Below are 144,179 nucleotides of genomic sequence, written 5' to 3'. Positions count from 1 at the left end.
TGTTACAATTTCAGGCTAAGCACATCCTTTAGTGTTTTGTTGAATTAAAGTCACAGGCAACACTTATGAGACTTTTATATTTGATCTCTGCTGTACCCATTGTAACCCCTGACTCAGGTGCTGGCATATGTTCTTCTATTCTGTATGCCTGAAGCTTAGAGGAAGACCATGAAAGGGCTGTATTTGCCCGATGGACTCATGAGTGACTGGGTTATTCTTCCCTGGAAATGATCTCTCAGAGGTGAACACAGGAAGGTCAGGTGTGGCTATGAATTTTTCGAGCTAGGTCTATTGCCCTTGCAAAGTTTATGCCTCCTGACTGGCCCTGCTCTCAAGAGAAGCAGCATTTTCCAGGTTGGCATAATGAAATTATCCTCTGTAAAGAATTTCCTCTGTCTAATTACCTTCTTGCAGCTGCCATAGATAGAGCAATAGACGTCTCGTGTCATAAAGAGAAGGGTCCTGGTGACCTTTGTTTTATGGTGTGGTTGAGAGCAAGAGAGAATTGTAATTGCAATTCCATATTCCTGACAACTTCCAGATTTCATGTTGAAAAATACTTTTTATCCATAATTTGTTTTATCTTTGCATCATCCTTGGGAAAGTGAAGCTGTTGGCTCTGCGCTTGGGTTAGTATCACTCTTCTCTGACCTGACCCACCCACGCAAAGTCTATAAATTGAACCCTTATGAGCAGTGCTTGGCTAAGAGGATCTAAAGAACAAAGTCCTCTGGACATCAGGAGAGGCTTGACTTGAGGCTTGACTTAATTTTTCATTTACCTCCAGGCATAGTTGGTCCCTGTCAAGAGGCATCTCCAAGACTCCTCCCTGGGTATGTGAGAGCAGTTAAACACCATTTGCTCCCTGGAAGCATTTCCCAACAAAGACTGGCAAAGGCAATGGAATATGCCAGTCATACTCTTTCCTAGAAGGGCAGTGGGAAGGATCATGTGTTGACCATATCTGACTGAGAGCCAAGTCCCATATGAATCCAGCTAAGGGATGGAAACTGTTAGACCTATGCAGCCATAGTATGAGATCTCACAAAGTCCAGATGGTCCTAGTCCTTCATCTGTGTGTCGCTATCAGCAGTCTAAACATTACTGGACTCCTGAGCATTAGGATTTTGCCTTTCTGCTTTTTCCCAAGCAGCCCAATATCTCTGTTCTAAATGGAGATAAAAGTGACTTTTTTTTTCTTCTCAGAATTCAGGTAGAAGAGGTATTCAGTCCTTAGGGGAAAAAAAAAAGTCCAAACCATGAAATTTAATGGAATTCAAAGGGTGACAGAGACATGACAGCGAGCATGTAAAAATGAATGATATTGTCCCAGGTCAGGATTGAGGGACAATGGCCAGGAGCCAGCAAGGAGCCACGCACAGCCTTGCAGGGCTGCTGCACCTCTTCTGGATATGGAGAGGGCTCCAGAGCAGCCACACCAGTACTGGAGATGGCTGTGAAAAGTGTGATTTAAGTTCTGGTACTCATTCCCTTTGTTTACCAATTAAATGAGGTGCAACAGCAAGGCATCATAAAAATACCAATGCTGAGACTCCTAATTTTTCTCCCAAGCAGGCATCTGGATTACCACATGTCTCTGCAGAGTGCAAAGCCATGCTGCCTGTGTGTGGGGACTGGGTAATCCCAATACAACTGGCTAGTGACCAGGAATGATGCGGGAATGATTAGAAAACATCTGCTCCCCTGTCATATCCTGCGCTATCTGCATTCCATCTGCTTTGGCTGGACATAACTTTTAGTATAAATGTCTTGTGAATCTGTCCCTTTGGGAGTAATTTTATTTTTAAAAGGATATGACAAGTGATGGAGAGAAAACAGCTAAATAAATCTGTTGTGGTGATTGCATTCCATATTACTAGCACTTGAACACTTTTGAGGGAAGACAATTCTTTGTTTAGTTACTTTACTGAATGAAATTATTTCTTCTGCTTGGGGAACAAAAATTTATTTATGTCCAATAATGTAAAAGGTCATTCTTCACTGAGCCTATAAACTGGATCATTGTTTTGGCAGCAGCTGCTGCTAAACTATTAATGTCATTGGTAACATGAGGAAATATACAAATAGAAATGTCTTCAAAAAGCTAGAAGAACTAGACATGGATGTAAATTAACGTGTGTGAACATGTAATCTTGTCTTCTGTACTCTAGGATTTATGCCCCAGTGTGCTCTGTGTCCAAGGGCAGCAATTTGATGTGAAGCTGGCAGGTCTGCTGTTCAAGTGTCAGCAGACCCTTGTGCTGGATCCTAGTGTTGGTCCAAGCCAGCCTGAGCAGCACCCCAGGATGCCCACCTTGCAGTTTGCAAATCCAGGAACTCTAACTTGTGCCTGCAAGAGCCCAGGACTTCCCAAACCCAGTCCATGGGTCAGGAGTGTGGGGAATAGGGATGGACTGACACCACTGCAAGGCAATTCAAGGTGAGACAGGGGAATAAGCAGGAGGGGAAGAAGGGAGGTTAGAGTGCTGGCCTGGCCATGCTTATGGAGGTCTGGCTCTAAGGATGGAGTGGGGACAGCCCACCAGACATCAGGGAATGAGAGGGCTGCAGTGCCTCTTATTTTCCCAGCACAGCAGCTCATCTGCTGTGAGAGTTTTAACAACAGGCTGTGTTAATCCCCTTAGCGCCCTTCCTTTCCCTATCCTCTCCAAAATCACGTGTTTGTAAAGGACAGGCCCTGCACTGATCAAGTACTTTCCTGCCTCCCTTGCTGGCAGGGATTTGGGCACAGACATAGCCATGTAAACTTCCAGATTTCAGATTTTTACTCTGAGTTATCTGACTAATATTACAGAATATTATTCTGAAATAAACTGCTAGACTGCGTTTCTTCTTCAGTCAGGGAGAGGAAGATGAATCTTTTTCAGATGTCTGGACTTCAAAGTTTTCCTTTGAGAAGTTTGGGCTGAGCCAGGATATGTACCTTAGCCCAAGGTGATTTCTAAAGAGCAATCCAGAAAAGCCATGGGATGTCTTCACTGTTAACTCTTGCCTTAGCCTGCATTATGCCTTCACAGTCAGTTTTTCTTTTTCAAATTCAGACCAAAAATATAGGCAGGCTGAAATAGATACTTTTTAGAAAAAAAGCTAAGTGAAAATATAAAATGAATAGAGATATTCTGTCCTAAACCTCATATTCAATCCAAACCAAAATTTCCCATTTGATAAATCTTAAAATGAAATATTTTCAAATAAAAAAGTTAATTGTTATAGAAAAGTGAACAAGGAATATTGCCATATTTTCAAAATTTCTGACACCTTTTTTAATTGGAAACCTTTCCTCAGCAGAACAAAACCCCTGAAACAATTTTGCTCTCTGTGTAAACCTAAAATTTCTGAATTTACCAGGTTCACTAAAAATCCACTACAGTCCAGCATCCATTTAGAAGCATGTAACTCCTGTCAGGTCTTCATTTGTCTTTTAAGTGCCACCATCTGACACACACACATTCAGTGCTATTGAGAACTGAAATTCAAGAGACCTACTTCAGCGGCTTACAAGTGATTATCCCAGGCTATCTATGCTCTTCAGAAGTCACACTTCCTCAGCTCCTTATCTGCCCAGCTGGGCTCTGGTGAGCCCCTTCAAACATCAGCTGTGGGCACAAGCAGCAGCCCCAGCTGCCTGTGCTCTCACAGACAAGAAAACTTTTCTGAATCAACTTTGCTCCTCTCCATGTTATCAGGAAACAGGAATGTTTGTGATTATGTCTGGTGAAAACTAGTGCTGGAGGAATAGTAAGGAGTAGGCAGTCTGGGTTTGTGGCAGATAAGCACAAGGAGTTGTACTGATTAAGCAATGTTTATCCAAGTTATTCCAACTTCTACAGTGAGCAAAATGAAGCTGCAAATCTCTCAAGCCCGAGCTTCCTCCAGAGGTTTGTGACTGGTCTGGAAATGCCACAAACCGAGTTTTGGCCAAAGGCTAAAACAATAAAATCCATATAAAAATATTCTCACAAACCTCAGACTTAGCAGTTCAGAGGAGCACGGATGCAAGTTAGAGGACCCTGGTGTGCTAACGCCAGCCCTGTGTAGGAAAGCAGCAGTAGATACTGAGAAAATACAGAGGAGAGAAGACAGAAAACTGAGCATTTTGAACCTTAGTTGACTTACAGGAGTAATTTCAGAAGGGGAGAACCTCAGGCTTGCCAAATTGCCTGGGACATCTGCACCAATATCCCAGCTTCAGTTATATTCAGAACCAGGTGCTCTTAAGGAAGAGAGAAACTGCCCACTGGGGAAGCTGCTTACTAATTTACTTTATTAGCAATTTTCTGCCAACATGTTTTATAATGTTCCCCAAATTCTTGTTTATGAAGCTGCTTTAATATAATTGTGAATATTCCCATGGCTTTGAGGAGCATCCTATTTTCCTCTGAATCTTTGTAATCTCCAGGCATCAGATGCAACATGTGGAGAAGCCATTCCTTTAGATACATTAAAATGTTTGACTCAACTCCACAGAATATCTGTGCACATCCAGGATATTCCTGTTAGGAGACACAGCAACAGAAGCTTTGTGATGATCTGGCTTCTATACAGCCCTGATAGTCCTGTCTACTTCCACAACATTCCTAGTTTTTTATTTCCGCTGTAAAGAAAGTCCCGTTATTTTCAGTATCTTCTTGCCCAACATGTTTTCCTATGCTGTAATCTCTCTTCCTGCTTCTAATCACACTTCTGATTCCAGAGCTTCCTTTCGGGATGGTGTCCCCACTGATACATGTGATAGCTTTATGCTATTGACTGGATTATTCTCCATCCTATCAACAGTGCTGAAAGGAGCAATCCAACAGGCTGTGCACATCAAGCAGCCCATTCTTGGCACTGCCTTGGCACTATCTGCTTGATAGCTCTCCTTTCACCATAAGGAAATAGTCTTTGGCCTAGCACTTTTCTGGTGGAACTATATGAGATAGGAGTACGAAGCCAGTGCAGCAAACACCCTGACACAGATAAAATTATAAACTAAATGAGTGCTTTCTTCTTTGGTAGTCTTGCTGTGTTCAGAAGTGGTTTGAAGGGCTTGGAGGAGACCTCAGGGACTGGGCCCTGATGAGGGAGTCACTTTTTGTAACAAGAGTAACTTTTTTAAGGCCAGCTCTGTATCCTCACAACAGCTTTGGTCAGGAATGTGTTTTTTTTACTTATTGTTAAATGTGTAACTTTCAATGTGAATGAGATTATATAAAAATAAAGATGTCTTACTTTGGCACAGTGTATGCCCAGATGTCTACTGGAATGAGCAATTCAGCTTGAAGGTGCATTTCTACAAGGAAAACAAAGTACAGCAGTTGTGTGATATGTGTACTACTTCCATCTTCCCTTAAAGCAACACTGCTGTGCGTAGACAAATCCTGTGCCAATAAAGGTTTGGTTTGTTTCTGTGTTTGGGAAGGCAATGATGGACAGATGGATTGATTGCATGATGTTTGCAGTTCAAACTAGATTTTGGCTTTGGACAGTGATGAATGTGAGCTTCCTTTTCCCCTGAATCCTCTCTACCCTGTATTTCTTTATTTTTTTATTTTACTTCTTCATGAGTGGGTTTGTTGGTTTTTTTTTTAAACTGAAATACAAAACCTGAAACTTTTTAGTTAAAATGCTCTTTTGAAAACCCACTCATTTTTCCTTTCATTTCCATGAATCTTCTTGAAAAATTGAAGAGAGGAAGAAGATTGTAAAATTTCTTTATGAAACCAACTGGTATTTTTATGAAAAAAAATTACTTCTCCCTCCAGATCTCATGGAATATTTCAAAAGCAACAGGTAAGGCAGAGATGGGGGAGCTCTGAAATCTTTTCTGATTGTTTAGCAAAGGAAAGGGCAGGTCTCAGATCACCTCATCCATATATCATCTCTGCACAAGTCATCCCTGACCTGAACCTCATCAAACAGGAGGACCAGAGGTGGGAGCACAGATCCTGCCAAAGCTGAGTGGTCTCACTTGCAAATCACTGCATAACTTAACCCTTGCCTTCTGGGGTGACCTGCCAGAAATATACGAATAAGTAAAATAAAATTATTTACAAGGGAAGAAGGAATATCCAAGCAGAGTTTTGCAGTAAGGAAAATAGCAATCCTAGACTGGGAATTGCCATGCTGAAATCAGGCAAAAAAAGGATGAGTTTAGAAACTGGAAGCAGCATTTGCTTTCTAGCCTTGGCCGCAGCTTCTGCTGTGGATGGTGAAAACCCTGTGAAGGCTGTTCCCAGTGCCTGGAAAGTGGACAAGGCACATGTAGAGGGCAGGGGTTTCCCTGCTGCAGGCAACTGGCTCCTTTCAGGCATGCAGGAAGCCAGGGGTCCCTGCATGGGCAGCCCCTGCTGGTGGGGTACAGTCTCCGTGCCAGATGAGAGAAGAGGGTTGCAGAAGTTTTGTGTCACCCACCCGTTCACTCCACTACCTTCGTCTGGCTCTGCTGGAGGGGAAGGCTGCCCTTGGGCACCACAGGGACCACAACTGCTTTAAAGTCTGGTTAAAGGTAACTGTGTCACCACCTGCTTGATTTCCCCAGGTTGTAAAATGATATGTAAACAGTGCAGATTATTTCCATCTGCTGGGGCTGTGGGGAGCAGGAGGCCTTTATGTTTTATTTACAAGCCTGTGTACTGAGGGAGAACCAAACGGCTGGAGAAGTTCTCCATGAATGGAGATGTTGCTTTGAGTTATAGCTCATTCCCAGACAGATCCATGTCCATTCTCACAAAGACTGCTTTTTTGCCTGAAAAGTTTTTCCTATCAGAAAATGTGGTTTCAAGTGAAAGTAGTATTTGTGGTGAAGCAAGAGGGACCTGGCCATAGTGACAGATGTTTTTCAATATTCCAGGGAGATGAAATGAAGCAAAAAGAAAACTTGCCTCCACTTGAGCTCTGGAGCAAAATAAAGTTATTTTGTTTCAAAACATTCATTTGAGATGGAAAAAACTGCTCTCATCAGTTTTGCTGTTGTTTTTTTCATCTTTGTTGAGAATGTCTCAAAAAATGCTGTTTCCATATCCCTAACTCAATTCTGAAATTCTTTCCCTTTAAAATGGTTTAGTAATTTGGTCTGCTGGTTTTGTTCAAACAGGAAGCAAATTGTAAAGCAATTACATCTCCTGCAAGAGAACTGGTCGTCCCCTTGGTCACTGCTAGCAGAAGGACACGTAGGTGGGTGGCCCAGGCTCTAAGACCCTCCACCTCAAGCTCTGCTGGGGTGCAGCTCTTAGCCCTCAGACAGAAAAGCTAAGAAATACACCATGTGTTTCATTTAGAGGGCTCAAGACAGCCCGGCTCAAAAGCGCTCATGGTGCTTAGCTCTTGCTCCTTTTCACAGTAGGAACCAAACCAAGCTTCAAGCCCAGATTCAGTCCTGAGCTTCATTTCAGAACTGTTTGGAATTGACAGTTTGGTTTAGACCTGAATCTAATTTGTAACCTAGCCTGCTTCATCAGAAATGCCTGCACGTCCCTGTAGCCCCAAGGCAGTCCGCTCCTTTCTGCGGCCAGCTAGGAAATCAAACTCAAGACCTTGTCAGGGCTTGATGAATGGGCTTGCTATGTGAAAGATGAAAAAGAGAAGGATCTGGAAGCATGGAAGCTGACAGACAGATGGAAGTTAACACCTGGAGGATGTGGGCAGGACCCTTGGTAACAGGAAGAGTTCTGTCACCTTCACTCCTGGGTTGACTAAGAAAAACTGTTGGAACAGGTGTTGCAGGGGGGAGAAGCTGTCAAGGCACCGTGGGGAAGAAGTGGAGCCAACTGCAAGGGAAAGGAGACATTGCTGGGGCTTCTTTGCAAGGGAGCCCAGCCCAGCCCCAGCAGAGCAGGAACCGTGTCTGGAGGGAGAGCTGCGCAGGGGAAGAGAGGGAAAGATCACCGTGAGAGCAGAGATGGATTTATCCACTGGCACAAAATAACTCCCAGTAACTCCCAGCTTTGCTTCTGCTCTCTTGCAAGCATGTTATGAAGTCTGGAAGCTCATTGAGCAGCTTAGCAGAGCAGGACCTTGGTCTTCTTTTTCTGGGCACTGTGGGGTGGTGACATTAATGTCTGCTTACACTATCAGCTGCGATCTTGGTGAGAAATGCTGCCAGTGACACTGGTGGTACCCTGCCTTTCACCAGTCATGCAGCAGTCTGGATTGCCTGTGTTCCTTACTAGTAAAAATCCTTCTGCCCCATAACCTCTGCTCTAAGGCTATGCACAGCTCCATGGGAGGCTCCCCGTTTTGGGAAGAGACTCTGAGGAAGGAGAGAGTAGTCAGACTTCTGGTGCCATCCCTCTCAATCTGCACCTGCATCTCCATCATTTACCTGCCTCTGCCCCTTTAATACAATGAATAGAGTGAAGGAAAGGATGGAAAGGAGGAGAAAGCAACCTGGAAGGGACCGGTATGTGTTGCTTGGTTGAGCTGGTTTCACTGATTAGTTGGCTTGAGCAGTTTGGATGTCTGTCCTATGCTGTGGGAAAGTCTGCAGTGGCAGATGGAGGATGCAGTGCTCTGCAGTTGTGTTTCACACCATTCATCAGAAGGGAGCCACTCTGGTCAAAGTAAGTGTTACTGCTGGGGGTAAAGCCCAAACCATTTGTGCCTTCCAGCTTCCATTGCCCATTTCACCTGTGACACTGGATTATCCAGATGAGGTGTATCCTGAATTAGAGAAGCCTTGAAATTAGTCTGCAGCCTCTTGTATGTGCTTTTCTTACCTGAACCCTTCCCCATTAAGCACCAGTTTGAAGTCATTGGTAAAAGGTGTTTCCAGCACGTTATTTCATGGGCACTCCAGTGAATACTGGCCAACCACCAGAGCTGGCTGCTAAAGGAACTGTGGCTTGTTTTCACCTGCTTCTTTCACAACCAGAATAAAATGAGAAAATGATTACTCTGAAAGAAGCAGGCAATGAAAACAGATGCAAGGCTGAAGTGCTAACTCCTCTGTCAAGTTAATTGTCTGCCTCTTGCAACTCAGTGCAGCTCAGTTTTGAAAGCTCTTATAGAAATCCAATTATGTGTTGGCTGAGGAATTTTTATTGATAAATAACTTACCAGAGCAATGCAAACTGAGGAGCAGGGAGGGTGGTGAAGGGGTGTTATTCCTACAGAAAGAGTGGGGCCAGGGGGGAAGCTTAAATTCATGATTGATTTTTAGGCTTTCAAAACTACTCCCATGTGGATTTCACTAGTAAACCCTGCCCTGGCAATAAGCCATCAGGAATAAAAGCAGACCCAAAAAAAAGAAAGATATGTGCAGATGCAAGCTTTATGCTGAGCTTACAGAGAGAACCTGCTTCCTTGTGCAGTGAGTTATTCACTTAACGGGCCTCTGGTTACAGGATTTCTTTTTGGAGGGCAGTACTAGGCAAAGCTATTACAGCCTGATATCGAGCAACTGTGAGCACTATGGCTCAGTCTTCATTTTGTACACTTTTAAAAGTCAGCCTACCTTCCAAACAGCATAGCTGAAATCTGAACCTCATTTTAATTCTGAATTTTGCAGTTTAGTTTCAGTAAAGATGTTGAAATCAGTAAGAATTGTCGATGCTCTGGGAACATATGCTCATCTCTAGGCCAGCAATGGATGGCCTACATGGGGAAGAAAGGAAGTTATCCTGGGAAGGAAAAGACAAGGATTTCATTGTAGAAAGTATTCAGGCTGCCTAAGAAGAGTAAAGAAAGACATCAAATTAAATCACCAACTAGAAATGAAAAAGTAAGCCTAACTCTCATCATTTTATACCAAATAAAAAGTCACAGAAGATATGGCAATTTGGCAATGACTGGGGTTTTTTGGTTTTTGCTCCATTTCAGAATGAAGGTTAAACATGCCTTCTGCCCACCTACCCAATACAAGAACCTGTGGACTGGCTGGAGGCTATGGCCACTCTGAGTTAATTTCAGAGGCAATAAGCCACATAAAAACCATGTGCACAGGTTCTCCTGAGCATATTTATTTTCATTCCTTTTTGTTTCAGCCCTAGGAGAGTGTCTTTTTCTGTGATGGAGTAGACCTTGCTGAGATCAATTTGCATGAAAGACCTAGCAGATTGGATGATCACTGGGAATTGATCCAGATTTGGAGAGTCTGCAAATGAATGCTGGAAATTTTTCAAACACATCTAGACTTTTTAGCTGCTTTCCCTTTTGGTCTGACTGGTGGGAGCTGAAGAATGACCTCCTTTGAAGGATTTCTGCATTTCTTCTTTCATATCTGGCATACAGACAGAAAATAAGTAGTGCATGAAAATTAAAAGTAAAAAAATAACAAGGTTTTCCCAAGTTCAAGGTCTGGATTTAGTGTGAACCATAACTGGGTCATGCCCTGGGCTATTTGCATCCAAGTACTAGCCTTGAATTCATTTGGTGTTGGGGCAAAGGTCTGGGCTAGTTCTGAGCACTGCATTTGCATTTAGTCTAATGACATTCTCCTGGCCTCACTGGCCTCATTAATTCTGAATGTGACATTGTGTCACCCATGAGCTGACATAAACCAAGGAAACTCTTAAATGGGCAGTAAACAGAAGTGGGCTTGGATTTCACATGCTGATAGGAAAGTGAGGGTCACCGTACCTGAACCCCTCCCCAGTCACTCCTAAGCCCCTTTTTTCTTTCCTTTCAGCCCTTGCAGCAGTGTGCAGTGAGGAGGAGGAGGGAGGGGGTTCAGCAGAGGTGTGCTGCTGGCAATGGAAGCTCAGGCATCAGTGGGGAAGAGCTCTTGATGGGTGTCCACACTGCCAAGGGGGCATGTGCAGCCACCCAGCCAGAGGTGTCCACCACAGGGCCTGCCAGGGAGCCACCGAGGCCACCAAGGCTGAGGAAGACCATGCAGCCACTGCAGCCCTGGGCTGCGGATAGCAAGGCTCTCTGAGGAATTCCTGTGGTTAGCACTCATCTTCTGATGAAGCACTTTGATGGATGTTTATTTCTTGCTTTTATGGATTTTTTTCCCCTTCTCCCAAGAAAGTGATTATCCAAATTCCATTAAAAATACTACTTACTTTGAAAGTTCCTTTCCACAATTTCTTCCTGGTGAGGAAATGGACACTGAGGACTAACCAAGCAGGGTTAGTTTCTCTGAGTGAGAGGTTAACCTCTCACTGCTATTTACCCTTTTCCATTTTCTTTTTTTTTTTTTAAACAGAGCTATAAGATGAAAAAATTGATAAGATGATATTCATCAAAATGGACAGGAAAAACAAAGCAAAAATTTTAAAACTAGGTTTGTGCATTTAAAAGATACATCATTTTTGTGCCTTTCTTAGCTCGGTCTTGACAGAAGTGGCATCTCTTTGAAGCACTCATATCCTTTAGCATTCTTCCATTAAGGTATTTATCCTCCTAATATCTTTGTGAGGTAAGGACATGCTGTCATCCGTATTTTACCCAGGAAGGTCTGCAGGAAGACCCTGGAAGGCATCCTGATGTATACCAGTGGCTGTGGAGTGAGTGTGTGCTGGACACTTGTTGGCACTGGTGGATGACACCATCACAACCTGCTGCATAAACTCAGCAGCCAAAGTGCAGCTGCTGGCAGAGGATGGGCACAGTCCTCCCCAGTCCGCAGGACCACACTGCAAGCAACATGACATCCATCAAGCTGGGACAGGGTCATGACTTACTGTTGCAGTATCTCACAGGTCTCTATTCCCCCCCTAACTGGGAGTACTGTTTGGATGGTTATACCTCTGCTAAACTGCTTCGGGTTGCACAGCTCATAGAGCACCTCACAGTGATGGGAGGCTCAAGGATCACTCTCTGATCCTTGAGTGCAGATGTGTTTAAGCAATAATCAGCCTTCTTCCAGAAAGGAGTTGTGTTTCTGAGCACCGAGGAAAGCAGAGAGTCCCTTGCAGCTCATACATCATCTCTCGTCCTGGAGGTGAGTTGAAGGCATTCATATGAGGGCACTCGCTCCTCAGGTTTGTAATGATTCCTGACAGCTCAGCAGTGAAATACTTTCCAGAGTGGGAGTACAGATGTGGGGTGATGTGGATCTAATTTCTCACATAGCCCCAGTCGTGTAAATATGTGGATTAAAAATACACAGGGTGATGAAGAGCAGATTACACAAATAGGAGGCTTGTAAGAGGTTTGCCTGTAAGGAAAGCAAGTCTAATAAAAGTGATAGGCAGAACAAAGCTGGCTACATATCAGCCACAGGCAAGGTGATTCTTAGCTCTCCCCCTGTAGAGTATCTTGTGATCTTTCTGAATGAACCAGAGGAGTGTAAAACACCTCAGACCCATGAGAGGGTGCTGAGGCTGTTCAGCCAGCAGCTGAGGACCTGGCCATTGTCCTACTCACAAGTGAAAGGATCTTCTGTGAATGACCATTCCTGAAGACACACTCTGCCCTAACTAGAGCAGTTACACATGCTGGATGTCCTCATTAGAGCAAACTTCAGCCTCAGAAACAATCATTCGGGGAAACTGAGGAGGTTGGTGGTGAAGGGACTAATCCATCACAGGAGGAGCAAAGTGGTCCAGTTGTTCAGCCTTGATAAACAGTAAGTGGTGAGATCAGGAAGAGGATATTGACTGAGAGTATGGATGGAAAGTAAACCGAGAGAAACTGGGTTTTTGGCAGTTGATTTAGGAAACTTAGGGAAGGAATGAGATAATTGATTTAGAATTAACTGAACTGTAATAGAACAGTAGAAAAGGAGGAAAAAAAGGATAATCAGTACAGAACCATTTGTTTTTTCTCAAATTATCTTACTGATTCAATTACCTTTTAGACAAGGAAGGTTCCTTTAGAAGGAAAAAGGAAAGTATTTTACTTCTAAAATAGCAAACTGGAATGCTGGAGTACTTTTGAAGTTTGCTTTGTTTTTTTCATCTGAAACTGTTGGATTCAGCCAAGCATTTGCCTAATTTCAATCCCCCTGTGCTTTGGTGGTGTTCATTGAAACAAAGATAGCTGTCACCCTCCAGCATTGAGGGACAGATGTGGAGTGGTTGTTGCCAACACAGTCACCCCAGAGAAGAAGAAATCACAGACAGTGGCTGGGAGTGACACAGCAGAGCCCTGGCTGTAACACATCATGTCCCAAAACAATTGGCATCAACTATACAAGAGCAGGTGTGTAAGTACACGTCATATGCTATAACTCACTCTACAGCTCCTCTCTTCCTTTCTCTGCATGACAGTCCGAAATGGAAGGACAGTGTCAGGGAGATTAAGGACCTTCAGAACAATTATGGTGAACCTGTAATTGAGGAAGGATAAAGGAACTGAAGGAAAAGCTGGGAAACAATGCTATTTAACACACATGCAGGGCAGATCAGAGCTGGAACTAGAATACAGTCTGGTGGGCTGTACTGATATTGTGCCTGAATCTAATTCTTCTGGTGTGAACTGCATGACGATGATTAGACTAACTTTAGAAACAATAGCTGAGCTCATCTTAGCTAAAATATTGCAATAACTGTTCTCTGCCCACACGGGGTTCTGCTAGAAGGTGGCACTTGATCCTTATACAAATATAAGCTATCTTAGAGCCTAGTAAGTCCATTTGCTATCAGTTAAGTACATATAGGTTTGTAAAATATTGGCCCCCTATAGCATCTATTTACTTCTAAACTAAGTGAGCCTTTAAAAAAAATTCTTTCCTGGATAACACAGTTCTTCAAATGCCTTATCAGGTAGGGCCTAACTCAGAAATATGATCTCCCTCAAGCAACTCTGGTTTTTTCTACAGCTTTATGCAGTACTGTGGGGAAAAGCAATGAAGCAGCATGAGAGATCAGCTAAAGAGCCCTTTTCAGCAATGGGGAGCCGTTTGCTGTTGGCTGACGTGATGCTCTCTGCCTGTTTCGCAGCAAAACCTGGTGGTGATTTGCAGTTCCCCAGCCCTGCTTTATTGAATCCAGTCCCAGGTGGCCTCCCCACACCGTGTGCTGTGTAATCCCCAGCCACAGCCTTGATGCAGTGTCTCTCAAGAAAGAAAACTATGTGAAGTACTGAATGACTGGCATGAATGAGATGCAACTGATGATCCCAAGCAAGCATTTCACTTTCCTTTTTGCAAAGGGAAGATACTGCCAAAATCAATGTTTCCTCAAAAGGCTTTGATCTTCACACAGCTCCGTTTTCGAATGAGTAAAAGCCTTAATTTCCAGCAGACCTCTAGCACAGCTCTGCCTGGGCGTTTGCAGTGTCCTCTATCCTCCCATTGGAAGGGCTTATCTACTTCTCATATGTCCCTTCCAAGGACTGAACTCTCTCAAATTTCTTTGCAGTGCCATTTCTTGATTAATATTATGGGTAGCAGTAGGTAAGGGCTGATTTACATGCCAAGATCAATAGCAGATTTAATAAAATTCTCTATGCTTTTTAGCCAGAACACCAGGGGTGCAATTTTATTGGCCTGTTAGGTTGCTGGCTGCCTTTTACACACAGCTTTTATGCACATGTAAAATGGATTATATGCATGACTATATACACATACAAATATACATATACAAGGACATTTATGTGTGTGTCAATACACATATGACTTTTATACACACATTTCACTTAGGAAAAGTGTTCAGGATAATTATGGCTTCCTGTTTCTTTACAACTGAAGGGGCAGCAAGTGTTGAAGCATGCAGTGGTGCTTGCATGCAGTGCTTGCATTTACACACATACATGCATATTTCAGACCTGCTTTCTTGAGTTGGTTCATTTTCTTAATACTGATAGTATGTCAGCTGGCTGAGTCAAGAACAAATGGAATTGAAGCTACAAGGTGACTTGAAAGCCAAAGTGCTGGACAAAAACACAGTTAAGTTCAGTTCCTGTGCTGCCTGCACCTCGCTCTCCCACTCTGTCTCTTCATCTCCTACTCATGGTGCAGCACTTGCTAACTGCTACCCCTGCTCTGCATTTGCCAGAGCTGTTATGGTCTCACTGCTGCATGGGTCATGGCTATGCAAGAGGGAAGATGGAAGGGGATTTTTGAGTCTCTTTATCCCAGCTTGGGTGTTTGGAGACGTTTGTTGCAAGAAACGGAGGCACCTGGGCCTGTGCTGAAACATGCACAGAGACACGGACCTGACCAGGGACAATCACCACTGCCTGAAGCTGGATGCAAATCTCTTTTTTCATATCTAAAATGCTGCTCACCTTGGTCTGCTGTGTCCTTTACTCTGCAGTGTTTAGTTCAGGCACCTTGAATGGATGCTTGCACCTGTGAAAACAAAGAGGAGGTCTGGTCTCCTGGTTCCGAGGACCCAATCGTCTGGCTTTCATTTGCCTACCTGTTTGCACCCAGGCTCTTTCTGGCATGGCAGCACTTGCAAGCAGGTGATATTACAAATATATTTTAGCAGAACAAGCAGGCACAGTGTTGCAATGCTGCTCTTTTTTTGCTGCTTGTGGGGAGGGGGGGAAGAGAAGCCATAGTAAATATTCCCTGATTTCCAGCAAGTAGGAAACGGACTGTCCCCAGATAATGGGTTGTGCTGAGTGTGCTAGTTCCTGATTCATATCAAACTTAACAACCTCTTCATAACATAAGCATATGGGTAGTTCTTTGAAGGGAATGAGAGGTGTTGTTCCAACCCACTGGAAATATGTAGTGAAGATTCTAAGAGCTTGATAACTGTGTAGCGACTCAGCAAAGCAAGGAATCTGACCATCTTACCTTGCCTTCCAGCCAGCTGAACTGACTGTCACTCCTGCAGCATGCCACATTTGCAACCATCACCTTCCCTGGGCAGGGAGTGGTCCAAAAAGAGCTGACGGGTAAATCTGTCATGGGAGAAGTCACTTGGATCATAGCTGCAAACTGACCTCTCTGAAGCAGAGTGGTTTGGACTCTTCACCAAGGGACCTTTGGTGATTTGTGTCTTCAGAGCTCTGAAGAATTCTGTGATTCTGTGAAACTTTTGCCAGACAGCCCTGGATGTTCCTACCTGGTTCTGGGACAGCTTCCAGGAGAAGTCATCTCTGAGGGGAGCACAAGCTTCCACTGCCCTGAAGCACTGAGGTGTGCTGGTCACTGAAGGGGTCATCCAACACTTCATTTCTGTAAGAAATCTCCTCAATTACTTGCTCAAACAATTCTTTAAAGTGATTTGTTTATGCAAGTTTGGACAATACATTAGAAAAGCAGATCCCATCCTCTCTAGAAACTCCTGAGCAGAGCAAGTAAGGGTAATTAAAAGTGATGAGGCAATGCAGAGAGACACTTAGCACCCAGTCTGCTGATGATGCAGCCCCCGAGAAAGAGGGTGAGAGCAAACCTTTCTTATACATGCCACATGGCTTCTGCTATCCACCTAGGCAAATCCCATCCTCTCTAAAGTGAAAGTCTTCTCTAAATGCAATCCACCAGCACCTACCTAGAAATTCCTCTTTTCTGTTTTAAAACTCTCCCTTATTAAAGAACCAAAAAAAACAACCAAAACAGAACAAAAAAAAACCCAAACCAAACAAAAAAACCCCAGCAAAGCCACACAACCTCCCCCATCACAATCTTCCACACATTGGAATATTTTGCTGCACAATCTGCTGAGAATGATTCAGTGCCCAGAACTGCTCCCAGTGCTGCAGAGAAGGGAGATGACATCTATCTGTCCCTGGAGACCAGGCACATCTCTAGGCTTGAGAAATAGCAAATCTTTAATGGTTTGTTTGGTTACTCATCATGGTGTATTAATGTGGGTTTTTCTCATTAGCCTTCTCTGCATTTTACTCTGCAGGTCCCAAAGGTTGTTCCTCTGTGGAAGGACATTTGCCAAAGTCTGAGCAACTGGGACTGCAGGATGAAAGCTACTAATAATCTAATTTAATTCCTCCGAAAGCAAATGTTCAAAGAGTTAGGATCCACAGGTCCTAAGTAACAAGTAAAACAAAGTGATGAAAAGTCCAAGGGGAGGATACTTGGCCAAGTTCTAGTCTTGGTTATACAGTATAATCCAAAATAAGTCCACAGGCTTTGTTCTCCACGTCATTAAATCCACATACCTGAAACCATTTTTTTCTAGATGGACAAAATCCCTAGCAGTCATTTGGAATTGATTCTACTTTTACAGATCCTTGTGTATGTGATGAGAAAAAGCATGCAGTTGTGCTTGAAACAAGCTCTCTGTGTTAAAAAACCCACAAGAATTAGATCCATTTCTTATACAGATATAGCAGTTTCACAGATATATCTGATTCATGAGGCAGATAAAATAAATGAATATACTTTTCTCAGTTTTGAATAAAATTGCATTAAAAACCATTTATTCACCTCTGATTGTAATGAAATGGGGAAAAACCCCCACTTACCAAGGACTAGCATGCCCATTCTGCACAGTATTTGCTTCTCTGGTGATCTGGATCCTGACTTGACAGACCAAGAAGGACTAGAGGTCATGGATGTACTATGCATATCTGAATATGGGCTCCTTCCTAAGCACACAGGATACCAGAAACCATCTCACTACTTTTTTGCTTGTAGATGCCCTTTCTTATTTCTAAGATGGATGAGACTTGTGATCTTAAGTTTTGCCTTTTTCCTCTGATTAACATCTCTCCATTCTCTCAGTTCACCCACCGAGACCCCAAATATTGTGCTATTAGGAGAACACCTCATCCTTCCCCTGTTCCCCTGACTCTTCTACCCTTTTTTTTTCTGATGCAGTGTGCAGCTGCTAAAATTTAAAAAAAAAAAAAAAAAGAAAAAAAGGGGTGTGGGGGAGAAAAAAGTTGCAGAAGTTTAATACAAAACAGGCAGAATGACCAAAAATACCACATTCATAGATTCATATCTTGAGCCTAATTCAAACCCATCACAGAATAGCCCCTGAAGGGAAACGTACATAAAAGATTCATCCAGGTTGGCTGCTGCACATATTGCTTTCCATGGTTTTCAGGCACTGGATGTTGCCAGAGCATTGTCCTTGGGCACTCTCATACCTTCACCTTCTAAGCACTAAGGCTCCCTGCCGCTAGGACTGATATCAGCAACACTGCAGGGATCCCTCAGTGCTTTGGTATGGCTGCAAGGAAAAATTGGTCTTCTGTTCCTCTTAAGTTCCTCTCTCCCAAACCATGGCTGTTAGAAATGATAAAAAAAATTATTTTTCCCGAGTACAGCTGATGTTTTGCCATTTGTTTCCATTACTAATTGGCTCAGGGGAAGTCAGTCATCATAACTTTTTTCAGGAAGACTATTTCTACAAAAATTATTTGATTTGGGAATATATTTAATTTCCAAAAGATAAAAACATCTACTTTTGAAGTTGCACTGCTGTATTACATTATTAGATCATATTTGAAATAGTGAAATCAAAACAAGCCATTTTACCTTATCAGAATTACAGGTTTCAATATTATGAAAATGAAACAATTGAGAACTATTGAGACAGACCGAAAAAGTCAGCTTACAGCATTTGGACTTTCCCACTGAAGTTTAACCAACATGGCCATATTCCCACTGAATGTTTGGATTTCAAGAAAATCAGTCTGACAAAAAGAAATTGTATACAGATCTCTTTGCTAGAGAACAGGCAAGAATAATCCTTCCTCTCCTTTATCTGCTACCTGCCCTCCCAGGGTACCGTGGGATTGCTGTTTGGGATGAGCCTGTGCAGATCCCCAGAATAAGCACATGCAGGTGCTGTGGGGCAAAGGTGGAGGAGTGGGACAGGCCCCAGGAGTGATTTCTTCCTGTGAAGTATGTACTTCACATGAACGTTGGGAAGCCCTCCAAGGTAAAGGAGGCACTTCAGAGCAACAGAGGAAGAAATAATGCTGGCAGGACTTGGGATTGTTGATCTGCTGATCAATATCTGAGAATGATTCCCCAGCTAAACCAAATAAGCTGAAGAGTGGCAAATAAAATAATAAACAGCAGCTAAGTGATAACTTGTCAGAAAATTTAGAGGTGATCGAGAATTTTCTGCCAAAGTATTTATGTAATTAAAAATAATTTCCATGAAATTGAAGTTTTTCAGGGGAAGTTTGCAGAAATTTTTATACTATCTGTTGGGGGTCAAATAATAATGGAAAGATTTCAGACTAAATTGATCTGCTCAGTGCCTGCCCAAGCTCCCAGATTCTGCTTCATGCTATCAGTATCTTTTATGAGCTAGGTGCTCTGGTGAAACTATAAACCCCATGAAACACCTTTGGCTGACATGTTCCAATAAGTCATAGATGGGCCATGACAGCATTGCAGTATAAGAGACGCAGGCTAGCCTGGGAAACCCAGGGTGGGGTGGATTGCTGGAACTACAACTCCTATCAGTCAGTATGACACAAAGGCAAAGCCAGCTCTCTGTCAATTTAAGCAGAAAAAAATTACTTTGTCATTTCCTGACTGAATCCTTTCCAAACTGTCCATTCCATTAGAAAACATGATATTCAGACTTTTTCTGACCTGCTTTGGAATAAAAAAAAATGTCAGAGTATTGGGAATCTCTCCTTCTTTCTTCTGGATGCCAGTCCAGTCTTCAAGCAGCTCCACGTGCAGGCAGCACAGAGCCTGCACACAGCATGTGAGCCACATGATGCCCTGCTGCATATGCCTCTCTCTGGCAGTCCTTATCATGGAGTGATGATCCCCTTGTGGGTTTCAAAGAGAGGTAGAAATGGAGTGGAAACATTGTGCCATTTAGTTCTGTGCTCTGTGAGGATTTTCAGAAGAGTATACAGATTGTTCATTGCAATCAACTCCCCTTTATGCATTGACATTAAGGGAAACAGACACTAGAAATATTCATGTCATGAGCATTGTGCAGCTTTTATGCCTTCTCATCCAAGGCAACTAGATTGCTGAAGGCCAGATGGTAATGTGAGATACATTGCTGTAAATCATGAGCCTTTCACCAGTAACACAGTGCAGCAGGAGCAGAATCAGGCCCTCCCACCCAAAACACAGTATTGCTGGATATGTAGCTGGGGACATCCATTTGTTTGCAATTAGGTGCTGGCACTGGGAAAGCCCTGAAGTCACCATGGTCTCTGGGCCACAGATGAAGCTTTTGTTTTTGCACAGACAAAAGGCAGAGCAGGCCAAACCAGTGCAGAACGTGTGAGCAATGGGAAGCCTGATGAAAGGCCATAAAGAATGTCCAAAGTCAGCAACAAATAATATGGCAGCAGGAAAGAGAAATCTTATAGTAGTTAGAAGTGAGGAAGGAGCAAGGGCAAGAGGAGGGAGAGGAAGGGAGGAGTGAGAATGGCTGGGTGCCCAAAACAGTGATACACAGGGTGAGTGCTGCTAAAATGCACATGGGAACAAGCCACGGGGGGACTTTGTGGAGGGAGCTGCACAGCTCAGACCTGCTCATCTGCTTGCAGAGCATCGCTCTCCGGGCTTTATCTCTTGTAACTGAATGACTGGGAAGCTTTGCTTTTCCTTGTCCCTTCTCCATTATCTTTTTACAATACTCCACCCCTCCAAGGAACTGAAAACCTTTCTGTTAACCAAATCTTGCATATGGTGGAAGAGATGAATGTGAAATTAGATGATCTGTACTTCTTTATTTGCTTGACAAGCCATCCTGCATCTGGTGTGATGATTGTCCAACACACAATGAAGAGATAGAGACTTGCACTTCTTGCAACACGTATGCTTGACTAAGAGCCCAGCAGAGCAGATCTTCGACCATGAAATCTATCAGGTAGGGATTGTCTTTATCATTCTGTGTTTGTGCAACTCCTGGACAATGGGACCCTGTCCAAAATATGGACTGAGAGAAAATCAGACTGGGAGATGAGATGAAAGAGGAGGGGAGTACAGGCTTGTACAACACATAAATTCTGGAAATGTCCCTTCTTGGCAAGACCAGATGACTGCTCTGGAGATCCCAAGGGGTGGGGAGGGTGGTACCAATACCTCAGTAACAGGGTTAGGGCACGTTACTTAGCAGGCAATAATGCAGGTAGGAGAATCACTGGAACAACCAGGCTGAGTAACTGAAAGTTACTATGAAGACCTTAATTTTGAACGTGGACACATAGCATGATGGTAGTTATCCACTTGCTTTTGGGGCTGTAGAACAGGCCTACAGGGTCAGATTCCTATTGGCATTCATAATATTCATATTTTGAAAGAAAGAAGTATTTCCTCTCTTTTTTCTCGATTTCCAAATATTATGTGCAGAATTATTTTACTAGTGCTCTGCCCTGTGGAAAGGCTCTAATTTAGAAAACACAGGCTAGGCTATGCAATGGGGCTTGGAATTTGCTCCTGTAAGTAGTCTTCCCTTTGCATAGGAATTGTACAGTATAGTCTGCAGTATTTTAAGTCTCTCTGTGGTGCTCAGAGGCAAAACAGATATTGTGTGCTAGATACTAAACTTACATTGGCTTCATGTATTGGTGTGGAACTGTGAGTGGAAGGACTTGGTGATCTCTGTTTTGTTACACACTCTGAATCACATCCAGAGAGTCCTCTCTTCAGATTTGCTGTTTTTACAGGCAACATACAAATATGTTTCACGACAGCCAAAGTCTTCTTCCAAGCACTGCAATAAATCACACGGCATGCTAGGCAGCTGGAATTGATTGCTGATCTTTGGGATGGAAGAATCACACATGTTTTGGAGGTTTCAGTTAGCTACAGCAGCATTTTAAACCTCTGTCCTTCTGTTCTTAGGTTGTGCTCTTCCACCTCTCAACAGAGTGTGCTAGACTTCACCTTCCGTTCCAGCCACGGTGGTCTGACTTGGGTTTGCTGAAAGTCTAAAGCACTACCCTGGTTCTACCAGCTCACAAAGCCAGTGTGTCAGGGTTTGGCTCTGTTTGCTGGCAGTGAGTGGGAAGGCAGCAATAAGAGGTGGTTGTTTTTCCTCAGCAGCTACCGTGAGGAATGGCTGGCTGTAGGAGGAGCTGGGAGCTGAGGACAGGCTGATGTGTCAAAGGGTGTTGCTGGTGCAGGCAGGGGAAGATAGATCAGACTTCACAGATGGGAATGAGCCCCACAGCATAAAAGACAAACAGCTCCACAGCAGCAGTCATGCAGCTTTTCTCCAAGAGGACCCTGGATCCTGCTCTGATACAGTGACTGCAAAGGACAGAAGGGAAATGTCCTTCCACCCCTTTCAGAGACTGGAAATGGATGACTGGCCCTAGCCTGAGAGAACCAAGGATGAGGAAGCAGGAGGAAGGTGCTGATAACTGGCAGAGAATGGCTTTAAATCATGAAGATTTGCCCCTTAGGATAGGATAACTAGGTTTGAGAGGAAAGAGAAAGTCCACCAAAGAGCCAGGGGAGAGAACAAATGAGAAATAAGGGTAAGAGGCAAAAGGGACAAAGGAAGAAACTCCAGGAGTTCCTACAAGATCATCAGTGTGAGCAGTGTGATCCAGGGGGAACCACGTTAGCGGACCTTCCCTCCCAGAGTTGGGAGGTGCATGGACCTGGGAAAGGGCTGCAGACTTCTCTCACTGCCATGCCTCTGCCCCTGCAGCTGGAGGGCAACCTTTGTGACCAGAAATAGAATCCTTTTACCTCAAATCTGTCTCCTGTGTAACAGCAGGAGTCCTCCTCAGCCTTGGTCGAAATGGAGCTGGGATGGTTGATGATATGCGGGTGTTATTAATCACAGAACAGGTGAGGAATGCTCCCTTGGAACTGAGGTTTTCTGCATATGTGTTTCTGAGGCCAGAGAGATCCTTAGCTCATCTTGTCTGACACTATTGGTAACAGAGGCAAGAGAACTTCACCCCATGTCCCCTGAGAGCCCAGCGAGCTGTGTATGGCTAACAACACAATGGCATTCAGCCCTGATCTGAAGGCATAGGAAGGATTAGGGCTTTCCTTCCCCCCTCTCTAGGGGAATGTGTTCCAAAGGCTAATCAGTTCCACACTTAAAAATCTGTTTTCAGTTTGAGTTTATCTGGCTTCAGCTTCTAGACCTTGGGTTTTTTGGTTTTGTTTTTTCAATTTTGCCTTTGCTAGTCTCGAATCTGCATATTTGTTTTGTCTGAAGGACTCTTGGGATGACTTGAGAGCAAGTAGCTTTTTAAAACAGGCAAATGCTCACTAGAAGCTAGGAGTGACCCTTACCATGTAGCATCCGAGGTGACATCCTCAGTGGTAACATCCCAGCTGGTCCTACAAAGCAGAGGCATTTACCATGTTGTCGACTGACCTATACCATGCCAGGACCTAATAAATCCAGCCCATAATCAGTGTCAGGATGGCTGAGGCCATGAATGCAGCTGATTTCCTTCAGCTTGCTAATATTGGAAAGCTGCCTATGAAGAGAGCCAGATGTGCTAATAAGGTGGCTTCACCTCCAGTTCCTAGGCAGTTTATGAATACAGTGATGTGATGCTTCGCTGAGGAAGTAAGAACCAAAATTTTCACATTCAAGAGAAAAGACCTGATGAAAGGCATGGCAAAGGGCTCCACAGAACATGGGGTTTGTGCTTAATGTGTAATTTTGTAGCTAGTTACTCCCAATGCATTTCACAGTGCCCTGGGAATCTCTCGCTAACCATCTGCACTCAGAATTACCTGCTGAGATTTTCATAGTCTCTTAGTAAATCATTGCTGGATTTGCAATGGGATCATCAGTCAAATGAGTTTCCTTTTTCCTTTTTTTTGCATGTCTTTTGCCTTGCGTCAATTTGGCCAAGAAATATTTATTGAGCAAGAAGCTTGGTAAGGCTCAAGTACTGTTTCTCTCTTATATTAAACTATCCCTAAACGTTGCTCCAGCCAGAGCTGTACATACTTCTGGGATTCACTTGTGTTGTTGTTGTGGATGGATGGAGGAGGATGGGCATGTTGGAGGAGGTCAGTGTGGGGAACCCAGGGTGACCTCAGGAAACATATTTCTCCTTGCCATGAGAACTCAGAGATTGAGAAAGGCAGTGACAAGACAGTTTTCAACTCATAGTTTTAAACACGTAGCAAATTTCCTACAACATTATCCAAGTTAGGATTATACCACCACGTTCTCAGGTCAGTTCTACAGGCCTCCAGAGCCATTCTTCACCTCCAAACTGAATATTGACCCTGTTGTACCATGGGAAAAGCAGCCCCAAGGACAGTGTTTCTCACATCTGCTCTTTCATCAAATGCATCCCCTGACACCCTTCAGGCTTTTCAGGGAAACCTTTATCCCTTCCTCAGCACAGATGATGATGACGTCCCTGTTGCTGGAGCAAAACCAGCTCACAGTTCTCAGTTCCACTGAAGTCAAAATGCTGCAGGGACAAGTTTGGGGAAAAGGAGTAAAATCAAATTTTGGTTTTCTGTTTAGGGAGCAAATGGTAGTGTTTCCCTTTGAAGATGGCCCATTTCAATCTGCTGGGCTGCTTCTCCCTGCAAGACCCATGGGCCCTTTGCCTCAAGTTCCCTGCAGAGTCTGAGCCATTGGGGCTATATGGAAGTATCCTTGAAACTGGACATTTACTTAAACTATCTCTGAATGTTTTTTCTAAGTGGAACTTGTAGCTGTTTGTATGTGAGGAAAAAAATTAGGAGTAAAAATTTAATTTGGATAGACATTTTTATTATGAAAATTTTAAGTGCATACACATTTATGGGAGAAATTACAACAATATAAATGTTTATTTTCCAAATTTTCTATGAAAGGAGTAATTTCAAAAGCATAATATAGCTCCTCCATAAAAGCTGCCTTAAAGAAACACAAATACAAAACCCTTTTCACATTATTTGGGAAGATATTTCTTTTTGTTTAATAAAAATATAAAGTACAGTATTTACCACATTGTGACAATTCTGACAAAACTGAGTTGTTAAGGAGTGGAAGATGGGAGGTTCATGCAGCCCTTTCATCATGATACATGTTTTCTTCTCTGTGGCCACCAGGGTTTCATCTTTTCAGACAAGGCTTGTCTTGGTGGGATATTGGTAAAGAAAAAAAATCAGATTTTAGGTGATGAGTTCACAAAAAATCCTGGCTACTATAAATCACATCACAAAAAACTACTTGCCAGAGAAAAGGAGGACCCTTCAGAGGCTAGCAAATGGAAAATGGCCACAAAGAATTCTATAGGAACTGCATTTTCAACAGAAAGTGTATATTTAACTTCAAATATAGCCTTCATTGCAAAATAAACAGTCATCATTTCTAAAACACCTTAGTTAAAAATACATCAGAAAGTCACCCTTCATCCTTCCTCAGGCAGAATTCAGATAACATATTCATACATACAAGTATAAAGCTAGTATAAATAAAAAATTTACACAGCAATAAATACCATCTAGTCTTAAAAAATAATCCAACCTTGGGATTTGACAGCTGCACGTTGAAAATACCCACATGATGATTTCACATTTATGGAAGCTGCTTTTTTAGCACAGTTCAGTGCCATCTCTTTTCCATCCTCTTCACATGTGGTCCCTATCTCATTCCCATCTCCTCACGCTTCCTTTCCCTGATTCTGTCTTTGGTCAACAGTTAAAGGCAGAAAGGAAAACCAAGTTCTCTCCCCAAACCAGACTCTGCTAGTGCTGTTTCTCAGCCTGCTCCAGTCATGGTGCAGGGAAGGAATGACATGTGGTGCACTGGGGCAGCCCAGTAACTGATTTCTCCAGTGTGAAGGGCATGGCTGTTCTTCCCAATGCAAATAATGTCAGGCACAGAGCAAAGCTTCCCACTCAAGGTTGAATTTTGGTCTAAAGTAAGAGAAAGCTTTTAGTAGATTCTCATTTAAGTCTCTGGCCAGGTCTGTGCCATGTCTGCATTCACGCTGTGCTCAACCTCACCCAGGTGAGAGAGGGACATGGTGCTGGCCCCCAAGAGCCAGCCCCACGCCCTGAGTGGTCTCAGCTATGTAAGTAGTGAAGTGTCACCAGCACAGAGGTGTCAGGGCCCAGGTCACTGTGTGAGTCTCAAGAAATGTCAGGGGCAGATGGCCCACAAGGCACCCAGACAATCATCACCTGGCTGTAAATGTTTCCCAGTCTTGCATGGAGTGCCTTTCCTTCCTGCTGCTACTCATGCACTTCTCCCAGGAGCTAATGCCCTTCATTTAGCACAGTCTACCCCTGCAGCACTCACTGGTTTGCACCCAGAAGAGAAGGTTGACAGGTGACCCCCTTTCCTGGTGTATCTCCTCTACCTGGCTACACTGTCCAGAGCTGGGACCCTGGGGTTTGGCTGGGGTGCTTCAGCACTGCCCATCTCAATGCTCCTGTCAAAGCAGTCTGTTTGCCCAGGCTGTAATGTGGGGTTGGCATGTTCCCAGGGACCCTTCCCTGACGGTGCTGACCCCAGATGCACTCCCTGTTAACAAGGACTGCAGCAGAGCGCTGGCAAAGCTGTACAGTCACATCTACCCACTCATCTTCTCACCAGAAAGCCAATGTTTCCCCCAGAAAAAAGTGGTAATGGTCCCTATTATCATTAGCAAGATATGCTGCTAAATCAAAATCAGAGAATTATTTAAGTCTCCATTTACTCCAATGGGAATGAATCAGACCTCAAGCTGTCCTTTGATAGGAATTATGTGTGAAGAATGCACCTTCCTGGCTGAGAAGTTCTGTGTCTATGTCAAAACCAAGATTCTTGCACACTTTCCCTGCAGTCATTCTTGGCTGTGACACACACAAGTCTGTCTCTCACAAACCACTAGCAATTGCAGGTGCATATGTGGGACAGGAGATGGACCCTATGATATAAAGTATAGTTCCAGGGAGGATACTAGAAACTCTGGTTTTCTCATAAAATTTCTTTCTGTCTTTAGCCTTTAAAGAGAGGATCTGATCCTACTCATACTAAATCAACACTCCAATTCTCGTCAAATACAGTGGTACCAGACCTTTCAAAACAGAGACAAAAATACTTAAGCACCAGGTTGGTATGATGACAAGAGAAGGAATGTCAAAATCACACACACAAACATTTTAGGCACAGCAGTTGGTTTCTGCTTTAAAGCAAATGAGGTGATGTGGTCCCAGCTGAAGGACTCTCTGCAATAGCCCTGTTTTGCAGAGAGGAAGATACAAGATTTTTACCTGAATCCACATGGAAATAAGGTAGTCCCTGGCTAGCCAAAGTGACGCTTTGGCATTAAAGATGCCTACCACAAAAAAGGAGTGCCTAGTGAAACACTCCTTTGTGTTCACAGGGAAGACGGAAGATTCCTTTTGAAGCAACCAGCTCACTAAAAAAGACAATCTTACAACATTTTTTGTTTACAATACAGACAGATACACACAAACACAAGCATTGTGCTGCACTAATGTGCTTCCCCCCAGATCCCAGTGCACACCATAACATCATTATCAGTGCTGCAGGTATCTTTCCATACACTATATAACAGATATTGTGTATACAGGCAGGAATCAGGAAAAAGAAACTTCTGGCTTAGAGAGGGGATTGGTGCAAGGAGTGGTGCCTGTCCCCAGCTGTACTTTGCAAAGGAAATTCCAGAGGTTATTCTGTTCACCAGCAAATGAGGCCACGACTGGTGGTGAACAGTGAGTGTTGGCCTTCATTTCCACACCCAAGAAATACCACTCCTTCCAAAAACTGGACAGACCCTCTCTTGCCCCAGGCATCTCTTTTTTTCCAAAGATACATCCAGATATCCTCTTCTGCGAATCTCCAGAGCAGTCAAAGATGTGACTGCCCTCAGGGAGGTGTGACTGTTCAGCAGCAGACCTACAGCATCATTGGTGAAGGGTGAATGCATCTCAGCCAACTTCAGTGCAAAGCCAGCCAGGCAAGCTGAAGTCACCTCCTGTGGATGGGTGGGAAGAGATACCTGGTGCATGTCAGCATATCTGACTTCTCCGGTGACTTGCAACATGGTCGTGTGCTTAGAGCTTTAATAACCCATTCCTTCTTTTTTTGCTAAATTTGTCATCAGAAACACAGGAACATAGGAAATGCCAGATGACATCAGATTGCTCCTAACACACACAACTACTACAAACCAAGTACTAGCACCTTGCAATACCAAACGTGCATTGGCTCAGCTGCTCACAGCTGTGACCAAAGTTTCTGATCTTCAGAGAAGGGTTTTAGCCTTGCAGCCCTGAGTTTAATCCCTCACCCCAAATGCCACCCAGGGTAATGCTGTCTACTTTTATCTGATGCTTTTTTAGCCTTCCTATGTTCTTGGTCTCTATGACTTCTGGAGGCAAGGAGTTCCTCCACTACTTACACACAACATCATTGCACTGTACAGTTCATGTCCTTCTCGGTTTAAAACTCCAGGAGACTTGCATGAACCAAAAGAAAGTTAAATAAAGCAGGACCTCTACATAACAAAGGTAATAAAATATTATATAACATAGGGTTAGTTTAAATTGGTATCTGCCCCCAGTGCTAGGTAATAAACCAACCTGTAAAAAACATATTTTTTTTCAAATAGTTACATCTTAACTACATAAAAATAGCACTGTGAAAGCAAGTCAATTTGTGCAAGGGGGGGGAAAAACCCAAATGAGAAAAAAAAAAACCCTTTGGAAATGTGTGAAGCGTTGCTTTTGTGCTGCATGATAACAGTAAAATGTATTCATTCCCTAATACTGGTTATCTGCTCTCTGGGTCCTACAGTAAGAAATCCTGTAGACGGCTTACAATGCTTGCCTCTTACATCTTGAACCTCCTGTTGATGAAGAACAGAGTGAAAGACTATTAAGGTTTATTTCAGTTGCAAGAGCTTTGATATCAGGCCTAGTCAAACAGCAAATCTGTGTTTGGACTAACGCAAAGGCATTTCTTTTGTAGCCCCTCCAACTAGTATTTGCTGAACATTTTGGGAGAAGTTCTCCACAAAGAGCTACTGGGACTCAACAGGGCAAACCCAGCAAGGGGTGTTATTTTGGGCAGGTTGTGCTCATAACAGTTAGTAAGGTGTTCAGAACTAACATAGGAGGAAGGCTGGCTAGAAAGCTTATTCTGGACTTGAAAGCCAGAGCAGAGAATTATCAGTGGGCAAAGAAACTCAGCAAAAAAAACCAGCAGGGAAAGGAGGGATTAATCATTTGTGAGCAGCCCCAGTAGTGGAGCAAGTGGCACTGGGAATGCCTCCTCTACCTGCCCCTAGCCCACAACTGATGGAGATCACAGGTTGCAGCTCCAGAGAGTGCCAGGTCTCTGTGAGCACTGAAGAACATAGAAGGCAGCCTGTGCTCTGCTCTTGGTGGTGTTTGGCTTCCACCATGAGGTGGCTGGACAGCAGGCACACAGTGTGCTGCCCATCCAGGAGTCATCCCCATGGCCTCCCTGCTCTGGGACTCTCCCTCTGTAAACAGCTGGGGAGCACAGCAGAGCTTGTGGTGACAGCTGCCCAGTGAAGGTGGGGTGACAGGGAGGGCAGGCAGCCACAGGCTGCACAGTAAATGTGAGGCCTGAGGTGCTGAGGTTGGGAGCTCAGGGTGGGATGCACACACATTAAGACTCCCAGTCTCAGTGTGAGCATGGCACCCAGGAGAGTGTGGGTTAGGCAAGTTGTACAAGTGTCTTGTGCACTCAGAACAAGGAGCCAGTTTGTATCGGTGGCCTCCAGGTTTTCTGTGAAGTGACCCCTACTCCTGCTCCAGGCTGATCAACCTTTTGCAATCTAGATGAGGTCACTAAGGCTGAGTTACAAGTGTCAGAGGGTAAACACCAGGTATTCAAAAACTCTGATGTCCCAATGTGTCTTGTCAAACATCCCTTTCAATGTCTGCTGGACAACTAAGTCTGTGTGACCACAGTCAGAGACTGTTGTGGCTACTCCTAGTAAAAGTAGTCTCAGAAACTCATCCGGGTACAAAAAGGATGAGTAAGCCATGAGGAAAATTTTCCTCTTTGAAGATATCTTTTCCAACATCCCACAGCAGTAACCCTACTTCTTTTGGTGCATAAAGGCAGGACAAACCACTTTGGTGAGATAATGAAAACAACTGGGACATCCAGAGCACTGGTATATATAATACCATTCTCTGGGACTTGTCTAGCATCTCCCATAGGAAAGGCATCAACCCATGCACCAAATCATGTTGTCACCACGTGGTGCTGCTTTTGTCATTAAAAAACACCAGTAGCAAATTCATAGCTATTATTTATATTTAAACTCTGTCAGTTTGATACTGGACCTAAAAGAAACAGAGCTCCCAAACCTTTACCCTGTTTTTGACTTTGACTTTTCAGTGTTATTTTGGCCTCTTTGTGTGTCCATTTTCCCATTGTAAAATGGGAAAATTTTCCCACATCTGTTGTGGTTAAAATTTCCCCTTGTTTTTCAGTTTTATCTATATAATATTCCTTTGCAGGAGGGGTGGAGATGTTATTGTCAACAAATATAAGGGGAAATGGAGGTCTGGATAAGCTAATATATTTGCCCAAGATCCCATATGATGGTCAATGGAAGAGCAGGGATTTGAACCTGAAGTATCCCAGCTCAGAAACTAATGCTTCCTACCATTCTTTCTCCCTGGAGACTTTAGTGATGTTGCACGGGAAGGGCAGAGGGGGCCCCGTTTCTTCTGTTGCTTTTTTTTATGAGTGCGATGACGTGGTCTAAATTAAAAGAAAAATACAAAAAAGACTGCCATAAATTATCCATATACAAAGGCCTTATTCACATTTATCCTATGGTCCTTTCGTATCTTGCTGACAGGGTGCAAATGATGATAATATCCCCTTTCATATACCCTCTGCCTCATAGGAATGCTAGGCAAATGAAAGTGCTCTGGTGGCAGGACATTTGAAAACTCTAAGGCCAGAACAACCCTTTCACCCAAAATGCCTAACCCTCCCCAAATGCATCAGCAAGAACCAATGGCTACTCTAAGGAGATTTGTGGGCATTCAGTACCTTAAAACAAGGCTATAAAGACAGTCACCTACATTGTCCCCCTCCGTGTGGGGCCTTCACCCCACACACACTTGGTGGAGTTCTGGGAGGTTGTTGTTCTGGCATCTTGGACTTCAGCCCTTATTTACAAATGAGGTCAGAAATTAGGGAGAGCTGCCACACTGGGATTTACCAACACAACGCAGCAAGGCAGCAGTACTGAGAGTTTCCATTCCTTTCTCCCAGCAAAGGTTTTTCCAATGTGACTTTATTATCTTCTCCAAATCCATCAGCTCTCTTCTCTGTGCCTACAGTAGTGGCTGAGTTTAATGGATTCCAGCATCTTGGACTGAGGGAAGTTCTGCAGTGGGACTATATTAACATGACAGTGGACAAGATGGTCTCTGTATATTTTGGGCTCTGTAAACTCTGTAAGGACCTGATTTTGCATTATCCTTTTACAAAAGGAGAAGGGAAAGGGAGTCAATGTACTGAAATGATGACTAGGATTGCCTGGAAGTGATAGAGGATTTGTTAGCTATTTCAAGAAAGGACTGATTTGCCCCTTGTCTATAAAATGAATGAATGTTGAATGATGTTGGCCACAGCAGCTGTTCAATGATTTTTAAAGCCAGTTAAGGAATTTGAATTCTTGACAGCCTGAATGTATTTTACTGATGTCTCATGAGTGTGTATATTACATGGAGATGTGATGAATATAAAGCAATAATAAAGCCTAAGCAGAATTAGTGAGCAAAATAATTCCCTACTAGAAACTATCTCTGGTTTCACAATTAATTTTATTGGATTACTATTCTAGGAACTTTTCCTTGCTCTTAGCTTCAGATTATAACACTGAAGATATTCTCATATTGAAGTGATGGTATAGATTAGGATGTCTTCACAGTTTGGATTCTACTTAAACAATTACAAGAGCCCTTTCTACAAAACGTATTGATTTTATTCCAGAAAAATAAATTCCCATGTACAATTGGGTTTTCATAACATGAAACAATTAGCCATTTTATTGCTAGTGCATATAGGGTAATGTCACATTTAATACAATTTCAGTACAAGTGAAAAAATATAATATATGGCTGATTGAAACTGATAGCTACATTAACATTTATAGATCTATATAGATTCATTTTACAAGCTGTTAGTAGTTTAGAGGGATATCGGTGTTTTAAACTACCAACATTCATATGGCTCCAATTCAAATATATGAATTATTTGATGCGCTATAAATATATTCCAAAGTACGTTTCAGAAGAAGTCAAAGCTGTGCACTAAAATATATCGAAAACATGCCTTGTGAAAATGCTACAGACAGAGCCCTGACTGTCTGTGGAGCATGAAAATGCCACTGGTGCTAGCATTACTAGTTGGAAAATGAAAACAATGCAATGATTACAGGATTAGGTGATGGAGATATATGTTTTCTGTCATTTCATAGAGCTGGGACCAAATTCTCTTTTGTTACTCAGTGTAAACCAGGATGAAATACACCAAATTAGCAGAATTGCATTAGGTAAACAAAACCCAGAATCTGGCTGGAGATCAGGCAGACTCATTGGTTTCAGCAGAGCTGGCCCCACAACTTCACTAGTGGAAGTGAGAGCAGATCGTGTTCCAGCTGAGTTGTTCCCCTAAGTCAGACAGGCACACAATCACATTTGCCCAACCCTACACATTTCTAAAGTGCCTCCTAAGTTTCAGGTTGGGGATGACAGCAAACAGAAGCTCAAGCAGGAGCTTGAGGACTTTCCCAACTTGTAAAACAGAGTAGCTCAAGTCCCTAGGATGGTCAGCATGAGCCACATCCTACTCTTAGGTTCAGTTGTATCTAAACCCAAAGCCATCCTGGCAATATTCACCTGGATTACTTCTACAGAGAATTTGTCCAAAGGACAAAAGGGCTGAGTGGTGGCAGCATAGAAGGCACTGAGCATTGGATGAGATGGGAAGAGCTGTCAGGGCTGGAATCACAGTTATCTGGCTTCTTTCCTTCTTCCTCCTCACTCTTGGCCCCAGTGTGCTGATTAAAGGGACACATGGAAGGATCTCTCTAATTCTAGTAGTGTTTTTCCCCCTTGTTTATTGTAAGAACACAGGGGGGGAGGACAACAAAGAATTTTATTTTTTTTTAACTCTACCCCTTGTTTGGCAGATGCATTTACAAAGCAAACAGTGGAGGGCATTCAGCTACCTGTGCCTCACATCTGCCCTAGGGCCATACCTTCCCAAATAATGCATTGCTTTTGCAAATTACTGGATTCCAGCCCTGCCTTCACCCCACAGATGCAGGGGGGACAAGGTTTAGCAGGGTTACAGCGCAGTTACTGAGGGGTGGGAATGTGGTGGGCAAGGGTGAGAGGGATACCGAGTGCACAGGTAGGCTTGCTGGCCAAAATGTTGCTGCTGAATCAACAGCAGCCCTGCTAGATTAAGAGCAAGGAAATGCTTTGTACCATCACCTGTCTCATCTTCTAAACCTGGAAGGCTGGAGCCCTCCCCTGCAGCTCAACACGGAAATTTGCTCTGTGCTGCTCTTTCTTTCTTGATGTAAAATTGAACAGATATGGACTGAGTCCACCTCAAAGTAGACATGATCAACCACTTTCCACTTTCAAGGGTAATAAAAACAGATTTAAAGAGTCTGAATTTGCCAGGTTTGGCTGGTTTGCCTCTGGCCTTATGGGAAAGCCTTATTCGTGTCAGCACATCTCGCCTCGGCCGACATTATTAGCACTCCACACTGGCCAGCAGAGAGACAATTTTTAGTGCCCTAGGCCTCAGCTGCCTGTGCAACCAGAGTCCTGGTATAACATGGAGAAGGGGCTCCAAAGACACTGGAACGATATAGATTCTGAAGGAATTGTAGTTTGGCTTGGGGAGGAGGGGGCATAAAGGAAGAATTTTCCTTGGGAGAACGGCTTTTTTTTAAAAAGAGGATGAGTTTGGGACCCCAGAACATATTCATTGGCATTGATTTTGCCTCAAATCCTGGCAAAATTCTTAGTTTAACATCTAGGATATACTAGAAGCTGTTGTTTTAATACAAATTAGGTCAATTCCAAACCCTTCTTCAAAACAATATCTGATTCCACAAGTACTTTGTCCACACGGTAAAAGCCAGCCCTTAATGTTCTACCCTTTAATAACTCTGGATGTTAGCTGTTAAGTCCATTTGTGTCTTGCCTTACTTGTTTAAAGCCTTCTCCAGATATTCCTGGATCCACTTTAACTTGGGATCAATGCATACTTGCTTGCTGTTGCTCTTGAGCCTTGCACTGCCAAAGAAGAAAAGTCAGAGTGAGTCTGATTGCAACACTCCTCAGCCCACATCCACCACCCATCCCTGGGTGCCTTATTTTCCTTGGGTGCCAGTGCTGCTCTCGGTTAACCCACCCTCAAGATACCTTTTATAAATATCACTGTTTTGGAAGCACTGGTACCACCTGTCTCCTTCGATGCTGACTCTTGTGGTCTCTAGTGGGAATCATGCGAGAGTGGGACAAATACAGAATTTGAATGTAAGATTTCCAATTCATATCTGGGCTGTCCAGTGCCAGCAACAGGAAAAATTTCATTTGGAAATACTGACATGGTAAATTTAGGTAATTTTTGTAAGGAATTGATTAAGAACAGCTTTCAGACTCAACCCAAAACTGAAGTTTCACAGGTTTTGAGGACAGACATAAAACCATACTTCTTGAATTTTCTGAAAGAAAGGGTCTGGTCACCTGTTAGCTTTTTGTATTACACTAAGACTGAACTAACAGGTTGCAATCAGGAAGACAACTGTAAGTATCATAGTGCCAGAGGCAGGTTTCCCCTCATGTATTCACTCAGCACTAGAAACAAAGGCAAAAACTTCCTGAGGGGGTTCTCCTGGATGTCCAAGCTGCACTACCCACACCAGACTGTTTAGCTAATTTGAATTCAGCCTTGAATTTGTGCTTATCTGCACCTTTCATTCAGAAGCAGGACAAATAGCTTTTCACCAGCAGGTCTTGCCCTCCAGGGATCTCAGGGCCTCTTGAGTGTTGTTATCTCCCGCCTTCCCTGCAGCACCCTGCCTCTGCCCCAGCTGCTCAAAAATTTCCCCTTTAAACAGCCTGCCTGCCATGGAAAAGTGCAAAGAACAGCAATTTTATGGAAATGCCCATACGAATAAGTTCAGTACTTGTTTAAACATTTTTCTGGATGGGAGCCAAAATGTTCCTCACTTTATAAAATGAAATCTGCAGAATATAAAACTATGGCATAAGAAATAACAGGTCAAAAAGGCTCCTTGGTCTGAAGTTATGCAACAACACAGTTGTAATATAAACACATCGAAGATCCGTTTTGCAATCCCTGCGCCAATAAAGAGATGAATGGGCTTAATTCATATTTCCCTTACAGCAGTGCCAAGCTGGAGCATTTCCAGTGAAGTGATACCAACAGAGTGCAAGAATGGATTTGCTGATGTTAGCAATGCCTGGGAATTCTTGGCCTCACAGGACACAGAATCAAAAGCACACGTAACCAGTCTCCAGCCACACACAACACAATTCCTCTCACCTAATATTACCTCTCACCTAATATTAAGACATTGACTTCTTTAGACATTTATTTCTGAGCCTGTCAGCCCCTGCTCCCTGTGCAGTCACAGAAGAGATGTAGGCACTGTATGGAGTGTTTAACTTGGACTGGTTTAGGTGTCTACTTAATGCAATTAATTGCATGCTAAAAATGCTTATTTCCCTGCACTGAAAAGCAAGGAATTTAGTGTGGGCTTTGTAGAAGTACACATTGACAGAGGAGTTCCTTGGATTTGGAGAGATAACTTCCAATAGAATGAAAGGCAAAAGCCTGCTCTTAAGACTTTTTTTCAGGTACAATTCCCCTCAACCAAAACGGAAAATGTATTTGTGCAAAAAACAAAACAAACAAACAAACAAAAACAAAAAATCACAGAAAAACAAACAAACAAACAAAAAAACACAAAACAACAAAAAACCCACAGAAACACAAACAAAAAAAAACAAAAACAAACAAACAAAAACTCCCCAAACAAAAACAAAACAAAACAACCAAAACCAAACCACAAAATATTTCCTGGCAACTATATGTGTCACTTAGATTCATTCTCTATTCCTGAAAACAGTAGCTTTTTATTTATTTACTGTATAATGCTTAAAACCATCAAGATGAGAAATTCATATGTTAGTTTTGATTATACTTTACCCCCTGTTTTGATAAAGACCTAGTTCAAACTCATGATGTTTCAAGAGTATTTGGAGGGAGGTTTTCAAGTACCTTACTTTTTAAAGTAACAAAAAGATGGTAAACTACAGGTTCATGTGTTCTCTGTACCACAGACAAACACATTTGGGGCAGGAACGGACAAGAACATGAGATGTTTCTGTTTCTGTATTTTGTGCTCTTATCTATCTTTATTGACTATAATCCTACATTAATTAGGAGATAAGTATATACTCTATCCTCTCTTAAATGCTGTAATTTTCTTGAAATTACTCCAAAAAATTCAAAGTCCTCTACGAAGCCTTAGCACTGGGACCCTTATGACATCCACTGACAGTCCCAGAGCACAAATCCATGCACTCTTGCATTTTGGATGCTTGCCTCCAAAATTGTTTATAGGTAGAGATTGGAGTTTGTCACAGTTGGTTTTGCCATTTCTGTGAAAGGAAATTATTTCTCAGCTGAGGCTTACATTTTTCTCACTGTCCTCCACCAAATCCTAAGGCAGAAACACACATGATAAAATGTGTATGATATACCCAGAGTGGTTTAAAACAGAAAAAAAATCATAAATAAAAACTGTTTCATGAATGGATACACACTCATACACATTCCTGAGATATCTGATGCAAACCACACCAGTTTTCTGAGTGAAGAAATGTTTTGGATGACAAGAACGGATTTTTACAGCATTTGAGTGGCAAGAGAAAGGGCTCAACACATGGGTCAAAGACTGCACTAGTAATGGGACTGCACAGACACCAAATCTAGTCACTGACACCCTCTTACAGAGATCAAGAGAAGTTGATAGTAGTAAGGCTCTCATGCAATGAAAAGATGAATGTTATTTCTCTTCTTCTGAAGATTTTGAATTCTGGGAGGGGAGAAAGGGGGTCACCCATGAACCAAAAAACCTTTCCTAAAACACACATACACACACACACACACACGAATCTACAAAAACAAACAGAAAACCCCCCATTTTTCCTGAAAACCAGGGTTTCTTTTTCAGCAAAAATGAAGAGGTTATTTTCCATTGGGAAGCCATAATTTCTGTCCAGCTTGAATTTACTGAGACAGTCACTGTTAAGTGTTCCTAGATCAGGCCATCACATGTTTAGAGTCTGTACCTCCTGTGGAGGATACATGAAATACAGGAATTCCTTCTGCTTGTTTAGCTCCACTCTATGGTGAAGTGAAAAATTAGAAGACTCAGACCCCACTGTAAAGTCTTTACCCCAAGGTGTGAAGCTCCACATTGAAGGCAATGGACAGCCTGTCTGACATTGCTGCTCACACACCCACGGGGGAACAGGACATGGGATCACAGAGTCACAGGGAAATCACAGAGGTAGAACACAGCTGAGAAACATCCAGCTGGGCTCCTTTATGTGGGGTAAAGCAGAGTTCAGCTGTATCTGACATATAGGGTGAAGAGATGAATTCGGAATCATGGGATGAGACAGACTGAAACACAACTACCAGAGCAGGCACCAGCTCTGTGACTCTTCTTTTTGACACCCGAGATTTGCACCCAGATGAAAAAAGACTTACACAATCTGAAGTGAGCAGTTAGGTGTGGAGAGGATTTTGAGGTGCTTAATGTTGGCTCTTGCCACGTTGCTCTCGTAGAATCGACAGGGACATCGGTAAGTCAGGCTGACGGGTTTCTCTGCGAGACAAAGGGAGGGAAAGGACACGTTACTCCCTCTTGCTCCCGGTCAGCAGCACAGATACACAGAACAGGGCCAACAGAAAGGAACTCCCTCCAAATATGCAGGTGAAAAAACAGCAGTAGAAAAGCTGTAACTTTGGGAGAGCATTTGCTCACAGCTCAGAGCACAATCCCTTTAGCCCGGTGTCCAGCCTTTCAATAACAGTGTGTGGGATTTTGAAAGACAAAAGAAGCGGGAAAGAAAATGAAGATAAGTAAAGTAGAAGAGATTAGAATAAGGAGCCGCTCCATTGTGCAGGGATGCTCCTGGTAATTAGACAAGATAAAGGCCAAAAGAGGGGGCACTTGTCCTCAGTGTTGTTCTACTCAAACGATTTTGACCCGAGGCCAAATTAGAAGGTAGCCAGAAGAAAGCGATGAATTCCAAAGAGTTCAGATCAAAACGATCGGCTCAGGTGCAGGCTTTTCACAGAGGACTTACTGGCTACAGAAAAACCCCGGTTTTGCAGGCGTTCCCAGGGCCCAGCTGACCTTTCCTCACTGCTGCCAGCTCTGACTCCCAGCCGAGGTACAGGCACAAGAAGGTGAGGCTCAGAGATGTGAGATCCAAGCGGTTTTACAGAAGAGATTTTGAGTCTTTTGAATTTTCAGCCTGTGGCTAAATAACGGCAATCGAGGAGACAGTTATCAGGCAGGGTGCCCTAAATACACTATTCAGGGGCCACCGGACTGGAGGAGAGTTCTGTCACTGGCATCATTAGGGACAGAATTAGGTTTAACGCCCTAGGCTAAAAATCAGCCATGTATATGCATGCATATACATGAGAAAACCAGCCTGGAGCCCACTACAGCCTCTGCTACCCGATTTGTCCATGGGAGAACTTGATTACTGGCAACATGTGCATCAAGTGCACATGAGTAAGGTACTCTAAGTTTCAAAGCTCCAAGTGCAATAAAATACAAACACAGAAGTTTTGCCTGGAAGTCTAGGAGGAGATGCCTAAGATTTTAAACAATTTCCCAGTGGAGCAGTTTTCAGTCTCTGGGAGGAATTAAATTCATATACCTAACCCTGGAGGTCTGGCTCATGCTGTAGATGGTCAGATCTATATCTGACAGGGTTTGAGATACCACATGGCAATCTGGGGCCCTGTTTGTTTAGCCACACAGGATTATTTGCAGCATCCAAATCCAGTTCCCTTAAAGGCAGATGGGGAGCTAAGGCTTGGAATATCTAAACAGCTGTCTAGGAAGGTGAGAAAAGAGACAGCTTTCAAAGGGTAACTGATCTACATATATCGCACACTTATCAATGCCTGTCTCTAGCACACATAACCATAGACAACAGGGTGAAATTTTCTTGTCCTCAGGAGGGAAACCTTTTTTCCAAGTGCCTCTACCAAGCGATAAACCAGAATCAGATGCCATATGAGTGAAATTAATCGGTGGGAGTAGAGCTCCTCTAGATTCACACCAGAATCTGGGTTAAGAAAATTGAAGGACTTTTCTATCAGTGATCCCATCTAGGAGTTAATAAAAGGGAGGAGAAGCTCCCATCTGCAGGAGGAGGAGGAAGGAGGGCTACAGGGTGAACCTCGAGAACATGCCTTAGACTGGCTAGTGCTAATGTGAAAGGGAGTGAGGAAGGCACTAGGATCTTCCACTGCAAATCTGTGCCTGATAGCTACACATCTGTGAGCTTGTACTGGAAAGGGAGGCTGAACAATACAGTCATACAACACCACTCAGCACAGCTGCAGTGACACTGCCTCTGCAAGCTTGTACCAACTAAGTTTAAGCAAGCTTTAACCTAAACAACATGCAAGAGATGAACTGTTCAGATCTATGATTTGATAATGTAATCCTGTCCTCTCTGAGACTCGAGGCGGTATTTTCAATCCCATACCACTTGAAATCAGGAGCAGAGAAAGTTTAACCATGACTAACATGTCTGTAAGTCCTATAGTTGTTTCTGGCACAAGAAAAGGCATCCAGCACAGCAAGGAAGAGGAGAAGTTCTAGCATTCAGTGTTCACTGACAAATCCCCCCCAGCACAAGAATCCCTTTGCTTGGTGATGATCAGCAACAGGCACTGAGCACCAGGGAGCATCAGCACAGGCACTGATCAGGTCAGCTCTCTGTACCACTAAGAGGGAACTAGTATCTCCTGCCACTGCCCCTTGGTTCACTGTGCTCTCAAGGCTGAAAAACAGGGAAAACTAGCGCATGTGGCATCTCCCAAGACATGAACCCCTATCTTCCTAAAATAGGAGGGGGAAGGGGCGATCTGGGGGCCATAATTTAGGAAGGAGACATTTCTGGTCTTGCTTTGAGGCTGACAAACACATTCCCTATTTCACTTCAAAATTTGAAACATTGTTCCATGCACATTAGGGCTGGTTAAGTTGATTAATTATTCTACGCATGTCATCATCGTCATCATCATCATCATCATCATCATGGCTAGGCTTCGAGAAGGAAGATTTGGGAAGGACTCTACCCACATTTGCTACAAGAACGACTATCCTAAACATCTACACGTGTACTGCAAGTGTTAATGCTCTGGGAGGTCTCTGATGTCTAACAAACACTGAGCACAAGCTGAAGCCATTCTCACAGTGGGGCAAATTAATATAGTCTGTTAATTGCTCTGTTAGATGAAAACATCGGTTTTCATGCAACTGATGGTACATAAAGCTTTTGAGACCTTTATCTGTCTGGTACATTTAGTTAAAATGGTAGAATACAGTCAAAAGTTACAGAAAAACCAGATGCTAGTCAGACATCTCAATGTCATTCCTTCAGCCTAATTTTACTTAGATGAGAAGAAAAAAAGAACCTCTTTTGACCTCGACTAGAAGAGTTTGAAAGGGTTTTGGGTTTGGGCTTTTCAAAAATAATAAATAGTTTTATTGCTTTCTAACCCAAATTCGAGTTTTGCTGGCTCTGAACACCCACCTTTACTGGTAAATTCTTTCTACAAAGCACACACAAAACCCTCTCACAGAGTGGCGACTTGTCAATGTTGGATGATACCTATTTCACCCCATAGGGATCTTCTTCTGTTCACCCACACTGAAACTGGACAGTAAGGGAAGAAGTGAGTTGCCAGTTCTGCAAAGTTACTGATAGTAACTTGCTGTGTGGGCTAGGAAGCTCTGGATGGTTGAATAGAGAGGGAAGCTATATCCAGGCAAGCAGGCTGGACGTGAACAGACAAAACATTTGATGGAAGCATCATTTTACTTCTGTTTAGTTTAGGATGCATCTGTCATTATCAGGAGATGGATAGTAACTTTTTAAGTCTAGAACAGTTACATTTCCCTGGAAAGCAAAGCTGGGATAGACAGAACTTCACCAGGTGACTAGGAAGAATTCAGAGCTCACCTGCCTTGCAGTACCAGGAAGCCCTGCAAGACCTCATCTGGATCAGGGTTGAGAACACTATACGACATGCAAAGAAATAGGCAAAAAAACTTAACTCTCTTATCGCTGCAAGACGGTGGGGGTCACTGTCCTTACGCTAGTTTCTCTCCAGCTCTTTTCCTTACTCAGGTAGCCATGTCCCCACACGCTTATCCCCTATAAAGATACCCGCTGTCGCTCGCTGCCAGCAAGGCAGTGTAGCCGCGCTAGGAGCGAACCGAGGTGCAGCCGGGTAGCTCTGTGGGTCCCCCAACCCTGAGCCAAGCGCTGCCAGAGGGAAGGAGGAGAGGGAGAGCTCCTGAGCCCCCGGTCCCCTACTCCCAAGCCTCTAGACCTACACTCGCCGGGGTTGGCACTGCCACTCGTGGTCCCCCGGGTCTGCCTTCGCTGCCTGCCGCTCGCCCCCCAGTCTGCAGCCCCAGGGTGGTGGATCTCGGCGAACGAGGACGGGCCGGAGCCCACCTGGGCCGGGCCGGCTCGCTGGACAGTGCCCTCCGTGTTCCACCGGGACGGGGCTGTTGCGGGGACAGTATTATGGAAAGGCATCGGGGAAATATTCGGGAGCAATTAACTCTCTCAGGCTAAACAAAGAGGGCACCGGAGGGCATCCTCGGCCGCCCTGGGTCGGGAACACCCAAGTTTCGGTCGACAGAATGGAAGAATAGGACGTGAGCGAAAGTTTGAAAAAGCGCCTATTATCCAGCCAGCGAGGTTTCGATGAACGGACAAGTGGTGGCAAATCTCTGCCAGGCGAGAAGCCAGACGCAAGAAGAACGTCCGGGAGATGCCTAGAAGTTGCGGGCAGGACCCTCGCCCCTCCACGCGTGGGGAGTGCGGCTGCCCCGCGCGGTCCCCGCTCCCCCGGAGCCCCAGGATACAAGGTTCCCCGCGGGATGCGGGGCAAGAAGCACGGGTTGCCGCGCTCTCCGGGGCTGTCCGAACCCGGCGGCTCCCACGGAGTGCAGCCGGCAAACAAGTCGGGAAGCTGCCGCTGTGGCCGGGCTTCGGGGTAGACACGCGGGGACTGGCGTGGGGCGATCGGGCTGAGACGGCGCTGCGGTGCGGCAAGGATGACTGCGGGGGCCGCTGCCTTCGAGACCAAAAGCAGTGCCGGCCGCCAGCCCGCGACCCCCCAGACCCCTCGTCACTGAAGATCCCTGCGCCCCCCGAAACCTCCCCGTGCACCCGCGCCGGGGGCGCGGTAAATTCCTGCCGAGTGACCGCTTTGGCTCAGCTCTGCATTGATTGAGGGAAGATAGATCACGACAGAGGACAGAAAAGGAATTGAACAACCGCCTGTTTCTAATTTCTTGTAACTTTAAGGGTTGGGTTTTTCCAAAGGGAAAGTCGATATGCATATTTTGCGGCCAAACCACCTCCCTGCAGACCGAGCGCTGCTGAAAGTCTTACCCCAGACGATTTCAATCTGGGGCGAGTTTGGCAGAGAGGACCGCTTTGGCCAGCTTTTTGAAAAAAGCCAGGGAAGGATGGAGGGGAGGGAGGGATGGGAGCCTGCCCGCTTCCAGCTCACCACAGCCATCGCTCGGGCTCGCCAGACGCGCACATCTGTGCCGCGGCCGGAGCCCGAGCCGGGACAGCGGGCCGGCTGCGGGGAGTGTGGGGAAGAGCGGGGATTTCCGCGGGACCATCGCTCCTGGTCGGGCTGCCGGCAGGAGCGATGCCAGCGGCAAGCAGGCGGGAGAGCGGCGCGGCCCCGCAGCTCACTTACCCTCTGAGAGGGAGATGACGGCCAGGGCGAAGGCGAGCAGCGCCAGGGCGCGGAGGTCCATGCTGGAGCGGCTGGCGGACGCGGGCAGGCGCTGGTCTGCTCGTCCCGGCGGTCGCGGCGCTCTGCCGGCGGCCCCACCGCCCCTCCCGCTATAGAGGGGCCGGGACCGCCGGGAGGGGGGAGGGGAGCCAGGGGGAGTAGCTAGTCTATGATTTATTGCCCGTGGCATGTTATTACATCCTTCCTCCGCTAAAAAATGCTTGGAAAGGAACCAAAAGAGCGAGGGCTTCTCGCTCCGCTCCGGCAGCCCCCTCCCCAGACACAGCGCTTTGCCCCCGCAGCCCTGCGCCCCGAGCCCCCCTGGGACTGCAGTGGCAGAGCGCTTCCCGGGGTCCCCCCCGCCCGACGGCTCGGGGCTGCGGCGGGGGGACGGGATCACCATCACCCCAACCAGCCCTAGCCGGGAGGAGAAAGTTTCCTCACCAAACTATGCCAGCCCCGGCCCTTTTTGGGCACCCTGGCCCCGCTGTTCTTGAACCGGAGCTGCTCGAGCCGGGGAAGCGGGGGGTGACGCGTCCCTTAAGCGTTCACACCAGGGAGAGGAGAAAGCTTCCTCTTCACTCTGGTGGGCGCGAATCTAGATTTACACTGGTGGCCTGGGCACAGGATCCAGCGCCTTATACCAAGTATCCTCCCAGAAGTTTCTGTGGGCATTTGGGGGTAAAAAAGAGAGAGACAGGTTTTCAGTTTTTGCCTGCACGTGTTTGGCCCCAAACGTCACCTCTTCCCCGTATTAACTGAACCCAGCTGTACATTTGCTGCCAACATTCCACCTCTTTTGTATTGCAGATGCCATTGGGCTCCCTGGCACCTCGGCTGAAAGCCCTGGTAGCCCTGAAGAGCCCGGAGGCCCAGGGGTGTCACTTGCCCTCAGCTATTACAGCATTGTCAAGTGTAATCGACTTAAGCATGTCCTCGCTGTCTGCAGCTCAAGCCCACGGGGCCCTGTTTGTTGCTATTAAATACTTTAAATAAACATCGAGGCTTTGATTGAACTTGGGCTCCTCGTCTGCTTTTAAAACAGGCACCTTCAGTTGGGACAGTGCGGAGGCAAGTGGGTACAGTTAATCCTAGTATGGAACTGTTTAAAGGACAAGTTCACAATGCCACCAAAGACAGCAGCAGAGTTGTTTTATATCCTGGTTAACTGCAAACTCTCCCAACCATAGCCTGTGAGGTTGGAAACAAGAGCTCAGATATTGTACCTGTGCTAACCTGTGGTTGTTTTACTGAGATTATTTCTAGAGGCCAGGGGAAATGCTTGCAGTGACACTGGGTGACTAACAGGAACCCTCCCTGACACATACGCATTCAGCTCCTTAAACCTAGTTAATTGTATTTCTTAGTCTCTGTTTACCAAGGAGTGCTGATTTTGTTTAGACTGATCTCGTTCCCACCTCCACCCCTTTCTTTTACGTGAACTAGCACAGTAGTGCAGGAACCTGATGCACTGAAAGGGCCAATGTTTGTAACTAGCGCTGTGAGTCTGGCTCCTGCTGCCGTGACAGCTGTGACACTCTGTAGGGACAGGAGAAGCTAATCGTAATTGCAAACACTACTAGGAGTGCTGCTGTCCCACCATTGCTACCACTGGCACATGGGGACATCCACATTGCACTTAGTAGATACACTGTTACGTCCACACTACACTTAGAGACTCAATTATTTAGAGTAATAACACTTAAAAGTAATCGCCTGTCTGCTGTTGCTATTGCCACAGAGAAAAACAGCCCAAGGATCTAATTAGACTGGATGAATGTGGAACGAGATCAGAGTCAAATCTGAGTAGCAGTCTCCCCCTCAGACATGCAGACGTGTTGCAACTGAAGGTGAAAACTGTTTGGATCCTAGGAAATGTCTGGACAGACCTTCAGAGCTGATTCGAGGAGTCGCAGCGCGCAGATAAAAGGGCTCTCCCTACACCTCTGGAGAGCTGAGTGCTCCAGCATCAGAGGGTCCACACCCTTCTCCTTAGGCAGGAGGATGCCTCCGTCCCCCTGCACCTCGGCTGTCCTTCCCCTCTGCCACCGCCACCTCTGCATGGGAGACCAAGTCTCCCGAGGAGAAGGAGACAGGAGTACCGGGATACCTCACTCGGCACCATCCCTCCATAGCCTTTCCGACTCCTCCCAGCCGGCCTGGGAGGGGAGCCTGGCGGGGCTGGGAGGTGGGGGGTCCAGGTGTTTGGTAAAGTCCCCGGGAGCTTGGCATGGGCAGAGAGGCCACTCCGCCGTGCTGGACCGCCCCGCATCGACGGCTGCCGGGAGGACCGCTGGTATTTCGTGCTCCGCGTCCTTCCTCCTCACGCGTGCACACACCCGCACGGACCCGCAGGTGTGCTCTCCACCATGCAGAAATCAAGACACCAAAGCAGGCTTCGGGGTCATTTTGCCAGGGTGATTTTCCCGGAGCAGCACAGGACGTGCCCCGCTGGTACCCTCAAGCGCAGGAGAATTGTTTGGGTCAGAGCGCAGCCGAGCCCGCGGAGCGGAGCGCGGAGAGGGGCTGCGGGGACAGCGAGGGCGGGGAGCCCGCACCGACCCACAGCTCTGCACCGGGGCTGCCTTCGCGGCTTCACCGCTGTCATCCTGCTCTCGGGGTGAAGAAGAGATCTCCGTACAATAGCCGAGCTCATCTGAATGAACTCCGAGCGATTTTCATGAACGACGATTTTGGGTTTTAATTCCCGTCCAGCACAAATTGCTGCTCGCAGTACAACAATTCTGATCTTAAGATTTAACCAGCAACAAAATAACAAAACAAAACAAAGAAACCCTCCCCCCTCAGTGGGGGTCTCATGGTTTCCCCCTCACCCCAAACTACAACTATGAACTCAGGGAAATCTGAACGAATTGTACATTTAAAAGGAAAGTCAAATGACTTGCTAAGTGTTAAATTCCTTGAAAAGTTCGTTTCAACTTAATGTTAACTCCCACAGAATTGACCAGTGTTTATCTGGATGCTCAAAAAATCCAGGCTACACCCCTTGATGATCTGGGTGACTGAATATCTCTCCCCTTCTCTCTCTCTCTCTCTCTCTCTCTCTCTCTCTCTCTCTCTCTCCATTCCCCCCCAACCAGCTGCAGCCAGAACTCCCTAATAGCCAGTAAATTTAATCTTTTATCTGAATGCTAACAAAGAAAGGATGAATTCAGAAACCTTAAACAGACCCACTGTTGATTTCAACACAGCTTGAGACAGCCTTTTTTAATAATACAATATTCCAAATTTTTAGTGTGCTTGTATCAAATTACATTTCCTCTTAAATGAGAAGATGGCAACATTTCTGTTGCTTAGAATTTTAGACTGGCATAACCCAGCAATGAAATCATTATTATCTGGTGTTGTTTTAAATCCCCAAAGACTATTTCTAAACCAAGTTATTTCTGGCCAATATAACACAACTTGTTAAGAAAATTTTTGGTGAGTCAAGAATTAAACCGAATGTCTTCAGGTTGGGAAAACAGTACCCTTGTTTTCATCTTTTTCTCACTAATGCTATTTGACTGTGATCTTCCTTAATATTTCCTGGACTTATTATCTGTAAATAAATGCCACAGTGTTCACACAGAATCTATGTTTAAGTGGAGTTAAGATTAACAGCACACCTCAGCCATTTCAAGTAACATACATTACATTATTTCAGGTTCTAGACTTAAGGATAAATACATTAAGAATTCTATATATATTAGGCTGTTGGACTGCACAATTAAGATACAAAATTGACCTTATCTCTGGTTGTAACTTCATCTACTAACCCACATGATAATAACTACAGTAGTTTAGCATCCCTGTCTCTAGATGCAGCTCTGTTTCTTTCTCAAGATTAAGTCTTTAAAGCATGCTTAAACTGCTTATTTCCACATAGTATGATACTCTGATGGGAAGGAAATGAAGCTAAAATGTTAAAATCGATATTAACTACTGCATGGTATCCTTAGCATGCAAAGTTAGGAGTACTTGGAGATTTTAGGTGTTTCAATATTTTTATGTATTTATATTCTTTTGTAACTAAACTCTGAAATTCTTTGGTTTATCATACAAAAAAAAAAAATAACCAAGGCATCCATATAAAATTCTTCCTTCAGTTACTGGCTATATGCCCTTAATTTACCTCCATCTTACTGTCATTCTTGTTTTGCTTAAGAAATCTTTTTTTTTAATAGCAGCCTTATTCTTGCAGCATTCCTCCACAATGTTTTTTTCCCCTCAAGACTACTTATCAGGTGAAAGCTTGAAGGCTTCGCCATCTTGCTGCACATCCAAGCAGCTACTAGAAAAGGACAACTCTAGTGTGATTCGAAGATATTTCAAATATCTTCAAACAGATATTTCCTGTCTGACTTTCCTGTTTCAAGTGCTAAGACTATTTTCTCTCCCTACTGCCATGTCAGGGTTTTAAACTCATCCATCACATGTGTAGTGAACAGGACTTTTAGTATTAAGCATTTGCAACAAATCAATACTAAGAGAAGTCGCTTGTTGGATTTGTCTGCAGAAAGAAAAAAAATTTCCCCAAATAACCAGATTTCAGATAGAATTGCAAGAGATCTGTTCTCATCACAGTAAAACAGCCGCCAACATTCAGGTACACAGAGATATCCATAATGTATTTTGGCCCTGAAAGATTCCTTGGAGGGCAGAGGGAGAGATCAAATAGAGGTCAAGTGAGTAACTGTTTATAGATGGTTAACTAGAATGACAGAGAACTGTGGTAGCTGCTTTTCCAACAGCGTTTAAAAGTTTAAGCTTGCTTCCCTGGGAGTTTTGCATGTGATTTCAATGGATGTGAAACTGGCCCTTAAGGGCAGAATTCTTCTCTTCTTTTATCCCAGCAGAGCACATCCCAAGTTGCTCTAACCTTTCATGAAGAAACTAAAAACGTGATAAATTTTCCTTGGGTTTAAGTTTTGTTATGAACATAGCTCTTGGCCCTCACTGTGAGGAGTTTCCTGAAAGCTTGGGGTAAAACAGAGCCAAGTTTGCCGTGTTCTGCCTCTCCCCTTGAGCACCAAGCCGACGCCGGGGAGGGGATTTTATTCCAAGAGTGTTTCAAACTGTGTGGCTTTGCTTGGGTTTCGCTTGGACTGTTCAGGTTCACTGAGCTTGCAGGCCACTTCGAGGAACCTAGACCTCAGCAATAAAGGTTCACAATTCCCAGCAAGGAGAGGTGTCTGGGAGGTCTGGCCAGGGCCAAGCTCAGCTCTGCCTTTATACTTCCTCCATGGGAAAATGAAACACGGACAACCAGAGCATCAGAACTGAAACGACCTGAGTCTGCAGGGAAAAGATTGAGCCCAAAGGCCAGGTCAGAATGGTCAGGGGTCCTTACAGCACCCAGCTCATTTCTTTTGGGCTTTCTTTAGACTAATCAAATAGGAGTTGCATGTCTCTTGAAAATTTTTTTCTATTATTTGCTTTTAATTTAAGATAGGCATGAATAAAATATCATAACCCAAATATCTACAGACTTTGGGGATTTTCAGACTCTGAAACAAACTTTCCAGCTGCATTCTCCCTCAGAAAAGACCAGGGGCCTCACGGTTTTGTCTATATTAACAACTTGCATGGTGCAATAAGAACAGATCTACAGAGGAAAGTAGTCATTCCATTCCATTTTAAGGGTTTTTTCTTTAGCCTAGCTGTAATCTCATCCCAAGGACTGAATCTCTATTTAGCAAGTGGAGTACATGCCCTTCTAGAGTTCATTTTATGACTTTGTTTCAACCTGAAGCAATCTCATTCACACATTTAGAAACAGCTCTGCGGTGCACAGTAAATAGGGATAGGGCATCACATCTCTGATGCTAATTAAAACCCAGATGTAGGTGCAACCTCAGAGCCACGGAAGCCGGGTCCGTACCCTCCCCGCACCCCGGGGTACCAGCCCGCATCTCCTCGGGCTGCAGGCGCGGGTGGCGCAGCCGCTTTCGGTGTCCTGGGGTGCCCTCTAGTGACTACAGACCGGGCTCAGGCTGGGAAGCAAACACCATGGAAAGCCTTTCCTCACACTTTTTTTTGCATTTCGCTTTCTGTTTTTAAAAATCTTCTTTTATATTTTTCTTTTTTTATCTTTTGTTTGCTTGGTTTTGGTTTTTTCTTTTTCTTTTTTTTTCTTCTCTTTTTCTTCCCCTTTTTCTCTCCCTTTTTCTTTCCCTTTCCTGTTTTCTTCCTCTTCTTCTTTCTCTTTCCCCTTTCCACTTCCTTTTCATTTTTGTTTTCACTTTCATTTTTTTCTTTTTCTTAACCCTCCCCATTCTGCAAATATTCAGGAAAAAACATGAAAATTGGAATTTTTTTTTTAAATTATTTTTTATAATTTAAAACATCAATTATTTTAGTGTTGCTTTGAAAAAGTCCTATCGTCAATTAAAACCATGAATACAGCCATTTTAGAAAAGAGTAACCACTGAGTCACATCACATAAAAGACCAGAGTAATTGGTAAGATAAAAAACAAGCAAGAAAAAAAAGAATCACGTGGGAGGGAAAGGATAGTGTGCTGTGTGCTCAAAGCCAGGTAACAGTGCCTGGGCAGCATATTCATGGAATACACAGAGTGATGATGGGACAGATAATGTAAACTAAATCTAGTTTTCATTTAGAGATTTGTTCTCTGGGCTATGGGCAGCTGTATTAATCTCACATTGAAGTGAGATCCAGCAAACAGCTTGTTTGTGGTGATGGAAACATTTCATTTGCTGGAACTGTTCTGACATCCGTTGTCTAAAGTTGACAGATGGCAAAAATGTTTAGTTTGCAATAAACAATCATTAACATCACTTAACATACACATCACTCACATGACAAGAACATGTGTCTTACAGGTCCAGGCCTAACTTGGGCCTGGAAATTGGGACACACCAAATGCCATCATTTGCTCTCTTGCTGGAGTGGTGTTTTACTTGTAGCTTTACTGGATCTTGCAACCAATAGCTGATTGCATAACTGAGCTTTTAAAAATCAGCTCCTAAACCTTTCCTCACTCAGAGGGAAACACTTGGACAGAAACAAGTCCCCAAAGTACACGCCCTCCCCAGTATGCTAGCAGAAATATCAGCTATTCATTTTTCCTCTTTGGACTAGCTCTGGTCTTGTGGCTTGTAGTTACTTTTCCTAATTTCTGTTTCAGAATTTGGGCTTGAATATATATATCAGGACTATATATACCAGCTGGGACTAAGACCAGCTGGTACTCCCACAATATCCTTCAACCTAATGGATCCACAGCTGCTTTTAAAACTTCAACCATCCAAAAGAGCATCAAAGAGTCATTCAGTTATAGGATCTGGAGAAGTACAGTAAAGCCATCTAGCCCTTTTTTTCTCACAGTGCAGGGTTATTTCTGATTAAACATTTATTGCTATTGTGTTCAATTGGTGCTTAAAAGTTTTCAGAGATTCAGCTTCTATTTCTTCCATCAGGAGGCTTTTCTGTAGTCCAATATGCCTTACCATCAGAAATCTTTTCTTCCTAATGTCTCTATTTTTAATTCCTTCCTTCTGGAGAGTAAAAATTCTACTTATACTAATTTATGACTTTACAATATTCCTCTCTGGAGATAGTTTCTATTTACTCTTTGATCTACACAACCAAATGACAAAGGCCCATATTATTTCATTGTCCTATATCATGAGTCCCAAAAGTGTTGCCCTTGTATCTCAGTTCACAAACATGAACTGTCATTTGCTGATGTGCAGGCGGTTTTATATTTTTTAGCATCTGTGGCTTTGTTAGCTCACTAAAAGCAGTTTGCATACTTTTTTCAACATGACAAAGACCATATAGGAAAGGGATTCATACAGACCGAATTTCATGTCAAGAAGTTCAGCCATGATTATGATTGACCAGACTGGAACACAGTTGCCCAAACAGTAAACACTGGACAGAAGCATCTGAGAAGACCTTGTAATCTCATTTTTTGGAGTTCCTCAAAATTACTGATCTCAGAAAAATCAGTATATTCATGACTATGTGTCTGTAGGAATTGGTTCCTCAAAACTTGCCTCATTCAATAAAAAACACTGAGATTAAACAAGGCAATTTAGAAGAAAATCTGTCAGACAGTTCTGCATTTCTTCTAATTTACAGTGACTGCTCACATTTTCAGGAAAAAAGAACTAGCCCAAAATGCTTGTTATGTATTTAAACCCCCGCACCTTCTTGTTTTGTGACATGTACATTAAGCTAAGCTCTAAGAACGTGACATACATTAAGCTAAGCTCTAAGAGCCTCAGTCTTCCACTAGGGAATAAAGTAGATATTTAAATTTGGCATAGTCACCCTGTTCACACATGCATACAATCAGTTCCCCAGCATCTGCAGCACAGTTTACTTACAGCTTTTTTGTATGTGCTAATTTAGCATGTACACAAAGCTCTGACAGTACATCCCAGGTGGAGGGCTCGATCCTTGGCCCCACTCCCACTCCAGAGAGCAAATACAGCACAGAGGTGTCAACATCTGTTAAGAGCTTCACAGCTGGAAACTCCCCATGTGCAATGAAGTGCCCAGTGCAAGGCTGGTCAGTGCTTTCCCCTCCTCCTGCCCTGCTGCAGCTCCCTCCGTGGTGAGTGTTTGGGGGCAGCTCTGCTGTTGGACCAGAGCTCAGTGCATTACAGAGGGGGAGAACTTCACTGACACAGCACAACCACCTAACATGCACTACGACATTTACAGATGTAAAGAATAGAGAGGAAGATGCATGAGAGCAGTACAAAGGCCACATTATTTCAGATCAGAGGTGTATGTAGTCCAGAATCCCCTCTCCAGCTATGGTCAAAGAGCAGATACTCAAGGGTGGAGGCATGGCTGAAGCTTCTCTCAGCGTGCCCTCTCGGCATATGGCCCAGAGTCTGGGCTCAGCTCCAAGAACGATCTGAAGCTCCTAACATCCCACTGATTTCAGCAGGTTTCAAGCAGGTCTCGCATCATTTGATTTTAGCAGGGAATCAGAAACTTCAGTAGAAAGAAAAAAATATGTATACAGAGTCTAGTTTTTTAAAAATTTTGCATCATTCTCCATGAAAAACAAAATCCAGCTTCCTTTCCCACCCCACCCTGATTATAAAGGGCTTTTTTTAGCTCCTGCAATATCTGAAAAACTGCAGTTGGAATTTATAGAATAGTAAATGTCTGCCCCGAAGACAAAGTCAAGAACACCTGGAAAAAAGAATAATATTGGACCTTCCTTTCCCAGCAGGAGCTGATGGCAGTATCCTTGTGCAATAAAGTACCTATCAATAACTTCATTGGAAAAGTGAAAACAGTAGAGCTGCTAGGACAACATGGACCAGAAAGACAAGGAATTCAGAGCAAAGAGAGACTTTAGGATTGAAAGATCAGTCCTAGAATACTAAATCTGAGAGGTTAGAGGTTACGATGGTGTTTCTCCCTATGTCCAGCTGGCAGATTACAGCCAACTAGTTTTTCTTGTGAAGAAGAACAAAATTAATTTCTGTAGTATGCCCATCTAAAGGCATAAATGATAGTTTTTTGCAATCCCTTTTCCCAGAACAACACCACAGCAAACATCCCCTGCTCCCATAACTGAGGAAAGGAGAAGGAATGTGCCTGGACCAAGTCACTCTGCACGAGAGGCCAGTATCTGATGTGCTGGCTCGTAAATGACACCAGAAGATTCTCTCCGGATTTACAGCCTCATTGGTTCTGTGGGGGCTGTAGTTTTCCCTTTTACATTTCTTGGAGGTGTTACAGGCACTCTCAAACAGGAGATCTGATGTGGAAACAAAAGCCTTTCAGATCTCCCACAGAAGGTAGCTTTTTCCTCCCAAGCAAACACCCCGACCAGGTGGACTGCCTGCAGCTGGGATGCAGGAGCAAGAGTAAGTTGTTTAAAGGTCATAAAACCCCTTGGGCTTAGCTTTTATTTGTGGAAGGAAAACCCAGGTGGCAGATGCTTCTCTGCACTCCTCCCAGCACGTGCCAGTGAGAGCAAACCTTCCTGAGAGTTGTCTGCAATACAGGTGAAGCAGAAATCAGCTGTGTTGGCTGTATGAAATACACATCTATGGAGACAATGCTCTTTATAAGGATGTCTTAGCACCTCGTAGATTTTGTGAAAGGGGGGTCAGTTCCCTGAATGGTGACATCCAGTCACCGTAGGTCTGCGGGGTGCCTGCCTGGCCTCCAGCTGCCATCTCAGAAATACTTGCGCCTATAAGCTTCTTATCACCTGGCAGGCATGCTGCATATTCGAGCTCCTACAAACAACATTAAAAGCCTGTATCTAGGCATCCAAATCCCACATAGAGTATTCTATCCTGGCTTTTTATTCCCATTTTAAGGATGGGGGAACCAAGGCAGAGTGTTATTCTGGACAATGGCTGCAAGAGTGTACTTTCATTTGTCCTGAAGCAGCGTCTGCGAGGACAAACCTTGCTTGCTGCAGATGAATGCTGCCAGCTCCAGCTGACTTCAGGGCCTGGTGTGAGAGTTCTGCTCTTTGGAAAACAGCTGCTCAAGGAGCACTATGGCACTAAGAGCTATTTATGGAATTTGGGATTACACAGGAAGTCTGTACTAAAGGCAAGGCTAAGCCCAGGCTCTCAAGCAGTGCAGATTACTGCCATAGCTGCGGTGATCCTCAGCTACAATGGCTCCTTGTGAAAGCTGAGAGACTTGCAGATGTTGCCAGAGATCATTAATATTCTCTGTCTTCCATTTACCTTCTCCAAGTCATGGAACCAACCCCAAAGTCCCTCATGGGACATGGGACAAACATCCATACAGCCCAAGCATGCTCTTGCACACTGCACCGAGTTGCCCTTGGCACGCCTGTGCTGCCTGTAATCCTCATGAACACACACACACTTATACATGCAGCTCAGCCAACACCACTGACTGCTCTGTTCCTTCAGCCCTGCCTAAGCCCAACTTCATTTACTTCCACACTTGGGGCAAATGGGTATGGGATGTTGCAATAATCTATGCAGCTTAAAGCCAATGGCCCTGGGAAAGTATCACATGTGTCTATGGGGAAGTGTAGAGTTTCTGGCACATACATATGCAAGGCAGCAGCGACATAAACAACAGGCATGAAGCACATGGCACAGCATCTTCTGTCCTGACTGACAGAATGACAGTTGTGCTGGAGCATTGATTGAGAAAATGAGGAATGATATGGCTGATCTGTATTGCCCCTGCTTTGCCATCTGGCGCCTTGCGAGAAAATTGCTAGGAAGAGAGCAGCACTAAAAAGCAGCAAACACAGTTCCAGGCATGGAGAGTTCAAGGCTATCAGATCCTTGGTGGCCTGGGACTGCTGCTTGTAGAAGGGTCAGTACAGAAAGGATTAACTCACTGGCGAAGTGCCCGGTGAGTGTAGGGCTTCCTTCCAAAACCTCCCAGCCTGAAGGGCTTTATTCAGCCCTAACTGCAGATGCTACAAAACAAGAGGAATAGGAATTTCCCAAACATTTACTGTACTAGGGCTATGAGGCTGGAAGAGAGAGGGGGATGCTTGTTCTCATCAGGGAAAACCACCTAAAGCAGCAAAGTAGGACGATGCTGAGAAGCAGGGGCACAAGCAGATGAACAAGAACTACCTGGTACTTGGACTAGGACCTGACTGAGAGATACCAGCTTTCTTAATGTCCACTGTCTGCAAGCCCAGAGGTTGCTTACGGCATGCTCAGCAGCTGGCCCTTCTGCCTAGTCTCCCCAGTTTTTATCTGTGTCACCCTCTCATCCTCCTTCCCACGACTTTATTCAACTCACACGCTTATACTTAGTTCATTTCCACATTTTTTTAGTTTATGCTCCTCCAGCTCCCTACTTCTCCCTGCCTTTTCCTTCCTTTTCTCTCATCATTTTTCTGCCTCTCCTTTTTCTCATCCTGTCCTTCTCAAGTGCTCCACTCTACTGGAAGCACCTGATAGAAGAGTGCACCTCACACAGCCTATTACAGATGTGTAAGCACTAGCAACGTCCTTGGGTATGTAGAATCTGTATCTTGACGAGATATTGCACAAGACATCCCACAAAATCCTTCCCAAGCCATTGCATGCAGGAAGGAGGGCTCAGAAATATCTGCTATCCATGTCCTCTGCTCTTTGAGTGTGTCTCTGATCCATCAGATGGTACTTTCAGCATCTCTGTGCTCTGTGACTAATACCAGATCCTCTCACATGTTTTCATTTTATTTCTAAGAGCTATAAAGCTGTGGAGCTTAAAAAGTACATCAAGGTTTGAGGACTCCAAGATTACACAATACAAGGAAGGATCTTCTGGTCTGAGTCCAGACTCCATAATCACACAAATAATCCTCTTATTGCACACCTCTTTCACCCAGTCTGCTGACAGAGTTTTTCAAGGTCTGAATGCTTGAAAATTTAAGGACTTTCTCCTAATTGCAGCCTCAATTTATTCTTTATCCATTTATCCCTAACTTGTTCTTGCATGATACAGTCTATGGTGTAATGAATCTCTTTCCCTTTACTTACAGACAATACTTTCAGTTAGTCTTTTTGGGAGTTTTTTCAGATTTAGTTATGACAAACCTTTTGGTGGTTTCATGTCCAGTGCAGTTAGTACAGAAGTCACCAGCAGGACTGTCAGCTCCAGCCTCATCATACAATCTTCAGTGTCATCCTTCATCTATTTCCACTTGAATGGGGTTATCTAGCTGGTGCCATCTCACTCTGGAAGGTTACACTCCATTTAGATGTATTGAGTAAATTCTCAGCTCCACTGATACTCCATCTTCTAACAGCAAGGGTAAAAGGGCACAGGATTGTTTATGTTGGTTTCAGGCTCAATCATAATGCAGGGTTTTGTCTGAGTGGAACTGCAGAATTGGAGCAGCTGCCAGAATTCAGGAAAACTGCAGGATTCCCTTCAGATCAAAGGCACACACTTTCTTCTTTATTCCCACAACCAATGCTAAGGAACTCTGTTGTGTGCTTCAAGAAAAAAATGTCATGTTTTCCTCCCTCATCTCTTTTTTCATTGGATCTGATTGAAAATTTCTCATCAAAGCTTTTTCAGTAGACATTTGAGCTCTTGATGAAGAGAAAAAACATCTCAGTGCCCTTGGAAACATTCAATTTTTCACTCAGTAAACAAACCAAATTATTTTTAGATCAGAACAGCAGAGACAAGGGAGAAAAGGAGGATACTGGGTCACAGTGGAAAGACAGTATGTTTTGTGTCAAAATGGAATATTTTTCAACCAGTAGTACAAGCTCATCAGAAGTTCTTTAAATTCAACTTCTGAAAATCTCCAACGTCAACCCAAAAACTGTTGAAAAATAAAAATCTCTGTCTGCTTGCCAGTCTGTTGATTCCATTGATCCGAGTCATGAGACAGGCTTTTGAGTGGGAACTGGTGTCTGAAGCAGAGATACATGCTTTTCCTTGTGATACAGAGTTAAAATTTTGTTTCAAAGAATCTCAAATTGATCCCACTTCTTGACATCTTATGGATTTTTAGGAAGCTGTCAGATGGCCATTTATGCAATATCTATCAGAGCAGGTTAGGAGAAAGCTTTTTCCTCTTCAAAAATACTCCAATTTGAGGAGAAACCTTCCTCTTATTAAGCACAGTGAACATCAGAATATTGCACTCAGAAGTTGACAGTCTGTGCAGTGCATAAGCCTTCTTCCTCTTCAAACCCCTGGAATTATCTGGAATCTGGACAATCTGTTTTCAGAAGTAAGGGGTCTTGAGCCCTTATAAACAGAGATCCAAGTGTTGCTGGAGCAGAAGCAAGAGTGATCTGCAGCTGAGCAGATCCAGCAGCAAGAAGACACTTAAACCTGCCTAGGCAATCCTGGCACCCAGCAGCAGGCAGTACTCGTGGCTGGACTCTAGGTGTCAGAGATACAGATACACTCATGCTGCACACTGGAGGGGTACAGTTAAAACAACACTTGTGTATTTTTGTGAAAGCCATCCAGAGGATATGAGGGCCACCAAATCCCAGTGACATGAATAAGAACTGTAGTTCAGCTTGGTACAAGTTTTGAAGAGAGAAATAACCTGGAGAACAAAGGCAGGTGAATTCTGTATGGGAATGCAACGCAGATCTCTTGCCAGGGTTTTGAGGCAGATGAGACTCTTTTGGAGGAGTTTAATTTTGATGTCAGGCTACTCTCCTTTTCAAGAGCCAGTGATGAATTTTGCACCACTGAGTTATGCTGTCCTGTGTGACTGTAGCTCTGTTTATTTTGAAATCTTGCTGTGCTGGAGGGAATTTACAAGCCAGCAATATTTCTACTTTATGGCACTTCCTTCATCCACATTCCTTCGTCTGGTCATTTACACGGGCTGGGCCCACGAGGAGAGGTCAGGGGGGCACTCAAGTGGTATCTAGAGGCTTAGAATGGAAACATGTTTTCTCACGCAAAAATAAATAAGGGAGAAATGTTTTCATTGCAGAAAAGGAGCAAAGGCTGGGATCGCCTCAGAGAGCTACCAGGGAACAGGAGGCTGCCCAGCCAAGGCAATTAACAGCATTTAACAATAGGCACACACTGTATATAACATGTCTATTCTAGTGACACCTTCTTTGGCTTTGGCACATGTAAGTTTGGTTGTTTTGAATACTCAGCAGCTGAAATGCAAAGCTGAGATGCAGTTACATCTGAATGAACAGCTAAGGAACTGAGGGGCAGGTACCTGTCTCCTCTGTGCTGCACCTGAATGTAAAACAGTCACTTCCTGCGGACCACAGATGAGGATTTTACATTTGAAGAGGCAATAGACAAAAAAAATTAAATTCTCCATCCCAGTTTTCTCTGTATATACTCTCTCTACACTGAGAAGTGGCAGATGACCCATCCCTTGACAGAAACATTTAAGGTCAGGTTGGACAGGAATCTGAGAAACCTGATCTAATTGAAGGTGTCCCTGCTTATTTCAGGGGGTTTGGACTAAGACCTTTAAAGGTCCCTTCCAACCCAAACTGCTCTAAGATTCTATGATGCCCCATCTCAGGAGTTGATAGAGAATCTCAGCTTGGAATACTGTTCATGTAGAGTTGCCTGGAATCTTTATCTCATCTAATTTCTTCATTTAAGTCTGCAACAAAATGAAAAAGACATTTGTGAATTTTAGGTATATAACCCCCCAGCCAATCCCACTGAAAGATCAATCGACTACCCAAGCCTGAAAGATCTACAAGTGTGGCACAGTCTTACTAAAATACCAAGAGCACCCAAAAGAGCAGTGTGACCAGCATCAAAGCTGGGGTAGTTCTGGTTAGGCTGCAGTTTCCAGCTGGGTCAGCAGGGTGACACACAGTGGTGTAAAGGACTGAGCTCAGCTGATGTGATTTGGCTGTGTATACCTGCACTGTATATCTGACCCTCAGTCCAGAGGACCTCCCTCCTTCACATGCATGCAGACCAGCACCTGCAGTGGAAGGTCTCAGCTACTTTAATTCTTTCCATACATTTGTTACGAGTCCTGTTGGTCTTGCTTCTGCCTTCCCACCCCAATATGACTGTATTTCTGCTTTAGATTACACAGGCAATTCCCACACAGGCAGTTTGTTAAATGTCCTTGCAATGACAGACAGTACCTTAGAAAGGCACAAAGTGCTGATTTATTTGAGGTTACTATCTACAGCACGTGGTTTAAATCAGATCCTCGTCCATGAACAGTGATACAAGGGAGAACTCTACTTAATGGTAGTGAAGGGAGCACATCTCCCTTCCTTAATCACACACAGATTTCCAGTTGGATAGAGGCTTGGCTGCCTATTTGTCCTTTATTACATAAACCATAAACACACACTCGTATACCCAGAACTTGTCCACTCTAATCATCTATTAAGAATTCCAGATTCCTTCTGCGCTATCCAAAGATCTTCTTTATTATCATATCCTTTCCTAAAAATTTATACAAGCTAACTTCTGTTCTCATCTTTTCCCAACTATACTGAAAAGATCAGGTTCCTAAAGAAGCTGGTTTTGAGGCTCTGTGTAGATGTCCTTAACTGGGTAAGTACAGCATTGTCACCTGCAGAGATTTAACCATTCAGCAGATTTGATTCTCTGACATTCTCTTCTACTTTCATACTAAAACAGCTCATGTGAATTGAACGCTCTTCATCAGCTCCAGTGAGAAGCCAACCAGATCAGCTTATGCCATCTCTGAGCAGCATGAAATACATGTAGAGCACTCATATAGCTCTGTTTCACAACTGGATAGTCATGAGATAATCTCTCACTGAAAGAGGTTCAAGAAATGGTTGGACAACAGTGTTACCTTAAATTGTCATGGCATTTTAACAGCTATGTCAAAACCTAAATCAGATGGGACATTTACAAAGGTACAAAGCAGAATTAAGTGCTTGTTTCTCAGTGGCTCTCATGAGGAGTTGGACATCTCATAGATATTTGTGGCTTTGAAGAGAGAATCCAAATACTGGACATTTGGGTCTTGCCTAAAATATCCTTACAAAGTTTTTTTTGGCAAAGCCAGTTCTACCAGAAAGATTAAAGAAAAGCTTGTAAAATTCCATTTACCATCGGATGTAACTCAGACATGACATTTGTAATGTCATCAGAGCAGGATTGCTGACGTGAACAAGAGTGTTGGCAGCGACTTCCATGGGACCAGGATTGGCTCCAGTTTTCACATTTCCTAGGCATTCTTTGCTAAATGCTATTTTATATAAAGATGCATTTGTTTGGACTCCAGATGTTCAAGTAACCTCCTGTCGTATTTTGTCTGCATCTCAGCTCTCCCATCTGTGATCTGAAGTGTTATGAGGTAAAAGTGGAAGGATTTATTTTGATCTCACTTCCATCTGTTTTACACTCCACTGACTCCCCTCTTGATTTGTACCAGTGTTTGAGAGCAGGGCTAAAGTGCAGTTCTGCACTGCTCTTACCAGTGTAAACCCAGAAGGCCAGGACATTCACTCCGAACTGACCTTTAGCAATTATTTGCAGAGTTATTTGGGATAAACAGTTGTGATCCAGGAAATCAGCAAACCCCGTGCAGGCACTTGTTCAGGGAGAACATCTGCTATGAAACACTTCAATTGTTACCAATGCTTAACAGATGGGCACTGCTGAGGCTAATGATTGTGAAATATGAACTTTACAATGTTTCTGAGCAACCCATGGCAACTTTACTACAGCTCATCCAGCACTGACATCTCTTTATGTAGTTATCAGAGTGCTCTGAAGGCACCCCTGACTTGGAAGCTCTGGGGATTTTGCATCAGTGCCAGCCTTGGTTACAGAATAGGAAATTTATGAACACTTCTCCTAATGGCTGGATTATAACCAAACTGACAATCTGATTTGGGCTAGAATGGCCCACAGTCATTGATGGCAAAGGCTCCTTTTGGGTGTCAGAATAGATGTGGGGTTGGAGATCTTCCCCCTCCAGTTCCTAAGAAATACGCTTCTGTTCCAGGGCTTGTCTGCACTGTAATTTTCCATGACTGGTGCAGACAGTGGATGTCTGAGGGCAAAGAACCATTCTCAGTAGATCAGAACCAGCCAAAGAGTAGCATCAGGAATGTCTGTGTGGGCACTCAAAAATCAAGTTAGAGTTTGCACCAGCTTACATAGCACAGGCATTAGTCTAACGCTGCTGAGCAAGTAAAGATGCATCTGCAGGCAGCTAAAGACTCCTGGTTCCAGTATTTAATTCTGTAAAAACTTTGTGTTGCACAATCCCAGCTGGAGGCAGCAGGATCACTAGCATAGGAAACAGGGAGACTTGAATTCCAAATGGGTGAAAGGTATCCTACAACCATACAGAAAAAAAAGCAAAACAAATCAAAAAATCCCACTGTCCAAGAAATTCAGAATGACAAAAACCTTCTGCTTCCATCTTCTCTGTGTCTTGGCAGAAATAGCCAACAGATCCAAAGCATTGGGGGATGGGTTTTTTATCTCCTTATGCTGCAAGAAAAAATCCTCAGAGTACTTTGTTGGAAAGATATCATTAACACAGGAAACAAGAATTAACAGACTGCAATCATCTTTGTTACAAATGAGATGGACCCAGTTTGTCTCCCAGCTGCATCACTGGAAATCCACCAAGGGAAGCTTTTTGGACATAAAGATTCTCCAGGGCTTGGAGTACAAGCCATGTCACAGAGATTACAGGAAGTTTTCTGCAACATAGCGCTAACAGTTTTTACAGGAGACCTGAAAATTTCCATGCCTGGTCCAGAACAGAATCCCCTGGTGCTCAGCTATCCTGTTCCTCCCCAGGTCTGGCTGCTGGACCAATCCTAACACAGCCAGCAGCCCAAGGTGATATCACTTGCCAAGTATGAAGTTTGGATTGAAATGCCTCATCCTTTCTCATTTTACTTGCCAGCACTATCCCTAAGCTCTAGTCAGGGCCTCTTATTTGCCTGAGAACTAAATTTAACCAAATAGTAATAAAGATACTTTGCATGCTCATCTGACACTAAGAGAGAAGAATTGGTGGACAGACTATTGGCATGTGGAATGATCTCTTTTCAGACTTTCTGTAATACTGTGGCTATTAAACTACAAGATCATTAATAATACACCATTTAGCTTGTTTTTGAAGGGTGGAGGAAGGACTGAGAATATATGGACGAAGAGAGTGAGGGGAAGAAGCTGGAACTTCTTCTTCTGGCAGCAGGCAGGGAGACAAACCCCAGCTGTGCATGTAGCACACTTTGATGTATTCGTAAGGCGTTGAGATAGCACAGTCATTTCCAAATGTATTTACTCACGGTAGTAGTCCAGCCAGTTGGCATGTCTGTGCTCCAAGCTGGGAAAGATCCCTGGTCAGCAAAAGATTATACTGGAACTCGGGCTGTGAAGAAGCCTGGCTGCTTGTTTCTGCTATAGCTAGTATCTCCTGGTGAAAATAGAATGCTTTTAAATTTTGCTTTTATGACAGCAGGCCCTGGTATGGGTTTGAAGGATGTAATATTCTGCTGCTATTTTTTTTCCCCGTGCACTGAGAGGAAAATGAAAGCTGAGATGCTTTAGGCTCACTTAAGCAGAAAATGCCAATCTTCAGATTTCTCTTTTTTTGAGCTCTTTTTTGTTATCGCAAGAAAGATACCCCCTCACCTCTGAACTGAAGTTGTGTATCAAAGGGAAGAGATTTTTAATAATAGCAAAAGGCGATAAGAGTTCAAGTTTCCGCCCTCCCACTGAGTGAGGAATTAATTCCGGGAAAGCCCGTCCAAAACCCTTCCAAATGTTCAAAACCTCTCCAAGTCTGCAATATTGGACTTAAAACTGCTGTACAAATGAGGGCTGTGCAGAGCCTGGGCTCTCCACACTGTTACTGCATCACAATCCATTTAGCTCACACCATTTTACTGCAGCCCAATAACCCATGTCAGCTGAAGCAGGACTGGCAGTAATCCCAGCTGTCCCTAGTAATGAAGGAGAGATGTTGGTGTAACCCGAAACCCATGAAGGCACCCAGGATGTTACCACTCCATAAAGATACTCACTTAATGACATAGCTCTTGATCTCTCTGGCTAATTGGTTGTATTTGTGGACTTTTACATGAATGTTGTGCCAAGGCACAGAAGGGTCTTGTAAAATGACAATGTTCACCCTTGGGACAAGTAAAGGTGCTGGTTCTCACCTGACAGATGCAACAATCTCTACCACATTCTCAGTTTTCACATCTTCCCTCACACTCCGTCTGAATTGTCCTGATGCAACTGAAAGCTATGTATTAAATAACCTGTAACTTCATAACTTTTTTGACAAAACGCTCCTTGACTTTGATCAAGAAGAAATAGCCTCCAGTTACACCAGCGGAAGTTTAGATTGGATATTAGAAAAACATTTCTTCACCAAAAGGGTTGTCAAGCATTGGAGCAGGCTGCCCAGGGGAGAGGTGGGCACACATCTTTACAACACTGAGAAGACTGTACTTGGCAGGATCAGCCCAGTCACATGGGCCTGGTGCTCAGCAGCAGCTTTCCTCATCACGCTCATAGCACAGCAGCCACTCCAAATTCATTCAGCAACCTCAAACCCAGGAGGAGGAGAGCACCAAGGGGATTCTGTAATTATCTGCTAAAGCCTCAAGCTCTCAGCAGGTATCACCTGCTATGGCAAGTCCTGCCATGTTCAAAAAGCCCATTTTGCTCCCCATTAGTTTTAATGCTTTTTCTATACTCTAGTGCTCTTCTTAGATACAGCAACTGGTGCCACCACAGGTTGTCGGGGGAGAGCCCTGCAGTGGGAATGGATGCTGCTTTCTTTAAAAATCACTTCTATGAAAGATTGCCCTGGAAAGGAAGTTTTGCCTTTGGCTCAAGATCCCCTGTGCCTGTACAAGTCATCTCAGCAGACAGAGAGTGCCCCAAAATAGAAATAATGGGACCAGTGACAGGGCCTTCATCTAGCAGGCATGACTGATGCTGCCAGAGTGGCGGGCTCTTCCCCTGCAGCATGAGAACACGGCGTGTCTCATGGGAAACTGCAGACCTGTAACCCTGATGTGCGAGTGCCCGCCCTTACGAATGGGTTGTGACGGGCTGACACAGCTTCACAGCTTCTCTCCTGACTGCTGCCCTTTCATACCTCATTATTCATGTTTATTCTGAGGTATATATTTTGGCTGGGTGGGAGAACATGTTTCTTCAGAATTTTTTTCTTTCTAGTAATCAGTGATTAGAGTTCCTATTCCTCCTGTAGGCCAAGTTCAAAGACTGATGTACAAGATAGTGTAAGGTGGACTTATATTCTTATCACCTATCTACAACCCCAGGCAGATAAGCAACCACTCATTATACAGCTAGGGCAGAGCAAAGCATCATTTCAACTACAAAACCTGTCTCTGACTGGTATCTTTTTGCATGCTTCACTTATTTTTTATTTTTACTCTTTACTTCTCTGTAAGTGAAAAGTACTCAGGCGATGAATTACACTGAGCTATGAATGATATCACTCTTAGCCTTAACTTCACAAAAAATTCAGGTCAAATTCACAGGTAGTACAAAGGAGTCAAAGTGGAAGTCATAACAGAAGAGTTCAGAGCCACTTTCTACCATGTCATGCACGATCAGGAGCCTGAAGGAAAGTGTGATATGCACAAATCTGAACTCCCTCTATGACCTTCCTTTACCATGTAAATCTTAATAGACAAGGCAAGACAATGCTTTTTCATACAAAGGCTTTGCAATTGTTATACTGCTGCCATAAACTATGGATGAAATTATTCAGAATGGAATAATCATTTGGTTTGCTGCCTTCAGTCACATAAAGACAAAATATCCTGACCATTAGGCATCATCATATAGGAAAAAGTAGTAAGACAGTCCTCTCCTCACAACAAAGATCATGGTTGTAGCATTGCTGATTTTGCACTGTTTGCACTGTATTCACCCCAGAGACTTCCCAAATGGTCCCGCTAAGGCCTGGACTCTCAGAGTAGGCAGTTCCAAACTGTATAGGACAGCCAAGATTAAGTCAATTCTAACTTCTGCAGCTCTTTCTCATGCCACCCAGAAGAATCCCTGCTGCTTAAGGTCAGTCAAATATAGTCTTCTTTTTTTGGGGGCTGCATTGGTTTGTGAGCAGTAATACTGTTTATAGCTGTGCGGTAAGAAAGGGTTAAACAAGCTTTATGTTTAGAGCACCTAAAAGGGTCAAGGGGTTATTTCCTTCGTGTGTAACCATTTGACCAGGTGCAACTGTGGAATTTTCCCTTCCTCAAAAGCCTCAAGGTATAGATTACTTCCCAGAGGTGCATAATTAATTTAATGGGCCAATCCTCTGTGGATATGGTAAAACTTAGAAATATTGAGCACACAGTGGCTGGAGAGACTGCAGAGATTTGTTTGGCAAATACCATCATCACCCCTAGCCTCACTTTTACATGTATCATCATTTAGGATTAGAGAGGAAATGGAAAGGGAAAAGTCTCTGTCTGAATCATAGTTAAGTGGGCAAGTTCAGCATTGATTTCCATGAGTTATTTCTGAATTACCCTTTTTAAAGCAACTTCTTTTTCCCTTGGCACTTCAGTGATCCAATCCCAAGATACATGATAAAAATGCACCAGCTCTGAGAGTCCTGGAACTTTTTTTCAGATTTCTATCAGAAGCAGCTCACATCTTTAAAACATGCTAGCGAATCTTATTGCTTATGAATGACTGAGGGAAAACAAACAAACAAACAAATCATACAATAGATATTACTTTTGGTTTTTTTTGTTTGTTCCTTATTGTCGACACATTAGACCTGAAAGGATTTTTGACTTAAAGAGATATTTCTCCAATTTATTTCTGTGTAAGGAAAGTCATACACGCCTCACAGAGCCAAAGGGAAAATTCCTCTTTTCTTCAAGAGCACCAGGATGGTACGTCAGAAATGTTAATTTTGGATAAGAATTTCAAGATCAGGCAAGCAGAGCACACCAGCCCAGAGATTCAAAGACTTCACTGTTTGAAGACTCCACTAGACACAGACTGTAAGGCCTAATACATATTTTTGCAAGATCCTGAGTGGTACTGAGATAATGTGGACAGTCAATATTTCCTAAATGCTACTCAAAACAAAGAGTCAAAGCTCCAATTTAACTTAACTGTTGGTGAATTAAAGACCTACACCCCACTTAGCCTGAGATTCAACCAGTCAAAGTTAAGATGTCTAAAAATGAGGCACTGAGTAGAACCATGTTTTCCTTAATTGCCTGTATCTGTGTGGTAGCAGCTGATGGAGGCTATCACAGCTCTAGAAGGTGATTTATTTCACTTGACTTAGGTTGACTCTTGGCCCTGTCAGTCTCTCTCTACATCAACTGAGAATAAAAACCAGACTGAGTAGGAGTTTGACTGTTACCTGCATGATTAGATAAAAGTATTTTTGTTCTACTAACTTTGAAAACATTGCCCCTGTTCCACCCTAGAATGTCATGGACATTTCAGAACTGACGGCATCACATCAGAAGACACTGACTTTTAGAGTCTAGTTGAAATTAGGGTGGACTTAAGTTTTGGCATATATTTAGATTTTGTGTTTGGTTTTTTTGCTTTTTATTACTAGTGGTTTAACTCAACACCTGAGAAGCCCTGAATGAAAAAAAAGGTCTTTGTTAAAATTTTAACACCCTTGCCACTTCAGTTTAGAGTCAGGAGAGCTCTCACTATGCATGTAATTGTTTTTCCATAGTAAAATGCTCTTTGCTGAAGGATAATTGATATGAAGCTTAAAATTCTAGCACCAAAATACAAAAAAAAAAAAGTTAATAACTTCTCTAAGTATTTGTATGGGCCTCTGATTCCATCCTCTGGAGTCTCATCATGTTCTTCAGGGGTGGGCTAGTAAATTGTTTTCTTGGCTGTCTCACTGGCCAAGTTCACCCACACACATCTCATGTTTCAAGGAGTCTGATCCCATAGGTTCTTGTAATGTAACCAGTTTCTTTCCTGCAAATACGAAACGAGCACATGATACCATTTCATTTCTGATGTTAGATCACAGGCAATTCACTGGCCTCTGAACTGATGGGGAAGAGCCACCAGGCACTCAGTCTACACAGGCAGAGAATATTAATCATTATGTAAATGTGTGTCTGTATTCACAGACTAAACTGTGACTGTATCAGTTAAGAGCTGAAGAAAAGCAAAGACTGCTTACCAGTATCACCAGCTGAAACTGCCCATAAATGCAAGATTTGGCTTGTTATTAGGAATTTCTCTCCCGATTAGTCTATTCCTCAAAACCACCAAAAATATGAAGCTATTCCTACCCACCAATCCACCAACCAATGTCTTCATTCCCTTCACAAATGAGGTGGGCTGAAGGAACCCCTCAGGCTTCATCCTACTGATCCCCTGCCCTTGCTTACTGTGCAGTGCATGAAACAAACTCAAACTCTTACAGCTTCCCCCATCCTCTGCCATTTGGGCTGCATTACAGTCTCCTCAGATATTCACAGGGGTACAGTCACTTTTTAGTCCAGAAAGTCCTACCAGACACACTTGCTTATACAACCAGGCTAAGCCCCAAAACTCCTTGCTCCTGCAATAGAGACCTCCCACATGAGTTTAGTGATACTAGGAATGTGTGATGGGCACTAATATTTCCTTAGATGTCCTTGGCCCACCATGTCTTTACAATGTTTATGGCTTTTTCTCCTAATCAAAAGATCTAAGGGAAGTTCAGTGGAATAAGGTAGCAAACCTGCTATTGGGGGAAAGGGAAGATTCTGTTAAATAATACCCATTTTAGCTAGGTAACAGTACAGTGAGTTGTATATTGATATTTTTCAGTATCTGCCCAAATCAGGTGTAACTGCAATCTTTCTTCCTTTGCTAACCCCTACATCCTACAGAGGACTAGAGCAGTAGGAATGGGCCAACAAAAATCCCAGTGCTGGGAGCTTGGTGGTACCAGGACACCTCCTCCCTCCCAGGATCTGCTGTGGAGGGTTTCAGGTTGAGGATGACAGGTATGTTCTGGTGTGCAAATTCTGTCTACAATGCTGAGATGATTCTGAGCTACATGTTAGTCTAGAAGACACGTTCAGCCAGGCTGCCTTAACTTTGGCCTTTGCTGCAGCACAGTTTTCTCCAGCTCGTGGAGTGGTCTGAGGCTGGGAAGGCACAAAAGTGGTATAAAGTCACTGTCCTGCAATCTTTCCCAGTGCTGTATCATCTGGAGACCCATCACATAACCTCACCCCATCAGCCCAGACCTGAACACAGGTCCCTAAAGGCACACCTGTCTCTTTGCAGTCTGTTCAAAGCTGTGGGAGCAGGGGGACAGTGCATGGCCATGCACTGCTCAGTACACCTGACCAATGTTTCCCTCTGAAGGATGGACCTGAACTTCAATAAAACTAATCAAGAAGTGGAGGAAGCAGTAAATGTTAACAAGCCACTCAGCTTGTAATCCTTTAGGGGTGACTTTGGTGGAGCTGCAAAATTGACGTGTAGCAGTGCTCTACTGAGCTGGGAGCTGCTTAGCTTGACAAAGTGATCTAGGGAAGGTGTGGAGACACTGCAGTTATTAACAGATATTGGAAGCCTGCATGCAAGTACCATGGAGGACAGACAAATTCACTGAGGTGCCAGAAGGACAGATAAGAAGGGATAGAGAAAGGAAAGTAACAAAAGAGCATGGCTATCAGGAGTAATTTTGCTGATATTACTCAGAGAAATGATCCCCTCCCCGCTTCAAAAATGTAAAACTAGACTGGATAAAATAGTAAAAAAATACATACAGTAGAAAAAGCAATCTGGACTCAGCTTCCAAGGGTGGACTGAGAGTGATTCCAGGAAGACTTTGTCTATCATCTCCATGCTTGTCTCAAATTTCAGTCTCTCCTGGGAATGTTCATTCAAATTTATGCAAAGTTGAATTAAATAACATTGGTCTACTGTGTATTTTATCATAAATTCCATTCAGAATAAAATGAAAAGATATTTCTAAAGATCCATAAGATTTTGTCAAATGAACAAAATCAAGTGGGACTTCCTGCCTAGATATCTTTGTTTTGAGATTATCCAAAGGCTCTTTCTTGACAGAGATTCCCCAGATTATTATCATTGTTGTTTCCTGTAATAAAAAAAATTCCTCAAAAGTTAGTTTGAATGAATGCTGAATCTGTGTTTCTCCAGCCAAGGAGCCCTTCCCAAAATCACTAGAGGCTATTTGCCACTGTTTTATGTTAGTCTGTCACTGATAGATTGACTGAATGCTCAGCTGTGTCCGCCTGCCAAAGATCAATGGCTTCCTCCAGAAAGAAAAGGCCTGGGGGGAAGTGGAATGCCTGGACAAAACAGCTTCCTGGTCTCCCATGCAGTTTATGGGTCTGATAATCTTCTTGCTTATCTAAGGGCAACACCAGGGTTCATCCCCATCCACATGGAGTAGAGATATGCAAGACAGTGTCTCTATCAGTGCAGGGGCCAGCGATATCTTAAAAATCACATGAACTATCTTTTTTTAGTTTCCCTGACATTTTATTATCAGAAGAACATAAGGTAAAATAAGACAAGAAAGACAACACTGTGACATCCTTATGCAGCAAGTGATGGGCGAACTCTGCAAAATTTACACATTATTTGGTCTGGATCAATAACTGAAATACATTGAAGTTCACTTGTGAGCCACTCTATATAAGAGAGAGCTATTGATAACCTGTAGAGTCATAAGAAAAGTTGATAAGACCATCAGGAGTCTAGAGCACATGAAACATGAGGAGAGGCTGAAGGAACCAGGTTTTTCTAACCCGAGGAAGGCAGGCAAGATTGGGGAGGAACTGATTGCATCTCCTACTTCCTGAAAGGTCTTGTAGCAAAGATAGAACCAGACTCTGCAGAGGTGTATAGTGAAAGGACAGGTCACAACAGAGGCATGATAATTCCAAATGGATGTATGGAAGACAACCATCACTGGGAGAGGACTTGGAACAAGATGACAAGAGAAGACAAGGAGAATATCCATCCCTGGAGATTTTCAGAACTTTCTTGGATGAGATCTTGAGCAACCTAACTGCAGGTTGAAGTTGGGCCTTTTTTGAGCAGACAGACTAGATTAGCTTCTGAGGTGCCTTCAGATCTAAATTCTTCTGTGGTCCTACAATTGCATTTATAGTGCTTGAACCTACGGAGTCAGGGTGAAAATGCCACTGACAGACACTGTATTTTGCTAGCATGACTTCTGGCTCTATCTGGAAGAACAGAGCTTGGATTTGATTCTAGAAATGGCTGAGTTTAATGTATGCATTGATCTGCCAATAGCTGTGTCCAACACATAATACAGGGTCAAGCAGATTTATTGTAGCATTTTAATCTTCACCGAGTTCAGAACACCTGAAGCAGCAGCAAATCATCCTCCAAACTCTCACAAAAACCTTGTAGCGGCTCAGAAAAGATTCAAATCCACTTCAGATTTTAGATTAATGTTCAGACTGGATCTTGTTAGGAATTAATTTAAAACTGGAATAGTGGCCTTCTGTTTGGCCTTTACTCCCATACTGATTTTAACTCAGTGCTCTTCCATTGAATCTAATGAGTTCACTACTGATAAATCTAAGGATAAATGGGAGCAGCATTTACAGACCTCTGCAAGAACAACATGGGGAATTCTGGCTGCTCCTTGGTGCTGCTTTACCCTCATGATTCATCCCCCAGAGCTAGCAGACTTGTCCCACTGTGTGTATTATTCCCTTCTCCCTCCAAAAAGAGAAGCAGGACATGCAAAGGAAGAAACAGAAGAGTGCTTCACTTACTTTGGGACCCATTCCTAGCTATATATCCATCTGTGGTTAGTTATGAAGTCACAGAAGCTAGAAGAAGAAAAAAAATAAGAAATGTTTCTCTTCCATGACAATGAGGTAGATTGTTTCTATCAGTCCTCCTCCACTTTCTCCCAACCCCTTTCTCTTCTGTCTACCAACTTCTCCCCTCCTTTACTGAGGCAAATCCTTTATACTCTCAGTGGTGAGCCTAATATATGCCACAGGAAGGGAAGTTAACTCAAATACAAGACTAGAAACACTCCAGGACAGAAAGAAGAAATTGACTTTAACACAGCAGTTGCTATTAACTAAAACTGAACATCGAATCATATTTCTGTGGATAGAGGGCCAGATTCAGTTTCTTAGAGATAGCAGTGTGGAAAACTGCCCTATTTTAGCTGGAGATAGAATCTTTCTCTTCTCAATTGTGCCAGGCACCAGAAAAAGGTTAGAGTGACCTGCCTGAGGGATGACTCCCCTTCCTATCACACAAACAACTCCTAGTCTGCACAGAACACTGCTCTTGTGCTGCTGGAGCCTTAAAGGTGACACAGATCATCACTAAAAAGCAGGAAGTCATATAATTTGTTGAGGAAAACTGCGGGAATGAGTTTGGGCCATTATCTCTAACTATCGTGTTTGCACATGACCTGTGCAGAGCTGTATGTCTGAATGGCACTGCCAGACAAGGAGCTAGGAGTTTAGGTAGCACAACTCAGACTGACTGACTTCAATGCAGTGATGCTGGACGACATCAGATGAGGATACCATATTTGACATGTGTCCCTCTATAAAGGAAAAGGATTTCTTGGCATATATCCTACCTTCAATATTTAAAATTTGAAAATAGCCTTTATTGCTTTTTAATTGGGATGAAGGAGGGAGTATGTTTTCTTTGGATCTTACTTCAAAGCAGATGATCAGTGTTGCTGAAAATAAAGAGCCTTGTTTAGGCCTCTTCTGATCTTACCCGCTAAGCAAAATAAACTCAGATGGGAGCATCCCCCTCCATTCATGCTCTCAATGCATATAATTTCCCTTGAAGGTTTATTTGAAAAATAAGGAATGCCAGGCTTCAGTTTGCATTGAGCAATTGCCTGTTCTCAGGAGATTCAAGTATCAGCAACCCTCACCAACCAGTCCTTTTGGCACCACACAGTCAAAACAGAAAGACAATAGTCAAGAGTCCTTGTCTTGGAGCTGTTTCTTTCTACATATTCATGTGTTACAAGAAACCACCTTGAAAGACCACTAGTTAAATACAGGGCATAATATACAAAAGCTCTCATATGAATCCTCCCCCTTCTTCAACCCAATGTTTCTCCTGCCTAAAGGAGAAAAGAAATTAATTGATGGAGAGCTGAAATTATTACCTTTTCCTGGCCTTCACATCTGCATCAACTTTATTTAATGCAAGCAGATGGAAGATGGGAATAATACTGCATTATAACACTGATAGGGAGCTTTCAAATTTGTTGTTCCTTAGTTGTTTTCTTGAATTAGGAATACAGCATTCAAGCTGAGAAGACCACTGCCTGCCCTTTACCCTGCCCCTGAATATGAAAAACTGGATCCTCCAGGGTATGTTGTGTCTCCTCCAAATTAAAACTTAAGATCAAATGCCTAACCATGTCCCAAAAGTACTACACAATACAGACACCAAACAAGAACAGGAGCATATGTGATGACTAGAATGTTTGCTGTACTTCTGAAGAGCCATTTAACTGCTTACTCAGCAGAACTGGTTCCCTGTAGTGAACACTTTCCTTTTCAATGACAGGGCAACCTGCTTCAAGAGTCACCTGGATTCATCATGTAAAGATGGGGGGGAATTAAAGATAAATTTCAACTTGATAGTCTACCACAGGACTGTAATAACTGGGCCCCAGACACAGCCAGAAATTACCAGAAAATGTATGCACATTAGCAATTTCATAACAAGGAAAAAGTTCAATAGTCCTCCGTTGCCTCCTGTTGCAGTGCAGCCGAGTTCAGTACAGATTTCTGTGTCACCATGTACTTCTGTGTCAATATGTACTTCACTTTAGCAGACACCAAGGACCATGTGTATCAGAGAGTGCTAATGAACTTCTCAGTCTAACAGGGTATGTTGTTAAATTACAACACAGAGTCTAGGAATGCATTATGACCACTTAGAAAGTGTTACTGATGCACTTTTTTTAAATGCTAGAATTTCAAAACCTGAAAATACTTGGCTGGAAATCATAACAGCTCTGTCACAGAGGCCCTGTGGGACCTTCTGGGAGCTGTATTTCATGTGCTTCACACTCCTGTTGTCCCCTGGGCATGATGCTAGGTTGGGCTAGATCTCCTATGATACATGACATTCTCTCTTCTTGTTCTCTTCTCAGGCCTTGAGATTGAAGCAAGAAGAGATAGATGACATATATCTTGAGTTCAGTAAGGCTTATGACACTGTCCCAGGTGATATTTTCAGAAACAGGGAGGAAAACAGTCTAAATGAAGCTTTTCATAACTTTATGCCAAAATTATATATATAAAAAAAGTTAGAGATAAGTTATAAATTGCTTAGACTTACCCTAGAAAGATATATGGTATGGGATTACTCAAGGGTCTATTCTGGCTCTGGTACTACTCTTTGTTTCTTCTGTTAATGATTTTGGCAATACAAGACGGATTACCCTTTCAAAGCCTAAATACAATACCAAAGTAGTGAGATGGAACAGGGGGAATAAAGACTGGATCTTGTATTTAAGTTAAAAAAATCCCAAACAACTGAACACCAAAACTTGACCAATTTAAACAATTATTAGAATGGAAATTTGTGGCTTGCCTGGATACAAGTCAGTATTGAGAAAGGTCAAATACTGTACTTAGGAAGAAATAACCAACTGAACAAAAGTCAAGAGATGGTGAACGACCAAGAAAACAAAAGGTCTACAGCAAGTGTTCTGGGGACTGCAGTGGATAAAAATCTGAAAGTCAGCCAACACTCCCACCCTGCTGTGAGAAAATCCAACATGAAACAAACAGAAGTGCCTTATGAAAGACTGCAAAGAAGTCTTCCAGTCTGTTTAGTAGTGGCAAAGTCTTAACTGGAATATGGACTGCAGTGTCAGGCACTGAACTAAAGATATGGATAATTTTGGGAGATTTCTCTAAACACAGTGATAATAATCAGAGGACTAAAAAACAAACAACTCAAGAACTCCTGGCCCTTACATGAGGAAAAGGATTTTAAAACTAGTACTTAATCTTTGGAAGAAAAGCCTGAAGGCCACAAATCTTCAAAATAATGTGAGGGAAACAAAAAACCAAAAATCTCTAACAGCCATAATTAAAGAAATACTGGCATATATAGCCTAGAGATATTTGAAATTTCATTGTTGTAGACCTTTAGAAACAGATCGATAAACACATGTAAGGAAGAGGATGGGTGCAATTAGTCTTGCCATAAGACAGTGGGTTGGGCTACACAACTCATTAGATGATTTCTCCTGTTATTGCTACAAACTTACAATTCCATGTGTGCTGAGCACAGCACCTAGACCACGGAGTTGCACAGGGACATGAAGCCAGCAAGTCCCATGAGACACTATGAGAGCATTTCAAAGTGGAGTAATGTCTTTTAGCTAGGATGTTATGGCTAAAATACTTCAGTTTTCAAGCATTCTGTATTTTGACAAATATAATCTAAAATTGATGCAGGAGGTAGACTGTTTTTCTCCCCCTGGAAAGTTTCCTTCTACTGAAGTCCCAAAAGTATTTTTGAGGCAAAATTTCAACCACCTCCTTGTATTGGGTAAGCATATTGGAAATATTATGTGGATTGTTAACTCTATAACCTTCACAGTTTAGATAGAATGTAGAGGAAGGAAAAGATAACTCACACTGAAGAGGGTACATATTTGTGCAAGGGGATTACTTATTTAACATCAATGCCAGAGGTCCAGACTCTAAAAGTAACTTAGGAAGAAACTGGGTAACACAGCAGGGAGAAATAGGATGCGAGGTTTGCCTTCAGCATCCTTTGTCCTCTCCTGTGCATGAAGGTGGGAGCAGGAATTCCCTGAGGGTCAGAGCAGTTAAATGTATAGCTTCTCTAGGCTTCTTAGGGAAACTCACTCTGAACTGATCTAGCAAATAAAACTCCACGTACTGTGATTTCTGGCACCTATGTGATCCTTTCACTGCTGCACTGTTGCTCCCCTGTCAAACAGGCTCAGCTCGATGGCTCAGTTGTCACCTGGCAGTGAATCATCACAAAACTTTGCTGGTTTAGCTATCTTTTTTCTCTAGTCCAATCCACAAAGAGCCTCAGCATTAGGAGTCTGGTATTGACATGGCAGAGTTGTAGCCCCTTCTGCATCTCAGTGTTAACTGTGACTACACCTCTCCCTGCCCCTTGCATCCTCCTTCTTGGACTGGAGTCCACTCCCTTCCCTTTCCAGATGGAACTCAGAAGTGGGTGCAGTACAAGGACCCCTGTAGCCCCCAATAAAATTTCCAAATGGTCTTAGCCTTAGATGGGGGGGGGGGGGGGGAGCAAGAAGCTTCTTTCCTTCCTCCTCCCCGCACTGGCTCTCCAAATTTTACTGGTTAGGGATGACAGCTGACAGTAGCCCTGTCTAATGGGTCAAGAATGTGGCAGGGGTTCCACAGCACAGAGGCACAAATACCAGCTCCCCAACCCATAAGCGAAAGTTGGCAACCAAGAAAACTCCCCAAACCCTGGAGGCTTAGTGCTGCAGCAGCTTTTCTGCAAAACCAGCAACTCTCACAGGCAGTGTCATAGTGAAAACTCAAAAGATAAAGGAAGAAAACCTCAGAAGTATTTTGCATTCTTCATGTAAGATGTGATGATTTTAATGGGCAGCAAGTGCTCAATAGCCAAAGCAGTAAATATATTCAAGGTGTCTAACTCACAATGAAACTCCTTGTGATGCAGGGAATAAGTGTGGTTGAGGAGTTAAGCCTGAGGTCTTCTATCCACAAGAAAGAGGCAGCTGAGGTACCTGCACAGTTGCCTTCACCCAGCCTCCCAAAGAGCAAATAAACTTAACCCCCCACACTTCTATTTAACTTTCTGTAAAGCCTCTTATTTCTTTCTGTGCCATCTTCCTAAGTCACACATACACACTATCCATAAGAATAACTCTCCTTTACAACAAGATTGACCCCACCATATGTGTTCTCAGAGCTCCCAAGGTGATAATGAACCTGAGTCATGGCTGGGGTGGGCTGAGGCTACGGGCATTTGTTGCTTAAACTTTTACACAAGGTGTTACACTCATTACTGGCGGAGCCCACAAGGGGTGAACAGCAGCTCCCAGCCTGGTGCAAAATGGCAGCCCCTTGATTCAGAGATTAAATTAGTGATTGGGTGCAGAACAGAAGGGAAATGGGCTGGTGGGGGAAGGAGGAACACATGCTGGTGGGAAAGGAGCCCTTGCTTTTCCTGTCTGATCCTAGCACCTTGGCCTTGGCCCTGCAGGTCCCAGAAACTTTCGCTTTATCCTCTCCAGGCTAGAAGAGGCTTTTATTTTTAGAAAAAATCAGTGCCACGTGCAACTGTCTTAAGCAAAGGCAAACAAAATAAAACCACAAAAAAACCAATCCAAAACACCAAGACCCCAGACAAACTTATGAGGTTTATAAGCAGTTCAAATCCTGGGTTATCCCTTCACTAATGGGGTTTGTCTGGTGTTACAGAGATCCAAGCCTGGGCCACTGGTTACAGGGAACACAATGGAATTTGAAGTGTAATTAACAAAAGAAATCCCACCACCTGCCTTTAACCAGCCCACATGTTTCCAATTGGGCTTACAGCCACAAATGGATAAAATTGTGCTAAACAACTCTATTTGAGCACGTGACAGAAAAAAGCCTCCTGAGTCATAAGCCAGATCCAGATGCTCAGCGGACCACAGGAATCAAAACAAGATCATGTCAAGAAACATGGGTGAGGGGGAAAGGGAAGGATAATTTTGCTAAGAGAAGACCTTAATACTCAGCAGCCCATTTAGCTGTAAATGGCAGCTGTTACCAGGCTTGTGCTAAGATGTTGGTGACTACCTCAGCCTGAAGGAGTCAGGGGAAGAGGCTTCACCACCACTTATCTCTAACATCTGCAGTAAGGACCCTTACACAAAGCCTGTGCACTCCAAAGCAGTACAGCTGTCTTCTTGTCTCTGCACATAGCTGAGCATTTCAAAGGAAAATGGGAAAATGTTCAGCAAATGTCTAGTAACTCACAGAGTCAAGACAGGAACATCATGCTCCTCAAAAGGAAAAGGTGTCTCTCGCTTTTGGGAAACATAAAAATCTGTCAGCCACCTGCTTTTATCCGGTGTTTGTGGTATGCACAATAGCACTGTATGTTGACTGCCCAAGTCTGGCTCTTTAGACAGAGTTGGTGCCAGATTGTAACAGGCCATCTGATACCTACTGTGACCCTGAATGAAAGGATTCACAGCAATCACAGCTAGGTTGGAATTGCTCCACTTCTGTAGTTCAAATGCAAATGTAAGTAGCTAATTACAGGAGAATGGTGGTGCTACACTGGGTGGGTGCAGAGTGCACATTCAAAAGCCCCCATACAGTATGTGTTCAGTCCAAGAAGAGACTGGGTAGCTCTGGTATGAGGTACATATGCTACATGTGCATGTGTGATGGCATGGGACTGGCAAAGGTCTTTATGTTACTATCAGAGTCCTTGGTATAGAAGCTCAACACTGCCAAGTGTTACCTTATAAGGAGGAAAAGATTCATCCTGGTGGGCTCTTTCCACACACCCTTTGCCTGGGACAGCTGTTTGGTGTCAGTGTCTTTCAGGTGGCTGCTGAGGACCCCTTGGGTTGTAAAGAGGCTCCGGTTTTCAAGGCTCAGCATTACTGCTCTGCAGAAAGAAATGTAATAGGCAACTGGGATTAGGGAGGAATAAAATAGGGTTAAGGGTCTGTGCTGCATAGGCCTCCTTCGTTGAACACCACTTGTGTGATCAAAGATGGCTCTGCTAAGGACCTTCTCTTCCCAACAGCACAGTCTGGGAGGGTAATGCCACTCCTGGGCTGAAGTTGCATAGAGAGAAGTGCCCTGTGACACTGGCAACAGTCCTGCCCCAGTTGTTCCACGGTCACTTACATTATTACTGGAACTTTTCTAGCTCTAATTTCTATTTAAAAACAAACAAACAAACAAGAAAAAAAAACATGTTGCTAGCTTTAAGATTGCTGTAAAACCATGGGATTTAAACCTTGTGATTCATATTTCCTATAAAAGCTATAGCCAAAAATCAATCTAAAAGAAGCTGCAGCTTCTGATACACAGTCACATATCTCTGGAAATTAGATTACTGTTGAGACACACACTCCACCCTGCCTCGACCCCTGTGAATGCACGGGTGGAGAGGCAGCCAACCCACTGAATAAATACAGTCCAAAGACAAGTACAGGGGAGCTGAGGGACGGAGAAGGGGCGGGTTTTGCCTGGCCAAGTCCTTGAAAGTAACACTAGCTACGTGGTCTGCCAATTCTGCCAGGAGCAAGTCTGGGATGCAGCCCAGCTTCCCCATAACCTCAGTGCACTGTGCCAAGGAATCTCAAGCATACTGTGCTGGTAATCAAGTGTAGTGGGTACTGCCAGCTGTTCAGTTCCTGCCCTCAAATCAAACTGGTGACAGGAATGCTGAGACTACACCTACCAAGCCTACTTCTAAAAGGGATTATCAACTCCAGCCTTCTCTCCACAAAGGCTCTCTGTGCCAGCAGGCCAGTCAAAGGAGACAGGGGCTGCTGAGCCTTATTTCCTGCTGTAAAAGGGAAAGGTGCTGCATGGCAGCCATAAACCAGGAGTATTAGTGATGCATCCACCTTTAAAGTGCTGAACGCGCTGCTTGGAGCTGGTCAGTGTGTTGGTTATTAATGCCTGCTTGGAAATCTAGGAGGAGAATGAAGCTTCCAAATAGGGAAAAAAAAAAAAAAGCCATCAGGGAGGAAGACCAGGGCTGATATTCTGAAGTTTTCCTGGGAGAAGTAAGGTTTCTCCCTTGAACACATCAGTAGCTGTCCTTATAAAGATCAAAGCAAGTCATAAGGCAGCATCCTCAAATGTCTCCTTGCTTCTCCTTCCTCGTTCTATAGCTGACGATGCCTCCCCTGGACATGGCTGACAGGACTGCCTGGGAGCTCAGGCAGACAATGGCAGCAAGTGAGGGCAAAGAGCTGACAGTACAGGAGTAGTGTGAATTTGTGCATGCAGGTCTGGGACAGTTCTAGGTCCACTTACTCCCTGAGAGATGTTGTGACTTAATCATAGATGCAGATGGGAATATACCTCCTTACTAGCAGAAGGAAGTTGGCTTGAAAAGAAAGGTTTCCTGTGAAGAAGTGAGTGATGAGAGATCTCTGAGAAGGCCAAGACAAGAAGTCTAGGATGTAGAGAAAGGGGTTTGGATGAAAGAGGACTTGTAATAGGGTGTTTGAGAAAAGAGTAAGTTGTAGAAATATAAAGGGAAGAAGAGGTATGAAGATAGGGACAGAACAAGGAGGGAGGTCAAAGAAAGGACAAGGGGAATGTAGAAGGAGGAGTTTGGTATGGGGAGATACATTGGCATCAACCTGGTAGTAGTAGTACTACTATTTGCTGCCCAAATGCAGAAGCCTCTCAAAAAAAACCAAATACACACAGATACTCACACCTGGATCAAGTTATTCACCAGTGGGAACATACCTGTGGATGAGTCACAAATAAAGGAGGATCCTTTTCTAGATTATTTTTATTGTAAGAATTAATATCTGTTCTTGAGCAAGATGAGCTATTGTGAAATGCTAAGGGTCTCCTGGCCAAGCATATAGCACCAACTCTGTGGGCACAGAATGGACTTTTTGAGAATTTATCAATCTTTTAGTTACTAGTTTCTGAACTGGAGTTCACTTAAGAAAAACCTACCACCACACAACAAAACCTAAACCCAAACAAAACCAAGCAAATAAGACCCAAAAGAAACCCAGTGAGCTTGTTTTGTTTTAAAAAGTGACAGACTAACTGGATAACTTTGCTTTACATAAAGAAAAAACCCATGCATTTCAAAGCTCCGTGCTTTTAGCATTAATTGAAATTTTCTATGCAGCCTGCAGTGTGCATAGGGGAGATCATAAGCAAAATAGTTTATCAAGACTTGCTGTTTTGAAAGTTGCAGCATTAGCCCAAAGTACTTAATCTAAACAGACCTGACTTTTGCTTCACATACAAATCATGTTAAAGCACAGGTTCACGTCTGGCTAAAAGGAGGAACGAACAAACAAAAACTGGACATGGAGAAAGGGGTGGCTTTGAAAAATCTCAGACCGGGATTTTCAAAGTTCCCGGTGCACCATGGTTCAGATGCACCATCCCATTAATTTTAATAACTACCTAAATTCCCTAGTAAGCTTTGAATAACTTCAAAGTTAAATTCTTCTTATATTTGGGTATTTCCTTTACTTGACCCAGGTTTGTTCTTTCACAGTGAAAAGAGAGGTGAAAAGAGTGTTCTGTGCATTCTGCTCAGACAGAGCTCTGCAGGCTTCACTGCCTAAGTTTGCAGTGGCCATCATCAGTGCTGCCTTCTCTCCCACACACTCAACTCGAGCCCCCTTGAATGCTATTTGTTTGCCTTGCTGCTGACAGAGATTGTACAGATCACTTGGGAGAGGACGGTAAATCATAACTATTATGACAAGCTGCTTCTGACAGCAGGTCCCTCTTGTCCCGTTTCTGGAACCTTTTGGACTTTGTTTTATGTGTTTTTGTGGTCTGAAATATTCTATAAATCTCTTTCAACCTTTCAGAGCCTCTCTTTGTATCTCACTCACACAGTTCTGCAATTACCTATTGGACTGGGAAGGTCCAGAGCTGACAACTCATTTTTAGCCTGGCTACAGTTACTGTATCACCTCACTAGCCAGTTCCTCATTAATTTTCCATATTAAATTTTTATGAAGAAAAGAAATATTTGAGCAGGTATAGAAGATGCACAAAGAGCAGATTCATAAAACCTTGAGCTCAACACCTTTCCATCTGCAAAAACATCCTTATAATTCCAGTTATTTTAAAAAATTCTTCCTCAAAGAAATGTAAACACATTAAAACACGAGAGCTCTGTGAGGAAAAGTGATTTACCTTGCAGAGAGCAAGGACTGAGGTTTTCAGCATTTTCACTGTAATTCAGTACCATTGTGCCCCAGTTTTTCCTCCACAATATAGAAATAATAGCAGGGCACATTTTCTTTGGTAAAAAACATCTTTTTGACAGTTTTGTTTTTCCACGAAGGACAAAAAAGATATTTTGTTTGAAAAGTGAAAATGGGAGGTTGCAAACTGAAGAGTAGTTGCTTTAAGCAGTTCTCTAGGTAAAATTATAAATTAGGAAAGTACTGTCTATGCACCCACATGAGTTATGCACATTAGAGTTTTATGCTAACTCCTGTTGGTCACCACAAGCTCCTGGTTCTACATTTTGCATCAACATAAGTCCATCCCCTATTGGCATGCAAATAAAATGTACACTCAAGTCAAAAGCAGCTGAAATGACTGAATTACTGCAAAGTCAGAATCCTACTAGGCAGTAGGAAGCTCAGCAGTGTGCCAGCAGGAAGAGGGATGAATAGGAAGGAAAGAAGATGGCAAGAGGGAATATTCACAGAATTGTCCCACACTCAAGACAATATGGCTTTGTGTTCAGCTGAGACTTCTGGAAAGGTCTAGAACACTCCAAGCAAATATATGCCAATAAGAAAATGTTCTATTGGTTTAGGTTGCTCTTTTTAGTAGCTGTAAAATGAGAAAACAGAAAGCTAAGAATGAATCAGGGTTTCATGATTCAGGCATCAATGACACCACCCAAATAGCAAAATCATACTTAATACCTGCTCTGGTTTGTGCTGCAATAGAATTAATTTTCTTCCTAGTAGCTGGTAGAGCACCGTGTTTTGGATTTAGTATGAGGATAATGTTGATAAAACACTGATGCTGTAGTTGTTGCACACCAAGTCAAGGACTTTTCAGTTTCCTATGCTTTGTCAGTGACGAGGTGCACAAGAAGTAAGGAGAAAGCATGGCTGGGACAGCTGATCTAAACTGGCCACAGGGATATTCCACACCATATAACATCATGCCCAGTGTATAAACTGGGGGAAGTTGGACAGGAGAGGTCAATCACTGCAGGGATATGATGGGCATCGGTCAGTGGATGGTGACCAGTTGTATTGTGCATCACTTGTCTTTCTTGGTGTTCATTCTTCTCCCTCTTTATTATCTCCCTTTTCATTGCAGTTATTAATTTTTACTCTGTATCAATTATTAAACAGTTCTTATCTCAACCCACAGGTTTTCCTTTTTTCTGATTCTTCTCCCCATCTCCTTGGGGGATGGAGGGGGGAGTGAGCAAGCAGCTGTGTGGTACTTAGTTGCCGGCTAGGATTAAACCATGATACCCTAAAAATAAAAGCTACTCTAAGGAGCATTTGAGAAATATTGTTATGACTACTTGCATATACATTTCAGAACCATGATTGTAAGTTAATTTCATTACACTATTTACTTTTTAACAATCTTTGAAATAGATGTAACATATGGTTTACATATGGTTTATTCACATCCTTGAAAGACATATGTAATGTCAGTCATTTGAAAAAGTCTTATCCGATTCCATAATATTGCACAGTACATTAATAACATATGTTTTATAAGTTTTTTCTTCTGTATTAATGATATAAGGAAATGCACAAACATAAAAGTTTTAAGAAAGGGAATAAAAATCTCATGAGCTTAAACATTCAAAGTAACCATAAACCAGTGACTCTGAAGAGTGACAAAGGACTTCTAGGTCTAAAGAACCAAAACCAACAGGTTGCAAAGTGCTTTCAGTTTGAAAATAGGAAAAACCTCGGAGATCAGGAAAAGCATTTTGTTCCTGAATAAATACAGTTCATTCACAGTGGCTTCTGTGTCCTTCCTCAGAAAGGGTTTAATTTTTAAATAATTCTAAAATAAAATAATACCCTAATTTGAATCGTTAAAGCTCCATGAAAATGGTACTCCTCATTTCAATTAAGACTAACACACATCTGGGTTTCCCTGGAAATTAGCTGTTTTTCCAGCAAGACGCTTTATAAGAGTAAACACTGCCCAGGCTGTGCAGACATCTAATATACTGGCTGGTCAAAAAATTCCATGGAAGAGTAGTAACCCCTACAGGGCTACCCATACGGCCAGAAGACCTCTACAAGTGTGTGGATCAACTCAGTAGCAACTCCACTGCACACATGTGCAACTCTTGAATGAAAGAGAGGAGCTTAAACCCCTGAATTCTGTTTAAATAAATAAACACTATATATATATATATATTCATAGTTCTGTGATACTCTTAAAAAAAAATCACCTGTGAAAGCAGACACTAAAAACCACCCAAACCCCCCCCAATCCACAGTTTTATAGCCCAGCAAGTTTTTAGAGGCAATATTTTCTAAAACAATGCTTTCCTTCTCCCCATGCAATAAATAATCCAAAGTTGTCATCCCTGCATCTGAGGTCTGCTTATCTCAGAAGTTTTAAATACATCAAAAATCACTACGCAAAGTGAATTAAAGCAGTGATTCCACTTAAGCTAAGGACTGTAAGGTTGCAGATAAAATAGCACTGGCTTCTATAGATTGACTTTTTTGAGACTTGCTAAGTTATAAAAACGTTGCAGTTAGTCCAGGAATAGCAGTGGAGAAGCTTGAGTTCTCTGGGAAGTAAACTTCCAAGCAGTTGTTTGTGAGCAGAGTTGAGCCCATGGTTAATTATCACTTGGGCAGATGCCATCCACATTTTGGCCATTAAAACAGTTCAAGAAACAGCATACACTTCTGTCAGAGGGCCCTGAAGGATGAGAGGGACATCACCAGGTTGAAACTAATCACCTTTAGCCAAAGCTTGCTATGCAGTTTTCGAAATGTGGGGATCTGCACTCACATACTTGTGGAGAGACTCATCTCCCCTGCTGAGATGATATCCTTCTCTGAAAGTCTCAGCTCTGCCTGCAAGTGCTCTAGTGGCTGGTGGGCTAGGGAGGGTTAAGCGTGGCTCTCCTGTAGCAATCTCTCTTCACAGGATGTATTCCAGATATTACACTGAAGTGAAAACAACTGGGAAAGCTCTCTCTTCACATGACAGTGGTGCAAAGCTTTTGCTGCTAATTACCGTTTCTTGAATGGAACAATGTTGGCTGAAAATCCCCTGAACTTGAGGTCAGGAAGCCACAGCTTGCTTTGCCAGAGGAGTCATGTAGACAAAGAAATGTGCCCAAACAGCAGAGCTCATACACTCTCCAAGGGTGGCCTGGGGCTATACCACCTGAATTAAAGGAAAGCATGGCTGGCATAAATCCTTGTGACTATAAGCACCTGCTCTGGTTTTACAAGCTAAAAGATAGATATACATATGTTCAAATCTTAGCCAGTGTGTGCTGCAAATCCACAGTGAGCACAGTGAAAGCAGTAACAAGATCACTCGTTAGTCTCACAGGTCTCCACACTCTGGCTTGCAAAAAGGAACAGAAGTTCTTTCCATGGCCATGATCCCAAGTACTGACACCAGCTGCATTCATGCAAGGGTCATTTGTCTCAGTGTCTGATTTCCAACACCAGCCTCTCACTGCAGCTCTACCCAGTACTAGTTTATTATTCTGCACCATATCCACAGCTGCAAACCAGGGGAATTTAGGTCCTGCATTTCTCAGGCTCCAGAACCCACCAACACAGGGATATTTCATTTAATGAGCTGCGTTCTCCTTTGACAGACATGACAGTTTTGACTAGAGCAAATATATTCTACATATGCTTTTGATTAGGATCCACCCTGTTGTCCCAATATATTCCCTGCTTTGCTTTATTCTGTGTTACACAGGGTCAGCTTCTAGATCTATGTATAACATGAGATAATTGCCAGTGACAGGGTGCAAAGCCCCAGGCCAACAGAGAAAGGGAGGCCCATGCTGCTCAGATCAGATGTCCAGAGACAGCTGCTCTCTTGTCACCTAGGTGACATGTGAATGATATGTCAAGTTTCTGCCTGTTGCAAAGTTTTGTCTTTACCTTGATAAAATGTTCGTTTTTTATCTGCCAGCACAGCCAGTGAGCCAGGATGGCCACAAGGCACTTCCAAGAGATGTGTCCACGTCACTGTCACTCCAATGGTCAAAGCCAGCTGGTGCGTAGAGGAGCACGTGAGACCTGAAGGTGCTCTGGGATATGGTAGCCATTAACAAACAAATTTGCTGGTACCTACAAGCCACAATGGGTGAGATGCTAAGGGTCAGTGCCAGGGCTGATGGTTATGCTGAAAGGCTGTGGGCTTTTTTGCTTATTGCAGATATACGGACAGTTAAGGCTCGAACACTCCTTACTACAGAAGGAAGCGGCCACAGAGTTCTCATCCTCCAGATAAGGCTGGGATCCCTATCCCACTGAAACCATGGGCAGTTTATTGTCCAAAAGCCTCTGGAGATGCTGGGGTGCAACCTTTTCTGCCATACAGTGAGTACCCTCCATCCCTGCTGTCTACCTTTGCAGCAGTGTCTGAGCATGCTTTATCAGGCTGGCTTTCCCTTCCAGATGTCTGTTGAGAGAAGCTGAACCACAAAAAAGCTTCAGACTTTAGCTAGGCTTTCACAGCCTGAGTTCACCCTAAGAAAGGGGCAGGCAAATTCATATTAGTCATAAGTGATCCAGGACAGCCTTGGTACCACCTTAAGCCACACCAGCTATGTAGTGCCTAAGGAAACTGCATTATATTATCTGTAACATACATGCACTTGCCTTCTCAATTTCTATCTCGTAGATGGGAAATATGAGGCACTAAGCAATTCTGGGACTTAGAGATCCTCCAGAGAGCAGAGAAATGTACCTGCCTTTACAGACTCCGACCCTGTACATCTCTGTGCATCGCCAGTGCTACCTCCACCAACTGCACACACCAAAGCCGGAAACCACAGGCAACCTGGAGAAATGGAAGTGCTAAAAATGAACTCATTCCAGAGCAGGAAGGGGCCAAGGTCAGTCTGCAGGATAAGTTCAAGAGAGTTATCAGAGGGAGGAATAACACAAGAGATTGAAGCAGGTGATCGGTCTCCAACTGGGACACTCTTCAACAAGGAATATCTCTGCAGCAGGAAAGATTTTCTCTTTTTTTCCTGTGCTGTGGTGCTCAGCTGCCCCTGAATTTTGCAGGTGCACTCAGCTGAGACTCATCCCAGAGCCTTGCATTCAGAGTACATAAAAGCTATGCCTCCCTCTGTGCCTAAGTGTCACAACAGTGTCAGTCCATCTCACCGATCAGAAGCGAACTACAGCGGGGCTACTGCACAGCCCCTCAGCATGGTTCTGGCCTGCCAGCCACTGAAAGGAGCTTTAAAAACATGACTGAATGAGGTACTTCTACAGAAAAGCAAAGATTCAATACAGGTTTTATAGCTGTATTGCAATATTTTGCCTGCAAAATAGAGTTCTTGAAAGAGTGCATTTTACTTGCTCAAAACATGGCAATTTCTCTAAGCTTCTCCAGCTGAAAGGCTTCTTCTAGTCTTACACAACCATGACAGAATAATAATTTGGCCTGTAGCCTTTCCCCCCAGGACTAGCTGAGCTGCCTGCCGTAACACAGACTGTAACACAGGGGCATTTGGATCTCCTGTAACCCACCTCCTGGTAGCTATTGAAATCATCCTATTTCCTTACATTTACTACTTGCCTTTTTTTTTAAGAATTCAGTCATCTAGTTAGATTAGGTGGTTCAGAGAATTTCTTAGCACTCAGAAAAACCACAAAACCCAAACCAAACAAATAAAAAAACCAAACCAAAACAAAAAACAACCACACATGCAAAACAAAAAACCCAAACAAAACAACAACAACAAAACCCAACCAAACAAAACAAACCCAAAACTCTGCTAAAAAGCTCTTGGTCGTATCCTGTCAGAGGAAATTGAAACCTCATCAGTTTTCAACCCGTCTCTGAGAATACATTCGATTGACGGAAAATCAAAAAGACAAGGATGCTTTGCTGGAGCCAGTGGGGTTTGCTGAGGGTAAAATCACACCCAGCTCTAACCCACAGCCATGCTCTGCAGCCAGCACAGCTATTTCACAGTTGCACAACTGAGCACACACACATACACATGCCTGCTTTCCCGTTACGCTATTCAGTAATGGTTGGACATCAGCTGTCTTCAGGAAAGAAAAGGCCACGAACTGAATGTGAACAGTTGAAGGGCAACTTTAGTATGGGACTTATACTCTTTGAGGAAGCTTTTGTCTTTATAAAGAAAAAGGTGACTTATCTGGTAAACTGGAACACAGTAATTTTCACTTACTAAATGGTTAGAAGACAGGCTTCTTCTAACATGTAACATGCCTCTCTGAAACATGCAACATGCTATACATCACCTAGCCTACCTGGATTTTACCTGAAAATAGCTTCTACCTTTTGTGTAAGATGAGGCATGGACTCATTACTCTGAGGGTAGGTATACAGCCTACATGCAGAATAGGTGAGAGGAGAGGGACTACATCTGTGTTAGATACATAACAGAACAGGGGAGGTACATGGGACAGAACATGGTGCTGGGAAATCAGGGTGGGAAAGACGCTCATAGCAGAGATGGGTTTGAGACATGGCTGCTACATTAAAAGGGATAATGACCTTGTAAACAGTGTGTCTAAGCCAATGCCTGCCCTCCTATACATGCTGCACAAGCACTTTCTTCCTACCTGGCTACATCTCCCAAAAACACAGACCAAGCAGACCATTTGGATCAAAGCAAACCCAGCATGTGGCAAAACAAGGGAACCAGCCTGTCAGCAGGAGCTCACCAGCCCCTCACCACTTAAGAACGCCAAGATCCTGCTTCCTGCCATCCCCACACAGCTCATAGAAACAGCCACTGCACAAACCCAAGCCCCCTCCAGAAGCACATACCTTGCCAGGAAGCCTTCACAAGTCCCCAGGTTGAACAGAGGAGGCAGGTCCCAGCAGGAAGCATTACCACATCCAAAGACCTCCAGATGGAGGAGAGCAGATCAGAAGAGCACGTGGATGTGCTTGGGACTGTAGGTCTGGGCCAACCCCTCCCCACAGAGCCCCTGGTGCCGAGGGCAGGGAAAGGCCCCCTGCCCCTTTTCACCATGTGTGTGGGCTGAGCAGGGCAGGGAGACCCCTGGCCACCACCCACCCCCAGACACACAGCAGCCTGCAAAGCTAGCCCTCTGCTGAAGGGCAATTAAATTCCTCATTAGCTGTAATTAGCAGGCACCTGACACCCCTAAACAGAAGCCCAGCAGCAGGACAGGGCCAGTGGGAAGCCAGTTTTTGTGGCTTGTTTTATCAGCTCCCGTATGTCTTAGCTCCCTTTGCGTGTGCTGGAGCCTCACTAGAGGCAGCACCTGTGAGCAGGAGCGTCAGCTACTGACCCCGCTGATTTTGGCAGGGTATGGATCAGCCTATTCCCTGAATAGGCTGGAAGTAACAGCCTGAGAGAACTAAGCCTTGGGCTGAGCTGCAGCCACCAGCATAAGCTGCTTGGGGGTCTGGGGAGTGCGTGCTGCTGACTGAACTGAGAGTAGCTCCATTCCCAACCCTCCTCCTTGGTGCTTCTGCCTTCTTCAAACCAAGGTTTGCAGAAGTCTTCTTCCCTGGGTGAAATCTCTTGCCAACCATCTCACCCAGACAAAATGTTCCAAGTAATGGGAACTCACCTCACATTCCCAAGGAGGATAAAAGGTCCTGGGCAGGGAGACCTGCCTACACTCTTGTAGTCAGGCATGTTGTCCATTGCATTTCTGGTCCTCAGCAAGTCAAGTGGGTCAGGCAATGTAATTTTTCAAACTTCACAGCCAGAAGGAAAGGGGGTCTCTAAGTGGGCTACCGACCATTTGTTACAACTTACTTACTTCAGCATGTGTGGGTGGCAAACTGCTCTGTCTTTACAAGGCTGTTAATGTGTGTGGTCTAAAGGACCTTGATTATTTTCAAGGCAAAATTTTCCGGGGATGAGGGAAACCAAGAGGCAGGGAAAAATCAGAAGAGAGGGAAAACCTGCGAATGCGCACTCTTGTTCTTGCTTTGCTTCAAATTGGTTTTAAATAGGGCTTTGCCAACTGGGTGCAAGGCTATGGGCTGATGCTGTTCAATTAGCAGCCAGTATTGTGCTGTTTGTCCCCAGGATTCCCATGTTCTTACCAGGCTGGCACAGTTGCCTGAATGCATGGCAACACAAGCAGGAGAAGGTGTCAGGGCAGACTGGCACGCTGGGAGGGCTGCACCAAAGCTGCTTGGACAATTTTTCTCTGAACAGCCAGTAAGAAAAATGTTACTCTGCCTGTTGTAGGGGAAAGGTTTTGGATCCTCTTAAAAGCCTGTCTCATTAGCTGCCAGCCTGTTTATTGTATGTCCACATCCTTTGATTAGTATTTAAGCACCTGGCCTTTGCTTTGCAGCACATGAGCTTCCTACAAGCCTTGATGCATTTATCTTCACAGATGAATGTGAGGGAAGGAAAGAGCTACCAACTCCCTTGGACAAAGCAGATCTTATGATGCACGTCTCTTAAATCCTAGACTAGCCATTTAATCCCTCCAATGTTTAGTGGTCTCCAACTGGTGCTTTAGGTCATTCATTATTTATAGTATATGCCTGGCTGTATGGTATTTCATTACCTCTGGAGGAGGATTGCAAACAAAGAGTCAGGAGTCTCTGTGTCCTCCTTAGCCTCAGAGACACTGCAGGACTTCAGGCTCTTTGGAGATAATCCCATGCTCTTTCAACTAATTTGTAAAGTTGCTCTTTATAAGAAGGGAAACATCAGTGTGATGTACAGGTCCTATGTTTTCAGTTTGTTACTGTCATATTGAGCCTGCAAGCTGAATGTAGAGAAAAACTCATAGAAAGCAAGGTACCATAAAAAAGTGCCATTATTTCTAGTTCACTAGCATATTTCTTAGTTCTAGTTCTCCAGCAGTAGTTCTTGCTGTGACTTCACAAGAGTAAAAAGCCTTTCACAACCGGGTAAGTTCTTCCCATGAAGCAACTACCAGTCTGAGCAAGGCTCTTGTATTTATCTTGATGTGCTAAGTAGCCTGAGCTCCAATTCCTGTATTGCAAAGCAATCACAGACTCTCAGATATTTCTTTTTTGAGCGTGTAGCTTTCCACTGCAACCTCGCTAATTTTTCAGTTTCTTTAAATGTAAGCTCCATTTTAAAATGCCCTCAACAAAGTCTTGGAAGGGGACTTTTATTAGACTAAATGACAGCTGGAGAAACTAGACAAGCCTTCAGTTAGTGAATACTTTTGCCTAATGAAAGATACTGCTTTTCTCCAGCATCCATGCCTTGCTTGTAGCCTTAAACTACCTCACCTTCAGCAAAGTACCACAAAGAAAGCTTAGAAATCTTAGGAAGGCCGAACATTTAATCTCTACTGCCACAAAACAGCATTATTCTTAGGACTGCCCTGCCTGGGCTGGTTTGTTGTTGTAGGATAACTCACCAGTACTAGGCAGCTCCTATTTCTTAAACATAAATCACCACTAAACCCGTTTGAGTTCAAAACCAACAATGGCGTACTCAAATTACAATAAATTAGTTATGTAGGGTCGCCCAAAGAAACACCAAAAACTACATTAAGGCAAGGAAGATACAGTAAATATTTTGATAAGCTGTTGTCAGAGCATAAGGCAGCTACTTTTAAGCTATAGCTTTAATCTTTGTCTGGCTACAGATATTCGGTGAGTTCCCTTTACATCCTCCTGATTTGTCTTCTCAGGCTTCAAAAGTTAGAGCTGGGGTAAAACATCCTTCCACCTTTCGGCAGGTTTCGAGATACAGCTGCCCAGGATGCACCTGAGCTGAGACTCTGCACTATTCTTTCCCAGCAGCTAATGCAGCACCTGGGGAACAACCTAATGCCAAAATATCACATGGACAGAGAAAAAACATTTCAGGAAAGCATCACTCCTAAAGAGAACGAGGCAGACTGTAAATCTATCCAGCTCTGCCTCCCCTACAGCTGGGAAGGTCTCTCACTTCAGATTCCCTCCATCTGTCTTTTCGGCATCGGTCTGTCACCACAGAAAGCTGCTGACAGATGGCCCCGATTCACACAGCCACGCAGGAAATCCCGATAACCCATTATCACTGTGCAGGAATTCATCTCCTAGACAGGCATCCCTGCCTACCAGTGTCTGCAGCTTGATGCACTTAAGTCCCAGCATCACTGTAGTTGCATCTTTTCAATTTAGTTTAAAGAAAGAAAATTAAAAATGAGCAGCACCATGAGGCACGTTCTGCCTTGCCCAGTAATGCTAGTGGGCAACTGCTTGTGCCAGAGGGCTTGGAATGGTTTGTTCTTTTTCCTCAGTAAAAAAACAGACTTTGGAGAAGTCATAAAGTTTCGATAAAGAATAGATCTGCCCTGTGGTGCTTCCTGCCCAGTATCTTGTTCTCAAGAGCTGCCCTGATACCAGAGTAAGGGAACACATCCTGCCATTTCTGTTCCTGCACAGCAAGAGAAATAAGTTGTACCAATACAAAAGACATCACATACTTGACACTAAGGCTGAGTTGATGTAACTGCTTTGGCTTAAACGCAAAATTATATCCTTACAGCAGTACACTGACCAAACTTTTATGAGGAGACCAGGACACAGAGAATAGCGTAGTGAAAAACAAAGTCTAGTAGTACAGTGAGTAAAAAAATTATATTGCGGATCAATTATTTACATGCTGCCCCAAACCCCACATCTTTAGACCTGTTAAGGAAAGAATGTTTATTTTACAGTTAAAGAAAGATACCACGAGATACAAAAAGTTATTTCAGACATTAAATGAAAGCATTCCTGAATGGTGAAAATCATTGTGTACAGAAAGGGCACAGAGAAGGGGGCTTTGAGAAACCTGAATAAGAAAATAAATCTCTCCTTATTTGCCTTGGAGAGTCTTTTTTTTTTGATGTCAGCTCAACTTTTCTTTGAAACCTTTTCCATCAAGTTGCATACTGCAAAAGGGAAACAGAGATGTTTATTTATCAGCAGAGAATTGCAGACCAGTCTCTGCCCAGGCTGGTCTCTGTCCTCTTTACAACTGCTGTGATGGCAAATACATCTCCTAACCCTGGGTAATGGTATTGCCCAGGATAAGAAGCTGCAGCAGCAGCAGTATGCAAACCCCATCTGTATCTGGGGCACCCAGAGGGACAGTGTGAAAATGTTCACAGCAAAGGGTGAAATGGCTTGAAATTGTATTTGTCATATTCTATTCCTTATGAATATAGAAATATAATTTTCATTCCTGTTCCTTTCCTCAGGATGGTAGGAAAAATCACCATATATCCTGAATAAGTGAGTCAGAAAAAAGACCATTTGGAACTGACAATTAGTTTGTAATGTAAAGGTAAAAAGATAAGGTTTTCTCATGTATACTTTCAGTGCAAAAGAAGTCTTTCTGTTAAATTCCTTGGTAATTCCATACTGTAAGAGTCACCTAATGCAAAAGCACTAAAAAATATTATTAAATTCCTGCCTATCTGGAGGCTACAGCCTGTTACAAGCTCAGTATTTTCTCTTCTCAGTCCCTAGCCACAGCCCTCACCACCCTCATCATACATGAACCATGCAGAGAAATAAACTCTCTCCATAGTGGACTGTTCTCTGGGGTCTGAAGCCATGTGTGCAGGGACAATGGGTGGGAGGTTTGCGCTGCCAACACCTGATGGTGGGACAGGGGCTGGGATCTCACACAGGCTGCTCTCAAACTGCAATCAGTCTCCAGCTTGAGATGGATTTGGGCTGGTTCTTAGAAAGAGAAAAATTGAGCTGCTTGGTTACTGTGTTTGGATTTTCTTCAAATGTGTCTTCATTGGATTGGATATGTTTCGCCACAGACTCATTAAGTCCTTCCTCTCAGGGACTCAAATGCCTGAATGTGTAATTTTGCTTTTACCCTGAAAATGTAATTTACTATTGCCACCAGTGCCAGCAATTCTTGTTTAGGCTTTAAAGGGAGCCTTGCCCCTCTTGTACATCACCATGTTATTCACAGTCTCCCCATAGCTGTATACAGTACATGGGGAAACTCAACCAGGTGGTGGATCAAGGCCATTGAGAGAGTTGCCTATCACCCAGAAAGCTCTGGGCACTGTTCCTGGGGTTACACATGGGGCAGGTGTAGTGAGGGGCCAGGAGAAGCAAAGGACACAACTGCAGCCTGGGATAAGGGCACATAGCTGCGGCCCATGGCCTGAAGCAGAGGCTGCAGACCACTGCACCATTTGTACACCATGAGAGAGCAAATTCCATCACTTCAGCAGGTGCCAGCCCTCCTGAGACAAGGTTTTATGTGGCTTCAGACAGATCCTCAGTGCTGAAGCAGTGCTTTCTCTGCCAGGAAAGTCCTGATGCATTTTCCCCACCATCACAAACACTGATGTGTTCAGCCAGCTTCTTGTTTTCAGAGATTGATTTCAGGAAACTGAGATACCCAGCTTACAATCTCAAGTTGTTTTGTGCAGGTGATCTCTAAAATGAAATCTAAATGTGTCTCCCCTAAAATGACCTATTAATATTGATATTGATCCAGGCTCTGAGCAAATAATTGAATGTACTTCTACTATTTGGATAGCTAAATATTTCCAATTAAGAGCGTTACGAACAAGGCATAATATAGTTTGCTTCGGAGGAAGGCTTAAGGATTTAAAGCTCATGTTAGAAACATTAGCTGCTGTCGCTAATGTGACTTGCTGACTTGAGTGTTTATTTTTTCTGATTTTTCCCCCCATTCCCTCCAATTTTTCAATTAAAACTTAATCACCTGCCTGCTCACTCACTGCAGAAGTGATAGGGAGATTATCAGCTGTCATAAAACTTTCTTTGGTTTCACATTTCTCTCTAGCAACACAGAGAAAAGGTCAGTTCTATACTGGCCTACACACTAAGCCACACTTTTATTGCAGTGTTGTGGCTCAAGCCCTTGCTTTAGAAATGTGCATTGGGTGTCAGATGGTGTGTTCATGTCCCATCTTTCTTCAGCTTTGCCTGAGTGTCTTCCAGTGAGCTGCATTGCCATCTCATCAGCAGAAATTAGGATCCAGCTCCTCAGGAACATACTTCTTTTACCTTCTTCTGAACTGGCTATGTTAATCTGGTTTTATGGCTTATTTCCATATGTTGAATCAAACTAGGGTTGTCTCTGCATATGTGAAATGAGCAAAGAACAGCAGACTTGTGTCCCAGCTGAGTAGCTGTCTGGTGGAGAGAAGTTTCTGCAAAGATCTTTACCTTGAAAAGCAGGCTGAGTAGGGACAGCATAACACCTTACCTGCTAGGAGACCACAACAGCCTGGTGCTCTTGCATTCATTTCCTTAAATAAGCCTGTAGTTTTAAAATGATCAAGGACTTGTTTAAGCTTGTAACCAGAGCAGTGGCTGGAGGGAAGCTATAAAGGGAGTTTGTGTATATGTACAATGATAGCAGTGAGAGAAGAGATTAGATAAACAGAAGATCATTTTACAGCATCATGTGCCCCACAAACCCCTCCTGGCAGAAGATGTATTGCATCCACTCCAAAACAATTAGCCAACCTGACAAGCAGGGAGTATTCACTGGGGGTAGGTAGCAAGGGTGATTTGTCACCGAGACCCCTAGGCTATCAGAAGAGCAGAGGCCAGGGTTTTCCTGGATGCTTTTATGGCCGGCTGTTTATTTTTAAGAATTAATTTATTCTTCCTAGTGGGTTTGGTGCTGCAGCATGCTAGAAGAGCTGTTGTGAGTGTCATATCCCTACAGGAAGAACCAGGGAGAAAAATTTGGCTTCCCTGGTTTTCCAAGTGCAGTGGAGGTCAGCAGCTTGGCTAGCCCTTGTGCAGACAGAGCATCAGGGCCTGGAAGCATTGTAGTGATCCTCTGCATGAATTGCCAACCAGGCATTCACTCTTCCTGCCTCCAAAAGGGAGCATAAAGGCTCCTAGAAAAAGATTTTTACTCTGTACTGCTGTAAATGAAGAGAATCGTACACCTGCAAAGATCTTTTCTGAACATCAGAACTGTCTGGAGGCTTTTCAATAATATGGGGAAAATTAAATTCTCGTTTCATCTGTAATTTTGGGGATGGCATATTTTGCAGACGCAGCAAAGAGGCAGTCCTGAGACAGAAGTGTAAGGAACTCATGGGGCTCTGAGCCCCCCCCAAATTTTTCAGAGTAGCTCTTTGCTCCTTAAGCTCTCACCTACTTCATACAAACCCAGATGCAGCCCTACTGAACTCTTGCCATTCTCACTGGCTGGAACTGCCACGTACCTGGGAAAACCCCACGCAACAATCAACTGCCCAAACTATACCAGAAAGAAATGGAGCGAGCACGGAGTCTGCAGTGCACTGGGGAAGACCACAGACCTGCTGGCAGAGTCCTGGTGCCCACTGCTGAGGCAGTGGTCCTTCCCGTGGTCCTGGTTAGCTGCCAGCTGGGCTGGGGGAGTGGGTGAGTTACCTTTTACCTGAACTACAGATTCATGAGTACAGCTGCTCTGTATCTTTGTAAAAAATACTGCTTGACATGCATTTTTATAAATACTGTTTTCATCTGGATCCTTTTGGCATTCCCAAGGATTGCCCACATAGCCAGATGAAAAATGTTTGCAACCACTTTCCATATCTGATTGGTTTTCCTCATTTGAGCCTAGCCCTTTGGAGCCCATGGCATTGTGCCCATTTCTGATTGGGAGGCTGAAAATTTTTAAAAGGAGAAAAGTAAACTGCAGATAATAATAATATAACCTTTCTGCCAGGTGGTGTTAGCAGCAGGAACAGGCAGAGTCAGACAGTGTCTAGAGTTTCCATTTAATATAACTAAAATAAATGGTTCTAGCCTCCACCTAATACCTTGCCCTCTAGAGTTTTAGAAATGTAGACTGTAAATCCCTGATCACCTTTAATTCCTGTTATTTTCTGAGCTCAAAGTTTATGTTATTCATCAACTGACTGAACTAAAACCTTCCTGAGAACTCCAGGCTTCTTGGTAAAAATCCCCCTAGATGTCACCTGTCAGAATCCAGTGACTTCTTAAAGCTCAGTGGTGTCCAGAAGTAATACTGCAGTGTTTGAAGCCCTACTGCATGAGCAGATATCCATCCTTGAGAATGCATCACAAGAAAAAGGAGTTTTATTTGAGAACCACAAAGTCTCAGTGTGGTTTGGGAAAGCATTTTCCATCACTATCTTCATTCCAGAGCTACAGGCAATCTTTTAGATAGACTGGATCCATGCCACAGCGTGCTTGAAGATTCAGTCTGAAATTTGTACTTGATTCTCATGAGAAAAGTTACCCAAATATGGCCCGAGTCTGGTACACAGCAGTTTTGAATTCCTTTATCCTAAATGGCTCCTATCCTATCCTGAACAAAAATGCAAAGGTAGTCCTGCCTATGTGTTAAATATCAGGGGGAAAATTACAGACTTCTGCTGCTTCCCTTAATCTCCCACCAGGCAGTATTTTTCAAGAGTTAATGAAGCAACAACAGAAAAATCCATTAATAGGTAAAAAACCTTATATGGAGTTCCAGATGGATGGCTTTTTCTTTTTGCCATGGACCAAACTCACACTCAGCATTTTTGATATGGAAGAAATATTGTTCATGACACTTCATAGGAGATTTTGCAAGGAAACTGTCAGGAGTTGTTGGGCTTTCCATAGTGGCCTCCCACCTACTCACTGAGAGTTGAATAGATTAAATCTGTTTCCAAAAGCAATAAGCCATTTAATTGATCAGAAAGCTTAAAGATGCCCTCTGAGGCTGAGCAACTGGCTTCTTTTTAATACAAGTCAATGCAGTAGAAGATCCTGCTCTACTGCATCAGCAGAGGAGCCAAAGCCAAGGTTTCCTCCTTGCTAGATGAGGCTGTCATTGTGTCCTCTAATGCCCTAACCAGAGCTGACCCGGGTTTTGCTGGGCTGCCTCCCTGGGTAAAGGATCCAAAAGCTACTAAAGGCAACCATGTCCTGTGCAAATGAAGAGCATAACCATACTTGAGACACCTGTTTGAAATCAGTCATCTCCTTTGGGTACCAACACAAGTACCCAAAGTACTTGGTGTGGGGATCCTGTGGGTTGAATGGACACCTGCTGCTTGAGCTCACTGATCAGCTGTGACATTGATCTGGCTATTGTGCTGTTATAGTAGTAGATTCAGAGCTATGTTTGCCGAATTTTACATGTGTATAATTATTCTATTTAATGAAATCCACTGAAAACTCTCTTTGCTGCTTTTTGCATTTAACAGGACTGGTAAGTCATAGATAGATATTCAACTAAACTGTTTAAAGGTACTTTTAAGGCTCAGTTTCTGAACAAATGCCTCTGTCCCTCATTTCTTACACATTACAGATGCCAGCAGACAGAGGAAGTGACAGGGTGGTTGTGCTTCTCTATCCTGGGCTGCAGAGGAGGAACTTTGCAACATTTGGTACCCGCTGACATTTCTGGGGCTGGAAGCTTCATGCCAAAGCATAGTGCACTGCTGGCTAGAAAGAGGCACTGGAAGTGTGTATAGGGCTATGGCTTTATTTGTGAGGCTACAACTGAACACCCACAGGGTGAAAGAAGATTTTAAAAGACAGACTAGTTGCTGCCTCAGGCAGAGTTCCTACAAAGACTTTTAAGCATCTAAGTCTTATTTTCTATAGATGATCCAGATCTTGAAAATAGTATGATCTTGGGAGTAACAAAATACATCCACTTACAGGTCTGCAGAATTTTGGTTCAGCAGTTCAGACCACTGGAAAAATACTTTCCCCCTGGGAGAAAAAGGAAAACCCAGAGACCTCATCGATTTTGGTATAGAGGCTGAATAGTCCATATTTATTTGCAGGATCATTCAGCCTTTTAATTTATACAGCCACACCTTACCACACGTGTCCAGTGTACCTTCCTGATAAACTCTTCCTGGCCTTTCAAGTGCAGGATCTCACCTTTCTTGGACGTCTCTGAGTGATGCTCATAGGAAAGCAACCCTTGAAATGCCAAACAGATGTGAAAATGCATCTGAAGAGGAATGTATGGGTGTTGTCTGTCTGTCATCACCCCTTTCACCATTTTGTCTCCTCCCCTTTCCTCTGGTGCCCACCTCTGCCAAGCTACAGACAGAGAAGCTACGTGAAATGTGAAACAGAGCCCTGTTTAATCTGACCCCTGTTTCTGCAGTGTGAGCTCTCCATTGGTCTTTACCTTGCTGTGTGAAATTCAGCTTCACTTCACTGAACATCTACTTTAAGGTGGAAGAGTAGTGCTTTGTTATTTGGGGCAGGTTCCTATTGAAGAGTTGGTCTACCTTAATAAAGATCCTAAAGATAGGAAATCCCAGAAGTCATTTGTACTTACACAGAAAAAGCACCACCATCACCACTCTCTACGGTTTGTATCCACTCTAGGAGGTTGTTACCTTTATTCTCAGTTGGCCACATATTTTAAATTCAATTTTCTTTTTCTCAACTTGCTCTGAAAAAAGTCAAACACTTTTAAGCAAGCAGGTTTGTTTTTGCTTTGGGGGTTTTTTTGTTTGTTTGTGGGCTTTTTTTGGTTTTTGGGGTTTTTTTTGGTCAGAGGTAAACACTTTTTTTTCAAAACACATGGGGTTTTTTTTATAACTAAAAGAAAAGGTTTTCTGGCAAAATAAACACAGGCCTTATTATAGTGATTGTCAGAACTTTGTTTGATAGAAATATAAATGCAGCTAAAAACTAATAATCAGTATATGACCAGTTTTGAGCTAAAAAAAAACCCAAAAAATCACATTCCCTCCCCCAAAGTACCAGAAATTTGCAGCAGATCCCTAGGGACTTTGTAAAAATATACAGATATAGCCTAAATTTCTCAGCAGAAGTTAAAAATAAGATCACTGAAACCAACAGAGTGACACTATCTTCAGCTTCTTTTAAGAAGGGGTTTTTTTCTCTTGCAACCATTTGCTCTACATTGTACATTCCATTTTCTATAGGTAATTGAACAGCTACGTTGACCAAAACTTTCCTACAATTTTCTTAAATTATAGCATTTCCCTGAAAATGCTTTGAAAGTCTCTGATTTCCAGTGCTTTCAAAACAAAGACCAGTTCTCCCCATCTTGTTCTTCTGTGCAACATGGGACAGAAAGCACGTTCTTGTTGCCCATATTGAGTAAAGAGAGGGCATGATTTGCTTCTTGCCTGTATCTGAATAACTCCACTGCCTGTGGTAGAATCACTCCTACGTTTTTGCCACCATAGACACTTAAACTCTTCTTTTCACAGTGTCATTTGCTCTTCTGCAGAAGTCCACAGAGTTGCTATGGGGACTTGAATCACCTTGGTGCCATCATCCCAGAGGACCCCCTGTTAACAGGCTGTGCTCACCCCACTTGATGATCTCAGGGGTATTTTCCAACCTGAATGATTCCATGATTCTATGAAAGCATAATTACAAGGCAGAAACAAGGACTGTCCACGAAAATAAACAAAGCAAATCATTACTTAGTAAAAATGGACTGGATATGATCTTAGTGTAGCAGAATTTGTGAAAGAAGCTTTAGTTTAGGGAATAATATGTGACCTTTCTCTTTTTCAAGAAAAAGAGGCTCCTGGCATTCTTCAGCTCTTAATTTGCCTGAAACCTGAGCCATGTTGATATGGATCTTTTAATTATTGTCCTCTGTTGACCTGGACAAAGCATTGTGAGAAGGCTTCAAATCGATCATTCCAACACTTTGACTGAGTGCTCACCTGTTCAAAGGTTTGGTTTTGGTTGCTTTATTTTTTTGAAAAACTTGCAAGCAAGCAGAAAGAGAGAATATTTTCTACTATCAGTAAGCCCTTTCAAGCAGCCACTGTAAGACTGGGAAAAACGTTTGTTCTACTCACTGATCCAAAAGCCCAGAATTACATTCCCAGAGACAATAATAATTAAAACCAGAATAAAACAAATGAAAAAAAAAAAAACAAACAACAAAACCAAACAATTAATAAAGCAAAACCATGACTTGGTTGATTGCACTGGAATGAATTTGACCAACAGATGGCAGCTATGAAAAGTAAGATGGGTCGTGTTCCCAGCCATGTAAATGGAATGAAAGCACTATAACCCATCTGCCATGTAAAAATGTTATTAGTCCTACTCTTGAGAAAAGTCATAGCAAAAAAAGCATTCTGAAGTCAATTGGATTTGGCCTATTTGCAGCAGAAAATGGTGTGCAGGGATATTCATCACCATGCTGCAGTGTTCCCTGATTAGTCTGTGACTTTGCAGTTTTCAGGGCACACAGGTTTTATTTCTTCTGTAGAAAACTTTTTGACACACAGAGGGTCAGGATGAAAATGGAGGAGAAAGTATAAATGCAGGAATGTGCAGGGACTGTTCTGCCAGATGACATGTAGAGGGCTGGAAAGATCCCAGGAATAATAAAAACACCAACATGCGAATATCAAAGCCTCAGAAGGAGAAAAAGAAGGCTCACCAGATGGGTGTGTTAGGGGCCAGTGCTCACCCTGGGGACAACCAGGAAAGCATCCCAGTCCTACAACACAACATAGGCCCCTGGCCACCAAGTGTACATTAGGATATGGGCACATAAATCTCTCCTCTGAAGATGCCTAAGCAAACAACAAACACCTCCAAATATCAGGGCAGAGTTAGACATGGCCAGATGCTGGAATGGCAAATGTAGTAGAGATGGAAGGCTCCCTGCTGGTGAAAGACTCCATTCAGGTGACAATTTTTAATTGAAAAAATATAAATCTGTACCAGGTGGAGGGGTTTTTTTTATTATTTGAATAATTTCTAGCTAAAGTAGGGATTTTTGGTTTGAAAAGGTTTCAGTTTTGAACTGAGAAAATTTTTCTTTGTTGTCAGCTATGTTTCTGGACATAGCTGGTACAAGAAGAAAAGGCAGGCAAGGAATATGGGACTCCCTACCCCTTATCATTTTCACATGGGCACTCCTTCTGGTCTGCTACCTTCCAAAAGAGCACTTTAGCCAGGAAAGACATGAGTAGCAAAGAAGAGGATGAACTTGTGCAGCAGAGGAAAAGCTCTACTCTGATCTGTGTCAGGTGATCACAGGCAAGGATCAAACATGGAGAAAAAAAAAAAAGCTGCTTCTGGTGTGCTCTTCTTAGCTTTTCAGAACAGCTCAAAAGCAGCCATCGGAAAACACAGAGACTGCTTATTTAATCTGGGTTTTAAACCTGAAGCAAGCATTTTAATGGCACAAAAGGAAAGCAAAACAATGAGGGTTAAAGGGGTCTGTTGGTCTGGAGTCAGAGCCTGAAGGTGTTCTTAGGATGCACATTTTTTTTTGTACTCATGATTTCAACAGGTGCTGATCAGACCAAGGTGCTGAATAAAGGCATCTAAAAGCAAGTATGGTATAACAGTGCAATAGCCTTGGCTATAACATACACAGGTGAGGACAGGAAGAAAATCAGCTCTTACCTGCTGCTCATAATTTCATGCAAATGTTGAACTGTCTGGTTCCTTTGAGACTGGCCCCTTCCCACAGAGGCAGAAAAACTAAGTAGATTTTGTGGGGTAATTAGTTGGCTTGCCACTTTAGAAGTATTTGAAGATCACATTAGGAGCCCACCTACATTTGTAGGCAGTGTTTCACATCTTGTGAAATCTGATTCTGTTCTCTAAGACTTAAGAGTAATCCAGAGCTGGGGAATGCAATTAAGCAAATAAGTCAGAAGCATCAATGTCAGAGCCCGTGTATCTTGGTTTCCACAGTTCTTGGGGCAGCAGACTGAAAGCAGAGTTGGGCCAGCATATGGGCACCTATGAATTGCACACACTGGAGGCTGCATGTCTGAGCCTGGCAATGCATCCCTGAGAGGAGTGGAGAAGTGCTGGAGTTCTGAAGAGGCATCAACTACCAGCCATAGTGAGCAGCACACATTCACTGCCCACTGGAAGAGGGGTAACCACAGTGTTCCCAGGGCATGATTTGCAGGTACTCAGCAGTTCTCTGCCCCCTGGCCCTGAGCCAGCTCAAGCAAGGTGGTAAAGCACTTCTTTTGCTTCATGCATAGGGGCAGTGTGCTGGAATTTGTAGGGATGACATGTGTCTTCACACATAACCCCAGGTTCAGAGCTTGCAGACACCTACTCAATATGAGTGATGACCGTGAAGAAGCTTCCCAGAACCAGCCTATGTTTTGCTGTGACTTGTTTTCCCCATCTGTAAACAGGCTACAGCATTGACACTGTGAGGTGCTGTGAGGGGAAGCACAGAGATTTTTAGAGGGTGCCTTTAAAAGAGCTAATGATAATGAGCTGAGCCAGGAACCCAGTGGGGCCGGATTGTGTTGCCATGCAGGCTGTTTCTAATGGAACCGAGGCAGAAGCTGTAAATGTCAGGAATTTGTCTGCCAAATGAAGCATTATCTGTCAGCAAAGACTGCCAATGTGATGGCCGTGACCGGGAGAGGTAGTTAAGTGAGTTAAGTGCTCACTGAATCAAAATTATTTGTCCTGGATTATGTGGATGTCCTCAGTCAGCCAAGGGATAAACAATCAGCTTTGAAAGAGATGCACAATTTGTAGAAACACAAGAGCACCATGGCTACCCTGCTGACTGCACAGTATGCAGTGCAAAGGGATTTTCCAGTGCCTGGCAAGTGCAGGACGTGTTATGCCCCCACACCTCTCACCTCGTTCACAGCTCAGTTTGCACAGTGTCACCTCTCCAAGCGTCAGGGCAGCTGGAACCAGGACTGCTGACTACGTGGATTTTGCAGCTTATATGAGATTGCTCTGAAAAGCCAGTTTCTGGTGAGGATGGATTCTTTTTTTCTTCATTGTTTTTCTTTATTTTCTCTCCAAAACAGCTTCACTTAGTGAGCCTGACTTTAATAAAGTTCCTGCAGCAGCCAAGCTACTGTCTAGTCTAAGAGAAACACAACTACACATTCACTCCTGAATGCCTGCCTCTCAAGTTGGTTTTGATGCCACTGATGAAAGTGGAACATTACATCTAAACTCAGTGCTATCAGTGCACCTCTGAGCTGCATTTCCTCTTCTCTTGTTTTTCCTGCACCCACACTCTCACATATACTTATTGCAGACTTGACCTGCAGGGAAGAAGGAGCATGTTTCCCTATTCCATCACCTTACAGCAGCATGGCAGTTCCAGACACAAATGCCTGTACAGGAGCTCACCCATAAAATCCATCAGCCCTCTCAAACCTATGCACCCTTGGAGCACCAGGCAGTCAGGATACATCAGTATTTCTCAGCTCTTCCTTTAAACTGTAAACAGGCAGATCCCCAATATACAGCAGCCCTGCCCAGCCACTATCCAGCCTCTGGTCTTTCACATGCAGGGAAACCTTTTTCTCCTGTAAAATGCAAGAGGCAACTCCAGACCATTTTCTTCATAAATCTGCCAGACTTTCCCAGATGCTTTTAGTGGATGCAAGAGATGTTTCATGTTATGGAGTACACGGTTCTTTTTGTCCACAGGATCCACAGGTTTTTAAATCCAGAAGGAAATGTTACAGTCAAGCAACCTGGTGTTTGGCATCACACTGGCTGGAGTACATCATCTCCTGTGGAGGGTGAGCCCATCCTTCTGCTGGGGAAAGGTGTATTTTAAAGAGACACCTGGTCTTGATTTTAAAAACTACATATGATAGTGAACCCAGTACAGCCTCTGGTAAATTATTTCAGTAGTTAATTCTCTTCACTGTAAAAAAATCTGCACCTTATTTCCACGCTGAATTGTCTGGCTTCCAGTCCTCTGGTTCTGCTTGGACCACATCTCCAAGAGAAGTGTTCAAGCATGCAGTTTTCTCCCTTGGCGGCTCATGTAAAGCTGGAACTGGTCACCTTTAAAACTTGCTTGAACTACATCTGCAAATTCTTTTTGTGAAAGGCTTAACCCCTACACATCCACATGTGCTGAGCCAACCAGAAAAAAAAAGAGTGGTGGATAAGTCAGGCCCAAAAGTACCACTCCAACCCAGTTTCTGACAGTAGCCATCCACAAGTATTTAAATACAAATATAAAACCCAAGGGAGGCAGAATAGCCCTTTGCATGGCACATCTCTGCAGCTTCAGCCTTCAGGAGTTTACAGGGGTTTACAGGTACCAAGCTGAAGGTCGTAGTGAGGCTTATTGGCTGAGGCATAAGGCCACCCAATTTCTGTTCCTGTGGTTTCCAGTCTGCTTGGGCATGGGCAGATTGAACTGCCCTCTATTTCCATAGAGTTTCACAGGCATATCCTTTGATAAACATAACAGATGAGTCCTGAGGGCAGGTTTTCCAGGTACCAACTCACCCACTTTTGTTACCTCATCATAAAGCTTGATCGAAGATCTGTGATTTCTCATCAAAAATCTCCAGTCACTTTCTCCTAATGTTTCCCTACACAGACCGTGACCAGGACCACGGCTTGGTACCTATCCAGTCACACTTGTACTAAATTAAACGCAGAGAAAAGACTTTTAGCTGCATTTTGGCTGTCTCCTGGACTCACAGCTCAGCATTTCTGGCTCAGTATACACCACCACTACAAATGCCCTAAATTGACAGTATCTGGTTTACATTTAAGACAGTTTATACAACTCCTTTGGCTAGGTTTTCACAAAATTTCCAGCAATGTATATAGCCAAATAAAAAAAAATCAGAATAGATTATTGTGCTTTTCCCTGACAAATATCACATGCTTCTGTGTTTACTGTTACTATGATGGCACATAGGTACACCAACCTCAGGCCTGGCCCCCTTCTGTGCTCAATACTATACAGATACAGGAAGAAAAAGCCACTGCCTCACAACAAGTGAAGCCACAGTCCTCTGGGACACTGCCACCTCCTAGAATGAAGTGTTGTTTCCTCCCACACATGAAGGTACAGGGCACAGTGACCACAAGCGAGTTTTGGATATACTGACTGACTGACAAAACCATCACCTCACGACTTTGGCCTGATTTGAAATGCACCAAGTGCTTGCAAGGGAGCAGGTAGCAAACTCTGCTGCTGACTAGCAGTTCGGGTGATATGCAGTGAGACTGATGGGAAAGAAGTGCTGGCTAACCCTGACAACAGCACAGACTAGGAGATCACCCCCTCCTAGATGAAGTTTGGGTAGGACATAAGACTTTTTGTTCCTGGCTGGGAAATCTGCTGAGCACGTCCTAGCTAACAGGGAACTTCTGGCACCAAGCCCATACCTCATGTAACCCAGTAAGAATTGCTGGCAGACTGCCTCCATAGTGGGAGGTGGGCTACAGGTCAACACCTGATTTCATGCTGGTAGTCCAATGCCAACACTCAACTGCTGAATATAGCCAGAGGGCATATATTTGCTCAGCACACTTCACCGACAACACTGAGAAGATTGCTGGAGCATAATGATACATGGGAAGCAAACTGATTCCTACTGTGACGTTGCTGGATTCAACTCCATTTACTTGTGCCCACTCGCTCTCAACATAGCAAATGGCACAGGGACAACTGGTCACGATACAAACTCCTGGGAGTGCTGATAGGAAGCTCTGAGCTTTCTATGAGCATTTTTGCGGTCTGAGCTTTCCTTGCAGGAATATTTGTGGTAAGCAAGTTAGTGTGGGGAATAGCATCAGCGTGGCTTCCCATCTTTTATCACACTCATATTTCAGTATTTCTCTCCTTTGATAGATTCACCAGTATGATAAGCAGGTCACAAAGAAGTGGTGGAACATTTTCCTATTTGCAAAATGCAACCCATCAGCACAGCTCCTTGGTGTTATGTTGGTACCACTACCACTGTACCTCTCGCTTGTAACACTGGAATTTCTTGGTACCTCCTGTACTAGGCTGTCAACAGGCAGTGCTCTCTCAATATCAGCCCCTGGCACTTTGCACACACTGACAGTGAGTGCTGCATCTGGATGAGAACATGAGGATAAAGCCTTGGCACAGTTTGTTGTTAGTTGCAAGCCCAAGGTTCATCTCCCTGAACTCCAACTCTCATGCCTGCTGCTTGCCAAGGTTTAGAAGATGTTCACCAGTGCAAGGCTGGCTCAACCCCCTGTACAGTTAGAACAGGCCACACATACCCATTTCCTTTCTGTGCAAAACCACAACAGATATAAATCCCCTTCTGATTTCTAAGAAAGGATAGCAAACAAAGAGCAAGTTTACAAACTGGCCTCCTCACTCTCCTCTCTAATAGTGCACAGTCATTGGCTTCGTGAACTCAGTAGTCTGTAGCAATTAATTACAACACATGCTGGGCAAACACAAGTTAGCTCACAAGTATACAGAGGCAGAGCTGGTTGTTGGTTTGTAAGTGATAAGGAAAACTCCAGTGGTCAGTATTTTTTTTTCTTCTGTAAGTTTGGTGCTCTATCACAAACCCAGAAGTATCAGGATGCTCAGAATGCAGACTAAGATCCCATTGGAAAAATCCTGTATGGAAAAACCAGACAAAGCAACCACTGAGCTCTGGGATTTTCAGAGGAGCAGCCTTTAACTTGGGATCCTTAGCTACACATGCTCACTTTCATTCAGACAGACAGGAAAAAAAAGGCTATAGAAAAAGAAACCAAACATAAAGCAAGAACTTCATGAAAGAGAAAGCTGCCAATTATCCAGCCCCACTGCTGCAGCCCTGACCCTGCCTCTGACAAGCCTCCAGCCTACATCATGGGACATTCTGCAGTGCTCAGCTCTGGCAGCACACTGTAGGGATTGCAGCTTCTTTTTAGTGCCTGGGTATCATCTGGGTGTCAGACATTTCTTAGCTGCTCTCACAACTGGGCCGCTGCCCTCTGCTTCAGCCAGCATTTATTTTAGTGCTATGGTGCCTCAAAAATCACCTCTATACCACATTCCATTATATATCTGCAGGAAGCAACAGAATTTCAAGCTTGTGCATGGTCATGGTGTTTTCCAGAGTGTCACTGGAGAGCTCAGGGGCTGCATTTATGCTTTCCATCTCCAAGGATTAATGCTCTTTAACCTCTTAATCAGATCGATCCCCCTGTGGAGGGACAGACATCCTGTTTTCAGCCTGGCAGAACAGATTGGCACCTCTGTCCTGTATCTGTAGCCTACAGGTTTTGTGTCCCTACAGCCTTCCAGAGGTAGGGAGTGTTGTGTTGGGATGCCAGAGGTGGCTGCAAATGCCCAGTATGAGGCCACACACGCAGTCAGCCCAGCAGGATTTGCCTACCACTCCATGCTCTGCCTGTACCACTGCTCGGGAAAAGCCCTGGGCTACTGTTTCCCCTCCCACCTTCTGACTGTCCAAGCCAAACTGTGGCACGTGGAGGTCTCTCCATTTTGCTTGAAACATGAATGTGCTGCAGCTGGTCAGCAGATTATTTTTTAATGAAAAATGACTGTAATATAATCATTCGCCAGAAAATCATTTTTCAGAAGCAACAGCTAATTTTTCTTTTGAAAACATCCACCCCCTCTCAAATATTAGGGTTTTTTTCTTTTTCTTTTTAGGAACCATTTAAGATTTTAATTGCAAAGCACACATAAACTCAAATGTCATCCAACTCTAGAAACTTGGGAAGGGTCACGGTATTTTCTAATAAAACATTATTTTCTGTAGAAACTGTCAGCAAAAAAGAACATTGAAATAATACTAATGAAGAACATGCAAAACCAATATCCTCAGCTTTCCAAGTCTGGCCAGCACATAGACAAAGGGACCCCAAACTCAGGAGGCAAGTGAACTGTCTGCAGCACAGTGAACCTCTCTTCTCAGTGTGTATCCACACAGTGGTGCAGCAGAAGCATGACTTCATAGGATGAAACACAGCAAGCCCATCATTCCAGTTTGGTTCTATACTAAACCCCACACAAGCTGGTCTCTCTACAGCTTCAGGAGGAAAGCAGCTGTAAGTTTATTAGGGCCCCTGCAGCCCTTGGCATGACAGGGATGTTGATCTTTGCCAAGTCTCATGCTTCAGTCATCACAATTTGGATGCAAACAGCAGTTTTCTGCTGCTACCATTTTTATTTAATGTGTCTATTTAAAGGCAACACTTTAAACCTGTTTTTCCTCTGGATCTGGAGAAGAACCGTTCTTTGAAATGGATGGATGCAGCCTGCTGTGCCAACTGCTTACAGAGATAAGCACAGCTGCCTGAGCCACCCCTGCTCCCAACGGCTTGGCAAATCAATGTTTAGTACATGCAAACCTTCACGTCCCTGCTCCTGGTGAGACTGGTGGTGGGCATGGTGTTGTGTTGGCCAACACTGCCAGCCACACTGAGAACCCACAGTTGCAGGAAGCACAGATGCTTCCCAAGATCTAGATAAAGACTTCTTAACCGGAGGCGCCTGGGCAGCCACTGCGGGTGTTGTGGGGAACCACTGCCCCTCATTGCAAGGGAAGAGTGTGAGGAGGTGCCCCACAGGAGCCTGTGCTGGCTGGGCTTCCAGAGAGAGGCCCTGCTGCCAGACTGAGCATTAATTGCTGCTGCTCTGCCTTTAAAAATAATGGCCCCAGGATGCAACCAGCTGCCTTGTTTTCCCTCCTTAGGAACCATGGCTGAGGGCCCTCATGGTGGGGAGCAGAGGTCCCAGCACAGCCTCCCCCTGCAAGGAGAATCCTAAAGAGTTTCTACTGGAGGCTGGGTCTGGGATCTTCAAAAGGAAGACAAATCTCCCTGGAGACCCCTAGGTTCAGCCGAGTGCTAAAGGCTGGATGGGCAAGGGAAGAAGCAGCCCTCTGTGTGCTCCTCCACTGACCCCTGTGGTGGCCATGGGCCTGGGCCCTGTTCGCCCCCTCCAGCTGCAGATTCCTGAGGGCTCAGTCCAGTTCCCAAATGGTTTCTCTTCCCCACTGATGCCTGTTTGTATTACAGAGGCACTGCTGACTGGCTGAGCCTGACTCCTGTCACAAGCATCACCACAAGCCCTCACTTCTCACCCGGGCCATAACACCCCTGGCCCCAGATTTCCAGCAAAATATCTGAAATTATTCTTCAGGATGGGCCTAAAACAGACATGTATATTCAGCCCTACAAATAAACAAACTTCCCCCGTGTTGTTTGGCCTTTTTAATATTTCAGTCAGCACAGGAAACTTCTGGTGAAGGGAATGGGCAATATTTCAGAGGGGGGAAACAGCCTGTTGGTCACAAGTTGAGCAGGGAAAGCTCCCCTGGGAAGGCCATGGGAGGGAAAGAGGCTGTGCATGTTCATTCCTTGTCCCTGCTATTTTCTCTCCAGTAAGAGATAAAATACCACTAAGGGCCAGGTCCAGCCACCCATCTCTCAATTTGAATTGCCTTTCTGGTGTTTTGCAGCCCATGTCTAAGGATACAAACTGCCTGATTCTGGGAGACAGAAGAATAAAAAGAAGAAACAAATACTGATACACGTTGAAATTTTAGGTCAAATATCTTGCTTTTCTCCCCAGGCACCCGATCCAGTTATTATAAGATGCTAACAAGAAGCACTTTTTATTCTGTTTACATTCTGAGGTCATATTTTTTTTCTGTTTTTCCTTCAATGCTTTATTTGGCTCTTGAAGTCTCTGAACTGCAGCTATGGCCAAAATGTTTCTCACCTGCTATTGTGGAGCCATCCCTTGTACCACAGAGCCATGTAGTCCAAAGAAACAGGACTACCTCCTGTCAGCTGAGATGAGTTACAAAGCAAAACCTTTGCTATTAAGTTCCCGGGGTGGGAGGCAGTGCTTTCTCCCCAGCTTATACAGCCTAGGCCTCTGGTCCAAGTGTACACCCTTCTGCAGCTCCTTCTCAGGCTTTTCAGCAGAGGAAGGGCTTCATCACATGCAATCCATGACCTCTGTCCTGGGCACTTACAGCCACTGGGTTGCTGTCCCCAAAGGCAGCGGTGTCTTTCTTGGAGGAATCACTTTGGGGTGTTCTCCAAGCCCTGTGTGCCTCCCGTACTCACAAGCAAGAAACAAATGGCCTTGGAAAGTGCTTTGGCATACAGGGAGCAAGGGATAGCTTCAGTCTAGGGAACTGCCATGTTGTACAGACGTAGTAGACAGCTATTCCCCTGACTGCTTGCTGCTGCCCTGCCAGGGATCGGGGAGGATGCCCACCGGAGGGGGACAGGTCCACCCAGTCCTGCAGCAAGGCACTCCAGCAATGGCTGTGCAGGAGAAGGGCAGTGCCCAGCACAGCACTGACATCTGGGGCCAAGCAGGGGGCCAAGCACCACAGTGAGGGGCCAGGCTCTGCCTTTGCAGCAGACAGGCAAAGGCACATCTGTGATCTATTTCTTGTGCTAACAAGGATTCCCTGCATGAAGTCTTTTAACTTCCGATTCCTGTTCTTGAAGATGAGGCTAATGATAGTCCTAGGATCTCCTATAAAGCGAAGAGGAAACTTCAGTAATGCTTACAAAATCCTTCAGAAAACAGGCTGAGGATGAGCAAGGGTGATTTCACCAATAAGCTGTACATTAACCTGCAGCCTGACGAGTCAGGTTTGCTTCCGATTGTGGAGCAGCGCAGCCAGGGGAAAGTAGCTGTGTTGGAAACACTTCTATTTTGCCCACCCGGACTGCAGTGGGATCAGCTTAGAACTGAAATAAGCTTTGGGGAGTCATTGAACTCTGACCTAAGCTAGAATAATAGGATGTGTTTATGTCTGACAATGGGGGAGCTTTGCAGAAACCTCCAGTGAGCTCCATATGCAACACTGTTTTTATGGTCCTCCTAAGAAGGGAATTTCAAGGGATTGTATATGCCTTAAGTGTAAATTATGACATGCATTAAGGACCACCCACATCTAATGGATGGTCGCCTCAGCCCACCATTTTCATGGTGAATTGAGAACAAATTCCACAGGCACTCTGGTTTGCACTTCCACAGAATAATATATTTTCAGGTCAGCAGAGCTGTCTGCTTTTCACACAATAGGTCCTTTCTCCCTTTCCCCCATACCTGTCAATTACTCTCTGCCTCTGCTGTAATTTATGTTTTACTTCCGGACTGTATGACTAAATTCTGGAAATGTGTGAGGGTACAGCAGCTAGGAAAAGCCTGTTCCCAGCCATGGTCAGTGCAGTGTTACCACTCCAGAAATCCAGATGAGCCCAAGGAAGCCTTACAGATGCACTGCATTACTGCACAACCTGTGTTGAAAATGGCAAGACCTCTACCAATGGGATTATTTTTGTAGTTTACGTCAAATATTTCATGCTATATATTACTAAGGAAAAAAAGTTAAGAGTTAGGTTAGAGGGTTAGCATTTAGAGGTCAAAAAATTTGTGGCTCAAAGAATAGATGCAAATAGATACTCTTCCTTTCTTATCTGCTCAATATTGTAAACTACATGTGGTGTCTACCAGATGTTGCTGGAATGAGCAGCTTGTAATTGCCTGCAGAGACTCTCTTCCTAACCTGAAAGGACTATATTTAAGACCACAAAGCTGAGTCAAACTTAGCTTTTGACCTGCATTACTAGGTTATAGCAGAAAAAAAAATCATAGCTCCCTTGTTAAACCAGAGGTTTTCATTTTAAACTAAGTAACTATTTTGCTTCCCAGGGCAGAGACTGCCTACCTTCTTTTGAACTATGTTACTCAGTTTCAGTGATTCTTCTGAAAGGTTCTCAGTAAATCGATCTCATGCTTTCTTCACACAGATTAACTTTAAATTGAACCTTTAGCAGGTATAGCAGGTCACTGTTTTGCAGCTCTTGATCTCCAGTGATGTTACTAAGCTCAAATTCTTTCCATCTTATATAGAATAGAAAATCATTGAATTTTTTCACTGACTACATTTGAAACCTATTTCTCTTAAGGATTAATCATTGCTGTTATTTTTGAAATGGAAAGTTTTTCTTCATCAAGTGCTGACAAATAAGATTCTACTGCATAAATATTCTTTGTAATAGACTGCTGGCAGTTCTTACATCTCAGAGCTTGTGAGGTTAGAAATAACAGTGGAGAGAAACCAGGAGTTTGGGATTTCCAGTAATGACTGAAAACTAGCCCTGACAAAGGACTGGAATATAAATGATCCAAATCCAAGGGTGGCCATCATAATTTAGAAACACCTTCCTCATCTTCCCCACAACACTCAGGCTCTGAGACATTACTGTTATCAGTCTGGCTGAGTTGGTTGCTCCAATGAAGAAACAGGAGGGCCATCAATGAATATCTAACACTATTAGATTGTGCACTTGATCCCAGCAGCCAACCAACACAGCTGTAAGGACTTTGCTCTTAGTGACTTTTTTTAAAACAATGCAAAGCACTAAGTGTAACTACTACCTAATTCTGAATCTGGCAGAACTGTCTCTTAGAAACAAGCCAATAAATTTCATCCTCACTTCTCCCTTTTTGTTGGTTCTGCTGTTTCCCATCACTGTATTGCTCCTACCCTCTGTCAGGCTCCCTCTTCCCACCTCCTTTTTTCCACATGTATAATTCACTTAACATCAGATGCACTATATGTGTTTTCAAGATTTATGCCGTATAAACACATCTTGTCAGTAGGTTGTATTTACTGCCAATTCATTTACAATCTGACCATGGAATAAGCAGTTGATTTTTTTTCAAGTTGAAACAGTTTGGATTTTATGTAGCAAATATTTTGTGTTGACTGATTTTCAAACTGCCAGCCATCTGTCTATTATTAGCATCAGACCCTGACATTGGGAATATTCTGCTCATTAAATCACTGTTGAGCAAAGTGTTTAGGTTTTACCATTAAGAAAAAAAAGAAAAGTTTTTCATGTTATGAATGGTTCTCAGGAGATATGTGCTACCATTTAAAGCCAAAGCTAATAAGATCCTCAGAAATCACCCTGTTCGTGTTTCCAGCTTCAAAACCAAAGGAATGCATTCTGGAAAGGACTTGCTGGATCATCAAGTCCACTTCTCATAGCACCACACAATACAATTCCTGGAGGCTTGGCTCATATTTGGTTTCTCTATGTCAATTTGCAGCAGATGATCACTGTCATATAGGCCTCCAAACTTCAGCATACCTACCCATAACCAAAGGGAATTGCAGATGCTCCATACAAGTGAATGGTAGGGTCACCAGTTTAAGTGTCTAAAAATATCTCCAAAGTTTGAAAATGGTAGTGTAGCCAATGCTAAACACCAGACCTATCTCAGATCTGACATGGAGCCGTCTCACCCACAAAGCTAAACTGCCATTTACAGGCTCCCTCTCCTCATGACTTCAGACAAAGGTGCCACATCTAGGCTTCTTGGCAAGACAGTGAATCCAGCAGCATTCTTTCTACAGCAAAACTTCTCAGGGCACCTAGTCTCTCTTTCAAAGAGGTGGCATCCCTCCAGACATGCCCTGAAACTTGCAGTATAAACTCAGCAGCAGTCTTTTGCAGTCGGTGAAACTGATATTTGAGAAGAAACATGTAAGCATACGTGCTGCTTGTGCTGAGGACCAGGAATGGACGTCTGCATGCTGAGTGAAGTCAAATTCCTGCATGCACATTGCAAACCATGGGTAATTAAAGACAACATTCATTTTTGTGAGATGGTGAATACTCTGACCTCAGCTCAGCCAAATCATCACCTTGATTTCACATGCCTGGCCCCACCAGCCAGCCAACCCACCTGCAAGGACTTGGCTCTCAGTGACTTTTTCATAACAATACATAGCACTCAGTATAACTGCTACTGTAATAGCAACCTTCAGGTATAAGCTCAGAGGGGCAAAAGAAAGGATCATATCATCCTATTTTTGAGAATGCATCTTTTAGTACTGGGATGGTAAATAGCTGAAGAAAGAAGCCAGTATTAAATGAAAACTAAAGGAAGTTCCGGGTTTGCATTCCGTTGCTGTTCAGAGGAGCAATCCTATTTCCAAGTTATTAATAGCAGCACAGTTTAATAACAATAATAATAAAAAAGACATCTGGATGAAATCAGAAGAGGGGAGCAGAACCACATGTGCACAGGGAACCCAGGCATGTCCCAGGCTCACTCACATATTTTGTTACAGAAAAGCCAGAGTATTTCATTGAGGGAGGAGAAGGAAGCCAGCCAGAAAGCACTCGAAACCTGTAGCTCTGCTACTTTTAAACTAAACATCAGTACATTTCTGCTTATCTCTTTACCCCTGCAAAGACAGCTTTTGCTGAATATCCAAATGTTAATGGAACAAACCTCAGGGAAGACAGCCAAGCCAAGTATCCCTGCCCAGAATTAGCTTTTCTCCTTGATTGCTCCCTTTTTCATCTGTCCAATGTTTCCCAGCCTGTTTCTTTCTCCTTATTATGTACAGAGATCATCCTGACATCCTTCTAATTCATCTTGACTTGTACAATAGGCTCCCCAGCCCTAGGTGCCTCCAAGTGCATGTGGTTTGCAGCAATTAGGGAGGGCAAATAACAATTCCTTCTCACGTACAAATCCCAGTATGGATGTTCCTTGGCAGGGAAAGGGAGTTGCCTGCTTTGCTCTGCCCTTGAAGAGGGAGGATGAGCCAACTGGGGCAACATGAGCTTTCTCAGACGTGCATGAGCCAAGACATCCTTGGACACAAGAGTGACAAGGGTAGCACCATCCTGCACTGCCTTCCCTCCACTTATCAACCAAGTCCAGCAAACAACCAAACACCACTGCCATTTGAGAAGGCAAAACCAGCCAAGGTCACCAGCCAAATACATGACACAAGATCACTTGAAGGAGGCACCTTGTTTGTACTTGCACAGGGGGAGAACTGAGGGCAACTGTTCCCAGCTCTGCCCTCTCTGGCTTGCCTGCTTCAGGAGGCTTTGTAGTCCCTAAATACAGACCCTCATGATCCAGGTCAATGAGTTTTGGGTCCACAGATAGTAAAGCCACCAGGGACTATTCTATTCCTCACGCTACACTGGTCAGAGGACTTTTTCCAGCAACTCCTATATCTAGGCAGACAAAATCTAGGTGGGAGGGTGTAGCTTTCAGAGAAGACATCCTCTCTCAGAAGTGTTGGAGAGATGACTGTTCCCCACAGCTGATCACCACATCACGGGAAAGTTGCAGACTGGCTCCAGTGCAGACATGAGTGAAAATAAGGATTTATAGTGCAGCAGACAGGAGGTAATTACAGTCTGTCTCAATAGTTACCTGGGGACTAACGACCTTACACAGATGAAATGGTGAGGCTATTAAAACTGATTTTCTGAAAATACTCAAGCAGTCCTCTGACAGCTGGACAGACAGGGATGTTACTAGAATTGCTGGTCAGAGCAGTATCTGTCAGCACGCTGCCAGGGAAATATGCTGCAGGAATGGAGTCTGCCTCACATGTTGCTTGCAGAGCCTCCTGGAGAAACTCTGCTTGCAACAAGCAATTTATAAGGATGAGAACAAGGAAATCCCCTTTCCTTCAGTTAATATTAAGTATCTTCCCACTTACCCACCATTTTTTTGATCTCCATTATCATCTACTGTATAAATGCACAGCCTAGGAAGAAGCATTATTAGTATGGGATCAAGAGAGAGTAAGAAGAGGATTGATATTAGGAGGCTGCACAAGAAAATATCTGTTAACACACAGAAGGGGGAATTTTAGGGAACTAGATTTTTCCTGATGCAGATACTCCCTATGAACTTTCAGTGGACTAAAGAAACAAAACTCACTTAGTGACAGATCTAGACGGAGTTCTTATCGCAGACCACAGCCCACAAGTCTTTTCTCTTACAGTTGAGGGAATTCCTTTGCAGTAACTTCTTCTCAACTGAAAAAATAAGTCTTTTTCCTAAATAGAAATAATATGGAAAACTGATCTCATTTTGGGCCTGAAAAGTCAATACGTCTCTACTACAAATGAAACTAGAAAAGAAAGGAGAGCAGAGCTCTATGAGGCATTAGCATTAAGATATGAGTACTCATGCATTTTTTACAAGTAGTCTCTAGTGTACAACTGCAACACACAGCTAAAAAAACCCAGCATTTTTAATAATTGAAAAATGAAAGGACACCACAACCAGAAGCTGCTTGAATGCTCACATACAAGTGGATTGGGAAAAAACCCTACAACTTTTCCTCCTCTTTATAAATCTCAACCATTATCCTAGTCCCCCCTGAATGAATATCTCTCCTAACTTTCTGAATACTAGCCAAAAGAACTCACTTTTAAACTCTGCAAAGGATCCCAAATTGAAAAAGGCTGCCACACCTTGGAAAGGCAGGATCAGAATGAAAAATGGCCTCAATAATTGGAGAGATAGTCTTAACGAACATGAAATTTGCTAAGTTTAAGTACAAAGTATTACCATTGCAAGGAAAACTCAAGTGTGGAAACAGAGGAGAGAATGATGAGCTGTGCACTGACTGAACAGGCAACTGCACAGCATGAAATGGTCAAGTCAGAAACTCAATGAGTCAGTGGTGTGATGGCACCGCAAACAAGACAAATTTCCTTCTAAGATGTATTATCAAAAGTGTTATGTGTATATAACACAAGAGCAATGATTTCACTCTTCTGGAATACTGTATTCATTTTGGAGCACCACAATTAAAGAGAGATGTAGAGAACTGGAAAAAGTCCAAAGGACAGCAATAGGAAGGATCGAGGTATGGAAAATAGGGCCCAGGAAGGATAGATGAAGGAAGTAGATTTGTTTAGTCTACAAAAGAGAAGACTGAGGAGAAACGTAATAGCAATCTTCTCACATTTAAAAGGTCAGGAAGATTATGATCAATTGCTCTCCATGTTCACTAAGAGGAAGAAAAGAAAAATCAGTTTTACTCCAGGCAAGTCAGGTTTAAAGGGGTTTTTAAGAAAGTTTTCTGACTATCAGCATAGTTAAATATTTCAGCAGGTTACCTAAGGAGGGTTTTTTTATAAGAAGTCATGGAAACAACCATAAGCGTTGTCCAGAAATAATCCTCCTGCCTAAGAGCAGAATGATGAAGGAGATGTCTGTAAGCTCATTCCAGTACTAAAAGATTATAATGAATGTATGTTTTTTCATATTAATTAGCCCCAGGAAAAGCTCAGAACCTGTGGCTGATCTTCAGCTTTAGAGAGGTTAAACTGACATTAAAAGGGGACAAAATTTCATCCTGGGGTTACCTGCACCTTTGTTTCTGAGCACACATCAAATTAGTATGTGTTTAGCAGATGAAAACTGATAAATACGTAACATACATGCAAATTAACTTGAACACTTTTCCTCCATAAAAGACCATAGTTTGTCTCTGAATACCAAGCTTCTCAGAGACATTGGACTCCCAGTGCCATGCGCAGAGTGAAAATCTCTTTGCAATATTTTATTACCAAGTTACATTTATATTTCTGCAGCCTGTGTTTTAGTTCCAGAAAAATCCTTTGGGATTCAGTCCTGTTCTGGAAGAATGAGCTGACAGGAATTGTAGTGGCTTCAAATGCTAAAACATCCCCTGCCCCTGGAGTATTCTGGCCAATTAGCCATCACTAGATATCCAGATTTCTTGTCCAGCCCTGGAGGTATTCCAAAGCACTCTACAAAGTTCGTTAGTCTCGACTCACTCCTGGACTCTGCCTTTATATATTTAGTCTGTCACCATAAAAATACTGCATACTTTGGGGAAGAAAGCAAATAGGAAATAAATTCACAGATGAAATTTAATTTAAAGGTGTTAACAATAGTAGGGGAGAGACCAGTGGATTTAGAGAGATTTTAAAACACACTCAGAGCATGCTAGAACAAGCAAGGACCCAAACTGGGGAAAACCAAGCAAATTAATTTGGGGAAAACAACCTGAAACAAAGATTCTGCTCTAGAAGAGCAGGAGCTGGATGCAGTAGTGCTAGCAAAGGCTTAGGAATGGCAGCAAGCAGCAAATTGTCTGAGCTTGGAGACAGCAGGAGCTGCAAGATGCTGTAAAAATGGGGAAATATAGCACACGCTGTTATTAGAGAAAAATCACCACCTTTTTACTCTGTGCCAGATGACAATCAGACAACTCAATTTCCTTTCTTAAGGCTGCACAGCCCAGCAACAAACCATTTTGATATTTGGGTATCTCAGGCATTCCTGTAGCAGAAGATGCTGGCTTCTCCTTTTACCCTGGCATGTCCTGTGGGCCCAATACCACTGCTAAATGCATCCTCCCTCCCAGCCTTTGTGGGGCAGAAATGCAGACACATTTGCTGTATCTCTCAAATTCCAGAGGGGCTCAAACCCTTGCAAGCAGTAACAAGATAAAGCACAGCACTCTTCTGCTGCAGCTGTGGGGGGGGGAAGGGTACAAATGCTGTCTCTAGCCCCAGTCCCTGGATATCAATTCCCAATTTCATTTAACTGCTGCATGCATGCAGCAAAATCTGTCTGACCCTTACCTTTGCTTTGCTCTTGCCTTAATTGTTCCAGCAACCTTTTCCAATCCCCCTGCCAAAGGCCTTCCAATCCTAGTGCTGCCTGGGCTCTGTTCAGGATCCAGACTTGGCACGTTGCAAACACCAAAATCAAACTTATTAGCAGGGAATTGGGAAGCTGTCATGAAACAAACAAAAATCATCCCTCCTGGTCCTCTTTCACTACAAACCAATGTTTTCAAGTGAGACCAAAACACTGCTCAGAGGAGTGTAACACTGAAGGAAGAGACAAAGCAATACAATTGCAGGGAGCCAACTTGATTTGCAATTGCACCAGGACCAAGAAATAAACGACATCATTATCAGCAAATTGAAAACAGATCGGGGCTGAGTGTGGACTTGAATCATAACAAGAGCCCAATGCTGCTTACATGGAGCATGTTTCTGGGGGAATTCAGAGAGGGTTTGTTGTGATGATAGTTCTTGTCCCCAGAACTTCATCCTGTAGCACGAAGCTGCTCAACAAACATATAGAAAGCCTGATAGCCAAAGTTCATAAAACTCCATCACACTGCAGGGCCCACACCATCAGCAGAGAGGTCTTGTGCCTCCAGGAGGAAAAAGCAGCTAGACAAGCCATCCACAGCCACACAAGCCAGCCACAGTCCCATTTCCAGGCTACTTGCATGCTGCAGACAGATGTCAGCTGGTGTTTCGAGTGGTTCAAGGATGTGGGTCAAAGTCAGGGCTGGTTTAACAAAGAAGTTCGCTGGGGGTTATTAAGGACAAACGATTCAAAGCCGAAAGTATTTAAATAAATGCCTCTAAAGCTTGGGGTAGACAATGCCTGCAGGCATGACATTTTTGAACAGAGGGCAGAATTCCTCTGCCTGCCACAGAGGCTCTGTGACAACAGGGAATTCAGCAGGGACCCATCCAGCTCCCTCACCAGGAATGTTAATAAATTCTTTCCACAGACCATCCACAAACACCTTCTCTACATGTAGTTCTCCCTCTTTTTCAGCCCAGGCAGTTGTTCAGGTATTGTTTGACAAACACATAGGTAAGTAAAATACCTTTGAGAGAATATTTTTTTTGGCAGAAAATAATGTTTTCTGCAACGATATTAATAATTGTTGACATAATGCTATAAATTTACATTTTCCCAATTATCCTAAAATTCAAAATTGTGGGAAAACACACCAAAGATTTAACTTTTTTCTCCTTGGAAAAATGCTTCTTCCATGATACACACAGACCTGACTCTGGCAGGTACCAGCTCCACAGAATGACATGGACAAAACAGCTCGAGGAACTCGGCTCAGAGTCCCTCCCCATGAGAGGATAAATGTAAGCTCTGGTAGGGTTACAACAGGCAGTACATAAGAAGTCCAAGTCCTTGCAGTACTTCAGGCATCCCACACCTTATTGCCTGTCTGCCCCACCATACTTTCAGACCACTGGTGCACAGACAGACCCCATCCCTTCCCAGCCTAAACCTTGATGCAGAACATGCAATCTGTTTCCATTCACAGCCAAGGCTTGCTGAGCTGCCAAACTGTCCACTTCCTTGCCAGATCCATACGTTCTCATCCCAAAGGAAAGCGGAAGCTGTAGATTACAATTCCCACAAAACAAAATCCCTGAATTATATGCATATTGAGGGCTGCTTCAAACCATTGTCCTTGAGAGAAGGCAGCCCCTGCCATGCTGCAAATGGTGTGAGCCACAGCCCCCCAGTATCTCACCCCAGTTATTTTTGGGGACCTCACATGGCAAGCAGTGCAGAGCCTATGCACCACGACTGTGCTAGCACAGCCCCTTGGTTTGAAGGTTGGGTGTGGAACCATGGCCTTGCCATATCAGAAGATACCTTGATGCCTGCAGGAATAACCCTGCTCTGGCCTACACAATTTGTCACATCCAAGCTTGAATAACTGCACATCTCCACAGCCTGCAGCATCACTGAGCTGTGAGGGGGATTACTGAATGGAGTAGGATACTTAATGCAAGTTAACTGATGTGCCCAAGAGCATACAAAGATCTAGTGACAGTTGGAGGAAATTCTAGAAATCCTGAATTCTGACATTAGGCATCTCAGTGGAAACTACTCCTAACTCCTCTGGACAGCTCTGGAAACCCAGGTTTCATCTGCAAGAGTGGCACTGGATTAGGGGAGGGGGAAAAGGCTGATGTCAATCAGGCAGCTCTGAATGTCAGGTGTTCTGGATTCAGTTCCTTACAGTTTGTTTTTCCTTCCCCTCTAGGTACTCAAGCACTCTTTAATTTAGCATGAGTGACGATTCCTGTCTCAGAGGTGCTTGGTGAGCAGCCAGGAGCAACCTAGAAATAAAACACCTTCCCATTGCTGATAAGAGAGCATCAGGGAATTGTACTGTGAAGGACCCGCCCTGGAGAAAGAATGCAGGTAGCCTGCGATGGATCAAGTCCAGCTTCTTCACTCCTCCCTCCCCCAAAATGGCCTGAGCAATAAAACAGCAAAACCCTCCCTTGCTGGTCTTGGTTGACAGCTGATTTCTGCAGTTTTGTCTAGAACAGCACACAGTCATGACCTATACCTGCAACACTGTCTACCTTCCCTCTTTACTTAGACAGATAGGAAACCAATCACCATGGGAGACTCCCCTCTAAGCAAGGTCTGGGAGGCTTATTCAGGAATCAATTCACACCAAAAGGCAGGCTATTTTCCCTGACATGGTTTTCAGGGCAAGATTCAGCCTCTGTCCAATGGTAAAAGCCATCTGGCCACAACACATCACAACCTGGAGCACCATTGTCCCTGTGTGACACAAAGATGACTCTGAGGGCATCAGGACAGAGCACCCCTGGCCCCACACTAACTGATGGATGATGGTTGGAGGATACCAGGGACACTCAAAGTCAGGCCTTGTGGTTTGTAAAATAAAATGCTTCAACAGTAGGCTTTACACTTTTTGTGTGTAAAACACTACAATGTGCAACTCTGAAAAGGAAAAGGCTTCATTCCTAACACCCATGAGACAAAGCATCCTTGACGCTGCAACATAGTCTTTCCTGGGCCACTGAATTTTTCATCAAGTCATGTACTAGGAAACTGGTTCAAGGACAAAGAGAGACAGGGATTCCCATTTTTTCTCCCAAGCATGTTTCCACTGAGGCTGTGAATTAATACAGGCAGGGCCCTTCTCTGGGCAGGACCCTGCAGAGCACCATGGCCTTGGGCAGGCACCTCCAACAGTGGAGGCTGAAGCTACATAAACAGCCAAGTTGGTTTTTACAAGCTGGTCAGATACCTGGCTATGAATCCCCAGAGACTGGCTGCATGCTCCACTTTATAGCAGGATACAGGAGGGCAGAGTCTATACATGCCATCTCTACGCATTTTGCAAGACAATCATTTCTCCCTAATAAGTGAACATGGGAAGCAATCCTAAATCCAGTGGGACAGATGCTGGACCCCAATGCAGAAAAGTTGAGATGGAAAATCTCTGAAATGACTTTCAGTAAACATACATTTAGGCACCTGGTTTTTGGTCATGAAAGTACTTACCTCGTAGTAGTATCGGTATATGGCCAGAAGAGTATTTGCCATGAACACAAGAGTTTAAGGGATGAAAAACTCAGGATGATCTCTGAAGATAAGCAGGGGAAAATACACCACTTACTGCCCTAGTCCAGCTGCTGCACTGCGTGGTCAGCAAGCAAAGCTGCTTTATAGAGGTTGAACGAACACTCACTCATTATCCTGGAATATCTGACGGTTCATGAAAGAGACTTATGTTGACCAGAAGGGAGCCACTCTCTATCTCTTTTAAAAATATTTACATATTTTACTTTTTTCTCCTTCTTCCTAAACGTACTATTGAACTTGCAAGGATTGTGTGGAAAATTGAACATGAAAACAATATTATCCAGAGCTAAGTCCAAAACATTCACATCACTGTTCCTTTCACATATGCCTGTCTTTCAGAGTCCACAGCGAGCAGTGGACTCCAAAGGGAGTTCAACCCACAAGCAGTAGACCCATGCACAAAATGTTGCCTCCAAATCCAGCATCCTCCGATGCAAAAACATGTCTGATATTTCTAGGAGCACAATCAGACCACAGAGACATTTCCAGCCGAGCAGAGATGACATAACAGACTTGGTCTGGTCCTGTTTGGCTTCAGTAACTGCCCATAAAAAACAAAAATGCAGAGTGGTCACAGGCCTGCTGATAATTTGGGATGTTTCAATTTGTGAAACAAGCTCCACGTTTCTCTCATGACTAGCCATGGAATAACAAACAGACTGATCTAGTTTCACTGCTGCTTGGATTGTCAGTTTGATTTGTTCTCAGATGTTATAGGTTACATTCTGCTTTACAGAGACATTCAGCAAAGCAGAAACCCAGAGAGGTCCACGATTTAACGACGCAGCCTCGTAAGGATTTCAGTCTAATGGTAGCTGTAAGCTTCACCTGAAGCTGCAGCAGGGTTTCTCCTGAGCCCTCTCCCTCCTTTTTTTTTTTTTTTTTTTTTTTTAGTGAGGGTTAAGTTTATAATGCTTAATGAGTTCAACTCCCTGAAGTTTTGCCCCTTGCTCAAAACATCAACAAGGTCTTGCTCCTCTCCGCCCCTCTTCAGGCACTTATTTTCACAAAACATGAGAACTGTGTCTTTCTGGTAAATTTGGATGAAATTAGTTGCTCCAGTGAAACCACTGGATGGGTGAGATTGAAAGGCACTCATACATGTACAAATGGGTTTATTTCATAGCCTTTGTTTCCTTATGAAACAAGAGTAAAACCAAACAAACCAACCAACCAACCAAACAAAACCCCACAAAACCCCACAAATAAACAAAAAAACCCCAAAACCAACTAACCAAAAAAAAAAAAAAAAAACACAGAAAAGAGTGAAAGTTACTGAAAATAAGGATGAGGCTAGAAACAAATCACAGCCAGTATGAGCAGCCATTTATTCACCCTTCAGTGAATAAAGGCAGTGTGTTTTTTCTCTGTGGCTCAGCTGTAGGATATTCTAGTCTTTGCAGAACAGATTTAATTCATTGTTTGACATTATTTTTATTGTTGATCTGGATGGCCCTGGAAAGAAAAGGATTTAAATTACAAAAAAAAAAAATTATTCACAGACTCAACTAGCTTTGTGAACCCATAAAAGAGTTTGCAAGGTTCATAAAACCTCAAAAGCCAGAAAATCCTCCACCCCTGATTTCCTCTGTCCTTCAGCCCCAGTCTCAATTCACTCATTGCAGGATGTTATGAGTTCCCTCCTCTAACGGACTGTAACTTTTATAGTCAGAGATGATTATGTTGCCTTCACTCTTTCTTGACATTTCCCACCAGACTGGAGCCTGTGCTTGAGCAGAATCCCCCAGGTAATGAACCTGACCCTTCTGCTGCTGGCCAGTTGTGAATGAGCACTGGTGGGCTTGCTTGGCTTTGCTCTGATGCCAAGAAATTGTTTGCACAACAGCATATAAGTCCCTAATGCATTATTCTCTGTTTTTCTTTTCCATTCTGCTGAATGAAGAGAAATCCTATTCAGCTCCTGGGCAAAGGGAGTGCATCCTCTCTGCAGCACCCCCAAGTGGCTACCAAGTGATTTGGGGAGAACAGGAAATCATTATATTTTAATCCAATTGGATTATATCTTAATCCAAGCCTGAAGCAGCCTCCACCTCCTAAAGGCCACATTTTATGTTCCAGTAAAGCCCTGAAAAAAGAATATTTTCAGAGGGAAATAATTTACACTGAAATATAGCCTGTGAGAATATTCCCTGAGTCCTGAATTCCTGATAGACCCCATGACCCAAGTCCAGGTGTGTCATATTTATCAGTAGCCAGTAGTTATCAGTTGAGGCTGCTGCCAAACACTAAGCAGGAAGTTTCAAGCCTCTTATAGGAAATATAGTGGAGCCACTGCAGTGAAAATGCCCATTTTTTGTGCCTGACATCACTACAAAAGCAGAGGAGATCTGGAGGCTGTACAGAGCAAAGGTTCTGGACACACATTAATTTCACAAAGCCTCCACTGCATTTTCAGAGGCCCATGCTCACAGCCCTCTCACTGCACTTCTAAAAGACCTTCACTGAAGCTATGTAAGGTTTGCTTTATCCTTAATGTAAACCTGCGTGGTGCCAGTTCAGGGAGATATCAAATGCAGCCCTCCTGCAGTGTTTTGCAGTGAAAAAAGGCAGAATGTATTTCCATCCTTACTCCTTTGAAAGCATTGCTAGACATAGAATACCAAGTTTGATCCTGTCTACAGCAAAGGCTGAAAACACTCTCAGGAGCCTTGTCCACACCAATTCTGTTTGCTACAGCTGAGGACTAGGGTATTTGGTCACCTTTGAGCAATGTTCATTCATGGGACACGTGAGTAGCAGATACATTAGAAACAAAGCCCCTGAGCCCAGTTTCTCCTCATGAGAGCAATTCAGACAGACAGGAATTCAAATACTCCTCCCTTAGCCCTACACACTGTTTGACAGCCCCGTGACATTTCAGGAGCTGCAGAAGCAGCCCATAAGGTAATGCTGTGGGGGGACAGACAGAAAAGAGAAAATCCAGCCCAGACTGAGAATATCAAAAGAAAAACAATGAAAAGGAGAATAAAATACCTCCCAGCCAACATGAGTAAAAATGAACCAGTGACCTTGAACAGAGGAAGAACTATCTAAAAAAAAATAAAATCAACTCCATAATACTTTTATTAAAATAAGAAAAATACACACATTGGTCTGAAGCAGTCACCAGCAAAAGAGCTTCAGGTCAAACAGCAAAATGCTGGCAAAGATACCAGAAACTGAGAAATGTGTATTAGAGTAGGAGCTGTGCTGTCTGTAGGCAGTGCTGCTGGGTATCCACAGCCACCCACAGCATGGGGCAACCTTTTGCCAGCCTGCTCAGGGCAACTACAAAAACCTAGGGGCAATCACTGCTTGCCTGAGGTGGCAAGTGAGGGAACTCACCCTGTGACCACCATACTCAGAGCAGGTACTCACTAGGGGCAACAGGAAGCCAAGGCACAGAGCTTGAGCTTCTCTACACAGCAAAATGCTACAAAGACTGTTTTTGAAAGAAATCTTCCCAGAAGTGCTATGCAGCTATCATTAAGAACATGACGAAAATACTAAATAAATCAAATACTTAGCATTAAACATTTACTAATCAGTCTTGATGAACAGAAGCACAGTTTTAATTGGAATCTAGTTGCTGTATTAGTCATTCACAGAACATACATCTTGTATTAATGGTGGTGTTTCCTTTTCCCATAAAGCACACTCAGTTTTTCTCAAAAGACAAACATATGCTTCTAAAGTCTCCTGAAGAAGATCCAGGATCCTTCTTGGAAGCAGCTCCCATTGTGTCTGCAAGAAACCCCAAGCTGTTTGCAACATGGTACTAATCACAATCACTGCCAGCAGTCACAGACTTTATCCAAATAGGGAATTTTAACTCACCGAAACAAATGAGTTACTTATGGAAAAGGAGCCCCCCCATTCTGCAACGACCACATCCAAATAGGCAGACAGACTCTTTCTGTAAACCAATATGGATAAGTGGCTGTAATTTTCCTAAGTTGCCTTTAAAACATGGGCTTTATTTTCAGTTCAGCCAGAAATGACCTTGTGTGACTTTGGTTCTAGTCTCCTTCTCAATCTGCAAATTATTACTCTGTAATAGGCAGAAGGACCTCACTCGTATTACCAGTGTGCTGCAGCCAATGTGCTCTTTCTTGGAAAGAAGGTGGCTGCCAGAGTCCAGGGCTAGAGTTAGAGTGTTCAGTGAGTTACATTCATTACATAGCAAGAACAACTGAGAAAAAATAAACACTTCTCAAGTCTATGACTAACTGAAGCTGTAAATTTCAAACACTTATTACAGAGTCATAGCTTAGTAAAACAACACGGGATGTGTTACATATCAGAGGGTAACCTTTAAAGAAGGACTTATGCTCTGGGGAAAGTTTTAAAACAGAACAGGATGAATTTTATGTGCCTTTTTTTTCATGTGGTTCTTATAATTAACCAAACTGTCACAGAAAATCATCCTAGAGGTCTGGATTCAATCCAGCCCTCTCCAACACATATCCCATCATCCACTCCACTGCTGAAGTATCCATACCGTATTCATTAAATCATTAGAACTGGTGAACAACTCTTCAATAGAGTTTTTTTTCCCAGCCCCTCTGTTTACAAATTTCCTCTAGGCAGATTGTGGGGATTTATCTGTCTTTTCATTTAATAGAGCCAAATATAGCTTTTCCCAAGGGACCAGAGCACCAGGTGCTTCCCAAACTGTTCTTACCACGTCTACCCAGCGTACGTAACTTACTGCTTAGTCCCTCTGCCTGGTCATTCAGGGCACACGCCATGATTTCTGATTACTGACTACATAACCTTACTTGACTTAAATAAATTACCTTTGTTTCAAAATTAAACAGCAATACAAAATCTTATTTCTTAGCTAAATGCATGTTGGCCAAGGGCTCAAAAATCACTCTCCATCAACAATACAAATCTTCCCATGTGCAAGAACTCCCAAAACAGAAAAAAAAAAAGGGAAAACTGCACAAAGAGACCAGATGATTAGCTTCTGATTCAACAAATTGTTTACAAACAGGTTTCAGCTTTACAACCACTTCTCTGTACAGTCATAAAGGGCAGCTACAGGGGCTCTGGAATTAGGTTTTTGTCCAAGATATTTGGGTGTTCAGACCTGGATCTTGTTTTTTTCTGGCATGGAGATCCACATAAAGGGAACTTACACATTGGAGGGAGGGTGAGGACAATCCTTAGTCTGAGAAAGTTTAGCTCTGTGTATTGGGGATGAGCAATTGTTCACTGAAGGTCACAGTTCATCATGTCCAAAATGCTCTCAGACATCTCTATTACAAGAGCAGCTGGGATGAAAACATGCATAGAGAGAAATATGTTGCACACATTTTTTTCTCCATATTTTTTCTCATTCTCCATAGGTTTTCTCAGATTCAATCAGTGAGAAAATCTGTCTGGGTAAGAAAACATGTAAACACGTGGTAAGCCATGCAAATATATGGAAAATGTCTGTTCTGTATAAGAAAGAGTTAACTATAGAAAGACTCAGCCAGTGACTTCAATATTTGCAGCCAGAGAACAATCTAAATTTATCCTTCTTTGCCATCTTGATACATACAATCTTAAAAGAGATCTAATGGAACACCAAGATATTTGTAACTTTCTATCAGTCAATGGTGGACCTGAGCTGTGTGAATAATATCTTAAAATAACACACTTGTGTTGGTTACAAAATTGTTACTTCTCCTCATGCTCAGTTGGGTGCAGAGGGCAGCTATGCTTCCTGGTCTGATTGTAGAGTGTAACAGTGGGACCACAAGACTGGAAAGGTTCACCTTGTTTATGGGACATGTGTTGCTTTGTATACACTGACAGGGCTATCTGTTTTGATTATACAGAGTAGTTTGAAAGAACAGCTCACATCCATACTCTCATTCTTAGCTTTGTTTCTGATTCACATTGGCTGTTGTAGATGTTCAGTCTGTTCTCCAGGTATTCACATAGAAGTGACTGAGACATGCCAAATTTACCAGCAGCTTCTCATTAGTGGTTTTTCCTTGATTATGACATCTGGTGAGGTTGATGACAATAACAGAAGAAAAATGCGAAGTTCAGTCATTTGGAAATGACTGAAGTGGAGGCCATTTTGCACAGTATGATGCTGAAATGTTAGGAATGATTGAGGCCAGATTTATAGCTCAAGCAGTTTTACATCTGTATTTCATTTGTGAGTAACCAATACAAAAAAATACCTTTAAAAATTTTAATCATTTCCCAACTGACCAAGAGCTCCAAATATTCTGTCAGCAATATAACCTAAACCACAGAATGTTGTTCTCATTGAAAGGAATTTCCAGTGTGTTTTTATATGGGTAGTCCAATAAACCTGTCGTAGTCAAGGCTGTCAGTATCCCACTTTTGACTCTACAGAATGATCTTCAATTGCTGGTCAGGAGGAGAGATTCCTATAATACTCCTGGATATGACAAGGAGACTGCTTAAAACTTTTAACTATATACCTGCCCCTTTATATACATTATATATATATATATATATATATATATATATATATATATATATATATATATATATATATATATATATATTAGCTCATATCTCCCCTTCTTCAGTAACTAATGGTCATTCTGCACATTGGCCTGCTGAAGCAACTTCTGTCCACAGCTCAGCATGACAGAGAATCATGCAAAAATAGGGTAAGTTATGTGAATTTGGTGACCAGGCTGTTACCAAATTAACTACCTTTCAGAGTTATGCAAAACTCCTTTCATTTACAGTGATGTATTAGGAGCAACTGATAGTTGAGGAACATATCTGATCAGTTTATGGCACATAGTGAGAACAAACTGAGCTTAAACTGTAAATAATGCTACCCAAATATTCTCCTTACATAGCACAGATGTAAAACCTCAGTCAAAATTATTCTATTTAACACACTTGATTAACACTGCCATGCACAATCAACAATAGCCCAAGTTGCTTAGGTTTACAAAATGAATTATACCATCTTATTAAGCCAGTTAGTGTACCACACACAATTATGTATTGCTTTGCAATGGAAGTTAAGCTCCCAGTTCAATGCCTAATCACTTTCTTGAGTGTTCAGCCACAAGACAAAGATGCACTTAAATGTCCCCCATGTCCTTAGAAGGGCAAAAATAATAGCTCTTTCCTTACAAGGCAGCTGTTCTGCTTGCACACCATGTCAGGCAAGGTGATAAGACAAAATTCTCATCCAAGATACAGTAGATAAATAAGAGACATTTCTAAAGCAGCTGAGCAATTGTTGCCAGCAACAAAGGGAGGGGTTTATGATTTTTGCATGCATTTGAAGTCTGTGGTTAAGTCATAAACCAAGATACTCTGATTAACTTCAAAATTCCTATTTGCTAGTGTTATGACCTTTGAGCTGGGAACCATCTTGGTTACCTGTCTGCCAGGCCCTCCTACAGGCTGATGGGGAAACATGATTAGTTTTGGTGGAAAGTTGACAGGATTTTCTGATGGGTTGCTGTACTCCCAGAACTATCCTCCTCCCCCCTGACAAGGTCCAACACTGCATTTATGAGAAGCAATTGAAAAAGAGGAGAGATTCCAAGTCTGTCCTTTTCCTCTCCTATAAGCAGGAAGGCAGAGTACACTGACTGCAGTGATGGAAATTCAACAGACGGGGAAGGGAGGTTCTTTGAACAGATGCCTGTTGCTTTTCAAGTAAACTCTGATAAGGTATGACATGCACATAATAAGGTAGGAAATGTCTTGCTGTGTTTACTTCTAAACCAGAGTTCCCCCCTTTCTGAAGGATTTACTATCTCCTTTTGGCACCACAGTCACACAGGATTCACTTTCCCTGTGCACTGGCTGATGGGAGCTCTGGCTGGAGGCATCACAGTTTGCTTGAGACCCCCTGAGCACAAGGCAGCCTGTCCTGGTTTACCAGCTGTCTCCTCCACTGTACAGAGCACTGCCTCTGAAGCTGTTTTCTGTAGGGAAACTGGCAGGGAGGGAGACATGCCTTACATCAGTGCTGTAAGTGCCCTGTCATCCACAGACCTTTAATGAGCTCTCAAATTGATACCATTTCAATAAGCAACCCAAGAGGTCATGGCCAGGTCCCACCCAGTGACTAAAAGCCACTCCTCTTGGGAGGATATCTCTGTCTGTTGCTCAAGCACATCATGGTTGGTCTGCATCCTTCCTTGGCGAGGTTAGCACAATCTAGCAGGGCAACTTTGGGCACCAGAAGGGAATAACAGAACCCCAAAACAAGATTTAAAAGATAGGACATTCTGTTCTTTGACTGACACGAAAAGGGATTTTTACCTCACACAACATGGACATGAAACATGGACTCATGACTTAGCAGTGATGAGACCTAAATTTTCCAGTAAAGTAAGTTTTATCCAAATAAAACAAATGGAAAAACAAATGGCAAATAACACAAAATGGTCCCACCTTCATTGCATCAGGGCTAAAGGGATCTCCCCACCCCTGAAGCATGCAAAGAAAACCAAACTCAGTCTGTAAAAACAAGCTTCTTGTACCTCAAAGATCTTGTGAGCTAATAATGTTTGCAAGGCACTTTGAAGGTAAGTGGCACTCTTATAACAATGCAAATGCCTGTTTGAAGCACAAGTTACGACTGCACATGTTGAGTGCCACTGGGCTGAACTGTGAGCAGAATATCTAACCAGAAGCCTGCTCAGGTTTTACCAGACTGACACCATTCACTGAGTTTAGTGCCTCCCTCCATGTTCTCATGGATCTTGCTGGATCTCATGCATCTGTTTCTCATGGATCTTCACCAAGTCTGAGGAGAAGTTCTCACATTCCTGCCTATGACAGACTGACCAGGAAATATGGGCATGCAGAGCTAATCCTGCAGGAGCTGAACATCTTATCTCAGACAGCTGTGGGCACCAGTATCACTGAGCTACAGCCCCAAAGATCCTACTGAACTGATTCACACTTCATTTTTTTTTTAATCTCCAAGGGATATATTGATTATTCAGGACTGCTTGTGCTGGAGATCTCTTCCTGATTAGGCCATGATCCAGTAAATCACACAGACCTACTCAGAGTCAAATTTTAAGGCAGACCCCTGGAGTCAGTGAGTGGTCTCATATGGTCAAAATCAGAATCTAAGTGCTTCACTGAATCAAATGTGATAACTGCAGGCAGTTGCTTTCTCTGTCAAGTCCCCAGAAATACACTAATTGTTGGCAAACAGCAACTATTAGCAAGCATGAACAATGATAATGTCAAGATACACAATGTAATTATCTGTACACAAAACTGCAATATGAACCTGTATAGCTATGAATAAGGCTTTGTTTGTTAAACTGGCCATTTCTCAACACTTAGATGCACATGAACAAGTTGAAACATAAATCAAAGATATAAGCCAGGCGTCCTCAACACTGGTGCTATTAGTCTTTGAGAGTCTGGACTGGACAATGCATTTTAAATAAAAGATATTTCCATAACAGATGCTGTTTATTTTTTCTTCTACTTCCCTGCTGGCAAAGATACCTACTGACCAGTTTAATTTTCGCTGCTTTCAAATTTTCTGGCTGCCCCTTCTGATTGTAAACATCAGTGTTTAGAAGTATGCTCTCGGGAAGACTGATAAAAGCTATTCTTCAAAATCCTGAAGCATAAGCCAAATTTGAGAAGTCTTCTTATTTTCATTCTACCCCTACAAAATGCAAGACTTTATATCCTGAGCAAGTACTAAGAAAAGGAAGCGGGGAATCTTGGATTTTGTTTTTAGCTTCACTACTTACTGAAAGAAAATACATGAAAGTACCAGAACAGGTCCTGCCCCACCAGGCAGCAAGGACACTCCAGAGAAGAAAGAGGAGATGGGTTTACATCAGTGCAAACTGGGACCATGTGCTACTGTGGACATAGCTGTGGGCATTGAACACTGGTCTGGGTGCTGGTCACAGAGAGAACTTTTGTTCCATGTTTCCAGCCATTTTGGTGAATTATAAAAAGTTAGAAGATTTGTCCCAGACAAACTTGCTCAAAATTCAGAAGGGAAATAAAGAAAGCAACAATTGTGGCTTTTTTTTTTAATAATTAATTTTTAAGAGAAAACTGAGCCCCAGATGACTAACTCCTTTTAGCAAAGGTGAAAGGTTAACAGTGTTCCTTGCTCTTTGCAAATGCACATATTAGTCAGGAGCAAAGCAGATTTATTCCTCATCTTTAGGTTACAATACATACCAGCTTTGAAACCAAGTAGGTTTCTTAAAATTGAACAAAAACCTGAATTGTATAAATCTGTTGGTGAAACACTTACAGTGCTTCTGACAAAGGAAAAATGCCTGGCTCCATACCTGAAAAAGATTTTTTTAGTGTAATGTTTTCCTGTTCCTGTCATCTTCAACATCACCTGAGTGTCCTTGAAGGAAACCATTGACATGATGTCAATTTAGAGGACAGGGATTTTTTGTGTGACTTGTCCTAAACATTGATCAGCCTTTGGTGCCTCTGCCCAATGCAGTGAACAAGGCAGAGGGGATTATTCCTTCCAGTCAGTTATGTTGTGGAGTGGTTACACTGGAAGAGAAGTCACTATCCTGTCACAATTTTGACTCTTTCCCACCAAAAGTCCTGAATTTTTAGTCCTTTCCCTCCAAGTAGATGATTTCTGCCTGAAGTTTATCCTGTGTGGTCTCCTGACAAATTCTTTCGTAGCGGAAGTTTGTGGCTCATCTGACAAGGCATTCACATCACTCACATTCAGAAAAGCCATCCTTGCTTTTCCTTGGGAACTCACAGCTTACAAATATCTTGTCTTAGAAAGTTCACATTTTTCATTTGCTTCCTCTCACATGGAACTCCCAGGAAAAATAGTAAGTTTGCAAGTGATTCTGCCATTGTTTGCTGCAGGGTTTTCTTTACTGAAAACTCTGAACTCCCTTCTCTTCTCTGTAGAGACAAAAAAAATTCAAGATCAATTAATCCTCTGGATCAGAAAGCTTTACCTGTACCTTTCAAACTTCACAAAGGGGAGTTCAGTATCAACCTGCTGTGAGAGGAGAGTGGTGCATTCTCCAAGCTCCTTGGACAATCCTAAGCAGAAACGGTCCTGTCTGGGATGGGGGAAGGAACCAACCAGCTGCTTACTTGAAGTGTTTTCACAGCCAACTCTTCACAGACAGGAGGGTAGATGTGGAGTGCCCCACATAGTAACCTGCCCTCAGCCATAAGCTTCCTGTATTTCACACCACAAGCCCAGACAGCAGCAGCAGCAACTGCCTGATACTCTGATTAGCAAATCAGGAGCCCAGTCTTCCTGCTGAGCTGAGAAGCCAGTTGTTAATTGACAGGCTTTGGTGATTTCCAGATGTCATGACATGAGCTGGAGAAAGACAATTAACAGATAATTGCAAATAGTTTATCAGGGAAATTATTTCCATCAATGGACAAAACAGCAGTTTGCCATCAGGCTCCACAAATTCACTGAATAGAGACAACATCCATAATTCTGGGCTTACAATTTCTTAAGTGATTTACTTTTGGTCGCTTTGTCCCTACGTTCACCCAGCTAGTTTGACTCATTGCAACCCAGCTGAAGAGGAAAAATGGCTGGAACAGTCAGTGTGCAGAGAGCATCAGCTGTATCTTCCAACTCCCCGCATGTTCCTTATATGATTCATCACACAGCGCTTATATATCCAGCCCACTTAAGCTAAAATGATCAAGAAAAGCCAAAATCACCTTTTGTAACAGCAGACAAAAGTTTCCAGTATAATCAGTGCTAAAAATACAGGTCATGGACTATTGCTCCACAAAACATGAGCCACAGGAAAGGCAGAACTCATTTAACAGCTCCTCCCAATTTTCTTCCTCTTTGATGGCTCAGCATGGGCTCTTAAGTCCTGCTGTCTGCACAGTACTATTGCTTTCACCTACCTTAATGTATCCTGTTCAACACTACTCAGTCCCAGTACTCCACAAATAAAAAAAAATTTGGTAAGATCCTGTGAAGATAGGGCAGCATTACCCCCAATTTACAGATAGAACAGCAAGGCACAGAGCTAAAGATCACAAGTTGCCATGCTGAGAAATCAAGGCCCAGGTTCTACCGGGTTTTAGGTACCCACTTGAAGTGGGGCCATCACAGCTCCTTCACACTCCCCCAGAATAACACTATTGGCCCACATCTACCTATGTCTGTCAATCCCAGGCCATCTTGAGTGCAGACACATGTTTGAGGACATGATTTGCACAGACTTTACACTGCCTTTCTAGGATTTAACCAACATTTGCCATTTAGCCACACTGATCCTGTAAACAGCATCTTTTCAACTCCACATATGTCCTTTAGACAGCCCCAAACCACCACACAACCCTCCTCTTGTACACTCAGCACACAAGACTATGACAGTGATTAACCAGCCTCATATGTAACCAATTAACCAACTTTTCAGGCAAGTCCTCAAGACTCCATGCTTCACTTTGTCTCCATAAGGCATTTTTATCATGATGGATAATCTATCTTCAGCACTGGCAAAATCCTTCTGGGACAGGCAACTTTTCTAGAGGTACAGACTGAATAGCTCTCATATGCATGTATAAAGCAAAGAGGAGGAATCAGAGAAAGAAAGGCCAGAAAAGGTATAATTGTATGAATCTGACCAAAAGAAAGGAAGTGGAGATTGACTGGAAGAAATTGCTCCTAGACCAAGAAGTAGTCCAGGAAAAAATGACAGATTTCCCTTTAGTTAAGACCATTAAAAGGTAGTTTGGACAGAGTTCAGGAAGAAATAATTGCATTGAGTTTTTGCATGCATCATATGCCAAATAACTACTGCAGAACTGGCTTGCTACTACAGCATTTGTTTTCTGTATCATTGTTTTGTAGATATTTCAGCTGCACAGAGGAGCTAAGTTTTACTCACTTAGGCTGAAAACAGTATCCTACTCACAGCTGACCTTCAAATTCCAAGTGCCAAGTCCCTCCCACTCCCTCCTGGCAGGGGCCACAACCAGTGTTAAACTCTTCATCCCTCTCCGTAGGCAGAGCCTTAAGGTACAACAAGCAAGTGATCCTCCATATAAATATCACTATATTCCTTAGCACAAAGTTCACTGAACCTTTTGGTGTAAATTGCATTTTATTTCAATCAGGAAAACATCAAAATTACAGGAAACAAAAGTAAACATGTTAAACCAAGCAGCACATTTATGTCCTCATGCTCCTGATATTCGAATTGCCCAAATCAGGAATTTAGCAAAACATATGACAGCCTCCTTCTGTCCTTCAGGATGCCTTTGCGAGGGAGGAAGAACTTCTTCACTGTGCAGGTGACTGCTCACTGGAACAGTGACCAGGGGGGTTGTGGAGTCCCCCTCACTGGAGATACTCAAGAACTGCCTGGACACAATCCTGTGCAATGGGCTCTAGGATGACCCTGCTTGAGGAGGGAGGTTGGACCAGGTGACTCAGTGTGGTCCCTTCCAGCCTGACCAATTCTGTGATTCTGAGAAGTCAGTGGAGCTGGTGCTTTTCCTATTACAGTGTTGAAATACAGGACATATATTCCAGTCATGAAGCCAGTGTCAAGCTGCACTGGCATGACCTATGCACACTGCTCTACAGACTTGTGCTAATGTCACAGCAAACATGAAGGAGCACTGATGCACCTTCCTCTTGCTGTGAGAACTCAAAGAAGTGTTTTCCAATGACCTGAGGGTTTTACTTCTGCTTCATGGGAATGTTTTGGAGGGTCAGTTAAAAGGAGTAGCCAAGTCCCTTGAAACCAGCCACAACCTCACCACCCTCTTACACCCAGGTGTACACCTCCTTTGATAGCAGCTTTAGCCATGCTGTCCTGGAGGAGTCATCACCACCACCAGCAGAGATGAGAGGCAGCAGTTCCCCAGAGCCTGCTCTGTATCACTTGAGAACAGATTGTTCCAATATAGTGTGTTGGTTTTATGAGACAGACAAGTGTCCATTGGGACATAAGGTGTAATTATAGCACAATTTCAATTAAGAATCAAACTTTGGTCCAATAAGGTAAAAAGGTCAGTGCTATATCTAGCAATACAGCTGGATGGTGGCTTTGCACTTGGCTACAAAACGAAGGGAAATCCTAACTGGGCCAAAAATATCTCTGTCTTCAGCCATGATTTGCTGCCAAGCATCAATCCCAGAGCAAATTCTGAAAGGATATTTGCTGAGATTTACAGTTTAAGCAATGCATTATACGCTCCTTTGTTTTATCAGGTTCAGGCTGCAACTTCCTTTCTTTCCAGAAAGCTTTTTTCCTTTTTTTTCTTCCTTCCCAAGCTTTGATCACAAAATAACTAGCTGAAGAGATCCTCCTTTATGGTGAGTGTTTCAACTGTCAAGTTTTAGATTATAGTAAAAAAGAAAACTAGCACATTGTCCTGCTGTAGTTTAAACAAGGATTTAAGAAGCAAACACAGAAAACAGACTTGTCAGTTAATCAGTGGGAAATTATCTCAGAGCACCTCCTAGGGGACAAAGTCTGAGAAAACACCTGGAAGGGAATTGGATGAAGCACTAAGAAAACAAATAGTTAGCATAGCATTCAAAAGGCAATGTCAAAACAGCATAACTTGTTCAAGCTCTAAAATTCCATCAAAAATTCAATACGCTCAAAAGGTGTTGGACAGTGCTTAACATCAAAAGTCAAAAACTGGTCCAAAGTGACATGAACGAGTATACTAAGCCACAGGCTGATTAGGAAACCAGCTGAAAACCCAAGAGGAAAGCAGAGGTCAGGTAAATTCACTTGGTGGCTGGAACCAGTAGTGCAGGCAAGTCAACCCCAGCACTACAACTGTCCATTGGGGCTTTTACAAGTGACTTAGGCCATATACAAAGCACTACATCTCTGCAAGAATTCAAAGTGCTACACAGGAAAATTCTTTTTCTTCAAACAGATCTTAGCCTGGAAGTAAATTCTTGGAAGAATTTACAGACTGGAATAGCAGGGCCTATCCAAATAAGGCAGATGTCACTAAAACTGGACTAGGTTAAAAAAAACTCAACGCTTGGGCACAGAGAACTATGCCAACAAGATCTGAGCAGAGGATAAAATGGATCTGAAAGTTAACATGAGAAGCAGAGTGTAGGGCTCTGAACTTCTCACCCACAGACACATGGAAAAGGAGCAGACCCTAAAATTGAAAAAAAGAATTGGCATATTATTACATCAGTGACAATATCTGAGAAATTGCAGTGGGCATGGGGTCACAATAACTGTCCATGTCTCCCAGAGAACCCAACAGCAAATTATGGGTATAATCAAATGAGTCTGCTCCTTCTGCCATAGGCAACATTTTCACCTTGTTCAATAACACTGGTAAAAAAATTGAATAGCTCAGATATGCCTCTTGTTCAGAGCTAACTTGCTTCCAGAAACCTTTGGCAAAGTGGACAGTGCCTCCAATAGCAAAGGTTTCTTGTTTATCTAGGTTTCTTATGAAAAGAAGGGTTATTATTTATCTAGGCTTTCCAGAAAGTTGTCAAAAAAATTGTGATCTGAGCAGAAATGAACTGATTTTATCTTGCTTACACTAGTCAGAATTACCATCAACTTCACCAGTACAGACTTGTACCATAGAAAAAGGAAATGAGTGGGAGAACTTCCTCGTGGTTTTAAATATACTAACAGAGTGTGTCTCCCAAATATGCTCATGTGCAACTGATAACAAATGCAGCAGCAGATCCAAAATTTTGCTGATAAAGATTTTAGAGGACATTAAATCCACAGGTAATCCCATTATAGTAGAGAAAGGTATCTTAAAAACTGCTCATGAGCTCACCTTTGTGGGAAACATCTTTTATTAGCATTGGAAGCACACCAATTATATGTTTTTGGAGGCAAAGGCAAGCAATTACCAGAGTCTTATGCCAACATGGAACCTTACTAGTGTCAGCACTGAGACAATCTATAGCAGAAAAAAACCAAACAACCAAAACAAAACAAAAAAAACCAAACCCACACACCAAATTTCTACCCACCTCTCAGTTATGGTGCCAGAGCTAGAAATATGGACAGAATAAAGAATTTAAAAAATTGGGAGCATTCATGACAGCCCACAGCTGCAAAAAACATGCAGGAGAAAGCTCCCGTACAAAAAGGTTTGTCACTTGAGTTCTGCTTTGGTGCTCACTAAACCAAAAGGCAGAGAAGCTGGTCCATAGAGGCCCAGAGCAAAAATGATTGAGACAGAAACTTTACACACTAACAACTTGAAGAAATTAAAGGAAGAGCCAAGGAAAGAACTGGCTGGCAATTCTCAGTCTTCTGCACCTGACAGTGCAAGCCGCCAATTGGTTTGGATATCTTGCCATTTCCAGTTTGATGCGACATGGGAAACAAAACTTCTCCTTGTCCTGACTGCTATTTGAACCCAGCATTTAAATCCCAAAGGAAGAGGCTTCATTAGAGGTGCTAGTTCCCAAACTTACAAGACATACCAAACAACACCCCAAGCTCTAGCTAATTAACCTTTTATCTCTTAAGCTTTCTGCCCTTTTGCTGGAATCACACCACGGACATTGCTCCTGCACCTGGTTTTCTATCCTTCCCTGTGATCCCAGTGTCTTTGGCTCAGAGTCTGAATTCCCCATCTCCTTCAGGCCAACCCCTTGCATTCAGTGTTCCTGCAGCCTGACAGCCAGATGTGGAGCTCAGCCTCAGGGCCACACTGCTTTTTCACTCAGACTAAAGAGCTGCATCAGCAGTTGACATCTATTTGTTTGGGGTTTTTTTAAAATAATTTTACTTGCACACATGTTCAACTGAAAAGTGCTCACAACTGCTGGAAAAAGCAGAGAGTCTCCAGCTTGCCCTGTGGATGCAACAGAGGAGCCAGCAGTCAATTCCTCACTAGGAATGCCTCCAGATCACACTAGGCAACAAGAATCAGTCCGGGAAGCCAAGCTGCTATACACAAACCATAAACTATCTGTCAACACCCAGACCTGATCCTGCCCAACTTTCTAAATAACACAGATCCACAATGTTGTTCTGCTGAATCTCAGAGCTCTGCCAACATTTCTTGGACTGCCCATCTCCAACTATCAATACATTGAGACCCATATTCTTTGTACACTCATATTTTAGAGGGAATGAAAGTGTTATTCACTTCTAAAGCCCTCCCTGCAGAGAAGTACCCACAAGGTGTGTGCTCACAAGCAGCCGCTCACTGCCACTCCTATCACTCACATGAAAAAATTGTTGAGCATGAGAGTTTGTTATTCCCAACAACTTCCTAATATGTCTGATCCAGATATGGCAGCAGAGCACTCCAGGTAGGCCAGTACCTGCAGGACAACAAAAAACTTGAGAATATAATGTAGGAAATAAGTTAACACCTGAAGCAAGGAATACAAGGAGATGAACACATTTAATGCAATTTAAATCAAAGGGTTCTTGCCTGGAACACTTAGGAAAACTAGACAAGTATAGCAATAATGGGAATATTTTCTTGCTTCTAGGCAGTGAGAGGTTAGTAAAGTACAGCCCTGGGCCCATCAGTTACACAGGCTCAGCTTAGAACCTGTTTACACAGAACTGAGAGTGCATGTCCTGGATTTGTGTTGAAGCTTTTATTTGTACAGTCTTCCTTTGGGCTTCAGAGCTCTTCAATACTACACATAACAAAAATAAATTAGATAAGAGATAGTAGAGCAGGAGCCCAAAGAACAGAAAGAAAAAAGACAACAATACACCCAGTCCATCCAGTCTGGTTACAAACTGCAGCGGATAGCAAAGTTTCCAAATTCCTTTGAAATATTTGAGTGCTGCAGCGATAGCATGATGGATTTAGATTCAAGACACTGAAGAACTATCCAAGAAAACTAAGCCTTTGATTTGCACTCAAGTAAATCTTCCTCTGAATTAATCTGCACAGCTCTGAGATAACACATGGATTTTTATTTTTTTTTTTTTAACACAACCTAACCTAAGCAAATCCCCCACACGCAGTGAATGGTGGGGAAGCAAAAAGGAAAGCAGTTTGTACTTTCTAAGGAACGGAAAAACACTTTGTCATTCACTCTGAGTTTGGCTTTCAGAAGTGCTGCCAGGGCACTGAGTGTTTGATATAACCAGTCTGCTACCAAGAGCTTCATTTAAGCACGGGGAGCTGCCTGCATCACTGTGTGATTCTCAAAACAACAGGGGTCTGGGTAACATCACCTCACCCACTCCTGCTCTCACTCAGCTAACATGACAGAGAAACTGCACCAAGAGCTCCAGCCTGATGAAGCCAGTGGGTACTTAGAGAACTGCATAAACTGGCATTACTGGTCCCCAGGGGATACAAGGCTATGAAGGCAGGCTGGCAATTTTTCAGCAGTAAATGAAATCAGCCTTCACAACTGGGCATCACATACTTTTTTACCCCCTTCTGCCATCAGGAGCATCACTGTTATGTTCCACTGCTTGTTGCAGGAACAAGACAGTGTTGTAGGATGACCAAGGTGGGATGGGTTCTTGTTTAACCTGCACAGATCTTATAGAAAAAACATGTCTTTATTTCTGTTCCTGAATTTTACTGTCAGTAAACCTAACTCTGCAGTAACTCACTCTCTGCTGGTCCTGGCTGGACTCAGCCCTTCATCCTTACAGCCCAGACCCTGTCCAGGCTGCAGGGGCTGACTGCCCACTGCCCCTCTGCACTGCAGGCAATGCCCAAGTTGGAGGGCAATTTCCTGGGTCCGGGCTCAAACCCAGCCCCCTCACAGAGCCCACTGCCCACAGGCTGTGTGGGAACACACAGGTGTTGAGCTTTGCTGGGGGAAAATATCTCCACTCCTTAAATGTCTGCTGCAAAACCCCTGCTGTGTCTGTTAGTTTGCGTTCCTCACCAGCAATTTTTTAGGAACAGCTGAGCACTCGGATTCCCCTTTCCCTGGGACTGAAAGCCAAGCAAACCCAGCTAGTACACACAGCTGCTCCTTCATCTAGAAAGAGTGTTTCACATCTGGCTAGGCCACTCTTTGAAAGCACAGTGAGAAAACATACTTGGATATTAGTCAATTAACACAACAAAAGACACCTGAAGTAGTTCTTTTCGTGCATGCTAAATGCTATTCCTGAAGCCTTCTGGGTTTCTACCACAAGCATTTTCTCCATGTAAGGAAAACTTACCTATTCTCTTCTTGGCATGCCTCAGGCAGCATACTACTTCTTTAAGACACAGCCCTCTTGTTGGGATAGCCAAATAGAGCCCGAGTTAGAAACATGGGTTCTTCAGGCAGTTTCTGCTCAGTGGTGCATCTGACAGGTTTCTATCACTGACAAGCCTTTGCCAAGTGATTGTGTCTATTGCACTGTAACTATAGTTATGGAGATCACAGCTGATGAGTGACAGTAACAGTTTGGGGCACTCAGTCTGATGCAGTCCAACATCTTTTCTCACATGGCTGCACTGAACCACCTCACAGCAGTTTGAAGCAACAGTCCTCAGGCACCTGTGTGGAAACTGGGTCACAGACCTGCACTGACCATCCCAGGACCATCCCACCTGCTCACAAAGGCAGGACTGGAAAGCAAACCCAGACCTGTAAACTCTCAAGACTGTGAATTCAGCAACAAACCACCTGATCACAAGCAAAATCACTAGGACTAGCAGGACACCCAAGTCTTGCAGCAATCAAGTCCATTCAAATTGAGGCAGACCTTGGCTGAAGATAAGCTGCAGCACCGCCAGGAACGAGCAGGGACAGACACAGAGTCTGCTGTTCAGGGCAGTGTCCCACATCTGAAGGGCTGCATTTTTACACCCCTTTTCAGCAATAGCTGAAGAAACAGCCTAGAGGTTACAGACATTAGCACATTATGTGGAAGGCTAAAGGGATCAAGTGAAATAACCCATGCCAGTTATTTTGCAATATCACTGGCCCTCACCTACCGCACTGTGCAGACTGGTGGGTGGGGTGTGGAAGAAGCAGACAGTATCTCCAGCTGAACAACTCCCATTTAGAACCAACTGACTGTTTAAAGGGAGATCCTGAATTTGGGGTATTCAGACAAGTACAGCATTAGAGTAGTTAATATGCCTAAAATTTACATCAGTCCCAGAGGACCACATTTCCTGTACAACAAACCCCACAAGAAGGGGAAATTAGATTTTTCCTTCATCGATGTTTGGCTCTGTTACAGAGGATTTGGCTTTTTGTCTTGCAGGAGCTTCCCTGGGGAAATAATTTCCTTGAGGTCTACTTTCTCCTTCTGCCTGGCCTTCACCTGAGCAAGGGTTACAGAGGGCCCTCAGTCTGATCATCAGGAAGTCTCCAAGACTGAGGCTGTCCAGGATCCCTGCCGAGACCAGCTTTGCTCTGCATCAGGCAGCATCTTGCTGGCAGACACCATCAAAGAAAGGGCAATTGCACAGCAGCTGATCTACAGTTGCCCATTCCACTCCCTGTGGACAATATTGGGACAGGAGATGGCCACAATGCATCCTTGTAAGGCAGTGAGCACATGCATGCCAGAGGTGCCAGCCTAGACCCAGAGTCTCTGTGGGTCTGAGACTTCTCATTCATACACCACACCCCAAAGTTATGCAGAGTCCCCAGTATCCTGCAAATGTAGCAAATCAGACTCCTTCCCTCCCAGATAGCATGGCTGTCACCCTCATGCCAAAATCTGAAGTTTCACCAAAATGCTAATAGGCAAGGAGCTGGAGTTCTCTCCTCCTGCCCTCCTCCATATGCATAATTTAAGCCTGAAAACTATCTGAGCAGAAAAATACATCCCTGAGAAAAAAAAAAAAATCTAGTGGCTGTGTGTGACCTCACCCCAGCAGCATATTAATTTACTTCTAGATAAAGTTTTAATAGATTCTGACCTCCAGCATCAGGAACACCTTCCTCAACAGCCACATAGCCTGGCAGCCTACTCCTTTGTTTGTGCAATACTTTCAGGAACTTCTCAATAAAGTCAATGACAGGAGCATACATCAGTTTCTTAAGATTGTTAATTCTGTCTGTACACACTTCCAGTACCCTTAATATTCCAGCTACTTGCCGTCCACAGAGAAATCATTTGAGAATACAGCTATGATCATACTTTATTGGGAGAAACACACTTAAGCCTATAAATATCAATGTTCAACTTGAAATGTAATGTCATTGCAGGAGTTAGTCATAGTTATATTGACTATTGGCTGAGTTTCTTGACTGTCACATAGCTGGGTCTAGAGAGGTAAGGTTTGTTTTGCTGCCACTATTCGTTCCCAAATGATCCTAGGCAACTCATTTCTCTTCTACATATATATAATTTATTTTTCTGTCAGTCAGTTTAAAATATTACAGAAAACTGAAATGCAGAACAGTAGATAATGCCTACATGGGCTCTCATACACAGTATGAGTAAAGCCTGATATGTTTTGAGGCTATTTTTTATCCTCCATACCAATGTAGTAACAATTTGCCATTGATTTCAACAGACATGGGCTCATTTAAATTGTATCAAAACTTTGTGAAGGTCAGCACAATTCTGATATGATACTATGGAAAACAGCAAAAACAAATATAAACCAACAGGCCAGGGGAGAGGGAAACACCTTCAGTAACGTGGCATCAGTGTCCTTCCATTCCTGGTCCATGTGACATTTTAACAAAATGTAATGCATTTCATAGGTAAAGGTTCTGCTAAAGCTAAGTTTGAGATATGACATGCAGGACTCAGCAGGGCTGTGAAAGATAAACTCACTGTACAGAAGAGCTGGAATGGTGGCAGAGCGCTCAAGAAAGGCACAAACAGAATCTCTCTACATGCCAAGACAAAGCACAGGAGAACCAAGAGGTCTCAGAAAATATTAAGGACTGTGAAGGAGGAAAGTTTACAGATGTTTGCACAAGTCTTCTCTGCAGGAAACCCAAGTGACATGACAACTTTGTGACCCTGTGTTGGCCTAAACAGCAGCAACCAGTATCATGCCACTGTACATGGGACAACTCTCACCCCAAATACCCCATCCTGAGGATATGAGCACACAGCAGCTCAGACCCTGGGCAGATCAAACAGCAGATGTATTAAGAGAGCCACATTCCCCCAGGCCTTCCACAGGGGCTTAGGAAAGGTAAGGAACGAGTCAATGAGACAAGCTCGGGAACCATAGGGAGAAGAAATGCCCTGGCTTTTTTTTTGGGCTGACAACGTCAGCACAGTTCAGTCATCAGCTACAAGCAGAGCCCAAGAGAGTAGCCAGATGGAGAGGACTCAGCAGGCTGAAGCTGTGAAGAGCCTGCAGGAGACATTGCAGTTCCTCTGTACAAAAAGCCAGAGTTACACACTGCTGCTGCAATCCAAGGGACAAAGCTAAAAGCTGCTTGTCTGGCAGCAGTGAGACTTCAGGAGGAGCAGGGCAGGGAGTTTGGAGAGAAATTGAAAAAGCAACTGAGCAGAATAGCATTTCTGCAAAACTACTTCAACTGCATTGAATTTACTTCCCTACGTAACACAGCTGACCAATAAACAGAAAACAAGACCTTTTAAGAAATAGAACATTTACTGCTCTTAAAGACATACCTCAAATACAGGTTTGCTTCCAAACAGTAACAGAGGAAAAAAAAGCCTCCATTTCTCAAGCCGTTTATCTGCACTCACTCTCCACCCCAACAGCTGTAGAGCTTCAGTTCTGCCTAATACCTCTCCAGATTTATTGGATGCCCAGCTAAAAAGCACTGATTGTTCCCTGTTGCAGTATTTTGCCACGGGTGAGGAATGTGGGAGGGATCCATAATATTTTTATGACTATTATATGACCTTCTGTTAACTTGATGGGATAAGTCACATGGCTCTCCCCAAGAAGAGGGCAAAAATCCCTTGAACTGTATGCTCCTGGTGAGGCATAGAGGTCAAACCAACAGTGGAGCCTGAACACTGTTAGGAGTTTTAATTAAGAGTTATGAATCTAGATACTATAGGTTGCTATTTTTGGAGCTGCTAAATTAACATACAAGTAAGAAACAGGAGGATCTTATCAAAAGATAGGGCACTTCTGCCTCCCACCATTAAGGGATGTGAAATTGTTAAGTTCTGTATCTAAAACAGCATTGATTTGTGGTGCCTGATTTATCAAGGCCATAGAGCACCAAGGCAAAATCTTGCCTCTACTTCTGTCTCTCCTCATGCCAAGCAGAAGCTAATCCCCTAAAACCTCTCACCATCACAGACTGCATTTCTTTAAGAAGGGTGTCACCTCCCCTCAGTTCACTTAACACACTCTAAAGAGTAAAATTAGGTGGCTTCTGCCTAAAGCTAGATGATGC

General features: G+C 43.4%; 1 protein-coding gene and 1 long non-coding RNA gene across 4 annotated transcripts; both read right to left on the bottom strand.

Moving 5' to 3' along the window:
• Positions 1–24,433: 24,433 nt before the first annotated feature.
• Positions 24,434–42,944, bottom strand: CXCL12 (C-X-C motif chemokine ligand 12). Of its 3 annotated transcripts, XM_051801281.1 has the most exons (5): positions 42,786–42,944; positions 37,509–37,626; positions 33,908–33,994; positions 30,328–30,425; positions 24,434–28,527 (listed from the first exon to the last, which is right to left on the bottom strand). In XM_051801281.1, exons 1-5 carry the CDS (start codon positions 42,844–42,846, stop codon positions 28,496–28,498), a joined length of 396 nt encoding a protein of 131 aa, XP_051657241.1. In that variant the 5' UTR covers positions 42,847–42,944; the 3' UTR covers positions 24,434–28,495. The 3 variants fall into 3 exon arrangements, with proteins under 3 accessions (XP_051657241.1, XP_051657242.1, XP_051657243.1); XM_051801282.1 differs by lacking the exon at positions 30,328–30,425; XM_051801283.1 differs by lacking the exons at positions 24,434–28,527; positions 30,328–30,425 and having other exon boundaries at positions 31,645–33,994.
• A 33,833-nt stretch (positions 42,945–76,777) lies between these two features.
• Positions 76,778–143,524, bottom strand: LOC127477246 (uncharacterized). Its single transcript, XR_007906902.1, has 3 exons — positions 143,437–143,524; positions 138,121–138,218; positions 76,778–76,921 (listed from the first exon to the last, which is right to left on the bottom strand). It is a non-coding gene; the product is annotated as an uncharacterized LOC127477246 (long non-coding RNA).
• Between the last annotated feature and the right edge of the window lie 655 nt (positions 143,525–144,179).

Source organism: Manacus candei, unplaced genomic scaffold (assembly GCF_025592945.1).
Source record: "Manacus candei isolate 608988 ecotype Guabito, Panama unplaced genomic scaffold, ASM2559294v1 h1tg000050l, whole genome shotgun sequence".
In the NCBI taxonomy this organism is placed as follows: domain Eukaryota; kingdom Metazoa; phylum Chordata; class Aves; order Passeriformes; family Pipridae; genus Manacus; species Manacus candei.
Note: the sequence above shows the minus strand (reverse complement) of the source record. Positions and strands in the feature narration are given on the sequence as shown.

Coding starts and splice junctions, on each gene's coding strand:
- CXCL12 (XM_051801281.1), bottom strand. CDS start 42,846: ATGGACCTCCGCGCCCTGGCGCTGCTCGCCTTCGCCCTGGCCGTCATC. Junction 30,426..33,907: donor CTGGAGAAGGCTTTAAACAA/GTAAGGCAAGAC, acceptor CTTTTAATTTAG/ACCACGTCATCGCACTCATA. Junction 28,528..30,327: donor GTCTCCAGGGAGAAAGAATG/GTAGGAAGCATT, acceptor CTTCATCAACAG/GAGGTTCAAGATGTAAGAGG.